The sequence below is a fragment of the Osmerus mordax genome, chromosome 1 (assembly GCF_038355195.1).
Source record: "Osmerus mordax isolate fOsmMor3 chromosome 1, fOsmMor3.pri, whole genome shotgun sequence".
Classification (NCBI taxonomy): Eukaryota; Metazoa; Chordata; class Actinopteri; order Osmeriformes; family Osmeridae; genus Osmerus; species Osmerus mordax.
The window spans coordinates 13,349,450-13,476,899 of record NC_090050.1 but is presented as its reverse complement, the minus strand read 5'-3'; the positions used below and the strand labels follow the sequence as shown (position 1 = coordinate 13,476,899).

Below are 127,450 nucleotides of genomic sequence, written 5' to 3'. Positions count from 1 at the left end.
AGAGAGAGAGAGAGAGAGAGAGAGAGAGAGAGAGAGAGAGAGAGAGAGAGAGAGAGAGAGAGAGAGAGAGAGAGAGAGAGAGCAAGAGATATTTAGTCAAAGATAAGATGTCCTGAACAACCTGACAGAGGTGATTATGATTATTGAGTTGCGATCTAGCATGCAATAACAGATTAATTTCCTCAGTGTCCTATGTCACTCAAATAACTTCAGGCACTTTGCTGTCCATCCAATGAGAGTTGGAGACCTGAGTTATGAAGGCTTCTGTTTCACGCTTAACCAGGTAGTGAGTCACAGTAACTACTAAAATGGAGGGACCAACTATAGCAGGACACCTGATACACACACCTATACCACATACCTACCACTGTCTCAACATCATCAACAAAATACCAATGACTTCCAACACATACCTGCACTTCAAGCCAAAACATTAAACACACACACACACATATGCATTTCCGTGCTTTTCCGAAGAAACCCAGCACCTGCACACAGCAGCACAACGGAAATACCTTTACCTCTTCTCACAGCAGCGACTCATCACACACACCTGACAGCTACAACAAAGAGACAGTCCAGGGTTACACCCACCCATGCACACGCATGACTTCACAGACACACACCATCCACACAGAGATCTGAACTAGACAGCGCTTCAACGGCAAACAAGCAATCTATCGGATCAGGTATCGTAGGATTACACCTAAACAGACCGCATGAGATGAGTCACCAGTGACAACGGATTCTGGGGAACTTCCTAGTGCCCAGCAAGTACCTGACTTGTTTAGTCTTCATTCTGGAGGTGGTGGGGGGGGGGGGGGGGGGGGCGGCACTGTAGGGTAAACTTCCGATTGATAGTGCTCCTCATTCTCTAAAGGTTTTATGTTTCCTCCAATGAACCTCGTCCATCTGTGGTTTACTAGGGCTATTGAAGCTGTTTCACCCTTGTGGGTCAGTCTAGACTCGAGGATGATGTCAGAGGTCTCAGCCACTGGGGTCTAAACATCCTCCCTCCAACTCCCCAGATTGTCAGACAGCACACTGTCATCTCAGGAAGGCAGACCTGTACACTTGAACAAAAAGCCGTAAAAAGACAGACACAAGAGAAAACACAAAGACAAGATCTACCCTGGCCTTTTTCATGGACAAGTGAAGGCAAGTGAAGCAGCTCCTGGCTGGGCTGCTCTTAGTGTGTGTGTGTGTGTGTGTGTGTGTGTGTGTGTAGTCTTGGTCTCTTCCAGCTTCAGGGCACACATTACTGTACTGGGCTTGGCGCATGGACACACAGGTACACACACCCACACAGACATCACACCCACTGGGAATGGCAAACGCATTAGTTCATTTAGTTAACCATTACCTGCCAGAGGGGCTGTATCCTTTCAACCTGTTGGTTCCTGCTGTCCTTCAGGATGGCCACACACACACCCACGCCCAGCGGCAGGAACAAACATCACAAAATACTTAGTTAGATAATGTAAAACAGGTATCAGATATCACTGTATGTCACAAGTTCTAAAGAGCCAGGTCAACTTTTGTCAGACTCTCTCCAACAGCTACATCTGTACTCTTTACTGTGACCTACAACTCTAAGCACACTGAGGTAGGCCATTTCTTAACCTTATATTGTTCTCAAAAGTATTTGCCCCCATCTAAATCATGTTATTGGGCTAATTAGTGCTTGATGTGCAGCTGAGGAGGAAGCAAGTGGAGGTCATCAGAGCGGGTCCATTCAGCTCTGCTGTGTTGAGGCCACAGCCCCCAGCTGCTAGCTGCTTGTCTACTCTGAAAGGAGCTGAGCGAGATGAATGGACCCAAGACAAACAGAATGGCAGTATTGGCAGCAGGGGTGTGGAGGAGCAAGGAGGAAGCAGTGGGGGCAGTGCATGTGTGTGTGCGTGTGCACGTGGAGATAGGGACAGTGGCCTGTTGTTCACCTTTAAAAGGGTGCAGCCATTAGTATCCGTATTGACAGGCTTTGTGTTTAGGACCATATGGCCTACTGAGGATCAACAATGGAGTGAGATGCACACTTATGCACATTAGTTTCAAGACACACGGCCAGTCTTTGATGTTTCTACAGTGACCCTTCAACTTTGCCACGCCCACAGCCTCCGGTGTCAAAGTCCATGTAGCCTGGCTCCCCTCCTAACTGCTTCCACCAGACCTCTCTACAGTAGAAAAGCCTTCTTCCAAATCCCAGAGAACTGTGTAGTGCCATGGTGAGGAGTTTCACCTGAATACTATCAGTATTTTTGATGTGTCTTTCTTCTTTGCCTACACTTCTACATCATGGGAGTCAGGTGGCTGAGCGGTTAGGGACTAACCGCTAAGCCGCTAAATGACCGCTAAATGACTTAATGTAAAAAATTAAATGTAATCATGGCCACACATTTCCTCATGGCCACTTGACATTCCAACCTTAATCTGACTGAGGATTTAAAGCCTGTGTTAGTAAGACATCTATCCTCCATTTAGCATCAGATGGTACATTATCACCATCTGTGCTCCCCATCATGGCTAGAATCCAGTGGCTATGGAATGTGACCAGATTTAAATCAGCACAGCTGGCAAGCAAGACTACATGTTAGAAAGAGTGAAAGCCAGGAAAGAAAGGAGGACATGGGGAAAGAGGAAACAAACACTTAGAGGGACAGAAGAAACCATAAACTTCACAAAGCCCTCAGGTCCAGATGGCCAGGCCTGTGTAAGGGTTGGGTGTCTAAGGTAGCCTGCTATTCAGACCGACGGACTGACCCCTATTTCTCTTGCCCGGCGAAAGTGAAAACTGACCACGCCTGTGCTGTTGTGAAGTGGATGAAGTACATAAGAGGCGATGTGTAACAGTGTAAACATGACCTCATTCCTCAGATATACAAGGAATGCAGGTGTTACTCTTGGGCCACATCAGGTCCACGGTCATGGGTATGGTTTTACAAAAGGGCAAACACGCGTGCACGCTTCCAACATCTCGTAACTGCATTCCTCAGAGGGATGTTTTGTGTTTTTTTTTATAAATACATAGGGGCATGTTCCTACAGGTACCACATACTAGTGTAAGCTTAGTCTGTTTGAGCCTTTCCCCTTCCCATTTAGTGTCAGTAACCTTCTGTTCAAGTTTGCTAACAGTAGTCTATCAGTCTTTCATGATTGAAATGGGATGCCATTTTTATCATTTAAATTATTTGCTTTTATCGTTATTTATTTATTTATTATTTTTCATTTATTGATCATGCGTGCGTCCACGCACACCTCTTCTCCCATGCTGCTGTCCTTCCTCCAACGGCAGCCAGGAGCAGGGATCAGCCATGTCAAGGGGACTGTGGGCCCAGCCCAGGTGCTCGTCCATGTCCTGCCCAGGGTTCTGCATGTGTTTATATTGGGATTCTGCGTGTTTATATTGGGATACTTTGCAGAGGAAACCCATGTGAGCATGGGGAGAACATGCAAACTCCACACAGAAAGGCCCGGGAGTTAGTCCACCTCAGTACTAAACAGTACCTCAAGTGGGAATCGAACCCAGTAGCTTCCTGCTGTGAGGCGACAGTGCACACCATGCAACCCACCGTATCACATCATGCTTATAGAGCTATTATGCATCCAGGGAACTGGATGATATTTGGACTGTGGATGTGATTCTGTTCTACTATGGATAATCCACATCAACACTGGTTTAAGATGATAGCTTCCTCATGTGATCTAATTTCCTTTATGTAGCCTAGGTATTGGCTGTTTTAGTGTTTCCACCTGACAACAGTGCCACCCTCAGGCTGACAGATACATGTTATTTCCAACAACACACTAGAACAGATTAGTTAGGGATATCTGCACAACTATTATTGGTTCTTTGGCGCTTACATCCATCCTTGACCTTTTGAACATCATGTAAATTTCATGAAAAGCAACCTTTCTCTTAAGGTTAATATTCAAAAACAAACCGGGTCTCCATTTTATTTATAAACATGCTTTATGCTGCAAAACTAACCTGGCTAAAGGGGGCTTCACACCTACTGTGCTGTAACATGTTTATATATTTTATTCCATTACTGTAACTCAAGTCAAAATATCCAAGACAGTCTTCCCCCCAAAAAACTTTGGGGGGAAGACTGTCTTTTTTTCCAGAATGTTCATAATTTAATCAGAACTTAACTGTGCTGCACAGGGAGGGGGTTGGGGAGGGATGGAGTGAAGTGGTGGAGGAAGGGGGTGAGGTGGGATCTGGGGGAAGGAGGTTCAGAGGGTGTTGTAGTGGTGTGGGATCTGGGGGAAGGAGAGGCTGAGGTCAGTTGAATGTTGGCCTGAAGTCAGGGATGATGCCCCCTCTCTTATACCATCCTGTAGACCTGTAGTCTGTATTCCTGTATACTGGTGATGAACAAATATGATGGCGGAGCGATGTTTCATGAACAAAAACAAGCATGGTTTGTGAATAAGATGGGTCTAATCCTAGTACCACCTCATAACCCCTCCCACCCTCCCTGTGAGACCTACCACCTCCTCCGCCCCTAACCCTAACCCTTCAGTAGGCCTATTCCATAACGTTCTCTTTACAGCCTCTCACTATGACAGCTCTCATCCACCACCTCAGCAATAACATGACAAAGCTGTGATTGATATGAACGATACGTAGCCTATGTTGAGGTCCTTTATTATATTCCCCATATACCCACTAAACACATCTAAGATTACTTTTTTGGGGGGTAGTTTTTCTATAAAAGTAGGCAACAAATAGGTTATAGTGGTTAATCAAGTAAAATATTGCATCAAGCCAGAAAGTCCTGGGTAATCATGACGACCCTGGTATTTTTTGCGTACGGTTTTTAACATACTATAATTTGGGATGTACACAATCCTTTTCTGGCATACTAAATAGTATGAGGGAAGTCAGGTGGCTGAGCGGTGAGGGAATCGGGCTAGTAATCCGAAGGTTGCCAGTTCGATTCCCGGTCATGCCAACTGACGTTGTGTCCTTGGGCAAGGCACTTCACCCTACTTGCCTCGGGGGAATGTCCCTGTACTTACTGTAAGTCGCTCTGGATAAGAGCGTCTGCTAAATGACTAAATGTAAATGTATGAGTTTTGAGACGAGACATAGGGGGAGATCTGCATTTGGGACAAGAGGAGTTGTTCCCAAAAAGAGGCCCAGGCTTTCCTTGGCTTTTCCCCACTAGAGGGCAGCAAACAAAAGTACATCCAAGACATCTACATTGACTGGTTAAGAGTCTGCCACTACATCCACTGTGAGAAGGTAGACAGGTAGAAGGAAAGACACAGGGAGGTTGTCTGAGGATACCTAATGCTAGTGAGAAGGAAGGCTTTCCCATCACCAACAATAATATCAGCAGCGAGGCCTAGTATCAAGTTCAACATAATGTCAGTTCATCAATCTTCATGCCACCACTTCCAATGTATCACTGCTCATTTTATAGTGGACATGTGAAATCCTTGGGGGCATAGAGCGTATGCCTGAATATAATAGACTCTACCAAGGATGCTGTTTATCCCAAACCACTTACCTGCAGAACGTGATCTTGTGGAGTCTCTCATAAAAGACTGGTCCTCATCAAGTCAGCCCTAAACACCGCATCTGAACTTAGGGGAATGTTGTATTGTGGCCATCAACAATGCATTTCACCCCTGAGGAACAACATTACTGTACTGTACTAGGAGCGGTGGGTGGTTATAATGTATAATATACACCTCTTAAGAAGTAATAAAAACACAGTCCTGGTTACTGTAAGCACTACTGGATGGGAATGGTTGTTGTTGTTGTTGATGATGGGGTTCCATCAAGACTGCTCCACCTAAGTGTCTGCAATTCATTCATGTGCTCAGTTCAAATGCTTGGAAACACCCTTTGCGAACACACAGATCTGAAATGATGGGATGTCAAACAGAGCAACAGTGGGTTTCATCACTCCTGTATTTTCAATCCTAAAGATAGAATCTTATGAGATGATTCAGTGGTAGTCCTGAACAAAGCTCTTCCCCCTGCACTCTCCTTGGCTCCTGAACAGACTCCTGTTACATTTGAAACATGTTGTTCAGTAAGGAAATGCTTTTATCCAAAGCGATGTGAACAGTGTTTAGAGATAACAGAGCTCGGTATTAAACCTCCTCATGTGAAATCTTCTGCTGCTTTGTCATTCTAGATGAGCCCTGTTAAGCCTGACTCCTTCTGATCCTATACTCTGGAGCGAGCTATTCCAACCAGCCAAGTTAAAGGTGTTCCCACACTGCTTTTACATCTCAGCTCCACTAATACCACATGCAAACCGACACGCTACTCCACAAATGCACCCGAGGTTGAAACGTGTTCTTTCTTGGTTCGGCACAAAGCTACAAATATGAAAACAAAAGATTTAAAGTTTCATCTGGCATCATATTTAAAAAAAAACAGTCCCTCTTAAAATAACAACCACTGCATTCTGTGTTTTTTTAAATACCTTTTTTGTCTTTAATGTATTTACAAGCTTTTAATTTGCTCTGTAGGTTTGAAGTATTACAAGCACTTCATGTTCAGCAACCCTGGCATTTTGCTTTTTTAACTTGCATTTTGCTCATTTCCATGTGAATGTATCTATTGTTCGTCGTCATTTGTGGTTTATTCATGTTCATTTAGAGTTCTTTAGTGGACTGATGTACATTGCTTCTTGAATACATACCTCTGCCTCTCTCTCCGTCTCCTGAGGCATATGTACATATCACGTAGAGCAAGCCAAAGCAGAGGAATCACTTCCTGGGGTTACTCAATGATAACCTTTGACCTCCGACATCATCAAGTGACGTCTATTGTCCGTGTGCATCATCCACTGATCTCTTTGCCTTCCCCTTCATTCCAAAATAACTTTGTTTTACCCTGTTTTCAACCAAACATCTTGGAATCAAGGGAGGCTATTTATTTCACAATTATTATTATTATTATTGTTATTATAATTAATAATATTGTTATTTCTATCGCCATCAATGTTCTCCTCACTGTGAGCCTCTGCAAATGTTAAATAAACTTCCGTATTTGCAGTTCTTAAAAAAATAATAAATTAAAGAGTCCGGAACCTATGTATCTTTAAGTCTCTTCTTAAAAAGTAACAAAAGAAAAGTAAGTTAAAATTTAAAACAAAAATATTTTCTATGTATAATACATGTATTTAGTGCTTCCGCCATTGGAATTAAAACTCAAAATGGCGGCATTTCTCAGAACTGTACCGCAAGAAAAAATTCCAGCCGTAACCAAGCCGTTCTGCCCGCCGCGCACATTTTGAAACGGCCGTTTGTTCTGCTGTGAGGAAGAGGGTGCAGGTTATTCTACGTAGCGACAGCTGGCCTCGTGTCCTGGGTTCCCATTGGCTGCCTGCTCCCTTGTCAGTTGTCCTCCGACTCCTCCTCCGCCTCCCTCAGCCAGGTGAAGAAGGCGGTGACGGACTTGAGAGCCACGCCCTTGCCCAGCTGTTCTGCCGGGTCCTTGCTCGACTCCCATTTGTAGAACGCGTCCTCCGAGATCACGTCCTCGTCATACAGACAGTCGAAGAACATCCGGAGGAGGTCTGGAGGGAGACGAGGGGAGAGGGAGGAGATAGGAGAGGGAGGGAGGGGGAGATGGGGAAAGAGAGAAGGAGGAAGTGAGAGGGGCAAGTAAGGAGAACCAGTTATCATCAAATTAGAGGTCAAGTCGTCTCCTTGTGTGTGTGAATGACGGCAGTGAGCGGCTAGGGAGTTTAATGAAGAGCCTGTCAGTATGGGGGGGTCAGCGTCTATGAGTGTGTGAGTGTGGGGGGTCTACTCACTGGGGGGCTGATCCAGGGTGACGATCAGAGCCTGAAGTGCATAAAGTGCTTGCAGCTGTCTCTCAGTGTCTGAGTTAAGGTACTTGAGTAACACAGGCAGTCTCCGACGAATGATGACCGTGTCCACTCGACAGGATGGGCTCTCATCTGCACAGGAAACCAGAGAGAGAGAAGAGACAGAGAGAGAGAGAGAGAGATGGGAGAGACGGAGAGAGAGAAGAGACAGGTGCAGAGAGAAAGAGACCGGTTCAAATCCTTCCCTCATGCAACTACTAGAAGAAGCTGAAACCGTCAGGTGGAGATACAGATCCTCGCCTTCAAAATGTGTTCCAGATCAATGTTGCGTCTGCTCTGTCATTAGCAGAACTTGTGCATAACGTGGAGGTGAAAAGCGGGACTCGGTTTGAGACGGGGGGGCATTGCATTGGGGGTTTTCGTCTTGGTTAGAGAGACATCTCACCTTTGACCGCTGCTTTACACACAGCCGTCATGAGAGCCCTCAGGAATGGAGACGAACTCATCTGAGAGTCATCCAGATTAGCCTGGAGAGAGGAAACAGGACACACAGGAGGAGACAAGGGAGAGAGGGAGAGGAGAGAGAGACACAGGAGAGAGGGAGAGGAGAGAGGGACACAGGAGAGAGGGACACAGGAGAGAGGGAGAGGAGAGAGAGGGACAGGAGAGAGAGACACAGGAGAGAGGGAGAGGAGAGAGAGGGAGAGGAGAGACACGGGAGAGAGGGAGGGAGAGAGGAGACAGAGGGAGAGGAGAGAGAGACACATGAGAGAGGGAGATGAGAGGAGAGAGAGGGAGAGGAGAGACACGGGAGAGAGGGAGGGAGGAGAGAGAGACACGGGAGAGAGGGAGAGAGAAGGCGAGGAGAGAGACACGGGAGAGACACGGGAGAGGGAGAGGAGAGACCCCATTAATCACTCAAGGATCACACAGTCACAACACCAACCACAACTCTCCAGCCTCAGCCCCAGCCCCAGCCTCAGCCTTGCTGTCCGTACCTCTACCCAGTCGAAGATCTGCTCGTCACTGGCCATGTCCTCCAGCAGCAGTCTCTCCAGCTGACCCCTCAGCTCCTCAGGGCCCAGGGGCCTCTTACTCTGGCCTGCCTCTGGGGCAGAGCCCTCCGACACAGTGAACTGCAGCTTCTGGTGAGAGAAGGGGAGAGGTGGTGAGAGGAGGAGAGAGATGAGGGGAGGAGGAAAGATGGTGAGGAGAGGAGAGGTGGGGGGAGGAGAGATGGGGGTAGGAGGAGGAGAGACGGTGAAAGGAGAGGGGAGCACAAGAGAGATGGCGGGGGAGGAGGGGAGAGAGATGAAGAGAGGGGAGGAGGAATGGGAGGTTGTTGTCGAGCCTAGGTGTGTGTCCAGGTGTGTTCCTGTGACCCGGAGGTGACCCATGACAGTCAACAGAGTGTGTGCACGTGTGTGTGTGTGTGACTGACCTGCTCTGAGATGAAGGTCTGGACATCCTCGTCCTCAGGCAGGAAGTCGCTCCAGCTGAGGCCAGACTCCCTCCACAGCCCGCCCACCTTCCTATGGCTCTGGAGAGGACAGGGGCAGCCTGTCAGCACCCTCACACCCTGGACTGGCTGACTGCTGACTGACTGCTGACTGACGGTTGATAGAAGACTGACTGCCAACTGAATGCTAGATGACTGACACACATCTTTCATGCCTCCAGCCTTTCACTCAAGCTTTTACTTTGTTGATCTCTGTGGTAAGAGAATCCCACTTTCCCGGCTGAGTTCATCTCCCTTCACAGATCTACCTTGCTGTACAGAGTCGAGTCCTCCATATGACAAACAAACCCAGCCACTTACCATTTGTTTGCATAGTATGTGCAGTATTTCAGAAAATAAGATCCCAGCTCTTCCCACAGGAAGCAAAGGTTTGCTTAATTCACTGTAGACAGACAGAGAGATACAAACAGAGACAAAATAGACTGGCAAGATTAGTCAAGTACACTTAGTGTATTTCAGAAGATGCTCTCGATAAATTATGCCAACACATGTTAGGTTGGGTCTACAGGTTGGGTTACAGGTAGGCCTACAGGTCAGGTAGACCCAGAGACAAACCCATGGGTCGGACTAGAGTCAGGCCTAGAGTTAGGCCTAGAGTCAGGCCTCCAGCCAGGCCTAGAGTGGGGAGTCACCTTAAGAGCTCTCTCATAGAGAAGCCCCCGTCCCTCAGCAAGGGGCTGAGCAGCTCTGCCAGGTACAGCCAGATGTGGGGAATGTCTATGGCCATGTCGTCAGCCATCTCCAGGGTGTCTGCGAACCTGGTGGAGACGCGCACACACACACACATTTACATTTAGTCATTTAGCAGACGCTCTTATCCAGAGCGACTTACAGTAAGTACAGGGACATTCCCCCGAGGCAAGTAGGGTGAAGTGCCTTGCCCAAGGACACAACGTAATTTTTGCACGGCCGGGAATCGATCTGGCAACCTTCTGATTACTAGCCCGATTCCTTAACCGCTCAGCCATCTGACACACACACACACAATCAGATTGTTTTTGCAGCGAGCTGAAAACATACACACCCTTTCCTATCATTGCAGAATATTCCAACATGGATCACATCAAAATGAATCCAACTAGATCTAGGCTGACTAAATCACGGCCCCACAAGCTAGGAGGAGCCACATGCTGGGGCTGGAGCCGGGGTCCTCCAGGTAAGGAGCTAGGAGGGTGAGGGTGGGGGGACCGGGGTTTGAGACCAGGCAGTGACTGACCCCTGCAGGAGCTGGGCCTTGGGCAGCAGGCCCTGCTGGAGCAGCTGGGAGAGCAGCTGGCCCATGTGGTCCCGGGTGATCTGGCTGCGCTCCAGGGTCGACTCCACCCCCACACGCACAAACACATGGAGCTGGTCTGGCAGGTCCAGCTCGTCCACACACTGGATGGCTTCCTGTACGGGGGGGGGATGGAGAGACAGAGGAGGGGAGAGGGAGAAAGAGAGAGAGAGGGGATAGAGAGAGAGGGGGGAGGGAGAGAGAGGGGGTATGGAGAGATGGAGGAAGATGGAGAAGGGGGGGGGGGGGGTAGAGAGACAAACACAGACAGAGAGGAGAGATCAAGAGAGACGAGAGAGGAACAGAGATCGAGGGAGAGACAAAAAGAAGCATGTGATCAAACATCCCCCGGCAGAGTAAAGAGGACGCCCCGGGAGGCCGGGGTCGCCGTGGTGCCAGAGCGCCGAGGCCTGCAGGCGTACCTTGTAATCGTTGATGTGAAGGAACTCGTCGATGATGGACTTGGATTTCCTCTCCATGTCCTCCTCAGAGAGAGCGGGTCTGTCTGGGCTCTGGGCCACCACAAGCTCTTCTATCACTGTGGACACCAGACACGGGTCAGAGTCACACTATGTGCTTGGAAGCAGGGAGGCAGTGTGTGTGTGTGTTTGGTCTCCACTGTGCTGTAGAGTGTGAGTGAGCGAGTGTGTGTGTGTGTGTGTGTCAGTGAGTCTCCAGTGTGTGTGCGCGAGCTCCAGGTGTGCTCCGGAGTATGTGTGTATCAGTCTTCACTGTGTGCGTGTCTCCACTGTGCTCCAGGGTGTGTGTGTGAGAGTGCTCCTCCCTCACCAGGCTCCCTGGCTCTGCTGCGCTCAGCCTCCGTCTTGTCCTCGCTGACGCTGGGTCTCCGGGGCCCCTCGGGACCCTCCCGCTCCCTGTCCCTGCGGGGCTCCTCTGGGGCGGCGCCCTCCAGCAGCTCCTTGGAGCTCCCTCTCCTCAGCGGGGCTCCGGGCCGCAGCGCCAGGCCGGAGCTCACAGGCTTCTCACTGCGCTCCCTGCCCCCGCTGCCGCGACTGAGGACGGAAAACACACACGTTAGCATGGCGCACGCATGCACTCATGTTAAAATGCCCTGCGCGCGCACACACACACACACACTAACATACCACGCACATTCATACAACACACATAATACACCCCATCTCACACACACAGACACACACAAATCGTGTAATCATAAGTTGCAAATGACCAAATAAGATTATTTGTAGTCCGTTCATCAATCATTCGATCATGGGTTATGGTCGTTCCCCCAGTCGGAGGTATTTGTGGTGGGTCTGGGGGGGGCAGGCTGTGAGCTCCTCACCTCCCCAGGACTCTCCTGGCCTCGTACTCTGGGGCCTGGGCAGGGGTGCCGGTCTGGCCAGCGGGGGGGCTGGTCTGGGCAGCGGGGTTGGACTGGAGGGCAGAGTAGCGGTTCAGACTGCTGCCACCGGTCCTGGACAACTCTGAGAGGACAGGAAGGACAACACACAGTCAGCACTGCACTCGATATGATGTGGGGGAGGGGGCAGAGAAAGAGAGAGAGAGGGAAAGAGGAAGAGGCAGAGAGAGGGGGAGAGAGAGAGAGGAAGAGAAAAAAGAAAGACGTGACAGAGAAAGCAAGAAGAGTCAGTCGTCACCTGAGTCGCTGGCCTTGGCTCCTCCACTGCTGCCCTTCATCCAGTTGAGCTGGGCTCTAGGACCCAGCTGGATCTTCTCATCCACCTGGGGCTGGGGACACAGCAGCCACCACAACCACGGTCACTATCAACAACCACCATTAACCCGCACTCTTGACAACAGATAACCACATAGTTAACCCGTCAACAAGAGGAATGGAGGTAAGACGTTTTCCCCCCCCCCACTACCATGTTCAACCAGCAGAGGGAGCCTGTCTCCTGCCCTGCAGTGCTGCAGTACCCCCTGTGACCAGCAGGCTTTGTTTGTGTGTCGTTGCACTGAACTAGATCAGCTGAGGACAAGGCTGTGTACACACATTCCCGTAATGAGTATGTATATCCAACCGCAGGATTCCGTGAGAGTGTCTGAACTCAGCACAGTTCGGGAATACGTAGCCAAACATAGCACAGTGTGTATAGAACTCTGACACAGAGTAAACAGCCACAGCAGGACCTGGGAGATGGTCGGAGGTAGACACATCAGCCACTCAGACAACCTCTGGGTATGTAATCGGTCTGTCTTAGAGGAAGCCTGGAAAACATATTTGGCAGGCGATTTGTCTACGAGGAAGTTGTAGATCTATGTCACTTTCAAACTGATGCTGAAACTCCAGGGTTTTTTCCTAGTCTACGTGGCTGGCTGGTGTGAAGAGGGAGGAGGAATGAGGAGATGTACGGAGGAGCAAGGAGGTGTACTTGGGATGTGTGGGGAGACGTTAGAAGACATTAGGAGGTGCTGGGAGGTATGTGGATGTTTTAGGAGGTGTTGGGAGGTATGTGGAGGTGTTATGAGGTGTGAGGTGTTAGGACGTATGTGGAGGTGGAGGAGACGCTAGGCCTTATGTGGAGGTGTGAGGAGGTGTTAGGAGGTGTTAGGAGGTATGTGGAGGTGTGAGGAGGTATGTGGAGGTGTGAGGAGGTATGTAGAGGTATTAGGGCGTATGTGGAGGTGTTAGGAGGTATGTGGAGGTGTTAGGAGGTATGTGGAGGTGTTAGGAGGTATGTGGAGGTGTTAGGAGGTATGTGGAGGTGTGAGGAGGTATGTGGAGGTGTGAGGAGGTATGTGGAGGTGTTAGGGCGTATGTGGAGGTGCGAGGAGGTATGTGGATGTGTGAGGAAGTGTTAGGAGGTATGTGGAGGTGTGAGGAGGTGTGTGGAGGTGTTGGGAGGTGTGAGGAGGTGTTAGGAGGTGTGAGGAGGTGTTAGGAGGTATGTGGAGGTGTGAGGAGGTATGTGGAGGTGTGAGGAGGTATGTGGAGGTGTGAGGAGGTGTTAGGAGGTATGTGGAGGTGTGAGGAGGTATGTGGAGGTGTGAGGAGGTATGTGGAGGTGTTAGGGCGTATGTGGAGGTGTGAGGAGGTATGTGGAGGTGTGAGGAAGTGTTAGGAGGTATGTGGAGGTGTGAGGAGGTGTGTGGAGGTGTTGGGAGGTGTGAGGAGGTGTTAGGAGGTGTGAGGAGGTATGTGGAGGTGTGAGGAGGTATGTGGAGGTGTGAGGAGGTATGTGGAGGTGTTAGGAGGTATGTGGAGGTGTTAGGAGGTATGTGGAGGTGTTGGGAGGTATGTGGAGGAGGTGTTGGGTAAAAGGAGGGAGGTGGTCAGTGTTGCTGACCTTGGAAATCTTGGGGATCTTGGTGGGGTCGATGGTTCTGCTGTTCTTGGTGACGGGCACAGTGTTCCAGGTCTCCTCCCTCTGCTGCACCCTCTGCTCTCTGGGCTCTGGAGGGGGGGAGGAAGGGAGGGAGGGGGGGGTCACCGGTCTGCCAGAAACCATCAAAGCACACATGACTGAAGTCGATTCCATAATGATGATCACAAATAATCATCTATTCATTCAGTCAAAGAGGGTGGGATCTGAATCTGCGGCCTAGTGATCGGCAATGAAACACGGCTAACCTAACAGCCCCTTTTATTCATGGCTATTCTGCCCACAGTTTCTGGTTTCTGGTTCAGCTGACTGGAATAGAGAACGAGAAGAGGATACGCTTTGTGTCCACTCTAAGCCACCGTAGCATCTCTGCAGGGTGCTGGGCAGGGAGGAGAGGGAAGAGGAGGAGGGGGGTTGGGGAGGCAGTCAGAAAAAGGGAGGAGTTAGGCGAGGCCAAGGGGAGGATGGAGAGTCAAGGGTGGGGGGATGGGTGGGGAGTCAGAAGAGGGGGGAGGGGGATGGGCAGAGTCAGAGGAAGGGGGGATGGGAAGGCTGTAAGCCTTAAAGAGGATTTGGCCCGCGGGGCTGAGAGTCTGACCTGGCCGTCTCTTGCTGTCCTTGGAGAGCAGCTGCTGGTGCACCTTCCTCTGCTCCTCCTGCTCCTCGATCTTGGCCTCCTTGTGGATCTGCTCGATGGTCTTGGGACCCTGGTCGGCTCGTCTCGACACCCAGTTGTGCTGCGGGGGGGGGGGGGGGAGACGAGCAGGGAAGCCCTCTTTAGAACACTCTCGTGGGCTCATGCACTGCACACGCACACACACGTGTGCGTGGCTACTCCTGTGGGGACTCGCACTTCAGTCGCTTTCAAAATTGTGTTTTCCCTCACCCCTAACCCAAAACACCCAACACCCCTAACACCCCTGAAATAGCACTTGAACCTGGACCAAGATAATGTCCTCAAGTGAAATGTCTCATTAGTTGTGGTCCCAACAAAAATTGTTAAACATGCTGCCACCCCCCCCCCCCCCCACACACACACGCACTCACCAATCGAAGGTCTATTATATCCTGCAGCATAAACCGTATCCTAGAAGATGTCTTCCGCTCTTTAACAATTTTCTCCATCTGATTGAAATACTGATCCATGCGGGGCTGTGGGAGAGACAGAGAAAAGAGAGAGAGGGGGGGGGGCTTAGAGATAACACACAACTAGAACATTCTCAGTTCCCTGCTGTGCACTCCAATTCATACCTTCAATTCATATAAGTCCACTCAATACAGCAACTACGCACTTGTATTTCATGAGACAGAAAGAGAGAGACATAGACACACAGAAACAGACAGAGAGAGAGAGAGAGACAGAGAGAGAGGCAGAGAGAGAGAGAAAGAGGTTTCGTAGAGCCTAATACTTCTCACAAGCTCACTTCACAGGGAGAACTTGAACTGAGATGTGGAGAGAATGAAAGGAACATCAGCGAGGGAACATCAGCGAGGGAACATCAGCGAGGGAACCTTCAGCCCTCCAGTGCAGCCCCCCCCCTCCTCCCCCCTAACCTTCACAGCCCTTCGCCTGACCCCCTCAGGGACACAAACACAGCTCACTGACCCACTAACTGGGTCACCAACAGAAAGAGGTCAATCTTGTTAGTGTCTCTGGTCAAGCGTGGCCATTTAACATTTACATTTGATTCCTTCTGCCAACGCCTTTACCCAAAAGCGGAGCACAAGTGGCGCATAAAGAAACTACAGGAGAAGATCATCGATTAGGAGTGCAAAGTTCGCTATTCTGGTGGTCAGGATCAAAGGGGGGTCTATATTTACTAGCCACATCGTCAAGTTACCACATCCCAGAATACTACAGTGGATGTGAGCCACACACGAGCTGAGGTCACACACAGATGCAGTTCATCACCTGTGATAAACTGTCATCGCCTGTGATAAACTGTCATCTGTTTCGAACGCCTCAAGTCCATTGGTCATTGGAACCCAGTGTGTTTATATGTCTAGTGAGAAGGACAGGAAACCCAAGGAGCGACCGTCACGGAATAACAAAGTTCAATCTGTTCCAGGGAGCTTTCACCCGGGAAGGTTCTAACCGGTAAGCGGTAGTAATAGTATTAGTAATACTATTACTAACCTTGGCCTTCTCGAAGTCCAGGTCCTTGCCGATGGTGGTCAGCAGCCTGCAGAGGCACTCCAGGGACTCCTGGTCGTGGTTCTTCAGCAGCTTGACCACGCAGTCGTGCATGATGGCCTCCGTCAGCATCTTCAGCTTGAACAGCTCCCCGATGAACTTGATGTTCCCTATGGAGCGCCGGCGCGCCTTGTCCTTGGCCTCCTCCAGCTCCTCCTGCAGACGCTCACGCTCCGCAGACTGGAGGGGGGGGGGGGAGGGGGAGGAATAAGGAGTGTGTGTGGGGGGACGGGACATGGTTAGCGACCTGGACCAGGTGACACCTGGTTACTAATATAGATCCTGGTGTATTTGCATGGGGCACAGCTGCTTCGTAGTAGGAAGGGAGGAGTGGGGCAGAGGAGTGTGTGAGACATCAGATATGGCGTGGGCACCCACAGATGTCAGCCACAAGCCCAGACATCTATTCCTGGTTTAATTGCGGAGGGGAGGTGATGAGACAGTCAGATGGAGCCTCCCACGGTTCTACTGCTGTGATTCACTCAGTTTGTTTGTGTGAGAGCAGATACTAATGCACTGTGCATCAATAATTGGCATATGAGCTGCATCGCAGTACAATTCATAACCTGTGCCAATTTCGAGGTCCAGCTGTCATTGGAAACCAATGGGTCTATCAGTGACTGTGTTTGTATTAGTAGTGAGAAAGGGGAGGCAATCTAAGGAGCTACCATCACGTGAAGTGAAGTTCAATCTGTGAGGGGAGGTTCTACCAGGGGAGGGTCTACCAGGGGAGGGTCTACCAGGGGAGGGTCTACTAGGGGAGGTTCTACCAGGGGAGGTTCTACCAGGGGAGGGTCTACCAGGGGAGGGTCTACCAGGGGAGGTTCTACCAGGGGAGGTTCTACCAGGGGAGGGTCTACCAGGGGAGGTTCTACCAGGGGAGGTTCTACCAGGGGAGGTTCTACCAGGGGAGGGTCTACCAGGGGAGGGTCTACCAGGGGAGGTTCTACCAGGGTAGGGTCTACCAGGGGAGGGTCTACCAGGGGAGGGTCCACCAGGGGAGGGTCTACCCACCGATGCAGAAGAGTCCAGCTCCTTCTGCTTCCTCTCAAACACCACGTCGTCCACCTTGTCCCGCTCAAACTCCTTCTGACAGCGGTTCAGCAGCAGCTTGCGGAAGTTCACCGTGGTGCTGGGCTTGTCTGTCATGGGCACTTTGAGCTGCAGGGAGGGGATGGAGACAAAGAGGGAGGGAGAGAGAGGGAGAAAGGAAGAGAGGGGGAGGGAGGGAGAGAGAGAGAGAGAGAGAGAGAGAAAAGGGAGGGAGAAGAAAGGGAGAGAGTTAAAAGAGAGGGTAAATGCTACAGGAATAAAGAAGTCTGATGTTGTTGTTAGGAACTGACACAGGCCTCCTGGCATGTATACTCCGCCGGCATCCTACAAGTGTTCCCAAAAGTATTCAACTGAAACATGAAAACAAATATAACTGGGCCTAGTTATACCAGAGAAAAAGCAATACTAGAGCAACACGTAGAGAGGAGGAGAGAGATGTGTAGGAGAGCGACGAAAAGCGAGCGAAAAAGACAAGAGACACAGAGTGAAACACAGCGAGACACGAGGAGAGACAAGAGAAGAGAGACAACTGGGAGAAAATGGAGGAGCCACGAGAGAGACAAGAGGAGAGACACAGAGAGCGTGACAGAGACACGAGGAGAGGCAATGGGGGAGACATTAGGCGAGACCTGAAACGAGATGATAAACATGAGGAGACAGAGACACGAGGAGACCAAAACTCCAGTGGCAGCGTACCGTGGCCAGACAGCGGCACATGTTGCCATAGGCGACGGAGAAGCTGGGCTCGTCGATGGCCTTCTCGAAGACCAGGTCAATGACGCCCTTCAGTCTCTCCTCCGTGTCGATGGTCAGGTCGGTCACCTGCTTCATCAGCTGGTTGAACATCTGGGGGGTGAGCTTGTTGAGGATGCTCCGCACCTTCCTGAACAGCTCCTGGGGGGGGAGGGGCAGAGAGAGAGTGAGTTTTTTAGTCCTTGTGGTGGCGGGATGTTTCTGCTTATGTGTGTGTGTGTTTTCATCACCAGGCTGTGAGCTTTCATCACCAGTCTGTGAGCTTTCATCACCAGTCTGTGTGCTTTCATCACCAGTCTGTGAGCTTTCATCACCAGTCTGTGTGCTTTCATCACCAGTCTGTGTGCTTTCATCACCAGTCTGTGTGCTTTCATCACCAGTCTGTGTGCTTTCATCACCAGTCTGTGTGCTTTCATCACCAGTCTGTGTGCTTTCATCACCAGTCTGTGTGCTTTCATCACCAGTCTGTGTGTTTTCATCACCAGTCTGTGAGCTTTCATCACCAGTCTGTGTGTTTTCATCACCAGTCTGTGACCTTTCATCACCAGTCTGTGTGTTTTCATCACCAGTCTGTGTGTTTTCATCACCAGTCTGTGTGTTTTCATCACCAGTCTGTGTGTTTTCATCACCAGTCTACCTGTGTTTTGATGATCTCCGGGTCGTCTGAAGGCCCCTCCCTCTTCATGCCAGGCTTCCAGGCGTGCTCGGCCTTCTTCAACTGGACCTCGTCGTTCACAGACACGTTCATGATGATCTTCCTGGGCGGGGGTCGCCGGGCTCCTCCCATGTTCATCAACTGGGGGGGGGGGAGAGACGGAGAGAGTAGGCGAGAGGGGAAGAGAGAGACAGAGAAGGAACGGAGAAAGAGGTAGAGACAGGGGGAAAAGGGGGAGGGGAAGTAGGATGGAGAGAGGGAGAAAGTAGGAAAGAGAAAGGCGAAAGTAGGATGGAGAATAGGAAAGAAAGCAGGAAAGAGAGTGGTAGGAGAGAGAACGGGGAATGGTTGGATGGAAGGAGAGACAAGAGCAGGAAAAGGAGTGGGGGGGGGGAAACAACAAAGGAGAGATGAGTTGGGAGAAAAAGAGAACCAAGGAAAGAGGGGAGGGGTAAGAAATGACATAAAATTATGTGTGTGTGTGAGAGAGCGTGTGTGTGCTTATGCGTGTATGTGACTCACTGCAGCACCGCGTCCCCCAGTCATCTGTCTGCCAAAGTCGGCGAAGGCGGGCGTGAAGTCAGGGCCTCTGGAGATCACCCTGGAGTCTGGAGCACGGCTAGGAAGCTTGTTCTGGTTTATCTGGGGGGAGGAGGGGGAGAGAGTGTATGGGGAGGGGAGAGAGAGAGGAGGGAGGGGGAGGCGGAGACGGGGGACGGGGGGGGGGGGAAAGAGAGAGAGAGGAGGGAGGGGAGAAAGAGGGGCCCAAAAAAATATAAGGGAAGGCCACCAGCAGGGGGAGCAGTGGTTTCTGAACAATGAAGGCTTATGGGAAGAGTAGTCCTGTAACACAAGAGCACTGATGTAGGCCTATAGCTAGCATGGTCACACCAGACCAGCCAACCTGTTCAATATTGTCCAACGATGCCCTGCCCTATTCAACCCTACCATATCCTACCCTACCTTATCCTACCCTACCATATCCTGTCCCAACTCGGCCATGCCCTGCCTATACAGTTTGTTGTCGCATGGGTGTCAGCTCTGCTGGTGATCGATGATGTTTAACTGAACGGGTGAGTGGAGCCTGAAGCCCAGTCAAAACCAGATGTGGAACAACAGACGGGGGAAAGAGAGAGAGAGAAAAAAACAAAAAAGAGAAAGAGAAGGTAGAAAAAGGAGAATAGAGAAGAAAAAAAAGTTTGAGTTTTTTTTTTAGCAGATCCCGCTCTCTCTCTCTCTGTGAAGTCGTTGACTCGCCCCCCTTCCTGCAAAAAGTTCTGGGAGAGAAGGAACAGGAGAGTGTGGGCCTGGCTGTCTAGCACTGCCAGTGTAGCTCTGGGAACCATTAACACTGCCAAAAGTGACATAACAGCAATGTGATGTTAATCATAACAGGATCTCAGCGAGGGCCATACACTCCAGCTGTATGTGTGGGATCAACTGTACACGATACTTCTAGGTACTGACTTCAGAAGTTACAAAAGTTGAATAGTTACTGACTAAAAAACGAAAAGGGTTGCTTAGTTACTGACTAAGGACTACAACGAGCTGATTAATTACTGACTACAGTACACAAAATTGGCGGAAAGGGTACCGACAAAAACACTGAAAACTAGAGAGGGAACAATTTCTGGGGAAATTGTAGGGTGTGCTTGCTTGCGTCGGTTGCACAGGGGTCCGTTTTTGAATGACATTTTTACAACTGATATTTCTGTATATGTTATATAAAAATGCATACTTATTATTTATAAAGATTACATAGATTTAAAAGCATATTTTTTTTGCTGCTCATTTACAACTGAAAATACGAGTGAAGTGTAGAATGAAATAGATGTCTTCTCATTTCCCCTGCAAGAGGCAGCCTAATCGTTGAATCAAAACGAATAAATTTGGCAGACCGGTGTAAAAATTTACCTAATCTCTATGACTTAAACGTCCTTTTAAGTTTTTCCCTTCTCGTGATATTTTCAAGCATTTAGCCTACTCATATTGCATTCATTCATGAATAAAGAACCCCCTTTGAAGATTATTATACGACGTTACCGGCAGTAGAAGATTGAATCGCGATTCAAACAGTACCATCTGCTAACTGAAAATATGCCCCCCAAAACGTAAATAAGCTTGACATTTATTTAGTGGAAAATCGCTCATTCATAAAAAGCTCACTGGTAGCGACCATTGTCAGTAACAACGCAAAATGCGATATAGCCCTGTGTGGAGAAGCTGCCCCGGTAAATTGTACTACTACGGTACAGTACTAGACTACTGCTGTGTTCGTCTTGGTAGCGATTGCGTTGGTTGAATTGGATTTAACGTTCCGTTGTACGGTTTAGGCTGAAATTAATTGTTTTCATGAACAGATTGACAACGTTTAGGCTGTGGCAATGAAGTTCAGGTTAGTAGTTAGATAGACTTTTGATTTAAGTAAGGAGAGTGCCGAACATGTTCTGTCGCTGTTTGACTTCCTAAACAGCTGTGTAGTGTAGATGTTTTTGTAGTGTGTCTCGCGTAAGCTACAGCGTTGCAGTGAGCTACACTGGTTTGAAACGACAGGTAATGGTAATTTCACCAACAAATCATTTACTAATGTCAGAATAAATCCTACAACGAAAATGTATATGTGAGGAATGTTTATTTTAACGATTGAAAACAGATAACGCTACATCATAGACCACTGTAGTATGTGTTGCCCGGGCAACACAGGCTAATGTCATGATGCTAATACTTCAGTGAAATAGTAGACTACTGTTTCCGAAAGTAGATGTACTTCCTTAATAATATCAGCTTATATTGTACATTACACATCACAATTGTGTGGCTAGCAAATTAGCCACAGTTAGCTTCACTTTTCGCCACAAAAACTTAACTTCAGCCTAAACCATGCAACGGAACGTAAATTCCAATAGAAGCAACTCAATCGCTACCAAGACGAAACTTTTGACACCTACTTTGTCTATGTAGGCCAAATATTGACTGAGTTTTAGGGGGGCAAAAAGAATAATAATAATATATATGTGAGAGAACAAAGGTTGTGCCCTTGCCGAAGGCAAAGCACACCCAAATATAGCTGCAAGCAGCAATGAGGTGGCCAAGCAGTCATATGACCCAGAAAACATTTTGGACATCCTTAGAACAAGGTTCCGAGTCACTATACCACTTTTGGTGTGAATCCATCAAAGATTTGCAGAGATACGATGGCTTAACTTCACATTTTGATTGGCTTTAACAGGCAAACGGTTTCGAAAATCAAAAAAACATGTGATGTGCGTTGTGAGGCTTGGTCTGAAGATAATCTCAGCCGAATTTGGTGAAGATTGGACAACATTTGCAGGAGGAGTAAAGAAAAAACATTTTTCAATTCATTCAAAATGGCGGCCGCATCAATTCGGATATTATCACAAGTTATCATGTGTCACACACGGGATGTCCCAAGATATCATGAGACAAAGGAATCACTTAATAAAAGCAAACAAATCAACAGTTATTGGCCAAAACACATTTTTGCTTCCTGCGGCCACGCTCAGTGATCACATGACACCAAATTGATTGGACATCCTCAAAAGAGGGTTCCGAGTCATCACACCAAGCATGGTGTTGATTTCTCAAGAATTTGCTGAGATACGACCCAACTTCCTGTTTGGTGTCTTTTCTGCCGATTTTGATTGGCTGTACCGGACAAACGGTTTTGAAAATCAAAAATCCTTATGTGTCTTGAAAGAGTGTGCCAAATTTCACAACTTTTTACAATACGGTTCTAGGGGCTGCCATAGACTCCAATGGGAGAGGAAGATGATTAATAATAATAATAATAATAAGAAAAGGTAGAAACACTTCAGTGGCTTCGCGGCTTGGCCACCAATAAATGATAGGTGACTGCAGTCCCAGGATCTGTTCTAAACAACCAGAGAGAGAACCACTATGTTCAACATCCTCATGTGGGGTTTGGGATCTCAGACACGGTCCAAGTTCAAGGACCAAAGTTCCAAGTCCAAGTTCAAGGAAGTTTCATGTAGCAGTGTGGGGTCTGAGCATGGTTGTAGGCAGACAGCTAGTTCCCCCAGGTGTGGGTTGGCAGACAGCTAGTTCCCCCAGGTGTGGGTTGGTAGACAGCTAGTTCCCCCAGGTGTGGGTTGGTAGACAGCTAGTTCCCCCAGGTGTGGGTTGGTAGACAGCTAGTTCCCCCAGGTGTGGGTTAGTAGACAGCTAGTTCCCCCAAGTGTGGCCCTGGGCCTGGTCTTACCTTGTCCAGCACCACGTCACTGATGGGAGGGAGACCCTCTGGCTTCAGCACACATGCAGGCTTGAACTGGAAACCCAGCAGGAAGTTCCGGTTATACTGGCGCTTCCCGTTAGCCTCCAGATCTGATGATGCCACACCCAGACCGGGGGGGTGGGGGGGAGAGATGGAGAGAGAGGGGCACAGTAGAGAAGAGGAAAAAAAAAGTGTACAAAGGTGAGATTTTCTTTTAAAATCACAATCGATTCCATGTCATTCCATCCCATACAAAACGGTCCATATAACCCATGATGGCAATCAACCCTGCGTCCTCCTCACCCTCCTGGAAGAGCTCCGGGCTCCCCCCCGAGGGCCCCTCCTTGTCCCCTGGGGTCGCCCCACTGTCGCTGCTCTCCGTCTCCGAGGTGTGGCCCGCTCCGTTCCTCAGGGGCTCCAGCTCCTCCCCGTTCTCCTCGGGGTCGCACGCCAGCTCCTCCTCCGCCTCCAGGTCCAGGGCCGGGGCCAGGGCCAGGGCCGCCTCAGAGGCTGGGGCTGGGGATGAGGCTGGCGCCGGGACTGCTGGGGGCGGAGGGCTGCTGCTCTGAGGGGCTGGCTGCAGAGCCTGGTCTCCGGCCGCCTGATCCACCGGCGTGGCCTCCTCCTGGAGGGAGGAAGGAGAAGGCTTACAAGTTAGGAGTGGGTGCTGGCTGGGTAGATAGGATGGAGGTGCTTGTGGCCTTGCTGACTGACTGGCTGGCTGGCTGACTGGCAGGGGGAACCCTAATGGTGATGGTCCTGGACCAGAGTAAGAGTCAGTCATTACTGCCTGAGCTCCACTGCAGCACATGTGGAAACGGTTTCCATCTGAACTATCGCCCACATCACGTTATCCCTGTCCTCCCTCGCTCCCTCCCTGAATGACTCTCTCGACTACATTTTCCCTCTCTCCCTTCCCCCCTCCTGTCTTACTATGAGTCCCCCCTGCCTATCTCTACCCTCCCCTGGCTGTGGTTTTTCCCTTCTCTTCCCATTCTCTTCACCCCTCCTCCTCCTCCCTGTCCCTACCAGACCTCAAGCAGTCTTCCCCTCCTCCCCCACCCTTCCTCTTACTCCTCCTCTCCTTCACCAGTCCTCCTTCACCTCCTCCTTCTCTCCTCCAGCAATCCTCCTCTTTTACCCCGACCCCTATCATTCCTCTACCGCTCCCCCCCCCCCCCCTCCCCCCCCTTCCCTTCTACCTCTCTCTGCGTCTGGGGTGTCTCTCCTTCAGAGCTCCCTTCATTTGGCTTCGTCCAGGTCTTTGGTGCAGCAGGAGGTATCTGAGATCCTGCACAACACAAACATCGACCAGTCAGCACGTTGCCAAAACTGCCATTTACCAAATGATTTACTGCTCAACAGTAAACAGCGCACTTCTCGCCACCACAACCTTGACCTCCGGCTAGTGGAGTTAGACGAAAGCACTGTGCTGAACTCAGCACTGAGGCCCATTCTTTCTGCCGCTGGGTCTCATAGCAACCATCCCTCATCAGAACTGCACAGGCCTTTGTCAGAGCGCCCGTGACGAAAAGACGCAAGACCCAATCTGATCAAACGCGACGCTGGCTAAGCGTGCGCTAGAACAATCCGCGGCTTTGATCACTGAATAAGAAGTCTTCACAACACTGATTAGCCTAGGAACAATTTTGTTAAATCACAATATCTCAAATATCCATATGAAGTACGATGCTTATGTGCTCTATACAAACAGACGCTGAGGAGGTGGAATTACCTGATGTGGGACTCTTCCTAGTGAGGCCTTGTATCTGGGGCTCTGCTCTGCTCTGGGCTGGGGTGTCTGTCCCTGGCCCAGCTTTCTGGGGGGGGTCTTTAGTGTCGGAGGGCTGGCTGGCCTCCACTGGAGCCTGCACGAGGGGGGGGAGGCCTGGGGGAGGAGCCGGGACCACAGGGGCAGGGCTGGAGGTGGGAGCGACTGGTACGACCGCCACTGGTATGACAGGAGGCGTGGCAACGGGGGCCATCTCTGCCCTAACCTCGGCAGGCCTGGGACTGCTCTCGATGGAGTTCTCTCTGGAGGCCTGAGATGAGGCCTGGGGCTGGAGTAGGGATGGGGCCTGGGGCGAGGACGCCCGGGCTGGGGTGTCCAGCTCGGCACCATTGTCTACCAGGCCATTCAAGGCCTTGGGGGCCAGGCTTGGGGCAGGGGAAGCAACCAGGGTGCGCTGGGCCTCCGGGAGAGGCTTGTCTGTGCTGAATGGCTGGGACTGGGCGGGGGCCTGGAGCTTGGGCTCCACCACGGAGGGGGAGGGGGATGCCACGGGCTCGACAGCCGGGGACAGCTCACTGGGGCTGGGGCTGGTGGAGGGGAGGGGGGAAGGGCTGGGGACCACCGTCGGAGGGACAGGGCGGGGAAGCACGGGCTCTGCGGGGGGAGGGAGGTCTGGGACGGGAGCCTCCCGTCTCTCTGGTGAGGGTTCTGGCACGGCAGAGGAAGACGTCAGGGCGGAGGGCTCCTCTCGGGGCTTCTCATCTGCAGGGAGAGACAGGAAGAGACGTCAGAGCAGGAACAGAAACAGGTCATGGGGGGGGGGGTCACCAGGACGACACACACTGGGGATGCTGGGAGTCTCTGAGCATGTCAGAATCCCTCCTGTATAACAGCTTCCTCCTCAGGGCTCTGGGAGCTGTACTGAGCGCTGACGGGACAGGGGTGGGCTAGACAGTGTGAGGGGTGGGGTGGGGGTGGGTTAGTGAAGTGAGGGGGGTCTTGGGGGTTCCAGGGGGTGGGGTTAGACGAGCTGTGGGTGGGTGGTTGGTGAGGGCTAGAAGGGGTAAAGACTCGACAGGGCAAGGGTTGGAGAAGATAGAGGGGGTTGTATGTATCATCAGTGCCAGCACAAATGACATCTGAATGGAATCGTTTTGAATTAGAAATGTCCAAACTAATTGCATGCCAAATTTGCAAACATTGAAATTTAATCTAATGGTTTGAAAACTCTTACTGCAAACTCTTACAGCTTTCAACATGTGCTGGCACTTCAATCCATAGGGTGGGGGTTAGGTTAGGTGGGGTGGGCTTGGAGGGATTGGGGGTGGGGTATTGGAGAGGGTGGGGATTAGAAAGGGTCAGAGTGGGGGTTCAAGGTGCGAGGAGGACAGAGGCTGGAGGATATAGACGGTCTAGTAGAGGGTGTGGTTGAAGGATGAAGGCTGGGGGAGGTGGAGAGGGGGGTGGAGGTCAGACCTGGCCCAGGCTTGATGATGTCTACAGCCCCCGGGGTGAGCTGCTGCTGGTGGGGCTGCGGCTGTAGAGGCTGAGTCTGAGTCTGAGGCTGGGGCTGAGTCTGAGGCTGGGGCTGGGGCTCCAGGCTGTAGGCCGCCGGGTGAACCAGACCCGGGCCCTGTTCCGGAGTCTGCCTGCTGCTGTTGCTCCCGCTGCCAGCATGCTGCGATTTGAGGTAGAAAATGTGAGGATAATGAGGGTGCGGCCATAAAAACTAGCAGCACAGAAACAGCCACGCCGGACAGACAGGTGTACAGAGGGAGGGACAGACAGAGGGACAGACAGGTGTACAGAGGGCCAGACAGGTGTACAGACGGACAGACAGGTGTACAGAGGGAGGGACAGACAGGTGTACAGAGGGACAGACAGGTGTACAGAGGGACAGACAGGTGTACAGAGGGCCAGACAGGTGTACAGAGGGAGGGACAGACAGGTGTACAGAGGGAGGGACAGACAGGTGTACAGAGGGACAGACAGGTTTACAGAGGGAGGGACAGACAGAGGGACAGACGGGTAAGAGGGACAGACAGGTGTACAGAGGGACACACAGACAGAGAGAGGGACAGACAGGTGTACAAAGGGAGGGACAGACAGACAGGTGTACAGAGGGAGGGACATACAGACAGGTGTACAGAGGGAGGGACAGACAGAGAGAGGGACAGACAGGTGTACAAACGGAGGGACAGACAGACAGGTGTACAGAGGGAGGGACATACAGAGGGGACACACAGACAAGCACACAAAAAAAAATTTGCCCAAACAAACGGAGAATAAAGCCGAAAGAGGGATACCAGTGGGATATGGTCAGGGAGAGAGAGAAGCAGGGGAGACCAGGACAAAATGAGAGGGGAAGAACGAGAAGAAGAAACAAGTCAATGAGGCAAGAGGAATAGGAGAAACAAATGAAGAGATAGGGGTAGGGGAGTGCGTGGAGGGGAGGAGGGGTGCGTGGAGGGACAAAAGGAAGAGAGGGCCAGATGAGGTGAGAGCAAGAAAAAGAAAAGACATGTAAAAAAAAAAAAACAGAAAAGGACACGAGACAGAGAGAAAGAGAGAGAGAGAGAGGAAAGACACACTGTTAACATCCCAGGAGACAGCAGGGAGGAAAGTGTCACACCAAAAGCCTTCCCTCTACAGAATCCAGACGGCTCTGAGAGCAGCCCCCGACGCCGGACTGAACCCAGCACTCCTCCAGACCCTCGGGAGCCTTTTCTCTACCAGAACCAGGCAGCCAATCAAGCTGCGAGCACGGACAAATGACATCATCTAACTCCCAGGAACTGCACCGATGCAGAGGATTGTACGAAACCTCTCAATTTCGACGAGAGGGGATTCCGCCGGCCGAGTCGATAAGGTGTCGTCGTGACAACGAACCGGAGAGAGACTACCTGGTTTTCTGGATTGTGTGGAGGGAGAGGAGGAGGGGTGGAATAAACGGCCCAGAGACAGACGGGCAGACACGGGCAGTGCTACACACAGACATGCACGTGTGATAGACGGCACAAGTGAAGCGTCCATGATTCAATATGGCCTCAGGGTGAGATACCCAGGTGAGCGTCTGTAGCTGGAGGCTCGTGTGTGTTCTACTGAAAGCTGCCTGGTGGCTGTGTACCAGGCCCAGGTGCAAAGCTCTATCTGAGTGTGGGTGTGTGTTTGTGTGTATATGTCTGTGTGTGTGTAGTCTTGTCAGATCTGTGTGCGTAGTTCTGTGTGTGTGTGTCATTGCATGGTGCTGGGCAGGTGAGGATCAGAGCTAAGCACCTCCTCCTCCACATCCCAGCACAGTGCACACAGTCCTCTGTACTGGTGGCAAGGTGCCGGCCTACTCTCCTGCCTGACCAACACACTGCAGATAGGCTAACATTGGTAGGCTAACACACTGCAGATAGGCTAACATTGGTAGGCTAACACACGGCAGGTAGGCTATCACACTGCAGATAGGCTAACATTGGTAGGCTAACACACTGCAGATAGGTTAACATTGGTTGGCTAACACACTGCAGGTAAGCTAACATTGGTAGGCTAACACACGGCAGGTAGGCTATCACACTGCAGATAGGCTAACATTGGTAGGCTAACACACTGCAGATAGGTTAACATTGGTTGGCTAACACACTGCAGGTAAGCTAACATTGGTAGGCTAACACACTGCAGGTAAGCTAACATTGGTAGGCTAACACACTGCAGGTAAGCTAACATTGGTAGGCTAACACACTGCAGGTAAGCTAACATTGGTAGGCTAACACACTGCAGGTAAGCTAACATTGGTAGGCTAACACACTGCAGGTAGGCTAACACACTGCAGGTAAGCTAACATTGGTAGGCTAACACACTGCAGGTAGGCTAAAACACTGCAGGTAGGCAAGTGTGTGTGTGTGTGTGTGTGTGTGTGACTTAGTATGTGTACAGTGTCAGTGATACCTGTGAAGAGCATGGGATGATAGCATGTCACTCCAAAGCAGACAGGGAGGCAGAGAAAGAAATACAGAGAGGGAGTGAGAGAGAAATATTGTTTATTTTACAGAGAAGCAAAGAGAGCAAAAAGAGAGAGAGAAAAAAAGAGACGGAGAAAAGAGAGTGAGCGAGACAGGTGGGGGTAGGGGGTGTCTTACCTGTGGTGGGGTGGGGGTGGAGGAGGGCCGACCGACAGGGGGCGTTGGATTCCTGCTCCCTGACCCCCCTGACATGATCTCCTCCGTGATGTCCCTGCCGCCCTGGTTGGGGTCTCGGATACGGATCTGGGAGGACAACGTCACAAAAACAAACAGCCCTCACTAAAGCGCCAGACTCCCAGAGCAGCCAGCACACACACACACTCACCTCAGGGGTAGGGTGTGTGTGTGTGTGTGTGTGTGTGAGTGTGTGTGTGAGAGAGAGGTTAACAGAGAGAAAGAGACAAACTGAGTGACGGAGTAGGAGAGAGACAGTGAAAGATGGAAACAGAGAGAGAGAGGGGGAAAAGAAGGGGGAGAAAGAGACCGAGAGAGAGGCCAGGGTATGTCTGTGTGTGTAGTCAGTGAGGTAGACCGGACAGGAGACAGGTCAGTGTGTGTGTGCGTGTGTGCACAACATGTGGGTCAGCATGTTCAGGTACTCACTGCTTTCTTCTCCCTCTTGGCTGGTGGAGGTTGCTGTGGTGTAGGCACTATGATGGGGGGCGAGGGAGGGTATACCGACTGCCCTGGGTAGTATGGGGGGGCAGCTGAGGGGGGGACGGGAGGACAGAGACAGCGTGAGCCACACACACTCTGAGGGATTGATCCAATAAACATTGATATGCAGTCCTGCACGCTGTACATATTACAACCGTAGTTACTCAGCCTGCTGGGAAAATGACATAGGTGGTGTGTGTGAGGGTGTAAATATGCGTGAGACGTGCGTGTATCAGCTGGGAGCACTTATGAGTGATGTGTGTGTATGCCCTCACGGTAGGGTGTGGGGTACTCCCCAGGACCAGGGCTCGGGTAGAAGGTTCCAGATCCCGGGGGCTGGACTGAGTACTGCTGGGGGGGGCCCACGTAGGGAGCACTGTGGCGGTACTGCAGGAGGAGACAACACTGGGTCAGACAGGCCTGGGGGGTCAGACAGGCCTGGGGGGTCAGACAGGCCTGGGCGGTCAGACAGGCCTGGGGGGGTCAGACAGGCCTGGGGGGTCAGATAGGCCTGGGCGGTCAGACAGGCCTGGGGGGGTCAGACAGGCCTGGGGGGTCAGATAGGCCTGGGGGGTCAGACAGGTCTGGGGGGGTCAGATAGGCCTGGGGGGTCAGACAGGCCTGGGGGGGTCAGATAGGCCTGGGGGGTCAGACAGGCCTGGGGGGTCTCCAGGAACCCCACCCTGAACCCCTAAACCCTTACAGACACTGATATACAGACTGATACAGACTACAGACATAGACTGATATAGACACTGGTTTAGACACTAACTTGAGCAGACACTATAGACTGGCAGACACTAATATAGACCAGCATAGACATTGATAGACTGATTGACATTGGTGCAGGCACTGATATAGACTGGTATCAGAATAGCATTGACTGGCATAGACAGACATGGCTCTGATAGGAGTGAACATGGGAGATGCAGAGCTGTCCAGGGAACACCAAAATACATTCATGGCAAAGGTTCATTCATGTAGATAAATGCAAAACCAGCCGGCCAACCAGCCAGTCATTGAGCTAGCCAATAAATCCATCCATCCACCCATCCATCCTGCCAGTCAGTCAGTCAGGTCAGTCACTCAACCAGCCAGCCAGCCAGCCAGTCAGTCACTCAACCAGCCAGCCATCCAGCCAGTCGTCTATCCAGTCCCCCAGCCTTACCTGTGGGATGTAGTACTGGGCGGCCTGTGGGGAGGGGAAGGGCATGGGGGCCATGGTCATCATGATGGGCTGGCTGGGGGAGTAGACCGCAGCAGTCGGGGTCTGGGAGCCCGGCCGCAGGGACTGTGTGTTGGTGGGGATGGGGGGCCGTGCCGGCTGCATCTGGGCCCTCTGGAAAAACTGGGAGATGGAGGGAGATAGGAGAGGCAGGGGAGAGAGAGGGGATATAGGCGAGAAATTGAGAGGGGGAAAGAGATGGGGGGGAGAGATGGAGGGAGGAAAATAAAGAGGGGGGAAAAGAGAGAGAGAGACAGGGAGAGGTTACACGTGAGAGAATCCAATCCCTGAGTAGAGTGGATCCACACTGGACACTCCAGCAGTGGTCTCCTCCTCTCCAGATGGGCTTCCAGGAGGGGAAGGCCACCCCCCACCCAGGGGGGCACACACATACTGGGGCCGTCTGCCAGGGCACTGGGGGGCGGCACTAAATGGGTCCTGTAGCCTCCCCAGAAACACAACAGCAGAGAGAGCCATGCTAGGGCCTCTTCCTGCACCGCAGTACACCGACACTGCAGTGTGGCCGCAGGCATACGCTCTGGAACAAACCGAGCTCACCTCGGCCAGATGGCATTTAGAGTGCAGCCCGAGCCCCATTCACAACTGTCCTGTTAATATGGAGCCAAGTGCTCTGTAAACGGGAGTGATTCACAGTATCATCATGATTTTCTGCTGCAGGAAACAATCCCAGAGCCGACATCCCAGAGAAGTGATGATGATGCGCTGCTAGCCTTTCCTGAGCACTTGTTTTGTGTGTGTGTGTGGTGTGTAAGTGTGGTAGTGTTCATATGTGTTGTGGGGTGGTAGGTGTTGGTCTGCATATGTGTGCAAGTGTGTGTGTGCTGTATGTGTATGCAGTGTGCGCACGGTGGTGTGTGTTTACGTATGTGTGCGTGTGTGAGGTGTATGCGGTATGTGTGTGGGTATATGTATGCAGTGGTGTGCGTGTGTGTGTCTATGCATGGGTGAGTGTGTGGTTTATACCCCACAGAGCAACTGGGAGGGGTGTCCTAGCGACGGCAAGATCACAGCAGATGGAGACTAAATGTGACAACAGGACGCTCAGTGTAGCCAGGGTTTAAAGAAAGAAAATGTTCCTCCGCAATCAATGTGCATCGCTCGGGGTGAGATGAAAGGCTGCTTACAACAGCTGGGACTTGACTTCCTCCCACACGCACGCACACAAACACACAGTTGTAGAATAAGTGAAGAAAGTAATACTGCTTCCTAAGAAACAGAAACTAAATTGTCTCCTTGGCACAGCTGTGGTGTAAGAGTCCTCTGGTGACTTAGCGTCCTGGGGATGTGGGAAATTGTTGTTTACACAACCGTTTCCAGAAAATCATGTGTTTAGATTTTTTCATATTTCGGGAGAACTTCACGGCTAGTAAGCAAAGTCTTCTGTCAATGTACCCGTGGTCGGGGTACAGAACAGAGAGCACAGCAACTAAGCCAGCTTCTAATGCTGGCTCCTACCCCCCTGGATCGCTCCTACCCCCCTGGCTGGCTCCTACGCCCCTGGCTGGCTCCTACGCCCCTGGCTGGTTCTGAGCTGGTGCCCAATCTCAAACCAGTTCGCGTTTCGACAGCGAAAGAACAGGCTCCTGGCCAGGAAAACTGGTTTCACAGCGGCACCAGCTGCTCTAGAACCCTTCCACTCACGACAGGGGTGGGATTATCGCTACCAAGACCAACTGAATTTGTGACCACGATTACCATAATTGTTTTTTAAACAGAGCTTCAGTGAAGAGCACACATTGATTGTGCTACTTTGGCTTCTGCTACAGCTTGGAGGTCAGATCTAAACAGCGGCCCGTGGATGGGACTAATAACCACTTGGGTTTTGATGCTTATAAGGAAACGATGTAGTCCGCCTTTGTTGTTGTGGTGCCCGAGGTCGGCGCTAGCGTCGCTGGGAATGCGGAGACGTACCCTGACGACACTGTGACGTAATGACGTGGCTCTCTAGTCAGTGGGAAAGCAAACTGGTTCTTAGAAGGTTCGCAAGTTGAACCAACTGCGAACTGGCAATAGCAACAGCCCAGAAGCAAAACTACTAGGTTCACGTTGGTGGAAAGGGGGAGCAGCTGTGACTGGTCTGACCACTGCTCCTGAACCCATGTCGCTGTCATTCCATAGCGACACAAGCACACAACAACATTCATTAATGAACTCATTAAAGCCTCCTAATGAGCCCCAAAGGAACCTCACTGTGTCGTGTATCAACCAGAATACAATTTCTGTGTTCGATTTCTCTCTACACAAGAAAACTATTGTTTAATCAAAGAGAGAGAGAGACAGACACAGAGAGAAAAGGATCAAAATACAAACAATCCACATTTTCAGGGAAGGAGGGTTGGGGTGACAGTTCTAAGGTTCAGCATGCTCTTCTTTAAGACTAGGCAAACAGAACAGTAATGAGATGAGATGAATGAGCAGGAAAACTAAGACAGAAAGATTCAAATGGCACATAATAAAGACAGTGGTGAAAACATCTTCATTCAGATAGCAGGATGAGGATGACCCGTCAGCGTGTTAGTTGTGATTGGAGCGAGGACAGAAAGGGGGCGTGTCCTGAGCATACAGCAGGGGAGATGACGACCTCTGGAGGTCGAGGAGGGGGGTCAGGGGTTAGAGGGTCAGGTTGAGGACCGGTCAGGGTGGTCCTCGTGTCATGCATGTATACAGGAAGTGCTGAGTAAGGGTCGGGTATATTACCTGGATGGGTCTGAATCCTCCCTTGAGATTGGAAGCAGGAAAGAGAGAAGAGCCAATGGGAGACTGAGCTGGTGAGTGGGGTGCCCAGACGGAACACACAGCGAGCAAGCCGCAACACACACACACACACACTCTTCAATACACACACGCAGTTTTCTCATGCACTGTATGAGACCTGTGTACACACAGCTACAATCCCTCACACACACACAGCATAGCCCTCTCTCTTACGCGCGCGCGCACACACACACACTCTAAGCAAACAGAAAATACACATCATAAGGCTTTTCCGCCTGCTGCATGTGCAGCTTGTCGCTGGGTGCTCTTTGCCAACTCGGCGGTTTCCAGGCTCAGTGTGAGGCTGGCTGTCTCCCACGGCGATGACTTAGCAACACCGGCAGGGTGTGGAGGGCTGCAGGCCAGGGCTGAAGCCAGGCTGGGGTGGGGCCAGGACTCAGGCTGGAGTGGGGGCTGGGGTGGGGCCAGGACCAGGCTGGGGGCCATTCTCTATAGCTGGACTCTAGTGGTGTCTATCTACAGCTGTAGGGAGGACCAACCTGCTTTACCTAGTATATAAGAGTGACTGTATAGGGCCAGGATCCGAACCAAGGCCAGACCAGGACCAGGCCTCCTGATGTCATGTTTCCAGCCAGCCAGCCTCCTCCTCCACACCCTGTTACAGGGTGTGGAGGAGAAGACCAGGGTCCACAGTGTTGCGGCATGGGACCAGCCAGCAACATGGGGGAGGTAGGGGGTCTGTGGGAGTGTGTGTGGGAGAGTGTGTCTGTGTGCGTGCATGATTGAGTTGGTCAGTTAGTGGCCTGAAACCTATTCTCTTTTCTGCTTGTGTTGCTGTTTGTCTGCAGTTTGACGCATGTTCATTAGCTAATATTGCTAACGCCAACAATGCTGGAGCTAACAGCCAACCAGTCACTGGTCACACAAAGACCTATACTGTACAATAAGCTTCATAGGCAGAGACAGTGGAGAGAGATATACAGTAGAGAGAGAGAGACAGAGAGAAAAATAGAGACAGAGAAAGCGAATTATGTCATTTGTTTAAGGTTTAGGGCAGATGAATGAATCTCTCGGCCCCCTGTACCACTCATGGTGTGGGGTTGGCCGTTCAGGCCAGACAAGGCCTACTTCTCTGACCGGCAGAAAAGCTCATTGTTCTGCCTCATCTGCTCCAGGACTGCACTTCCGCAGCAACGCAACAGAGATAGAAACACAGAGTGGGAGATAGGGAGGGAGAGACAGAGAGAGAAAAACAGGGAGAGAGCGAGCGAGAAAGACAGGGAGAGAGAGCGAGTGAGAGAGAGAGAAAAATAGAGAAAGGCAGAGAAAAGTGAAAGTTACAGAGGAAGGGAGAGACACATAGAAGCAGACAGAAAAGTGACAGAAAGAGGAAAAGTGACAGGGTGAAAGAGCGAGAAAGAGTGACGAAGTGGGGATAGAGAGAGAACAAAAGAAAAAGTGAGAGTAAAGAATGGAAAGACCAGAGCGGGAGCCCCAGAGAGCCAGTGACAGGCTAGTGAGGGCACGTGTGACCGTCCAGTAGGACCTGAGCACAGGCCAGACACCCTAAGCTCTCTGGCTATTTATAGCTTGATGTCAAAACGCTCCAGACAGAATCATCTAGAAGGTGGGAATGTTTACACGTTGAGACACTAGCAGGGGGATGCCCAGACAGACAGACAAAGCAGCTGTTCTTAACGGATGCCGGTAAACGGATAAGCTACCAGCAGAACCTGCCTGCTGAGTGTTGTTCCGTCACAGACCAGGATAATGTCACGTTTAGACACACACACACACACCCTGACACACATGCTCACACACACACACCATGATATGTGATACCCATAGAGTTCTGCCCTCAGCCTAGGCCCTTTATTCTCCCCCTCATCTGCAGAGGAAGACGTCCTGTGATTGGACGTCTATACATTGAGACAGAGAGACTTGAGCACCTGAACAGCCAATCAGAGCACTAGCCTTCTGAAGACTTCTAAGCAGCTTTGGCAAAGGAAAGGAGGGAGAGGGTCGGAGAGTTGCGTGAGCGCGCGCGTGTGTGAAATTGTGTATGAGTGTGTGCGTGATGCGGTTTTTACCTGATGGTGTGTTGGTCGAGGGCCCGTGGCAAACTGGCGAGGGAGGTGTGTGTGATGCGAGTCCAGCAAGAAGAGAGAAAGAGAGACAGAGAGAGAAAGAAAGGAGAGAAAGTGGGGACAAACAAAAACACAGAAGAACCAATGAGAGGCAGAAAGCCAGGTCATTTCCATCAGCAGGATGGTCAGCTCCACTCCTCTCTCCAGCGCAGGCTAGCATCTTACAGGCCTCGTCTCTCACTTCCCTTATGTTAGTAGTGTACTTCCTGTAGTTCCCTGGTACTAGTGTGTTGTGTCAGACCAGCATCCCTGGTGTTCGGTCGCATGTTTCTGTGTGTGTTGTTGTTGGTGGGTGGAAGTGTGGAGGGGTGGGACGCAGGAAGTGACGCCAAAACAGGAAAGGAGGACACTTACCGGGCGACTCTGTGGCTGTGCATTCATTGGCTGCGGCTGGGGAGAGTACACTAGAGGGGCGGAGCCAGCATTCTGTCCAGTGGTGTATGGGGACTGGAAGGGGGAGATTGAGGGGATGTATGAAAGGGGGAGGGAGGTATAATGGGGGAGAGAAAAAAGTGAAGAGTGCAAAAAGGAGGAGGGGGAGAAACAAAAGTTGAATACCAACGGATAGAGTTGGAATGCATACAAACTCCATACAGAACAAAATCATACACATACACGTTCAAGTTTATTAAATGTTGGGGATTCAACTATGCCTATATGAAGGTATCCTTTCATTATAGCCCAGGCTGGCATAGAGCAGAGTGATCAGGGTGAGACAGAGAGCAGGGTGATCAGGGTGAGACAGAGAGCAGAGTGATCAGGGTGAGACAGAGAGCAGAGTGATCAGGGTGAGGCAGAGAGCAGAGTGATCAGGGTGAGGCAGAGAGCAGGGTGATCAGGGTGAGGCAGAGAGCAGAGTGATCAGGGTGAGACAGAGAGCAGAGTGATCAGGGTGAGGCAGAGAGCAGAGTGATCAGGGTGAGACAGAGAGCAGAGTGATCAGGGTGAGACAGAGAGCAGAGTGATCAGGGTGAGACAGAGAGCAGGGTGATCAGGGTGAGACAGAGAGCAGGGTGATCAGGCTGTGGCAGGGCCATATGGACAGCACGCACTGTTGCTCCAGAACAGCTGAGTCATTCTGAAATCCCTACCCTCGCACCAGCGTACGTAGGTGTGCGTGTTTGTGTGCACACGCAGCAAGACAATCAGAGAAACTGGCATCACAGCAGCAGCGTAATTGACTTGCTGTCACGGTAACTAATTGATTAACCCTTGAGTGGCCGAGCGGCTGGCAGCAATTTTCAAGCCCATGACCTGGTGCGTAACACGGCTCATTAAGACTAATGTCCCTCTCTAGCAGCGCAGACAGATCCAAAAAGGTTTAGCTAATAAGTTCAGATTAATAACAAACAGGCATCGACACCGAAACACAAACGGCATGCTGTGACGCAAGCTTACAGGACACAGGGGAGGGAGGGAGAGACAGATAAAGACACAGACAGATATCTTGGAAGACGCAGAGAGAAAGAGAGACAGACACATATCTTGCGAAACAGACTGTCATATCTTGTTAAAAATTTTTTACAAAAACATTTAAGAGAAAGAAAGAAAACCAAGGCAGCCACAGACATAAAGCATGCGGCGGGACGGTCAGACGGACGCAGAGAGGGTGACGACGGCGGCGACTCGCACAGACTCACCCCTCCGCCTGTCTCCCAGCCCTTAGGGTAGCGATACTGGGGAGCTGTGGGGACGGATACCTGAGAGAGCGCCGGCGAGTGGGCGTGGCCGGGGGGCGTGCCCGCCAAGTTGGGGTGTCCCTTGGTGATGTCGTGAGTGGCGTAGGGAGGCCCGGCGTGCCTTTGTACCTGCAGAGGAGAGATGGAGAGAGACGGAGGTCACGAGAGAGATGGAGAGAGGGGGTGAGCGAGGGCGAGATGGAGAGGGTGAGAGCAAGAGATGGATAGAAACAGACAGAGAGGGAGATGAGGGAGGGAAATAGAGAGGGGAAACGAGAGAGGAAAAGAGCGAGAGAAAGGGAAAGAGAGGCTTAGGGGAACACTGATATTGCATTATTTTAATGTTCAGAAAGCCTCAGAATCAACCAGGGAGTATTTTACACCAACCCACACATACATACACACACACACACACACACACAGAATGTAGCAGGATCGGTTGTGTGAACAGGAGAGAAGAGAGGAGGAAAAAAGCCCTGTGCTGGGTTCTCTCAGACCGGGCATTGCTAGCAGGCTGGACTGGACTGTGCCAGGCTAAGCTATAGATAGCTCTGTACCAGGCTGGGAGGTTGAGCTGTAGCTAGCTCTGTATGAGGTTGAGCTGTAGCTAGCTCGGTTCCAGATTGAGCTGTAGCTAGCTCTGTTCCAGATTGAGCTGTAGCTAGCTCTGTTCCAGATTGAGCTGTAGCTAGCTTTGTATTTGGTTGAGCTGTAGCTAGCTCTGTATGAGGTTGAGCTGTAGCTAGCTCTGTATGAGGTTGAGCTGTAGCTAGCTCTGTATGAGGTTGAGCTGTAGCTAGCTCTGTATGAGGTTGAGCTGTAGCTAGCTCTGTATGAGGTTGAGCTGTAGCTAGCTCTGTATGAGGTTGAGCTGTAGCTAGCTCTGTATGAGGTTGAGCTGTAGCTAGCTCTGTATGAGGTTGAGCTGTAGCTAGCTCTGTATGAGGTTGAGCTGTAGCTAGCTCTGTATGAGGTTGAGCTGTAGCTAGCTCTGTATCAGACTGTGCTGCCGTGTCACACTCTGGGCAGGAAACGCTCTGGGAGGGCACAGGGCACCCACACACAGCAGCTGCGGCAGCCTGGCACAAACTGGACATACACACAGCAGATTTGAGGCACTGCAGGAATGCCGCCTGTCAGGGCAACACTGATATACTGGAAAGCAGAGACGGCACACACATCGATGCACACACACACACACATAATATTGTTGCTGTCTCTAAACAACAAAAAGCACTTGTTCTACATTGATCACTAGCAATGATTCTCTAAACTGCCCTCCCTCTAAATCCCTCCATCTCTATCCATCCATCCCTCCCCCTCTCTCCATCCCTCCCTTGGCATGGCCCAGTTTCCTGCCTGACCTGGGATAAGGCAGCTACTCTGGCTACTGTTGTCAGGGGAGGAGCCAGACCATAGGCCTGACAATCCCATTGGCTGAGGGGCACGGCAGGGGGAGGGGTAGAGGGCCTGCACAGTGCCTGCACAGAGTCAAGTGTATAAACAGGCTGTCAGGCTAGCTAAATCCAACCAGCCTGCCAGGAACCCTGCGTTCCACTGATGTCACTTGTGTTCACAAGTATTGGGTATTGCTCACTTTGAACCAATACCGGAAGCTATATACAAAGTACCTTTTTCGGTAGAGTACTTTACACTCTGTAATACAAATGTGAAAAAATCCCCCCCCAAAAAATAAAAACTTCTTCATTTCTACATTGTTATTTATTTATTTACAACATTTTTTTTTTCTTCTATCCTTCGGTGCTGGCTGCAGGCATTCAGTGAGCGTTGTCAGAGTCAAGGTCAGGGAGTGCTTTTGGCTTGTGACTGCCCCTGACTATGTTGAACACTGATCAAGCTGCAGGGATGACATGATCTCGCTGTCGAAGCCCTGCTCTCTCTCTTTTCTCTTCACTCATATATTTGGAGAAATATATAAACACACACATACTGTGTACACACACACACACACACACACACACACACAGGGAACAGGGGGGCCTGGGGACTGTTCTGATGAGGAGCAGTGTTTCCCCGAGCTGACATCATCGTTTTCCCAGAAGGCCATTTGAGGTCAGGTTAGTATGTGTGCCCTGACAACCCATACCTCTCTTCATCACTACAGTTACACACACACACGCATGCACCGACACACACTCACAGACACACTATTGTAGGAAATGTGTACCAAAACAAGTGCCCAAAGAGAGCATGTGTGTTCTTTGGGTGAGAATGTGTTCAGACGACATGTCTATGGAAGCGTGTGTGTGGTCACTCTGTACATGGTGGAAACATCAAGCTATCCATGCGTGTGTGTGTGTGTGTGCAGGTACAGTAATTGTGTATGTTTCTGCATGTACGTGTGAGTACTAAGGCTGTAACGGTTCACAAAACCAATAGTTTGGTTTGCATGCGTACCGAAACAAAAGCCTTGACTAAACGCTTCAATATGATTACATATATCATTACATCCCTAGTGTATTCATGTGTTTGGATGTATGTATGCGTTTTGTGTGTGTGTATGTGTGCAGGTAGAGTGTGTGGGTGTGTGTGTATGTATGCAGGTATTGTGTGTGTGTGTGTGTATGTATGCAGGTATTGTGTGTGTGTGTGTATGTATGCAGGTATTGTGTGTGTGTGTGTATGTATGCAGGTATTGTGTGTGTGTGTGTACTCACGCTGTAGACGGCAGCGACGCCAGGCTGTGTGGGGAAGATCCTGTCGTCCAGGGAGGGCTGCACGCGCGAGAGCCTGGGGCGCGTCATGTTAAGGAAAATTCTGGAAGGGGGTCAACTTAAGGTCAAAACAGGTCAAATGTGGGAGGGAGGGGGGCATGGTGACATCATCAACAGTAGCAACAGACAGTAGGACAGAACAGTCCCACTCCAAAAGGATTCAACAGACTCCAGGACACACCTTGTCATTTTTTTTTTTTGTCATTGCATGAAACATGAAACTAGATTGACAAACCTGCCTATCTAGATGCTCTAGACTTCAAGCACATTTTATTTTCCTTCTTCTTAGGGGTTCGCTACTTCAGAAATGATAGCTTGTCAATAATTTTTGCTATACTTAGAACTTCACAATAGGCTAGCCTAAACTTGCTATCAGCCCCCCTCCCCCACCTCTTCAAATGCCCAATCTACAGAGTACACTTTGTACCTTCACCACACTGCACACGTGTACAGGGGAAAACCAGACATGGACTTCCTGGCTTCTCCAAACCTCCCACACAAAGCTGGGAACGACAGGGAGAAGGAGAGGGAGGGAGAAGGGTAAAAGGAGAGGGAGGGAGGGAGGATAAGGAGGGAGGGAGGAGGAGAGAGAGGGAGAAGGAAAGAGGGAGAAGGAGAGAGAGGGAGGGAGAAGGAGAGAGGTAGTTGGGGGAAGGGGAGAAAGAGAGAGAAAGAGGAAACTGGACTAAACTCAGCCAGTCAACAATGAGGTAAAATTGAATCTACATTGAATTTATTCAGGAACCAATTGGATAGAAAGGCTGCTGACCAGTCCTTCAACTGGCCGCACAAACTTCAGCCCATTCTTTAACAGCCATGGTGCAGAATGTGGCATATTTCACGTACTCTTAAAGTTTAAACTACTATTACTAAACAAACCTACTGATAGTAAACAACAACTGCCAATAAACAAACCTACCATTAGCGAACAAGGTTACTCATGGTAAACTAACCTTTGATGAATAAACAAACCTGTTAGTGAACAAGGCAGATTAGAGACAGATACATCTATAGGGTGCCTTTCCATATTAGGAGTTTCCAAGAACATGTGACAGGGTGAGGGCTAGGGGAGGTGAGAGAGTGAGGACAACTCTACAGACTATGGACTCATTTCACCTCCAAGGAGTATCCAGGTACAGACTAATTTACTGGAAACCAATACAACTCATCTGACAGAGAAAGAGAGAGAGTGTGAGAGAGAGAAAGAGAGACAGATTGAACGAGAGAAAGAAAGAAAGAAAGGGAGAAAGAGGAGAGGTGGGTTAGAGGAAGGAGAGAGGGAGAAAGCGAGAAAGAGGGGAGAGAGAAAGCAAAAGGGGGAGAGAGAACTTGTAACCTGCTCAGGCAGTTCCCTGTCTATGGAAACTAAGGACAGGCGTACACATACAGGTCACATGATTTCAGGGAAACTCTGTCCTGCACTCCCCTCCTCTTCTCATGAGTTTCCTCCTCAGAGAGTGAGAGAGAGAGAAAGAGAGAGAGAGAATGCGGAAAACAAAAGTGAGAGGGATTACTATGAGGAGAGAGGACACTAAAACAATAAAAAAAAAAACTTGATCTAGATCTCAACACAGCTAAAAGAAGTGAAGTACCATCTTGTCAGTGTGTGACGTGTGTATGTGGAGAAAGAAAGAGAAGGGAAATGGGGAAAGGGACACATTGGAGCAGTGTGGAGCGGAATGCCGGGGGGGGCAACAAGTACGTTTCCAGTCTGGGGTCAAAGTTCAACTCCATCCGTATGACACCGGTAGCAAGAGAAATCAATCAGGTGAGACGAGAAACTGACACCCCTGAAATTTGGCAGGAGACCCCATAACTGAGTGCAAATCCCATCTGATGCAACTGCTGCCCTATGCTCTGGAAAAGCATAGAAAATGCCTTTGCATGTACAGTGGACACAGTTAAAACATCTGATTGGCTGCCTGATAAGCCTCATTCATGAACAAGTGCGAGTCTATCGATGCATTTATAAACGTAGAGCGTAAACGAGGACAGACGTAGACTCACATTCTGCTCTGCAGAACAGCTTGAGGTTTAAGAACGTTTTTACACAGTTCCATAGCACAAATTGTTTATTTTTCCTAGATTCTACCGGTCACTAGGACATGAAAGCTCTGACGGTCCTGTCTTGTCACAGCTGAACCTGACCTACTTCTGGGAGACGCAAACCCCTGGCTAATGCTAACCCTTTTCTCCAGAGTCAGGAGATGCTAACCCCTTGCTACAGGCTCAGGAAATGCAACCCCTTGCTAATGCTATCCCCTTGCTACAGGCTCGGGAGATGCTAACCCAATGCTATAATGCTAAAACCTTGCTACAGGCTCGGGAGATGCTAACCCATTGCTCCAGGCTCTGTAGGACAGTTCACTCATCCTGGAGCACAGGGCTAACCAAGGCTGACAGCCAGGAGGGGGGCAGGCCTTACTAATTAGTCATTAGCCTAAAAGGGAGAGTGAGAAAGAGAGAAGGGTGGAGGGTGGAGTGTGTGTGTGTGTGTGTGTGTGTGTGTGTGTGAGAGAGAGAGAGAGAAAAAGGGAGGAGGCGGTTGTCATTAAGAGACAGTTAGTTGAGGATTTCTGGAATCCGGACAACACTGCGGAGAAGTCAACAGAGCTGAGAGGCAAATATAGAAGAGAGGTAGAAGGTAGAAGAAGAGAAGTAGAAGAAGAGAAGTAGAAGAAGAGAGGAAAGGCAGAAGAGGGGAGAGGTTGAAGAGAGGAGAGGCAGCAGAAAAGACAAGAAAAGGTGCCAGGACTCGGCGCTGTAAAGGGTGAACAAGGGCAGTGCCCTGCCCGGAGAGGTTTATTCTGCCAGGTTGGCCGTGATTCCGAACGAGGCCAGAGAGAAGCCTACGGCTCTGACTCACTCAGGCAGACCCCTCCAGGGATCTGACTCACTCAGGCAGACCCCTCCAGGGATACCCTGGCCCGGGTGTATGACGTGCACCCATAACACTCACAACTTTGGCCTCAGCCCTGTCTACACAAAGCCTGCTCTACACCAGTCTCACTCCCTCACTCACTTTCTGAGGCCAAACACTGGGTCACCTACACCCCCTCCCTATATTAGCTTAGTCGGCAGACTTCATGTTTCCCCGGTGACCACTCCCTGGCGACAGTAGCTATGCACCCCCCCTCCCTTCCTTGTCACAGCAACAGAGGAGTAGAAGCATGTCATGTCTCAGCCTTGTCCTTAGCTTACTGCAAAGCCACTTATGTGCTAAGTGTGTGTGAGAGGGAGAACGACAGAGAGAAAGAAAGAGAGACATCTGAAAATATACAGGACAGCAGGTCAAAGTCAAGCTGAATTTTCTGCCGAGTCGTCAAGACGTTTCCCTGAAATCCCAATTTCCTCAACAGTCTGACCCAATGAAAATAAACAACATGTTGTTGTGAACGGTAAAATCGGAACAACTGCCTGCAGTAAAGGAAAATGACTCGAGACTAGGCGATTATGAATACTGATTTCCAAACTATACTTTCTCTTACCTCTGTAGTTTATCATCTCAAAGAAATAATCGTCAATGTTTTGTATCTCTTATTTCTAATCTATTAACTATCCTTCTCTATAACCTATAGGTTACTTCTCTCTCTTTGCTCCAGAGTTCAGTCTAGTCTCTTCTCTATAACCTACAGTCTCTCTTTTCTCCATAATCTATACTATCTCTGTCTTCTCGACAACCTAATGACTCCGTTGTCCATAATCTATAGTCTGTCTCTCTTCTCTATGATCTATAGTGTTCCTCCCCTCTATGTCTCTTCTCTCCAGACTTGCCTCTAGGCCCCAGTAGAGCCATCCTGCAGCCTACCTGAGTTCACTGGGTTCAGAGGGGAGGCACAGGAAGTGAGTGGAGACAGACCATATGGTGCAGACACAAACCCCTTCTCTCCCTCTCCCTACCTCCATCTCCCCCTCTTTCTCTACCCTTCATGCTCACACAGCACTGGGTAAACAGGCAGACCAGCAAGGAGGCCACAAGGCAGCCATGACAGCAGGCAGGCATGCAAGGAACTAGGCATCCATGACAGCAGGCAGGCTGGAGGACAGCATGCAGTATAGCAGGCAGACAGTTATGCTGAGATGGCGCTTTCACTGCAGCACTTGTAGAAGGCCTGGTAAGCTGATGCATTCAAATCTCCGAGTGGATCTCCTTCGAGTCCGTTTATGCTACATCTCCTTCTTGTCCGTTTATGCTACATCTCCTTCTTGTCCGTTAATGCTACATCTCCCTCTTGTCTGTTTATGCTACATCTCTTTCTTGTCTGTTTATGCTACATCTCCTTCTTTTCTGTTTATGCTACATCTCTTTCTTGTCTGTTTATGCTACATCTCCTTCTTGTCTGTTTAAGCTATATCTCCTTCTTGTCTGTTTAAGCTACATCGCCTTCTTGTCTGTTTATGCTACATGTCCTTCTTGTCTATTTATGCTACATCTCCTTCTTGTTTGTTTATGCTACATGTCCTTCTTGTCTATTTATGCTACATCTCCTTCTTGTCTGTTTATGCTACATCTCCTTCTTGTCTGTTTATGCTACATCTCCTTCTTGTCTGTTTATGCTACATCTCCTTCGAGTCTGTTTATGCTACATCTCCTTCGAGTCTGTTTATGCTACATCTTCGAAAATCTGCTAAAGGTTTGTTGGGAAGTCCTGGCTTCCGCACAGACAACAGAAGTTAACCTCGTAGACCACCACAATAGGTTCCATCTTGCGCGTTATCCTTCAGGGCCCGAAAGCACCACGCTTACCACACATATCAGCTGACTGCATGAAATATTAATCGCAGTGATATCACAGCTGTCAATCCATCCAGGCGGAGCTCTGCCAACCCCCTCCCCCCCAAAAAAAACAAACAAAAAACAAACAAACAGCCAGAGCAGGGTTGAATGGAGACAAGTCCCTGGCTGTTTCTCCCTGCAGTAAGGCAGACCTGTGCTGGCTGCCTGTCTGACTGTCTGCCAACTCAGCAGTTTATTTATAACCCTAACAGTGAGTGTGCTTATGAGAACATCTCACCGTATAGCCCGGCCTGGTCTAGCTAGCACGCAGCTGTCCTCCCCAGCAGGGCCGTGTAGCACTACGTGACCCTCCAGCTGGCTACATACTGTGTTATCTAACGACCCAGCACTTCAGGTCACCTACAGTCCTATGTCTGTCTTCCCGCCTCACGGCAGGCAGTGTGGACCCAAACAGGGCAGGTGTTAGGGTTGCTAGACCCTGGACGGTTAGGGTGCATTTTCAAAACAAGCTCTGTTTAATGGCCTACAGGTTTGCTATTAAAAAGGTGGGCAAAATAGAGGGATGGGAAACAAGGTGACAAGACATTTTGAAACAGGAGAACTCTGCTCAATCAACCAGCCACACATACCTGCCATCCAGTCAATCATCCATCCAACTAGTCATCCATCTAGCCAACCAGTCATCCATCCATCTAGCCAACTATCCATCCAACCATCCATCTAGCCAACCAGTCCTCCATCGATACAGCCAAGCAGGCAGCAGGGTGAGTGGGGGTGAGGGGTAGGGATGAAGGAGGGGGGTAAGGCTGGGTGACCTGGGTCTTTGTTAACAGGCGGTGGGAAGCGCTGCCTTGGCCCCCTGGCTCTGAATGCTGAGCAGCCCTGCCATTGTCAGCAAGTGTAGGAGCAGCAGCAGCCACGGTCGCATGCGCCCACTGTCTCTCTGGCAACCAAGGGCAGCAATGACCCCCCCCCCCCCCCCACCCTCCTCACACACACACTTTCTCTCACAGTCTCCATATCTCAACACACATACAGGCATCGATCACACTCTCTCTCACACACACAAACACAGCCTCCCGTCTCTCACACACACACACATACACTCTCTTTGACGTGCGCACACACTGGGAATTCCCATCCCGTGGAAGCGGTAGGCAGATGGAGCATAACACACTCCCACATCCTTGACCTCAGCTAATGAGTGAGGACGACAGAAAGCAGACAATATAACACTCTTATGTGTGGATGCTACATCATCTGACGTACACGTCTGGTAGGTCACATGACAGTTACAAAAACCACGGCCGTACTATGCAATGTAATAAATTAAGTGATATTTTCGATGTGCAACAGCGCACGTGTAGTGGTCTTGAAAATCTTTCTCTCATGGGAGTAAAAGGAACTGTAGTGCTGTTGGTGTACAGTAGTGACAACACAGCAATGGCCAATTACTAATGAAATCCTGTATATAACCCTCTTCTCATCGCATTCTTTGAAACACTGACACAGCTATTTCGTAATAACCATAACTAGAAAACCCTGTGTTATGCCGTTTAGCCCTAAAAGGCATCCTAGCAAACAGCTGCAAATTATCTGCTACACGGACGGGACACGGTCTGAGCGTGTGCCCCTGTCATCATATACACAACGCCATGAGGGGATAGGATCCGTCGACTTGTGAAGCGGTTTCACCATTGCACAAGCAGCTTGATCCGAGGTAAATCAGGACTGAGGGACTATGACTGGGGGTGGGGGGTGCAGGGGTCAGAGCCAAATAAACACACTCAGGTAGCCTCACAGATGTCTGTCACGAATGGGCAACACTGGAACACGCCCAGATCCAGAGCTAGCTTCCACAGAAACAGCTCCAGCTTTCCAAGCGCACACACGTACGCACTCACACCTTCTCACAGGCTGCCATTAGCAGAAGCAGGAAACTAAGTCAACTTAATCCTCTCACACAACGGCCAACCAAGCCCTGCTGTAAATAAAACAGGAGATGACATAACTATGCCGTCACAGACTGACTGGCATCTAAACAGAGGAGAGGAGCCTCGTGCCATGAATCACATTATTATATAGCCTGTTATAAATATATACTGTTTATACAATTATCACATAAGGATGCTGTGTAACACAGAGCATTAACGTATGGCTACTAATCCACAGACACACAACTACACCTACTATATTGTCACAATATCCAGGAGGTGGAGCCAATAGGCCTAACATGTATTGAAACCATATTCATCATAAAAAGCTGCAGATTGCCATAATCCCATGATTCACACAGACAGCCAGCGGGTGATATTGTTGGCTAACGAATACAAACCGTTACAGCAAACAAACTAAGGCATGGTTCAGACCAGATCATGTCCTAAAAAGATATCATTTCAACTAAACATACTATAGGTCCTATACATTAGTTATAGTATAGGAGAACGTCTGACTCATTCACCTGTATTGATATGGAAAGGCTTCTGCTGCCCACCCCACCCCCATCCATAGTAACACTATCCCAAGGCATTAGCCTCACCTGCAACCAGCTAATGGCTGATCTAATTATCCAGGCTTTAGAGCTGATCATAAATGTGTGTAGTAGTTAATGTAATGGTAACAATTACTTGACGCTTCTTGAAGTATTAGCATTATAGTAGTTTTTATGCACTAATTCCATACTATTGTACCTATGCACTAATTTCATACCAGGAGCCTAAGCATTGAGTTGGTGAATAGCTATCAGAGCAGGAGAGAGAGATAGTTATCTTATAACGTATGTTGGTAGTGGATAAAATAATGATTGTTGGCTGAACAACTTATTAAAGATTTAAACTATCTCACGTATCAAGCAAATATGAAGCAACCATTGAACTCTTATCAGTATAAATATGTAGGCAAACATTATTATTATATCAAAGCCGAGAAAAATGCAACACTTCCCTTATTGTACATAACATTTCAATGTGACACGTTAAATCATAACATGATCGTAATGACTGGTTGGTGTCAAGCGCCATGTACTGTGCCGCTGTCAAAACCACGGGCTTGAAAATGCCGGTGCTTCACCGGCTGTCATCTTGTATGCTGGCTATCTAAGGCCTAATCTTAGCAGGTGTCTCGGTGCTATACAACGTGCGATAAACAAGAAATCAAGACATGCAGCCGTGAAAAATGAAGACATGACATTTCCCTTTGGTTGTTAGTTAAATATTTGATTTCAATGGGACAACACGGGGTTCATGTCGCAAGCTATGGCACCCCGACAAAACTTGCTTATGCTTTTCTGCTGATTGAGACGTGACTAGACCTAGTCGCTAGAAATACGAACAAGATCTAAGCTACTGACTAGCACTAGCGTTAGCTAGTAGATCCAAAAACCGGCAGCGAACAAAGCCGTGGCTAGGAGCTAGCGGTGCTAATGACCCATTCCATTAGGACATGATCAGTCTCGTCGAACTTGCTAAATCGTCATACACAATTATATATTACAAGCAAAGTAGGCCCTGTCTATGTAACCTACAAGGATCTCAAAATCGGATGTGATTTAATATCAGCTATGTCGATAACTAAGCTGCCGGGTAAATCTAAAGCTAACCAATTAAGCTAACTTAGTGGTCGCTAGTAGCAGCTAGCTACTAGCCATTGTCCCCTCCCTGCTGACTACGAAACATCACTCGCATCACCCACAATCCAACCCCCAAATTCTCCGAAATGTGTTAAATAATTCCGTCACAATCCGACAATTAACTTAACATGATTTGGGTGGAAAGGGCATCATTGTCCATGAAGGATACTGAGGAGGCGGCACAGCGGTCGGCTGAGGAGCGGTCGGGGCTCCCGGCGGTAAAGACACGGAGGTTAGGGTACCCCGCAGTTGGCTCGACGGAGACGGGCCGGTTCCAGTTCCACTTACTGCGACAGTGGCGGATTTTGGGACTACTTTCGGCGGCAAACTCATTGCAAAAAAATAAACAAAAGAAAAGAATACACTAATAAATACTGATGCAAACAAAGTCTAGCTTGCATACATATAGCAAGCGTTTGGAAATGTTGAAGCAGGCCGCAACCCCCTTTGCCGAACTGGGATAGCTTGCTAGCTCGTATAGCAGCAGAAATGCCTTTTTCATGGAAAGTCGCCGTTCGGATCTGTGGTGCTATTCATGGTGGGAGGTTTGCCTCCCTTGCCCGTCCGGGACCTCTGCGGATCCGGTTCGGTTCAGATCTTCAAATGAATATTGCCGGTATCTTGCCTGCTTCAGTTATTTAACATTTGCTCTCAGCAAAAGATATTTCTATAATAATTTTCCTAACGGAGTGGGGAGACTTCATCAACATGGCGATGCGGCCGCTTCCAGCAGTCCGGCAGGACAGACTATTCGGTAATTCTCGGCCAATTACGGATAGGCTCGGCTTACCAAAGGCTACCTCATTATTTTCCATGAACGTGCATTGCTTCACTTTAATGTCAAAATTGACGTGAAGAATTTACATTTCACTTACTTTACAAGAAACGAAACCGGTAGTATCACCATTTATAATTGAGAAATAATACTGTCGTAAGGCAAACACCACCACATCCTGCACTTCCTTTCAAAGCTGCTTTCAATCATACTTTACAATAATGCAGTGTAAAATTCCTTATCTTGATTATTTTACTGGAAAATCTATGCTATTTTATTCAATCCGATAAACAAAACTCGACATAAGTTTGTATGGTATTAGACGTTATCTGGTTAAATCAGATCACAAGTTTTGTATCTAAATGTATGCAGCGATCCCTTGTGTCCAACACAGCAGATTACACCCCCTCTTTAGAACCCTCGACAAAATGACACATTAGTAAAAGCCTTACTTAAAAAAACAAAAACTCGTTCAGATTACACACGTTTATTGGACTAAAAAGATCTATGGCACAAGAAATCAGTGCTAACATTATGCATGTGCATGACCGAACAACTAAAGTGTTAAAACAACACTGTCGAATTGCTTAAAAATATGTATCATTCAATAGTCTTGATAGAATTGACACCATGCTGCCAATTAATGCATATATTTTCATGTGTGTATGAATATATAAACACAGTGGTTGGTCTACAGTAGGTTAACTGTGTTCCTTTTCTCACCCAAAGATTGAACGTTTATTTACCACAGTTTACAGGATGTTATTATTGGTGGAATAAAAGCAACTTGCAGATTATACGCCGGGAACATGGTTTCAGACAGACAGGGCTGCAATAGTATGTATAGCTTAATGATCATTTGTCATAAAAACGGATGATGATGGAATATATAATAGAATTCACAAAAATGTACGATACCCCAAAAAAACAAACAAAAAATACAGAAAATAAATATCACTTTCCGTAAGAAAATATAAGCATATTAAGCTAAATCTTTTGTCGCAAAATATTATTGAACAAAATACAAAATATCTTTCCCTTTTTTTCTTTTACAACCATTCTTTTGGTTTCCAGTGTCAAAATCATCCCTCCCTCATTTGATCCTATAGAAACAAGTCCTCCACTCCTGTTAAGTAACAAAGGCTTTTTTCTAAAACTCTTTGTCACAGTGACAGGAGTTAGGGTGAGTGTGTGTGTGGGGGTCTTAAAGTCCAACTTCAGTCCACACAAGGCACAGGGTGTTGTGGTTTGGAACCTGAGAGGGATCGGTTTGTGTTTCAGTGGTTTGGAGACCAGAGCTCTCCTTTCGGGATACTACGCCAGGTCTAACTTCCAGGCTCACTTTCATATGCTCGTGCATAAAAGGTCCATATACTGAAGGTCCCAATCTACCACCCATCAGACCAGTCAGTCCAGCTAAGAGCAGGGTATCACCAGAGCTCACACTTGTGTTGGGGGTTCATGGGGGTGTTGGCTTTGCAGCCGAAATGCTTGGAGAACTCATGCGAATTGGAGACGGTGCCGATGACCCGGAACTTGGACGGACTGTGTGGATCTGTGATGACCCCCTCGTGGGAACTCTCCGGAGTGCGGACGGAGCACCACACCTGCACATACCAGGCAGAAGCAGACCAGGTGACCACAAGAAGACACGTCACAGCAGGGTGTTCAGACAAGCAGGCATCAGAACAGGGGGGGGGGGGGGGGGGGGAGGTGAAAATGGGGAAGTTGGTCAGTCAGAAAAGGGCATATTAACCCTTGTGCTGCCTTCGGGTCACATGACCCAAAGGTTCATAACGAACCATCGTTGTGTTTACCCAATTTTACTCAATACAAAAACAAATAAAAATAATTTTCTTTTAACCGTTGCAATGTGTGGGGTCTGAGACAGCCCAACGGTTAAAAGAAAATGCTTCGCTTTGATTTGGATGCGGTAAAGTTGTCGCAATACGACAGTGGGTCACAATGACTGATGGGTCAGAATGACCCGAAGATAACACAAGGGTTAAGACGCTGAGGCCGCCGGAGCTACGAACCTGAGCAAACCCGATGAAGAAAAGCTGATGGTTGGTCATCCCCAGAGCTGGCAGCGTGGGCTCCTCACCATTCTTCTCAATCCAGTTCACGTAAGCCTTCACAGTGACAGAGCCTCTCGTTACACACGCCATCATCATCCTCCTCCTCCCCCCGCCCCTGTCCTCACGGAGCTCCTCCCTCCGCACCTCTCCTCACGGAGCTGAGAGCCCGCAACTAAACAAAACAACCCAGGCGAGCCTCTCTCTTCACCCTCTCCACTCCCTCTCTGTCTCCTTCACTCCCCCGTCCACCACCCAGGGTTCACCTAGGTCCCCTTCCTCTCCACATACTCTGCTCATCTGCTCCGTAACCTATGACTTTTCCTTAGACGGAAAGAATGTGTGAGCTGCCACACGGTGGACGAGGCTGACTGGCCCCCTCGCTGACACCTGTTGCGTTTCCAGAGAGGTAGGCCGGCCTTCTTTTTCCACTGAAGATTACAGGCGTGACCCACCATAACCCAAACCCAGGGCATGGGAAACAAGCAGCGACAAGCAGATCGAGAAACACGGTCTCACCTCAGGTGGGGGTTGAGCCATCGAAAGAACACGGTGTCTATCTGCTTACCTTCAGGGGGCTTGTCAATACGTTCGAGGAAAACATTTCACATCATGAATGGCATGAACTCCGCATGAACGCCGCACAGAGTGTGCTAGACACACCCTATGGCCCTGCATTACGTGGCTGGGAAGTATGCTGTCTAATATAACCTAAAGGGGGGGGGGGCGGTTTGTGTTTGTGCACAGCGTTTAGCCGCAGACCAAAAGGTCGCAGGTTCAAATCACACCCCGTGCTCTGTATCCCTGTGGATGGTCCACAGGGATACAGAAGTCCAAAAGGCCAAATAAATGCATTTTGATATAAATAAAAGTTGTGTTGGGTCGGACTGGCACGGACCTTGTAGGCAGCCTTCAGCCCTCCGTTATCGGCGATGTTCTCCCCCAGGGTGTGTTTTCCGTTGAGCGGTTCCTTGTTGATGCTGTAGTTGCTGTACTGCTCCACCATGCACTGAGTCTGCTGCTTGAAGGCCTCCACAGACGAGTTCTTCCACCAGGAGCGCAGGTTCCCGTCCTTGTCGTACTCCCTCCCTGTCACATCCAACAGAGTGTCATCTCTCATCTGCAACACCTAAACTAGGGGTTGGGGTTGGGGTAATGGGGGATGGAGGATGTTGTGCTGGGCAGAGAGACACTCAAATCACCTCAGCTACTCAAGACAGTTTGAAATGAGTATCTTGTCCCCCGCCAGAATAGGTGCATGTCTCTTCTTATGTCTCTTGTATCGAACAAATCCAGAATATTTACCTTGGTCGTCAAACGCGTGGGTCAGCTCGTGACCCATGACAACGCCAATCCCCCCGAAGTTCAGGGCTCTGGGGGACAAGATTTAAGGGGGAACATTACAGCTATGAAGTTGTTTCTGAACAAATTCTACTGGCTAGATAACGACACCAGTTAACTACCAGTTGTGCTTGCACAGCTGTTGTGTTGGGTCTTGTCTTTGCACTCACCTTTTTCTGCCACTGTAAATACCACTGGCAACATTAGAGTGTTGGGATGCTGGTATATGTCAGGGCAGTGTGCAAGCACCTCTACAGTCATCTGCCTCACAATTAGACATGTCTTAACTGAAGGTGGGGGGGGGTAGGGGGAGAGAGGGAGGGAGGGAGGGAGGAGGGGACTTACTTGGGCCACGCACGGCTGTAGAAGGGAGCCTGGAGGATCCCTGCAGGCAGAACCATCTCATTCTTGGTGGGGTTGTAGTAAGCGTTCACCGTGGGCGGGGTCATGCTCCACCTGCACGACAGGAAGTCAACAAGGGATATCAGGGGTCAGAAAGGACAGGGAGGAGGTGGGTCAGAAGGAGAACAGGGTGAGAGCAGGACAAGGGCTGTTCTCCAGTCCATTCAGACACACTGAGAACCTAGAACAGACCATTCCCCAGTCCAGTCAGAAACACAGAGTGCCCTGACTGCAACATATCGCTGGCTAAGGATCAATTCAAACGGGGGAAGTGGACTGCTGGGGAACGGTTCAGGATGCCGGCAGAGTTTCGTTGAGTCAGCAACAATCCTCATCAACGCAGCTGAAGTTTTCTCCAGAGAGAGAGACGATGAACAAAGGGAGCGATGGAATGAGGGAGTTGTGGAAAAAGCGGGAAGGAGGAAGGGGGGGAAGAAATTAGGGAGGCTGAGGGAGAGTGAGGGATGGATGGACAGAGGGAAGGGAGGGGAGGGTTTCAGTAACTCACTGGTCTCTGTTGGGAGTTTTCCTTAGCTGGTCACTTGTCACTCTGGCTGAGAAGTTGTAGTACTGCATGACATTCTGGAAATAAAGATCCGACACCACCTCGAACTGAGGGAGAGGGAGAGAGACACAAAGAAAGTGAGACAGGCAGGCAGACAGGGGGGGAGAGGAGATGTGTGTGTGTGTGTGTGACATAAATATTGACAATGAAAAATGGGGATAGGAACCATGCACTAAGTCAGATGACAGGTAACTGCAGAGGCACACATGTTCAACAACAGGTTATCCACCTAATTTACCTACATCATTGAACACTTTGTCCAGCTCCTTGGCGTCCATTATGAACTTTGGGTATCCGACCATGTTGTAAATGGCATCAGCCTGTGAGGGAACACAAGAGGTGGAAGGGAACAGAATGTAATTTCCAACACCAGGTGGCACTACAGGGTCACAGCAAATTAACCAGTCGGCTATTTCCTGTATTTGACAACCTCTTCTGAAATATTTAAAATGCTTACACCCTAATTGCATTCCCTACGCTATTAACATGCATTCATTCTCATGACACTGGGGGACATGTTTTTATAGTACAAATGGCATTGTTTTGAGAAGATCGCATGGATGATATCATATATCATATCATTTGTATCAAGCTTGTATCAACAAGATTAATGTAGCAGAGACAGACAGTAATGGGGTTTGACGTCCCAGTTGTGATGGAACTGTGGGCTATTGAGATGAACCACAGCCATGTAAACAGTTTGAGGACATGGCATTCATAGCAAGTCTCTCACCTTCTCTTTGGCTGCCTTTTTAGTCTCTGGGTCCATCCAGCTGACGTACTTCAGACTGTCCTCAAATGCCCACTTGATTTCTGAGACCATGTTTTCTGCCTGACACGCGCACACACGCACACGCACAAAGGACACACACAGGCTTATCAGTACAATTCGCACCCAGGGGTATGTTATACAAATAGAAACGACAGTTCTATCATAGTATATCTGTGGGTGCAGACCCCACCCGGGACTTGCCACAGTGTGTGTGTATGAGTAAGTGTGTGTGTGTGTGTGTGTGTGTACTTCAAGGCACTTACAATGGCCTTGCTGTCCTCTGCGAAGGTGGATTTGACAAACAAGGCCCCCAGAGCGAAGCCCAGAGCACTGTCGGTATCACTGACACACAGCTTCCAGCGAGGGGTGCAGCTCTACAACACACACACACACACATATTAGGAACTTGTGGGGAAAATGCGTCTCTTCAACAACCACACCATCATCAACAACAACACACACTAGGAACTGTGGATTAGAACTAGATTGAAATACTGCTTTTCATCCCACTGAGAGGTGAGAGAACTCTACTGACAGATACAATCACAACGCAGAGTCTGAGAAATAGGAGCCGGAGAAATGTAACTATACAGAGGCAGAGAAAGGACCGCAGAGAGGGAAGAAACTGAACCATACGGCGTCAGAGAAATCAGCAGACAAGAGAGGGTTGTGGCTTTGCAAAGCCTCTCTGAGGCCTGAAGGTCATATCATTCCATTCTATTGAAAGAAAGGGAGGGAGGGAGCGTGAGAGAGAGAGAGAGAGAGAGAGAGAGAGAGAGAGAGAGAGAGGAACACTACATTATATTTCATGTGGCACAAAGTCAGCTAGGTGACCCCTTAGTGCTCTGAGGAAGACAGGCAGTAAATACAGGACCGACCTTACGACCCCTAGCCAGCCCATCAGCTATGGTCTGAGCTCACGGCACGTGATACAGTTTCAGAGGTAGTTTAGATCAGCAGTAACAATGTAAAATTCTTGCAGTAAAAAACATAATATATATCAGATCTACCATCAGAATTACCACCAGAACCATTATCAGAACCATCATTAGAACAGCTTTTAGAACCACCAAACCACCGTCAGAACCACTTCCAGATCTTCCATTAGAAATATCATCCAAACTACTTTTAGATGCACTATTAAACCACCATGAGAGCCCCCATTAATCATGACCGTCCTTAGCCAGTGAGGCTGTGTGACAGAGTAGCTGCAGGCAAGGACAGTCTGCATCAGGAATGTCATGGTGTGAAGTTTCATCTTATTCTCCCAAACGTGTAGGACACCCTGTTTGTCTTGACGTTTGGAAAATCAGCATGAAAACTCTGCCCAGAGAGTCCCCTGCTCATCTGTTCTCTTCTGTTTGTCTTTAAGAAACCCATGACCTCCTGACTCTCCCTCGGAGACACAGATGCTCCTTCGTCTCGGTGTGTGTGTGTGTCTGAGTGTGTGTCTGTGTGTCTGTCTGTCTGTGTGTGAGTGTGTGAGTGTGTGAGTGTGTGTCTGTGTGTCTGTGTGTGTCTGTGAGTGTGCATGTCAGTGTCCGTGTCTGTGTGTCTGTGTGATGTGTGCGTGTCTGAGTGTGTGCGTGTGCGTCAGGAGAGATTGTGTTCCTTTCCAAAGGGCTGACTGTTGTTTTTGTGAGACTCCCAGAGATGGCCAACAACAGGACTCCTCTCCCACCGACCCACCCACCCACCGTCTCGCTTTCACAGGCCCTCCTTCCCAACTGTGGAGATCCAGTCCCCAAGCTGAGAGCATGCTGGGGGATCGAGGGGGGCAGACGCCAGAGGGAGTGGGTTGAAGACAGGATGGGGCGGGGAGGGGGGGAGGGGCAGAGAGGAAGCAGGGACAGATAAAGAAAAGACAACAGAGATGAACGGGTACTGGATGTGGAAGCTAGGAGGGTCTGGAAAACACACACACATATACACACAACCAAATACATGCCACAGCTCCTTCCTTGGTATGTTATTACAGTTTGACCCCAGTGAAAAACAAGGCAGAGGAACAGGATCCTGCCCTGATAAGAGCTTGGTTCAGCACAACAGACTCTGCTCTCTTTAACACCAGCCTAGTGGTAGTAGGGAGCCTGGCTATCAGTGTCTTCACTGTCAGATCTGTCTCACTACATTCACCCTCCATGCCCTGGACTAGACAGTACACAAGCAAAGTTTTACAACTTGACATTGTACTTTACAGTCACTTTGAGTGTAAAGTACAGGCACTAATGACCTTTTATCAGTGCTATATGCAAATCCACTGTCGGTTAAATGACGGTCGTAGAAGCTGGAAGAGCGGCTACTCCTCTTATGGAAATGATCTGTGAAGCACCCTTGCTTGTATCTTATTGGCCCGCTGCTAGTTTGGCCTGATTACGATTGGACGGGACGGTGACCTCCGTGTCTCACCTTCTTGGTGCCGTACATGACCTCAAAGAAGCGTTGCTCGGCATCCTGGAAGCGCTGGTCCAAGATGGACACCATCTTCCTCACCACCTTCATCATCATGTAGTTGTTGAGGAGGCTGCACAGGGAGAAGGGTCAGGTGAAAATACCGCCTGGCAAGTTCACACATTTTAGATGCAAGACAAATGAATACATAAAACACAGTATGTTGTTAAAGATTAACTACTCCGTCGGTAAGACTCGCAAGTTCACACTTCAGATTTGATGTACATGTATTCTGTGCTAATGTGTGCTAATATGTATCAATAATACATAGGTAAACACAATATGTGGTTAAAAAGTTGCTACACACTCCCATTTCAGCCTTGGCCAACCCGGACATATTTTCAGAAAATGCTTTCTCGTGAAATGTTGTGGTTAGGGGATTTTTTGACTTTTCCAAATTCTCAAATTGAAACATGAACTTGGCCAATGAATCACCCACAACCCCTCCCTGAAGTACATTAGAGTTCCCCAAAAGGTCCTACGTCACAAAAAGATTAAAATATTATTAACCACAAGGGGCCAAAAGATCCAGCCTACCACAAAATAATCCAAAATGAGTTGGAATCAAGACCAGGATTGCTTAACGTATCTGCGCAAGAGTACTACCCATACGCATTTAACTCCCAAAATAGTTTTTTGGCCTATTTTCAATAGAATCTGAATTGTTTTCATTTTCAGTATCTCTCTGTAACTGACTGGGAGGGTGAGACCCTCGGTTGTCATGGAGATAGTTGTTGAGGAGGACTGGAGCGTTGTGAGAGTCTGACCTCTTGTTGGTGATGATGATGAGGTCGGACACCTTCTGGAGATAATCCTTGGCATACACCACCACGGGCTCCGAGTCGTTGAGGACCACAGGGGAAAACACGTCTGTCAGGTAGGGCATCCAGTCCACCGCGGGTGCCAGAGTCTGAACACACACACACGCACACAGACAAGCATGCACAAAAGCACGCACGCACACAGACACACACACCAACAAACGACATACACAGCCGTGTGTGACATGCGGCACACACAGCCACACCAGATGTGAGGTTGATCAGAGAGTTGAACCTGTTGTGTATGAGACAGTTGTAACTGACGAGATATGTACTGTAGCTAGTAATCTGTATATCTGTCAAACAGACCAGCCAGCCTGCTAACCTGCTAGCCAGCCAGTCGACCAACAGGCCAGTCATCCAGCCAGCCAGCAAACAGGCCAGCCAGCCAGCCATTCTCCTGATCCAGCTTACCGCCAGCTCCTTGGCCTGCATCTTGTGGTAGATGAGCTCTTCATCCCTCCTCTCCTCCTGAGGAACAGTGATGTTAGCCAGGCTGGTCTCAAAGTCCACAATCTCCTGCATCAACGACCGCGACGTCTCCTCAGAGCCCCCCAGAAGGACCCCCAGCTCTACCAGGAAGTCCAGGTAGGCACTCAGATACTGCAGAGACCAGCCAGCCAGCCAGCCAGGCAACCAGCCAGGCAACCAGCCAGGAAGGCAGAGAAGGAACACACAGAGTTCAATTAGACAAACAATACTGTGTGTGCTTGGAAAATACTGAACGCTACAGTACACTAACAGTTTCTGCCGCAGGGCATAGCCGTGTGCTATCTATATATTATTTCTTAATTTTCTGGCCAAGTGGGGGTTTGTTGTTAAGCGCCCCTGGATATTCTAAACGAAACAAAGAACCGCTCAGGTTTCGTTGTGTCAACAGCACGCCACTTAATACTCTCATTTGATGTTCTATCCCGGAGCCTTGGGCCTGGGTCTGGCCAAACCTCATCGTCCAATCCGTGCAAGCCAACACTGCAGCAGCCTCAAAGTGTCCTACCTTTTGATTAGCTGTCTTGTTGAGGTAGTAGTCCCTGGAAGGTAGCCCCAGCCCAGACTGATCCACCTGGCGTTGAGAGGAACACATGAGCACCAGTTCACACCCTGCTAAGATGTCTCTACACACTAACATTTAAAATCCAATCGAGTGTTATTTACATAGTTACCCTTTTCACAAGCATTGTTACAGTGGGGTTCACGAATGCCCATAGAACCGCACCTAAACCAACCTAAAACCCTCAAAGAGGACAAGGAAAAACTCCCCGGAAAACTCTGGAGGAGCAATTTAGTGAGGCATCCCCTCCTCCAGAGACTGAGAGGTACATACATGTATACATGTACATACATGTATACATGTGATTAATTTAGCAGGAGCTTTTAGCACAGCAGGAAAGTACAGCAGATGATCAGAAGTGCATATCTCTAACAGTGTTTCAGTGGTCAGAATCAATGAACGGTCTGTATTTACTAGCCACATAGTATCCACACGTCAGCTACCAGCACATGCTCTCTGAACCCCCTCAGCAGGTATATGGTGTCTTCTCATTGGTAGGTTCATGTCACATGATGACACCTTATAAAGAAACAAGGTTCTGTGAAAACCAATTCTGACCTGAATGATGTTGCTGTTGGAGCTCTTGGAGTCGGTACTGACGAAGACTGTGAAGAAGGGCGAGGTGCGGTAGTTTGCGGACACCTTCCGGAGAACCTCCTGGAAGTTATCCTTGTGCCATTGACTGGTCAGGGCCCAGCCACCTGTCTGGGGGGAACACCAGGGGGGTCACACGGTTACCGATGAAGAGAACACTGAAGTATTCTATTCCGCCCCTTATTACATTACTCCTCTATCTCTATCACTCATTCACTCCCTCACCCTCCCTCCATCTCTCCTTCACCTTATTTCCATCTCTATCGGCCTCCTCCCTCCCTCCATCCATATCCCTCAATTTCTATTGTCCTCCCTCCGTATCTATTAGCCTCCTCCCTGCCTCACCCTCCTTCCATTTCTATCAGTTCCACCTCCCCTCCCCCCCATCCCGAGAATGCTAAAAATATCCCAGCTACGTGTCTACGACTAGCCGTCTCCCAGCCGGCTGTGGAGCTGAGCCCACCTGATTGATGAGGTCCTGTAGAGGCTGGCCACCCAGCGACTCGATCCTGGCCTCACTCATACAGGCCTGGTAGTAGCGCTGGGCCTTCTCCTCCGCTGTGCTCAGACCCTTCACGGTGGTGTTCTCTGGAGGAACAAGGCACACGCATGCTCATGTCTCCCCCAAAACACAGGCAGCCAACCGTGGCTATTAACTCCAGAAGCTGTGCAGCTCACAGTGCAGCTTACAGTGTGTTGCAGCGTTCTTCCCAATTTGTCAGACTGCCAGTCTGCCCGTCAGCCAGCTGGATAGCCGGCCAGTCAACCAGCAAATCAGTCAGCCAGCCAGCTAGTTAACCAGCCAGCCAGCTAGTCAACCAGCCAGCCAGTCGACCATCCAGCAAGCCCTTCTCTTAAGCCCAGTGTTAAGGTGTGGCTTAGCGACAGCTGCCTCACCCAGTAGATGCTTCATGACAGCCATGTTGTGCTCCCACAGGTTGCTGAAGGGCCCCCAGCGAGACTTGCCCTCAGGCAGCGGGTTGTTCTTCACCCAGCCCCCGCACGCAAAGTTGTAGAAGTCCTGACAGGGGTCCACGGAGCGGTCCAGCGCCCCCATGACGGTACTCGCCACCATCACGCATGGCTCCGTTAGACACAGGCCAGGGTGGGCTGCAGGTACAGAAACAGGGTGGGGGGGGGGGGGGGGGACAGGTTAGGAAAGGAAGGGAGAGGTTCATCTCAAGCAGTGGTTCTCAAACTGTGGGGAACGACCTTCAGTGTCAAGGGCTACGGTTAGAGTTAGATACAGAGATAAGTATCTTCTATTTACTAATAAACTCTATACTCATCTAGAGCATGTATACTATGTAAACTTGATCGGCTTATAATGCGGATGGGGGAGTACATTTTCCGTTTCTGTTTCTTAAGGGAGGTCTGACTGGGAAAGCCTGAAAGGCACTGGTCCAAAGGTCATAGTTCAGATCTCCAAAGGTCCCAGACAATAGCTGATCTCAGCCAACGGGAAGTTAACATTGCATGACTACTCTCCTCATGGCCTGACTACCACACACACATCACACACTGTACAATATAAACACATCACACACGGCTCTCTCCACCACAGAACCTCACATAAACCTAGGTCTTCATAACTGGCTTTCATACCAGCCTCAACATTTAGTCCCTCGCTTATCACAGGAGACGTTTCAGCGCAAACACAATTAATAACCCACAAGTATGTTTGCATAGGACATCCAAACACCTGCAGGTGGTTTTCCAGCGCCTGGAACGCATCAATCTGTGAAGCTTAGGCCAGGGTAATACGTCAGAGGGAGATCATTCCTATATCTCATTCCTAAATGAGTTCCAGATATAGTCTAGTTCCAGAAAAATAGACAGAAAGTCTGTTCTGAGCAGGCCCATTGGGCTAGTCTCTCTCTGTTTTTTAGTGAGAGGATACAGCCAAAAACTCATGGCCCGAAGTTCCTTCTGGAACGTTCTCCATCTAGTTCTGTGTGAGTGTGCCTGGGTGGTAATGGCAGCATGTGTCGGGAGTAAGTGGAGGGATGTCAGTTCAAGAGCCGGAACTTTGGAAATCTCCACAAGGAGAGGAGGCTTCAACGCTGGAGTGGGTCAGAGAATGAGTGAAGAGGAACAGGGTCTGGTCTTGTCAGGGTATTCAAATACAACTCTATTTGGAAAATGACAGCCAGAAAAAAATCATAATTACCTGAGGATTTGTTGGTATTTCCCACCCAGACAAGCATACACTGACAAGACTTGCAATAAAACAAAACCTGTGTCCTCTGCCCAGAACAAGGGCAACAACCAAAAGATGAAACGCTGGAAATGACGGAGCGAACGCGGGACACTAGAATGGAAGAAACAGTTGACTGAAAGGTCATTCTTGCGAAGCATGACGCAGTGTGACGAGGGCCTGCAGACGAACAAAGCTGAATGGCAGGAAGTGGCATTTTGTTTTCCCACTGCAAATGAATCAAGGAAATGAACCCAGACAGAGAAACGCTGGAGGTAGCAGTCTGGGTCGATGATCTCCGTGTTCCCATGTATTAGTCTCTCTGACCTAACCTCCTCTTTTATATAACCAGTAGCAGAGGATCAAATGTAACTCAACCCCCGCTTTATGTAATGGTCCCATGGCATAGAAGCTCATTCCTGTTCTGCTTGCTCCCCATTAAAAAGGTGATAATGGCCTAATGTTGGACTTTTTTCTTCACGACTGAGGTGACAATCACGGTCAGAATGGTATAGATCCGTGGCAAAGTTGTTTCGCGTGGCCTTGTAGAGGGGATGTTATTGTTGCTTTACTGTGACTGGTAAAGAGCAACCATTCCATGATGCCTACTGCTGTAATACTGTCAGAACTGTGCCCTTTTGGGGCTTGATTGTCTGCTGTTGTCATTATACACTGTTTGTGCGTCACTATGGATCGAAGCCTCCGTTCAATGACTACATGTAAATGCAGTGATGGAAGAACAGACAGACGTAAACATAGGCGAGTTCTCCGAGGTGTGTCGAGGGAAGGCCGGGCTCTCGCTACACAGCTAGAGTAGAGCAACTATGGCGCTCTGATGCGGCAGGGTCAAAGTTCAAAGGGTCCCGACTCACTCTGTTTGTAGAAGACCCCCGCGGTGATGAGGGAAGAGAACAGGGCCACCGAGAGGGCACACACCAGCACCAGCAACATCTTCTCTGTCCTGCGCTTCTCCACCCAACAGGTCGGGCCACGGCCATGCATCAAGCTTACCTGGAAGAGAGAGAGAGAAACAGAGAGAGAAACAGAGAGAGAGAGAGAGAGAGAGAGAGAGAGAGAGAGAGAGAGAGAGAGATAGAGAGAGATAAAGACACAGTCAGAGAGTGAAGGAGAAAGAGGGAGAGTCAGAGAGAAGCAGAGAAAGGGAGAGAGTCAGAGACAAAGAGAAACAGATAGATAGAGAGATACAGATGGACAGAGAGAGAGATATAGAGAGAGACACAGAGAGAGAAACACAGATAGAGAGACGGAGAGAAAGGCAGAGAGACAGAGAGATACATTTGAATATAAAAAAACACACTTTTAGTGCACAACCAGAGCATGTAAATCTATCCCTTTGTATCCTTCGCTGTGGGTGCCAATATGTGTATGTGATTCAAGCTACATATCAAGTGTGCAGAGGTCATCCTGATAATAGTGAAACAGACACACAATAGGTTTGTACCCAGATTTGGTTACAGTTCATAATGGCCTTTTGAAGCTCCTGTCCATAGAGGCCATACATTGTTTCTCTCTCCCAGCTCACCATAAGTAACCTTTAGACAACACCACGAAGCTGCCATAAGACTGTATTGTGTCTCTGACCCAGATAAGAGTCACAGACAAACCCAAATGGCCGTTCAGTGTTGATACACTGTTTTTATGGCCCATCCACACACATGAACCGCATTACTGAGCTAGCAGGTGGGGACAGATAAGGTTAGGAGGAACATAGCACAAACTTGGAGAGTACGTCCACAGGGGAGATAACAGTAACTCTGATATACAAAGTTCTGGTATGGTCTGAGATGTGCCTGATGTGGCCCACTGTTGAATCGTAGAAAACTGGCACTTTAATGTTTGCCACAAAGTATCAAACAATGTGACTGAGCCTTGTAATATGGATTTAGCCCACCCTCCCACCTCCCAGTGTGATTTTAACTAAACCATTTGGAAGCCTTTTCGCCCAGAATCAAATTAACTCATTTAGCTAAGCTGAGAGGTGGGAAGTTAAACTGTGTGAGTCTGGGCATTTCTCGTGCCAGGGCTTTTCCCACATTAATCCTAGAAAACTCAGATGGGTTAGCTCTGTTTGGACTTAATCTGTATTTCTCCAGCAGAACTGGGTGCTTCACTTCTGCCAAGTCTCCACAGTCCGTCCCAGACAAAAACCACAGAACAATGATGGTCGGTTCGAAATGAGAGTTCTGAATTGTAAGACTTATGGAACCTTTAGTTAGATTGTTGGCCAAACTATCTAAAGAATGAGGTGGAGAGAGAGGAACAGCATTCTTAGGTTGAGCAGAGGTGGGCCATGGAAACACTGATGTCTAATGCATCTGTTCTTTCCAGGACTATTAATTACACACGTATTGTATAGGATGAAAGTGTATAAATTGCATCTATTATGTCGATTAATAGAGTTAATAGAGTAAACACATCTGCTAAAACAGACATGGATCTGTAAACAATCTGTATGGATCTGTTAAATAAATTCACTTAGCCTATCTAACAGAACACATTAAAGTTCAGAACCCATTATTATACCGTTCCAGTAGTAAGTCTCTGGTCACAACAGCTTGCCTGCTCTTCTCTGCATATTAAAGACAGACCTTGTCACCAAAACCATCCGTTTCCCAGGACAAGCTCTGCTTCTGATTACCCCGCTTGAAGCAGCCAGACATTTGTGTCTCTCTAAAAAGCCATCCTGCCTTCTTTCATGAACATTCAGATAAATCTGTTTCAAAGAGCTAGCCTGCTTTGTTTCATGTAACATTCAGATAAATGTTTCAGAAAGTTAGCCTGCTTTGCTTCACAAAACTTTCGAATAAATATGTTTCAGAAAGCTAGCCTGCTTTGTGTCATGAAACATTCCAATAAATGTGTCAGAAAGCTAGACGGAATGGAACAATGGAATCCAGATATTGTTTTAACTGTTTGACTATGTTAAAACAATGTAGTTAACAGAAACGGATGTTATCTTTAAAATAATTGTGTTTGGGTATGAAATAATGATCAGCAGTCTGAAGTTTTGTTAACTACATGGCCGAATGTATCACAACATCATACACTGTAAACATTTAAGACTGGCAGTCAACTGGGCGTGTGACAGTTTGTATAGGCTCTCAGACGTGACGTGTGTGTGTGCGTGACAGAGGAGTGTATGTGAGCCAAAGAAGGTGTGTGTGTACCTGCATGGGCGCGGAGGGGTAGATCTCATCGGTGGTGGAGTCCACTAACTCCTCCTCGTCCAACGTAGCTCTCTTATACGTAGACATCTGAAAGGTTAAATGGAGAAAAGACTCTCTCAATGCTTCCATGCTCCCTCGGAGAGGCCGCCACGAGTTTGTGTGTGTGTGCGTTCCTCAGCAGTCTTTGAGAGTCCTGGAAAGGATTTCCACATTGCAATCCATCAATAACAGCCTCTCGAACTCCCCTCTCACAGTCCGTCTTTTTCAGACCAGTAGTTGAGCTCCAAACCAGTGTTTCTTCACCCCCCCCCCTCCCCACACCTTCTCTCCCAGGACAACTGCCCTCCAGCCCCTCTCACCAACCCCCCATCGCCTCCTCCTGCTTCCCCCGGGTGGTGTCAAATCCCTCCCTGGAGAAGTCCTTGTGAGGTGATTTTTTTTTCTCCCTTCTCCAGAGGGCTTCCCCTCGTCGTGAGTAGCACTTATCAAGGAAACGTATCGCTGGATCTCACAGCCAATCCACTCGGTTCATACAGAGGATAAAACAAGAAGAGGAACTCGCAAAAAAACTGGAAGTAGCAATGACTGGATCAACTAATGTGAATTTCATTGTAAGGCGGTGTGAGAGTGTGTGTGTATGTGTGTGTGAGTAAGTGTACATGCATTCCAGAGTGGTTTCATTTAGACGTAGGGAGGGAACCTAATTTGGTTGGTTGACGCCCAACCTCCCTGCCATTGGCCAGACTAGAACCGAGGGTGGAGCTTTAGAAACAAACCCCACCCACCCTGCATGCTTTCAGTTGTTGCCTGGGTTACGGTCACCCGATAGGCAAGACAGTCAATTGTTTCTTGCTCTGTCTAACCTCTCACCCAGAGGCACTTCGTGAAATGATCTCCATGGTCACTGGAACCTGAAACAAGACATTACCTATGCTAACGGTTTGAGTTAAGAACAGTATGACTTGTTTTGGCTAAGCATGTCTAATTCTGTTAAAGACATTGAAAGAGCTCTTAAAACTCAGAAAAGAATCCAAACAAATCTACTAAGAATCCCTCACTCCTGATGAAGAAAGTGTTTTGTCCGTCTCTTCATAAACGGAGTGACTAAGTTCAGTTGAGTTCTGGATTTTGATACGTATTTATCAATCTGCAGATTGGGAGAGAAAACCAGACCTCTGACAATAAATGACAACACAACACCAGGCTTAGGTCTCAATCATGTCTCTCTCCGCTCCGAAAGCCGGAGGACCATCTTTTATAGGGAACAAGAATTTAAACATAGATTGTGACAGTCAGGCAGTAATGACGTTTCAACAGTCTCAGAGAAAGAGATTCACTGCTCCCAACACATGACAACTCTCAGACTAGAGAGTTCATAGTTGGAGCTCTCCTTGTAGTCATGACAAGGAACGTTTAGCCATACTTTCTCCTGACCCTGAACATCTATTAACCCTGACACATAGACAAAATATATTCTTATTAATAGCAAGCTTACATGAGAACGTACTAACTAGTATCCAATGACTAGTTCTATTGATTAGTGAATAATGTAAGCACACAGGAAATCCCAATTTCTTCCACACTCCCTTTCCATTTCTACCCCTTACCCCCGCCTCTCTTTCTCTCCCTCTCTTCTCTCTCGGTCTCTGAACCGCCACAGAAAGTCTTGCTGGGTCTTCACTCCACAGCCAGACCACAGGCTCCTTCACAACCTTGTTCTCAGAAAGGGAAGTAAACAGAAACCGCCAAACTCAACTGGTAGCTCTGAGTCTGCTGGCTCTTTAACTCCACAGGACCCTTCATTAACACAGACAGCATCCACACCACTCTACACTGATACGATATAGCTGGCACTGGCCAGCCTCACTATCACGCAAGGAGGGAATTGATAGAGACAGAGAGAAAGAGAGAGTGTGTATGTGTGTGTATGAGAGAGAGAGAGTCAGAGAGAAACAGAGATAGAAATAGGGACAGAGAGAGATAAAGACAGATCAAAAGGAGAGAGTCTAAGACAAACAGAGAAAGAAAAGAGTCAGAGAAACAGAGAAACAGAGAGGGAGATACAAATGCAATACAAGTGGACAGACACAGAGAAGAACAGACAGAGAGAAACAGGGAGAGAGGGACAGGGAGAGAGAGACAGCGAGAGAGGGACAGGGAGAGAGAGACAGGGAGAGAGAGACAGGGAGAGAGAGACAGCGAGAGAGAGACAGAGAGAGAGAGACAGACAGAGAGAGAGAGAGACAGAAGGTCAGAGAGAGAGACAGGGAGAGAGACACAGAAGGACAGAGAGATAGTGAGAGGGAAAAAGAGAAACGGTAAGAGAGTGAGTGAGTCAGTGAATGAGTAAGTGAATTAGAAAGAACGAGACAGTGAATGAGAGTGAGAGAAAAAGAACACACACACACACCTGGCGTTCTGCAGATATGCCTTGGAGTTTGTTCAGACCTCTCACCCTGTAAGGTTGCTGCCTGGGCGCATCTATTCTACACCACCTTCACGCTGCTGAGCTGCTGGAGACTAACGTAAACCAGGCTAGTCAACAACCGTGACTCACACCAGTGGCAGAGACATGCCTGGAACCTGCCCCCCAAGGGGGCCCCAGCACGACCAGCTGTGAGAGGAGCAGCTTTGTTGGGGCTGGAATCCAGCATGTGAGGTCATAAAATGGGCATTCCGTAACATCCTATCTGTGATTTCAAACCCTGGATGGCTGCCATCACTCTTTCTGCCATCCTGCCTTCAGGGCCTTCCTGGAAGCCTGGAAGAATACGCTACAGGGTCTCTAACTCAGGGTCCTCGACCGTGCTCTACAGCCTGGCCAGGGAGGTCTGTCCTGGGGCTGCTCACGGCTGCTGGCTCCCTGGTGGCTCCCTGCTGGAGGTCAGGATTCCTGCTCCCTGGACCCCACTGAGACTGTTCCCTCTGTGCCAGGCTGGAAACCACAAGCATGCATCAGTAATTTGTTACTGATCCTTCGAACCAGATGATTATTTGCGGCCCAGAGTCATTCCATAAGTGTGTGTGTGTGTGTGTACGTATGTGTGTGTGTTTGTGTGTGTGTGTGTAGTTAGAGTAAGGCTATTTGTTTCCTTTATGTTCAGTATTTGTTGTTTCTTCTCGCAACTGAATGAAAATCAGGGAGAAGTCAAGCAAAAACAACAGAGAGAGACAGATGGAAAGAGAGACAGAGAGAGAGCATGAGAGAGAGCGAGAGCGAGTGACAGAGAGTGAGATAAAGAGCCAGACCTTCAGCTTCACAAAAATCCCGCTGAGACCAAAACAAGTAGGGCAAAATAAGATAAGAGAGGAGTTGGCCCATTGGCTGAAACTCTCTATTTCTCTCACTCTCTGTCTTATTTGCAGTTTGCTTCTCACTCATGTTCATGTCCTATTGTAAACAAAGATGTCCCTGTTTTTTATAGCTTTTTTTTGTGTGTTTTCTAACTTGAAATGTTCAACAGGAACAGATATTACAAGGCCTGTCTCTTAGTCCAGTTAACCCTTTGATGACTCACAATGCAACTCAGCAATGCAGCACCTCTGGAATGATCTAAAGGTCCCTCTCAAGAGCAACTGTAAGAGTCTGTGGGGGCCTAAAGAGTTCCATTGCCTTCCATTTCCAGCTATCCTGATGACCACTTCCTGTCCAGCATCATGGGTCTTCCAACCCTCTTAACCCTTCAGTCCACCTGGCAGAGAGACATACCATCGAACTGGACACATTCCTTAGATTCCAGGGCTGACTAACACAAACAGAGCCATGCTACCACTGCCTGAGAGACAAGAGGATTAGGCCTAGTCTTCACAACCAGCCGGTCAGTCAACCCCGTCACACAAAACACAAGTTTCACACTGACTGTAGACCTCAATCCCTCCCCTCCCTTCCCCTCGCCTCCCCAGCACCAGCCCCTCTCCCACACTGCTTGAGGGTCACGGACCTCGAAGCCATGACCGATGACGTTGGAAGGGCTGTGGTAATAATGTCTTCCTCTTTACGCTTCCTTCAGAACAACACTCTGATATTGACTTAGGCCTGGCTGTTGCACAGGAGACAAGTGTTGAGCAACACACTCTGGTTGTGTCCCTGGTTTATCATGGTGACCATACATGGACCAGACAGAACGAACATGCTGAACTATCAGGCTAACAATGGTTGAATTAGTGTTTGGAGGTATAATATGATTATTATCCAACAATGAAGTTGTTTGTCTTGCTTGTGTGACTTTGGGATGTCATTCTCCTATGTTGAACTGGCATATTTGACTGACTTGAGACTAAATCCTGCTTTAGGACTGCAGGGTTCTGAGGTCGCATTAGGTTAACTTTTGGATTTTGTGTGTTTTGTGTGTTGACGATTAGAAAAGTATGATTGAGCTAAGCTTATGGTTGAATTCCTATTCAGCTACACTAAAGACCTACAATTACTCAAGTTTGTCACAGACACCAAACCCTCCTCTGGCTCTTTATCAGTCAAAGGTCTTAAATGGGTGCAGTACTGACATCCAAAACAACAACGTATCATTGTCAGCCATTACCTATTATTGGCTAAACGTAATAGTACCTCAACAACCTCAATCAACCTCAACAAACATAAGGCATCGTGTTCCTCCGCGGGCTAACGTGGGAACCTGATAGGACTGTTTATCACCTGTAGCCTATGCCAATAGGTTTAAGGAGTGTCTGGAAACGTGTTTACATCTGTGCGTATGTAGCCATAGCACTTCTGTCTGTTGCTGCTTAACCCGCATCAACATGGCATCTGATCTGGACAATGAATAACTCTTGTGCAAACTACGATTTGACACAAGGCTCAACAAACTTACCCGGTCAAATAGATTCTCAAAACAGCATTACATATCCTAAACGTGTGGAAATGTGTCTTTATTAAATATTTGTTTTTAAATTGTGAATGTGATACTAGGCCTACTTACCCTAATCATTAGAAAAACACCGGATGGAAATTATGTAAAGTTAGCCCACAGTCTCTTACAGTCTGGGAACATCGCTTGTCATGTATACAAACATAGGCTAATGTTAATAACACAGCCTAAGAATACGTTTACTCACATGACATCGTGGATTCAAATAACTTGGAGGAGAAAATAGTTAACTATACACTTCTTACCATATTGTCAGCAATGTCCGTTTGTTAACTGTCCAGTGCCGTTAGGGGACAGCTGGTTTGCGTTACAAATGAGTGTAACTCTTCACTCGCTCAGTGTGACCATACAACGTGAAAACGTCACTGTAAATATTGAATTTCCAAGAAGATATATTAAAACGATTTCGGACCAATTGCAGGACGACAGGGGAGGATTCCTTACTGTGCTAGCCAATCGGAATAAAGGAATGGGTGTATTTACCCAAAAAACATTAAAGAAAAGTTGCAACAGAATTTATACTCTGTCGGTGGAGGCTAAAGCTGTTAATCAGAAGGTTGCCGGTTCGATTCCTTGTCTTTCAAAATGACATTGTGTCCTTGGGCAAGGCACTTCACCTTACTTGCCTCGGGGAGAATGTCCCTGTACTTACTGTAAGTCGCTCTGGAAGAGCGTCCGCTAAAAATGAGTAAAGGTAACTACATACAAAAGTTGATAGTTTAGAAAATGTCATTCGTTTCAGATCAGTTATATTAAAGTTCTAGGCTATATGTATGCATCAACCATTTGCAAAATAATAATAAAATAAAACGTGGGTTAAAAATTAAACGTGGGTCACAGGACTTTGTCCTAAGAAAGTGCATCGCAGACGGACATTGGCTTCTAGTGACATCTACAGGATAAAGAAGAAAAACGTATCATAAATTAGATGAAGTTTGGTGGCAAATCAATTACCAAGCATTAAATTGCATAGCCTAACTACTAAGCAGTCTGTGATTATTGTGTTTATACAATAAAGAGATTGGTATTCTAACGAATAGAGTGTGTAAGCTATTATAGGCCTAATACAAATACGCCTGCGTGTAGCCTAATAACAATTCTCTCTCAGTAACATCATTGTGACTAGGCTGATACGTACAATATCTTGTGAAGAGCGGGGATTTCTGTTCTATTTCAACTGGTGAAATTTGTGAAGTCTCTGTCGGCTGGACCAAAAGGCGGCGCTCACGAACTAGACAAGCCGGTGATAGCGGCATCATTATTTATAGGCTTCTCTCCGTTCTAGGAGGCAGACCGCTATTCTCAACCCTAGTGGCTGGACAACAGTTGTGTTATAAAAAGGATTTGCAAAGGAGTGTCAGAAACACATTGATTAAAAGGTACACGTGAGAATCACGGACCGGATTGTTTGCCGCAGACGCTAACGTTCGGTAGAGTAAGTATTTGGACATTTTAACTTTAAATACAAGTGCGGGGTCTTGCTATGTTGGTTATGGAAATGGAAAGCTTATGTTACCCGAGCATCCCGCTGAACATTTAAATTGCCTAATTGGAACAGTTAGGCTACAGTTTCACGCATCCGACACAGACAGAGCTCAATATGAGCTGTCGCCAATTGCACGTTATAACGTGCGATTGAAATGTAGGCTATACAATTGTCTTTGAAGGCGATCCTATTTAAAGTTTTTAAGGTAACAGATCCGTATTGAAAACCTCGGACACAATTAAACTCACAAAGCAATCGTGTTATCTCTTATGTAGGCCCACCATAATTTTGGTTTTCCGTTGTATTTTTCCAAGAAAATACAGTTTTCCAATTATTCTTTTCATACATTGTAGGCAGACTAGGCTATACTGACCTATCTATCGTGTTGACGTGAGACTAGGCTAACTGAGGGGTGAAAAGCCAAATTACTCATTCGTGGGGCATTCAGGCATTGATACTGGAAGAGGCTTTTGGCATAGCCTAATACATGTTTTCCAATTGTGAGTGTTAGGCTATGTGACCAGTATCAGTACACACCTCCCTTTAAAATTAAATGGTTAATGGAAAACATATGGATTGGTCCGTAAATGTGTCGTCATGTTCGTGTTTAGATTCGGGTTATTCATTTCTTTGTGTAATCATAACCTCCCTCTTAATAGCTCCCATGCCGTTTTATGTGTTTTTGGTCTTTTGATGTTCATTACAATTGTTTATAAGAACTTTCACTAGACTAGGGCTAACCATTCCCCCAACAGTGCCTTGCAACTCCAGTACGAAGGCTGATCGGCAGATGTTTGAATCAGGTTATAAAGTCGGTACCCAAGATGAAATGAGTCAATTTTCTGTTCCTTTTTAAATGGGGATCCGATTTCTTTGCAGGTAAATTGCCAATCATGGTTTTGCATTTTAATGCATTATAATTCGTTTTCACGGAATTCATAAATGGAAAAACATTTTTACAGCATCCACCAACTTCAGTTAAAGTTTGAATCACGGCTTGAAGGCTTAAAAACATTAGCATTCAAGTACACAATGAGACAAAACAGAGACTGTGAGGGTAACAAAATATCTGTAATAGGAATGTGTTTTGGGAGGATCTATGTGAATGAGGTCAGTTGGTGTTTTCCCAGGATGGAGAAGCCTCTCTCTGGGCCCTGTGTTGACCCATGCTAAGCCTAATCCTGAGAGGGCGGTGTGTCTGAGCGAATCCTCTCCACTCACCTCCACACTCCCAAAGAGGAGTAACACAAACCACTAGCTCCTATCACAAACTTTGGCACAGCTGCCAGAAACGCCGGAGAACGGGCCTCTCCGTGGATCTGGGGATTTAACCATTACAGCTCCGACCTCGTCTACCAACCTTCTGACTTCGAAGGCTCTGCAGCGCGAGCAGGCAGGTCCCGTTTTGGGACGTGAGACTCTGGGGTCCTAAAGAGCTCAGCTCTGGGGGAGAGGATGAGTCGAGAGGGCCTCCATGTGGTTGTGACCACCCTGCTGTCGGGGCTTCTTCTGGTGGTGGCCCTGGCCCTGCTCTGCTACTTCACATGCAGGCTGGCCCCCAGGGTGCTCCCCCTGGGGGGGCCCATGCACTTCTGATAGCCGCTCAAATACAGCCCACACAGAGACCGGTGGACCGGGTCTGACGCACGGTAAAACCGTAGCTCCGTGAGACGGGGGGATACCTAGGTTACAAGCTAGTTCCATAGCAGTGAGACAGGTGGTACCTAACTCTATGCAGTGAGACAGGTAAGATTTTGTGGATAAGCCTTACCTGCTTCTATTTGTACAATATGTCCAAGGCGAGGATAAATAATTTGTTTTGGCAAGTTGATTAGCAGTTTAAATGGCATTGGTCATGGAGATTAGAATTCATGATTGTGTAACAGAATGTTTAGTCCTGGTTTTCCAAAACAACTATTGTTATAGAAAAGTGCATACACCCCACACACAGGCCAGTAGACCAGGTGTGACAAACAGTACAATCCTAGCCTCCTGTGGGGATACTTAGGTTACACGCAATCCCTATGTAGAGTGAGACAGGGTGATACCCAGCTCTATGTAGAGTGAGACAGGGTGATACCCAGCTCTATGTAGAGTGAGACAGGGTGATACCCAGCTCTATGTAGAGTGAGACAGGGTGATACCCAGCTCTATGTAGAGTGAGACAGGGTGATACCCAGCTCTATGTAGAGTGAGACAGGGTGATACCCAGCTCTATGTAGAGTGAGACAGGGTGATACCAAGCTCTATGTAGAGTGAGACAGGGGGATACCAGCTCTATGTAGAGTGAGACAGGGTGATACCCAGCTCTATGTAGAGTGAGACAGGGTGATACCCAGCTTTATGTAGAGTGAGACAGGGTGATACCCAGCTCAATGTAGAGTGAGACAGGGTGATACCCAGCTCTCTGTAGAGTGAGACAGGGAGATACCCAGCTCTATGCAGAGTGAGACAGGGTGATACCCAGCTCTATGTAGAGTGAGACAGGGTGATACCCAGCTCTATGCAGAGTGAGACAGGGTGATACCAGCTCTATGTAGAGTGAGACAGGGTGATACCCAGCTCTATGCAGAGTGAGACAGGGTGATACCCAGCTCTATGCAGAGTGAGACAGGGTGATACCCAGCTCTATGCAGAGTGAGACAGGGTGATACCCAGCTCTATGTAGAGTGAGACAGGTGATGCATATGCTTCATGTAGAGTGAGATAGGGTGATACCCAGCTCTATACACTAAAAAGACTGGAGGGATAAACTTTGTAGATTAGTTTTTTTTTTATTGCATCATTCATGGAGAATAGAGGTCGTGTTTGTGTACCCCTGGGTGTAGTTTGAATCTCCTTAAAATAAATGGTTCTGGAATATAACAAAGTAAAAAAAAAAAATCAATGAGAGATAAACACTTGGCCAAATCCATGTGGTTTCCACCATCATGGTACAATGCACAACCAAGCATCAAGGCTGAGGCCTTTCTATCCTTAAGTCCTAGCACGTTTAGGTCATTTTTAAGGACATAAATTTCCCTCCTCTAATTGTGGATGGAGGCGTCTTTCCAGTCAATCATTTGGTGTTAATCGGCTTTGCTATGGTCATTAAACCTCTCACTACCATGTCACACAATCCCATTAAAGCGACCTTGACTATACCCCGGGGGGAGGGGGAGGGGGGGAGGAAGGGGATGTAATTATAGATGAAAGCATGGCTGCCGAGCACCCACAGGAGCCTGTTGAGACTGCTTACATTCACCGTGAGGGCCTGAGTTGACCCCCACCAGGTCTCTGCTCGGACCTCTGTTTAGAAGGGAAATGGCAGAGTGGTCTGGCTGGCTTCCACCCCCAGGCCAAATGCTTATTGCTTTCTTTCAGTAGTATGAATGAGTTAGGGGGATCATGTAGTTTTAGCTTCATTTCACTGTAATGTGGTCTGTTCCCAGGAGGGCTTGTCTCTTGTGTTTGATATCAAACCGTTCTTTCCTTTATTGAGAAACTACTCTGTAGACGGACCCCACACGCTTTTATCTTCTTTCATCAGCTCTGTTTTGATCAGTTCTTGCTTTCTGTCTTGTAAATTTCATCAACATGACATTTAATAAAAGTCATGGTATTGTTTTGAATAAATGTGTGTGTGTGTGTTACAGTGTATCTCATGGGAATCACAATACAATCAAGTCAAAGGCAACATTCCCTGTGTCAATATGAACGATTATTTTATCTGTAATATCCCTCCTCTCTTCTCATCCTCTCTCTCTCCAGCGGATTAACGGTTTGAGACGACGTGGCAGGTGACGGTTACCCTGGGTAACACTGGTAACACACAGACACAACGCGATGAAGGTGAATGTCTGGCTTCTCTTCTGCTGTGGCCTAGTCTGTGGAGGCCCGATCAAGCCAAAGTTCCCTGGTAGGTCTCACTCAAATCCAGTCAAATCCATGTTTAGTCTTTTTACAAGCAAAGGGCTTCACAAATGCCCACATATCACTACCTATAACCCACCTGAACCCTCAACTGCACACCTGGATATCAATCTCTGCTTTTCCTAAATCTTCCAATCACCAACCTGAAATCCACCCAGGTACCTTCTCTCCAGACTAATCTTTCTGGTATAGTCTTATCAAGGAAGTGTCTTTATCTATAGTTTCAGTGTCCGGCTATTACCGCTGAGGAAGGCAGAGCCAGCACCCTCAAAGTAGGGCAGACGATAGGGCTTCCTCAGCAAAGTTCTCCTCCAACAGAACCCTAGCCTGTTTCTCCTCACAAACGCCCAGAACTACAAAGCTTTTGGGAATGATGTTTTGTTCTTCTTTTAAGTGGATCCAGAATCGTGTAAAAGTGTAAACAAAGGAAGTTTTTTGATGCTGTGGTTTGGAGCTGTTATCTGTGGAAGAACACATGGGAGGACAAACAATAATGAAGGTGTTGCCAGGTCTTTGAAATTGACCTTTCACCCCCCCCCCTTCCTGTTTGGTTCGAATTGTATATATCTTTTCTTCTTCTAGGAAACAATTTCTTAGCTTAAATCCAACAAGATGTGTAGATATATGCTATGCCTCTTAAATGCATTTTATATGTTCATCGTATGCAACTTCCTGCCAAAGTAAATTCCATGTTTGTGTAAACTTACGTGGTGAATAAAGCTGATTCTGAGATCTGGGTCTATTTGATAAATATGTTTATTTTGACAGCAGAATCCCTGTGTATAATATTATTTGTTACAGTAACTGATAAGGTGGCTACTCTGAACGAAATGTCATACATATACTGTGGAAGCCTGGATATAATCAGAACATGTGATACTCTTAAGAAGCTTATGTTCTGGAGATGTCACAATTACTTTGGTTCAAAGAGTAGCATAGTGTCATTACAGTAATGTATCTGAGACTGGTGTGTATGTAGCGATGTGTCTGTATGTGCTTTTGTGTAGAGGTGTGTGTCTTTCTGTAGGTATGTGTGTGTGTTTGTAGAGGTGTTTGTGTGTGTGTAGGTATGGCTGTGTGTGTGTGTGTGTGTGTGTGTGTGTGTGTGTGTGTGTGTGTGTGTGTAGAGATGATCATGTGGTTGGTCCCGAGATCCCCATGCTATTTTTTGTTCATGTTCTCATATTCAGAATGTGGACCAGAAATAAGTAACAACATAACTGTTGTTAAGACCTGTGGTGGTTGATCACCAGTTTCAGGCCAGCAATGAGCAAACCTCCAGCAAGTTGTTCCTAGAATAAAGAAAATAATTAAGCTACGTTGACTAGTTTCAGCATTTTCTGCAGTGAGTCCCTATAACACGTTAACAATTGTTTTTCTCTTTATGGACATGTAATTAATTTACATGTCATGTGTTTTTTAGGGCAGTGTGCTGACAAAATGGAGCCCAATTGTTTACGCGTCTCCTAAACATGTAAAGATAAGATTTTGTAAACAACTATTCATCAGTCTTTTAAAAACCTTTCCCCGGAAATGTACTTTTGTTTTCCCCCCTGCAATGGGCGTCATGGTAGTAGACTTGATCCCATGGTGGATTTGTTGTTCGAGATCCCATGTGTACAGCACCTCGATTCAAAGCTGACCCCAATTCCCTCCCTGTGACACAGACCAGGAGAAAGATCCAGTCTTCTGGAACAACTGGGCTCAGAAAACCCTAAAGAATGCCCTCACCCTACAGACGCTCAACCAGCAAATGGCAAAGAACCTCATCCTCTTCCTCGGCGATGGTAAATTCTGACTTTTTGACCCAATAGAAAACATCTTGAATGTCAGTAATACTGGAATTATGTAATGCACTGTAAAGGGTTCTGAGTACAATATGCAGATTGCTTTGCATGCTTTTTACAGATTATCTATCTTGGTTGTTGTCGGCCAGTGATTTCATGGGACGTGAGCGCATGCCTCTGTGACCAAAGCTTGTCAATCTTCTGCCAGGTCTTTGTCCCTCATGGTAGAGGAGATTATGTATAATTCGGAGACTAAGAATCATTTAATCCAGGCAGAACATTGACTAAGGTGGATTAATGTAATCTGGTTACACTTCTATAAGATGTTGTGGCTTTTATCTAATTCTACACGGGTTAACGGACGGTGAAACCGAGTGCTTGACAACACTATCAATGATAAACCAGTCTTGTGCTCTATTAGAAACAAACAAAAACGCCATTGTATGGAATGAGTTCTTCGAAAGCTTTGAAAGAAAGGAACTTTGACCACCACAACTCTATCTCAACTGCTGTATAGGATATTTGTAAGTACAGCAAATCAACGTCGCTACAACTGTATCATATTCCTCTTTAGTGCATCGGTAGAGTTCAAATATAACAGCTCAGTCAGCCATTCAGCTGAAGCATCATGGACCTCAAGTCTGTGTGTGTCTGCGATGGCTTCCAGAGTTAGACGCATGTGAGGATGGCATAGCTCAGTGGTTAGAGCACGGTTAGTTGCGTCTTGGAGCAGTGTGAGATGGAGATGAGGGTGCAGGCAAGTGAGGTTCGACCCCTTTAGAGGCTCATGGAGTCGCTCCTCCACACAGGTTAGTCTGGCTGCGGCCGGTGGACTGACGGCTGTGGTTGTGTGAGGCCTGCTGGGGTGAACGCTGAGAGGCCGTGGGGAAGGGGGGGCAGCCGCCTCGCGCTCCGCCAGCACAGCACGGTGACTTTGGACCAAGGGGAAAACAAAAGGAGGCGCTACTGAACGAGAGTTTGTCATCTCTCCCTCTCAGTCCCCCCTGCCTTAAGGAAAACTGAGTTGTCATTTCAAATGTCATTTAATGTGATGGCATTTTTGGTTGTCTTTAAAAATATATACCCTATATTGCCAAAAGTATTCGCTCGTCCGCCTTCACACGCATATGAACGTGAGTGACATCCCATTCTTAAACCATAGGATTTAATATGATGTCGGCACACCCATTGCAGCTATAACAGTTTCAACTCTTCCAGGAAGGCTTTCCATAAGATTTAGGAGTGTGTTTATTGGAATTTTTGACCATTCTTCTAAAAGTGCATTTGTGTGGTCAGACAGATGTTGGACGAGATGGCCTGGCTCGCAGTCACCGCTCTAATTCATCCCAAAGGTGTTCTATTGGGTTGAGGTCAGGACTCTGTGCAGGCCAAGTTCTTCCACACCAAACTCGCTCATCCATGTCTTTATGGCCCTTGCTTTGTGCACCTGAATTCAATGATTTGGATAGCTGAGTGAATACTTTTGGCAATATAATGTATATTTTATATATTTTTACAATGGTTAATAATACCATGTGAAAACATAACTAGTTTCACTAGTGTAAATGGAACATTTGTGTGTGAGATGGAATTGTTGAAATCATGCATGGAAAGTTGAGACGCGCCATCCAAACATGTTATCTTTAGGGTCTGATGTTTTTTTAATCTCGGTTTGTAGGAATGGGCGTTGCCACAGTAACAGCAGCGAGGATCCTGAAGGGCCAGTTGAGTGGGAAGAGTGGAGAGGAGACCCAGCTGGAGATGGATAAGTTCCCCTACGTGGCCCTGTCCAAGGTGCTTCACCTTCTCCTCCTCCTCCACCTCCTCCACCACCTCCTCCTCCTCCTCACCTCCTTCTCGCTTCTTCAATCTTCAGTAATAACTTCCTCGTAGTCGATCTTTAGCTTTGGAGAGTAACCCCTCCCCCTCCTCTTCTTCCTATCGCCCCTGGCCCCAGTGCCCTTGTTAGATGTATGCCTTTGATGTTGCTACTTTACTAGGAACATACAATGTTATTACTCGACCAGGAACATACTATGTTATTACTTTACTTGGAACATACAACGTCATTACTTCACTGGGAATGTAGGATGTTATTAGTTTACTGGGAACATCAACAGTTCTCCTATACTTAATGGAGACAGATAGTGTTGATCGTAGGTCTCAACGAGTTGTCGTGATGATTTATGTCTTATCAACCTTGAACTGTCTCGTCTATAACCCAGTCATGTTCGGGGTCTCCTGTTTATCTAGGTCCGGTTATGGAGATCACCCGTCTTGGTTTACTAGTACCTCCTTGTAAATAAGGATTGTTTTCTTATCCTTTTTACCTTTGAATAATACTACACCAAACCAACTAAAGTAACCAAAGGTCTGTTCCCTTCTGGTCTCCCTTCTTTGGTTTTGAACAATATTATACCTATACGGGAGTAGTCTGAACAGTTTGATACAGTGAATCTCAACCCTTCACACGTAAATACACCAGGTAGACACGTCATTGCTATATGTCTAAATCACTGGTCGTGATTCCCAGGGACTCACCTTTGTCTTGGCGTGGTGTATCCCTTAGATCTGGACGAGGGCTCTGACTTATGTTGTGTTGTACCTATGTAGTATATGAACTTTAATAGTCTGTCTAAGTGAGGACGGACAACAGCTGTCTTTTATCTTTTATTTAATTAGTAGAAAACAATACAGTTTATATCTCCATTATGGAGTACCTTATTTCCCCGTTATGGAGTGATTATATTTAATTAAAAAACAATACAAGTTATATCTCCGTTAAGGGGAGCTTAATATGTCCCCATTAAGGCCCCATTCTTTATAAGTTCTTAAAACTAGATAACCCCCTTTGTATGAGGTATGCTTCTAAATTCTCTGTATCCGATTGAATAGAGCAAGCTAAGAGAAAGTAAGAGAGTGAGCGAGAGTGCTGCTCTAACATTGACATACACATCATATTTATATGCTTTATACTGCTTGATGTGCCCAGACGGATAAGACACGTCTCTCCTAATTTGGGTCATGCCGGGCACCTGTTCCTGTGCACAGGAAACCTAGACACATTCCTCTTAATTTGGGTAAGGGATATGACACGTGAATCCGGCTGGCACATGTACTTCTATGCAAGCAGTTTCTAACATATCATGTCTTCTAAGAAACCTTTAGCTTCCTGTAGTTTCTCTATGCAAGCAGTTTCTAACACATCCTGTCTAAACTCCTTCGACAATAGTAAACAGAGCCCACTCTCCAGTACCAGTCAGATTCCAGTATGCTTACTGTAACTCCCCGACCTTTTGACCCCTCCAGACATACAACACCAATGCCCAGGTGCCGGACAGCGCGGGCACCGCCACAGCATACCTGTGTGGGGTGAAGGCCAACGAGGGCACGGTGGGGGTGAGCGCAGCAGCGGTGAGGGCTCAGTGTAACACCACCCAGGGCAACGAGGTCACCTCCATCCTCCGCTGGGCCAAAGACGCAGGTGAGGAGTTGTGCTGTCGCACACCTGTAATCTGCTATCTCCCCTCCTCTTCCCTGCTCTCCTCCTGTCCTCTTCCCTGCTCTCCTCCTGTCCTCCTCTTCCCTGCTCTCCTGCTCTCCTCCTCTTCCCTGCTCTCCTCCTCTCCTCTTCCCTGCTCTCCTGCTCTCCTCTTCCCTGCTCTCCTCCTCTCCTGCTGTCCTCCTCTTCCCTGCTCTCCTCCTCCCCTCTCCTTCCGGCTCTCCTCCTCCCCTGCTTTCCTTCTCTCCTCTTCCCATGCCCCTCCTCCCCTCCTCTCCTGCTCCCCTCCTCTCCTCCTCCCCTGCTCTACGTATGCCTGCTGCAGCCCTGCATCCAGTGAGAATAAAATCACTCAAAGGATCGTATTTCAGTGTGCAGGAATTCATTACATATGACCTCAGTCCACCTTCCCATGCCTGGCTTCTATAGCTTCCTGTAGATAACTTATCTTTGGTCCACAGACCCAGCCTTGGGTTCAGTTGAATCAATACTGGGTAGTGAGTAGAGGGCTTTTGATGCATCTCTCAAGGTCAGGTGTGAGCTGTGCTTCATGGCTCACCTGACCGACTCAGAGACATGGGAGGAATGAGAAGGACTTTGTCTACGGGGTCATTAGGTCACAGATAACAAGGGAGAAGGGGGACAATCGTTCCTCACAGACCACAGCAGACAAGCCCTGACCCCCCGACCCGCAGTCCTCATACATACTTACGCATTCACACACACACACACACACACACACAGACTTCTGACCCCAGCCCTCACACACACACACACACACACACACACTTCTGACCCCAGCCCTCACACATACTCACACACATACAGGGTCCCACAGATCACTGACCCATAAACAGTCCACCCCATCAACTTATGTTGCTCTGTCGTTGACCAATAAAGGCAAGTCTGTGGGAATCGTCACAACAACGCGGGTCAACCATGCCACGCCCAGCGCAGCCTATGCCCACTGTGTGGACAGGGAGTGGTTCTCCGACAACGAGATGCCAGTCGAGGCTGTGGAGGCCGGGTGCAAGGACATCGCCAGGCAGCTGTTCGAGAACATCCCCAACATTGATGTGAGTCTTGTAAAAAAAAATACTTTTTTCTATTTTTACTGAAAATGTATACTGTGTCATTATCAAGAAGAGGATGGTTTATTTGAGCAATTTCTTTTAAAATCTTGAATTGTTGTTGCCGTTATTTGACCTCTTCTCCCCCTCCACAAACACCTCCCCCTCCACACACACCTCCCCCTCCACACACACCTCCCCCTCCACACACACCTCCCCCTCCACACACACACCTCCCCCTCCACACACACACCTCCCCCTCCACACACACACACCTCCCCCTCCACACACACCTCCCCCCAGGTGATCATGGGAGGAGGGAGGAAGTACATGTTCCCCAAAAACATGTCGGATGTGGAGTACCCTGGAGACAAGAAGCAGACTGGGACTCGTAAGGACGGCAGGAACCTGGTCCAGGAGTGGACCAACCGCATGAAAGACAAGGTGAACAATAGGAACATCTCAGCTCTGTGCTTGTTCCTCACTAACACAACATCTGATGTCTAATACCCTTAATATTGTGTTTAAACTCTAAACTGATATTACATCCAAACTGGTTTCCTACAGAACGGCCAATATGTATGGAACAAACGTCAACTCCTGTCACTGAATCCTAACAATGTAGATCATATTTTGGGTGAGCTCCTGGATACATATTTAATTTGGGAATAATTTTGTAATCTATAGATGATTAATTACAATGAATTACTGCTGATAACCCCCTATCCTTGTGTGTCTGTTGTCTCTGTGTTCCTTCCTGTCTCCCTGTTCCCTCCAGGTCTGTTTGAGCCGGGAGACCTGTCCTACGAGCTGGAGAGGAACCAGGACACAGACCCCTCCCTGACGGAGATGGTGGAGGTGGCCATTAAGATCCTGAAGAGGAACCCTAGAGGCTTCTATCTGCTGGTGGAGGGTGAGTGTGATACCCCACATGCTCCATCTAGTGTCTGATTGGTTTAGAGGAACAGGAATATTAAGGAGGGGTAGGGGATGGGTTTCAGGACCGGGACTGAGGCTGGGGCCGGGGAAAGAATCAGGTGTGTGATGTCGATTGGCTGATGAGCATCAGGTGTGTTTATAAGATGGAAGATGGGATTTCCGGTGTGGGAGAGAGAGATAGGAGGAAGGGAAAGCGAAAGAGGGAGAAAATGGAGAAAGTAAGATGAAGAGGGAGAAACAGAGGGAAAGGGAGGGAGAGGGGGATGCAGAGGGAGATTGAGAGAGAGAAAGAAAGAGCAGACAGGGATACAGGCCAGGGAAGAGAGACAAGGGGCAAGACAGAGGAGAAAGGGAATTCAATGGGAAAGGGAATTAAATGGAACTAAATGGAATTGTATCAAATTGGATTGAACTGAGTGGAGCTCTTGGTTGACAGGCGGGCGCATCGACCACGGGCACCACGAGGGCAAAGCCAAGCAGGCGCTTTACGAAGCGGTGGAGATGGACCGCGCCATCGGCATGGCCGGCCTTATGACCAGCATCCACGACACCATGACCGTCGTCACAGCGGACCACTCGCACGTCTTCACCTTTGGAGGGTACACGCAGAGAGGCAGCTCCATATTTGGTACGTCAGGGTCGAACACAGACCCAACCGTCACTGCGGTTGGGAATATGGCATCCACCGTGGTCATGCGTTGTCGATTTGAACTGGTAAAAACACAGTGCTGAGCACTGGAAGGAACGTTTGGCAGGGGAAATCTTGATTTTGAGCTATTTTGCTAACTTGAGCTGTACCTATCTAGCTAGCTTTCTGGACATTGAGACAGACTGCTTGGAATCAAAGAGAGCCGGCAACTCATTTAGTCAGACAAATTAGGTTTCTGAAGGAATGAATTAATTTCTCGGCTCTGGTCTTATAATAAGAAGTACTTTGTGTAGGGTAACTTCTGGTGTATGTGGTTCAATTTCTGTCTGAAAATCTAATTTTCCAGATGGAATAATAAAAACTTAGCTAGAAACTGAATTATACTGCTCTGAGGTCATGTTTGAGATTTTTACATTTCATTTAATTATCTGAATCTTTCATCCAAAGCGACAAACATGGTGCATATCGAAAGTTACCTTTAGTTAGAATCCTTTAGTCGCCACAGCGGGATGGGTTTGAATCCATCCTCGGCCCTCTGATGCCTCTCTCTCTCTCTCTCTCTCTCTCTCTCTCTCTCTCTCTCTCTCTCTCTCTCTCTCTCTCTCTCTCTCTCTCTCTCTCTCTCTCTCTCTCTCTCTCTCTCTCTCTCTCTCTCTCTCTCTCTCTGCCTTTCCTGTCACGCTTCCCTTAAAAAATCTAACTTTCATGCTTGTCCAGTCAAGCATGAAAAATGCCCAGAACTGTATCTTATGAAGAAAAAAAGAGAAGCGCACAGTTCTAACAGTATTTCAGCGCTCGTAGCTCCTCCTACCCCCACCTGACCCTGGTGTTCTGAATCTTCAGGCCTGGCCCCCATGGTGAGTGATTTGGACCAGATGCCCTTCACCTCCATCCTGTACGGTAATGGACCAGGCTTTAAGATCACCAGCGGAGCCCGGGAGAACGTGTCCACGGTGGACTACGGTGAGCACCAGAGCGACGGCTCACTCTGACCCTGGCACTGTCAGCACAGGCACTTCATGGTTTTGGTGTCAGAGGTTATGAAAGTCTCTCTTGCTCCTCTTTTTCTAACCATCATGGTCTCCCTCTTCCTCTGTTTTTGTCTCGCTCTCTCTGTCTGTGTGTCTGTCTGTCTGTCTGTCTGTCTGTGTGTGTGTGTGTGTCTCACTCTTTTTGCATTCCTCTCGCTCTCTTTGCACGACCTTCCCCTCTTCATCATTCCCTACTTATACCCTCTCTCTCCTCTCTCTCTGCATTCCTCTTCAATTTTAACCCTAACCCTTATCACTCACCCCATTTATACCATCTTGATCTCTCTTTCTCTCTCCCTGTCTGTCTGCATTCCTTTGGGTGTCTGACCATGACCTTTCCCTGCTCCCCCCTCCCTCAGAGCACAACGACTACCAGGCCCAGTCAGCAGTCCCCCTGCGGTACGAGACCCACGGTGGGGAGGACGTGGCCGTGTTCACCAAGGGTCCCATGGCCCACCTGCTCCACGGGGTCCACGAGCAGAACTACATCCCCCACGTCATGGCCTACGCCGCCTGCATCGGCCAGAACCGAGACCACTGTCTGTCAAAGAACAGAGCCAGCAGCCCCACCCTGAGCCTGGTCCTGCCCAGCCTGGCAGCCCTCCTCACAGTCGCACACCTGCTGTGCTGACCATAAGCCCTTCCCCCCCGCCCCACCCCCCTTACACCCCAAGCCCACTCTCCTCCTCCACCCCTAACCCCCCCCGCACACACTGCCCTCCTCCACCTCTACCATCCTACATCAACTCAAATATATGTAGTACACTTTTATCCTCCCTTCTATGTTCAAATATTAAATATGTGTCTTTTTTTAACAAATTCTGTACAGTTTTGGAGCTTGGGACCACTAGGGAATTTCAATGTTAGTGTTTGTGAGTCAGACATAGGGTGATCTGTTGGAAATATCCCCATGTTGTGACAGGAGGTTCAGTACAACTGGCTATAAATCAGGCTGTTTGTATTGTTCATATTTCTGTCAAAAACACATGTTTTTTTGTGACCTATCACATAGTATCTTTTATGAGATTTTTCATTATAAAATCCATCCTCCTGAATCCTAAATGAAGGTTGCTTTTGGCACTCTAGACGTGAGGTTTTAACAGATGTGTGTCGACACAGATAAACATTAGAGATTTAAAGATCACTAAGTAAACTGTAATTCACTCGTGATTACCTAGTTACACTTATGATTTGATGTGGATTCTTTATAAGCCCCTCCTTAGAGATCTATAATGGCAATGTAACAGAATCTACCTCATTCTCCTCCATGGAATCCCTAAATAAGCTTCTGGTGTCATCACAAAATAACAAAATATGTTACAAAACAAAAGCTATTTGAATGTATTTTGAAAAAATTATACTTTTAAAGTTTTTTTTAGGTATGTACAGTGTTTTGTGTTCTATGTACATACTCCCCAGATGCAGCAAGCAAACAAAACCAGAAAACAAACATAAACATCACTATGACTGTAAACCGATGTTGTAATCATATTCCTTTGCCAATAAAATAATGAAGATTTCTTTACAAATTGAAGTTGAGTTGTCTGTAGCTGTAACTTTGCGGGCACCTTGCATTTGTTCTCTAAGCTTCTCTACAATTTGCTGTACCATAACAGGTCATGTGCACAAGTATGACACAGCAAAAGAAACATCAACACAGATGAATATTACATGTGTATACATGTACTATTTAGACATGTATATACATGGGGAGCATCTCATTTCCTCGGAACACTCTTTCAACCACGCAAGGAATAATCATAGGCTGAGAGTCTTACAGTTTTTGTTTTGTGTATTTGTATTAATTCTACAGAGTTCACAAACCTAGCCTTTGCCATGAAATGTTTCTGTTATCAGACACGGGTTACAACACTTACGTGAGTTATATACTGAATGTGGATCTCATTTAAAAGTTTCCATAGTTGATTTTATAGCATAAAATGGCCATGCCTTGCTGGTAGAATTCCAGGAGAATTATCAAACCTACGTTTTCTGATGAAAGTCAGTCAGACTGATATCATTTACATTTTTACAATTATTTTCATTGAGCTGACACACATCCAAAGCAACGTACAAATAGTGCTTCAAGAAAGTACAGCAGAAGAATCATAAGTGCATAGTTCTAACATTTGTTATGGGTTATGAAACTTGGACTGAAGTTATATAAAATTCAGACAGACTGGAAGGGCCTGTCAGTGGACTTTTCCAGGGCCTTTGTTGTGGTGTATGTGGAATGTGACCCACCACACTGTCCTTGGCATCGCGTGGGACTAGAGAAAACACAGAGAGACTCCTGTTGGCTGGAGCAGAAAATTGATATTTAGCGGAGATAGTTGGGTTTGAGACTTGGTCCTTTCTCTGTCTCCGTTACATTCTGGAACATTCTTTAAAACGGTGCGTCCAGTGGCAGCTTGGACCTCATAGCCCTCAATGTGGCTCCATGTCACATGCTAAGTAAACGCCTTCTCTCTCTATTGTCTCGAGAAGATGATAGCTGTCTGATCCCCCTCATCCTCTCTCATCAGTACAAAGAGTGATGGAAAATACCGTTTCTGTATCATCAAAGAAGTCTTGTGATCCTTGATGTTCTGCGCTGCTTTTTATTTGGTTTGAATGTAGCTTTGGTGCGAGTTGAATTAGAATTGGAAATCTAAAATGTGATCATGAGAGAGAGCCAGAGGAGTATTAGAAAGCAGAATTTACTCAGCAGATGTTTGTTCATTTGTAGTATTGGTCGATAGAGGCTCTCCCATACTCCAACCAACCGACCAACCTCCAGTGCTGTTTGTATGTGCTACATAGTTGTAGTATGTAATTATGTATTGTGTTTGTGTGTGTATACTATATCTATGTAATCTATACATTTGTGAGAGGCTCTGTACAGAAGGTGGCAACCAAGTTCCTTGAAAATGATCATCAATGATCCTTCTATTCATCCATCCATCCACGGGCCCTGGTATTCTGTCAGGCTAAGTTATGCCTGACTAAACATGCAAGACATTGGATGATTACTGCTTTCACATTGTCATTCAATCGCACAACTCTAACACCTCTCTTCCCCCTTCCTTTCAACCAACCATATCCCCCTTCTCTTCCAACCTTCCCCTTCTTTTGCTGTCACTGCCCTCCCTCTCCTCTCCCCATCTCCGCCCCCCGCACCTCACCTCCCCTTCTCCTCTCTGTCCTCGCCCCCAGCCCTCTCCTCTCCCCCTCACTGCCTACCTCCCCTTCTGTTTCCCCCTCTCCCACTCTAACCCCCCCCCACCTCTCCTCTGACATTCTCCTTCCCTCCCCCCACCTCCTCCCCCCCCTCCCCCACCTACTTTCCTCCTCTCCCTATTCACTGTCTCTCAGCAGGGGGGGGGGGGGTACCTTTCTGAGGAAGGCGCCTGAGGAGGACCACAGCCATTCCAGAATGCTCTCTCTGCAGTCGCGGACCGTCTTCACAGTAATAAAAGGGTCCAATCAGCAGTTTGGCACTGCCGCTGCCACATTCCCAGGCTGCCATCTTTGTTTGGTTGTGTTGTGATGTGTCCCCAGCCGCAGCCCTGGACACACACCACAGGGGAATCGCCCGCGCCAGCCTCTCCCAGGCAGAGCTAGACGGCGGGAGTTGAATTACAGCTGCAGGAGGAGTTTTTTCTTGACAGTCTTTAATAAATGGCATTGATTGTGAGTGTCACAGTAGGTCTTTATGTGCCTACTAAATGTTGAAGGTGTTAAGGGCGTAAGGGCTTTGATTTGTTTGAATGTGATGAGGGAAGCGTGTTGGCCAGTGCCGGCTCAGCCGCTCTCAGCCACAAGCTCATGCAGCTCACCGGAACACAGTAGATATGGCATCTGATTGGCCCTGAAGAACCCCTGATTGTATCATTAAAACTGGGCTGGCTTGGCTGGCTGTGATTGACACCAAGCCTGTATCAGCTGCATCGCCTGGCCTTAGTAGAGGAGAGAGCACAGTGACAGCGTGAAGCCTCCACAACTCTCACTAACCTACTGTCTCTGACTGTCTGTCTTCCCTTCTGCAAGGGAGGTGTGGGTGTGTGTGGAGGCAGGGGAGGAGTGGATGTGTGTGGAGGCAGGGGAGGAGTGGATGTGTGTGGAGGCAGGGGAGGAGTGGATGTGTGTGGAGGCAGGGGAGGAGTGGATGTGTGTGGAGGCAGGGGAGGAGTGGATGTGTGTGGAGGCAGGGGAGGAGTGGATGTGTGTGGAGGTAGAGGAGGGTGGTTGTGTTGAGGCAGGAAAGGGTCTTAAGCCTCTGTATGATCAAACAGACACCAGGGCAACCTTTGTAAAAGAAGCAGCAAGGCTGACTATTCTGACTCTGACTCTGGTATGACAATAGTCTGACTTTGACTCTATTCTGACTGACGCTGGTCTGACTCTAGTCTGACCTCTGGTCTGACTCTAGTCTGACTTTGACTCTGGTCTGACTCTGACTCCGGTCTGACTCTGACTCCTTCACTGTTCTCATCCTACTGGCTTCAATGTGTTTTCTCCTTTCCCAATTGGTTATAGTACAATTGAATTTGTCTTTGAAACCCCCCCCCCCCCAACACACACACAGACACACACACACACTGTGTGTGTATGAGCGTGTGTGTGCATGAGTGCATGTGTGTGTGTCTGTGTGCTTTTGTGTGTGTGTGTCATCCCCAGTTACACTACCCCAGGCTACTTTCCCCATCTTGTGAGTGAGTCTCATCATTGATTGCCTGACGTCTCTCAGGCCGTGGAGCCCTCTTAGTGATTGGCCCAGTGTGGAATCCCTCCATTGTCTCCTCCGAGTGCCTTCTCGGCTCATTTCCCCCTTTGTGCTCACCTATCGTGTGCAGATGACCAGGGACACATCATCCTAGCCACGTCCCAGACTGGGAGCCATTAAACTGGACGCCAAGAAAGAGAACACTGGCGATTTTCTAAAAACCAACTCGCTTTTTAGTTGGACAAAAGGTTTGTTTATCCTATTGTTTGTCCTTTATAGTTGGACCCATGAGCGTTGTAACAGGGAAGAGGAGGGGGAAGATTAAGGGGGCCCGAATTGGGGGTGGGAGGGGGGGAAGAGAGGATTCTGGATGGGATGGGCTGACAGACACTGCTGGTCATTGGACGACTGGGCTACAATTTAAAGGAAATAAGACACTGTCTTCCAGGAAGTTGATGTTGACGAGCGAGTATAACTCTTTCAAACCTTTCCTTCGGTTATTGTTGCTGTTCAATAATTATTTTAATACTTGTGTGTTTGTTGTACTTGTACTTTTTATATGCTGTCTGTAAAACGATACTGTGCTAGGATTCTTCATGCTGTCCATCAAATATTTATGTTGTTAAATATTTATTCAGTTCTATTCACAATCCGCTGTGGAAGACCTGGATGAGGCTTGGCAAGTAGGGAACTGGGTTGAACAGCATATTGTTTTGACAGGGAAGGGTTGTTTGTAGGGACACCAAATGGAACACACAGCGCCCTGTAACATCCATCTGCCTGGGTGATCTCTCACCAGACCACACACCACCACCACCTCTGCTGTGTGTGTGTTTGAGAGAGATAGAGAGAGAGAGAGAGAGAGAGAGAGAGAGAGAGAGAGAGAGAGAGGATGAGAGAGAAAGAACTTTAAAGAAAGAAAGAAAATTGATTCTTCTCAGCAAGACATTAAAACACTTCCTAGTATCTACCTCCACAGAGACTAAGAGTGACAGTTAGACGCTGTGTGTGAGACTGAGCTTGAGACCTCTTGAGAGTAAGCAAGCTTTCCTCGCGTGTTAAGAATCCCTCAGCAGTGACTGGACCACTGAAAGCTGAATCCTGGACTCCACCCATGTCTGATTGCAAACAAATGTGTGGAGGTTAGGAGGTGGTTCACGCTGCCAGGCGGTCGCTCCTATCCCTTCTGTCCCTTCTGTCTCTTCTGTCCCTTCTGTCCCTTCTGTCCGTCCTGTCCCTTCTGTCCCTTCTGTCCCTTCTGTCCCTTCTGTCCCCCCTGTCCCTTCTGTCCCTTCTGTCCCTTCTGTCCCTTCTGTCCCTTCTGTCCCTTTTGACCCTTCTGTCCCCTCCCCACATCTGGAGTCACTGTTTCTTCACTTCCAGGTTAGGAGTGTTAGTTTGTGAAACTGTCCTTTGAGGTTGTTTTCATAAGCTGTAGGTCTAACTGTCTCTCAGTCCTTCCCCTACCTCCATCTCTTCAAAAAAATCTGTCCCTCCACCATCTCTCTTCCTCCCTCTCTCGCCCTACCCCCCCTCTCCCCTCCTCTCTCCCCCTCCCCCTCTTTCTACAACAGTCGTCTGCTGTGACTCCTCACGTCCACTTCCTGAGGAAGTCTTTGATAGACGGTAGTAGTAGATATCTTCTCAGATCCTTCCATCCCCCGTTCCTCATCCTCTCTCTCTCCCTTTTCTTCTCTTCCTCTCTCTCTCTTTGTTGTCCCTCCCCCACTCTCTCTCTTTCCCTTTATTTTTCTCTCTTTCCGTCTCTCCCTCTTCCCCCTCTCTTCCCCTTCACTTACCATCTGTCTGTCTGTCTCTCTCTCTTTCTCTCTCCTTCCTCTCCCCCTTTGCCTGGGGCTTTGGCTCTCACCCATAGCTGTGAGCCCCTGGTTGATCCACAGGGGAGTGGAGCCCCCCCAACCCCCCCCCCCCCCCCCCTCCTCCTCCCCCACACTCCACCCCAGGCCAGAGTGCCAAGTTTGTCCTAATGAGTGTCATAAACCAGACAGGCTGTTTCACTTCAGGCTGGGCTGGCAAACTACAGGCAACACTGAGAATGTTCAAGTCCTGTCCTGTACAACAAAATCTGTAGTCAGTATTCTAAACAATCTACCCCTATCAAACCAGCGAATTAACATCCTATGCCTAAAGGTACACTCTCTCTCTCTCTCTCTCTTTTTTTCTTTCTCTCTCTCTGGGAGGGCTTTGTGCTACAGCACACTTCCAGTACAGGATATAAAAACAACTGCTCTGGGAATGGCCGTGTAATTTCATACCTCTTTCATTCCATCCCGCATGGTATTTTGCAGCTCTTTTATTCCATCCCGAAAAAAGACATTGACCCTTTAAATCCTCTCTCTGGTGCTCTAGGAACCAAACCTATTCCAGGAATGGAGTCAATCGCTCTGTACTTAAAGATGATGGACATTTAATCTTTAGTGGATCTACTTGTTCTGAGAGGGGAGGGGGGGGGGGGCAAGGCAGTGGATTCATTCTGCAGGTCAGGGGTCACTGAAGAGTGCTTTGATGGAGAAGGTTGTGGAGGGAGGGGGGCGATGGGGGCCGGGCGGAGGAGGAGGAGGAAGGGGGGGGGGGGGGGGGGGGGGGGGCAGGGCTCCAGCAGATGGAACATCTCTCGCAGAACATTGATCCGTTTTTATTAATGGAGAGACGGAGCCGCCGCAGAAGAATGTGGCGAGGACGGCGAGCGTGTCATCCGGACCCAGCGCCAACGTTAACATTCCTGTCTCCCCAGAGTGAGTTCTCTCGTGTTGCCGCACAGATCACTGCATCTTACATTTAGTCATTTTAGCAGACGCTCTTATCCAGAGCGACTTCCCCTTCATCAGCGGGCAGCAGCTCATCATTTCTGGCCTCGCTCTCATGGACGCTGGCCTGATGAGCCCTCGGCTTCAACAGAGAAAGAGTTGCCAAGTACAGTTAATATCCAATTAACCTGATCGCTGAACCTGAAGCATCTCTCCTAAAGGCTGCCAATCTAGATAATGTGCCCACTTAAATAGCACATTAAAAACCCTGGCGTGGCTGTATTGTGATGAACAGCTGGTAGCTGCTCGTTAGTGTTAGCGTAGGAGCTTCTCGTTTGCCCATTCAAGATGGCGGCAACTCTTTGATCTCTCTTAATGAGGTGGTGTAGGGATTTCCTCGCTCTTGTGACGTTTCTCTGCAGTCCAGGATCAATGTGACACTGCGACTAGCTCGTGTTCTCTTGTTCTGTTGGTATTTAGGTGAAAACAAAGGCCAGAATGTGCTGAGAGAACACCGTGTCCCTGCTGTCACGCCTGGGTTAACATGCTCAGACCCAGCTTTGCAAAGTCCGTCCTCTTGTACAGTGTAGATCATAGCCGCGGGAACGTATTTTATCGGGGGTTAGTGCTGGGGGTGGGGGGGCTTAATGTTGCGGGGCGGTGCCACGGTGGTGGATTTTCAAGTCATATCATTTTCAATTCTCGTGCTGTCAGCAGGGGGTGCTGCAGCACCCTCAGCACCCCTAGTTCCTGCGGCCATGGTGTTGATATCATTAACCCTCCCTCTATATCTACCAGCTGGGGATGTACATCTAAGGACTTCCTCTCTGATAAGCTATCATAGCTTACTGAAGGAGAGAGAGCGGGTGGGAGTTTTGTCTTCAAACAATCCGAATGTTCATCAGAAGGTAATCAGTGGTAGCTAATCCTTAGCTGTGGAAGCTCCTGCAGTACTTGCGTCTCTCCATCTGTCATCTAACAACTTTGAGCTGATTTGTGGTGTGCGGTGAGGTGGGGGTGGGGTGGTGCGAAAACTCACTTTCAAGGAAAATGTGATCCTCCAATGCTGATAACACTGGTTGTTCTGCACATTCTAGACACCCCCTGCCCCGGCCACAGCCTCTGCCATAGCCCCAGCCCCAGCCACAACCACAGCCCCAGCCCCAAAGCTCAGCCCCACCTCTCCTTTGGCCTCAGTTCATCTCAGGTCAAACACACTGTTGTTTTAACACATCCTATTGACTGACTCTGAATTCATGAGGACTTTCTACAACATCACAAAGGTTAGCTCACACAACTGAGCCAGAAGTTCTGGCCAGGCCTTGGAGCCAATGGAGTCCAGCTAAATTTGTGTGTAAACAACATTTAAAAAACATTTTCTTTTACAGAATACATTTCCTTTGTGATGTTATTTTTTAACTCGGTACACAGAACATAAGACGCAAAAGAAATCCTTGGTCAAATAAACACAGACGATTCTATTTGGACACATTTTCCAGTGGATATGTGTTTGTGTTGTATGCTCAAGTCGTGGTGTGGTTTTAAGGGGATTCATGTTTGTGTGTTTAGGCACACACACACACACACACACACACAGAGATGTTAGGCTGCGCTTGTTAGTTATTCTGCAATTCAACCTTCAGCTGTGTTCTACAAAACAGTTACAGTTTTTAGATTGCACAGCACTTTATGACTTTGATCTGGGGGGGGGCAAGGTAAATGGTAGGCAGGATGGTAGGTTACACTACTAGCACGGGACCCCCCCAAAGTAAAAAATGTTCCCTCCCATGAGGAGTCCCATTGCTTTTACAGGAGAACATGAGATGTATTTTGACATGTACATTCGCTCTTGAGAGAATTCAACAATGGTGTTAATGTCTGCCTCTTGTGTATTACGTGATTAAACCTTTCCATAATAAAAACAAAACACACAGGCTGTAACGGCTGTAATAGGTTTGCCGCTGATGGAGAGAACTGAGGGAGGGGGACGGACAGGTAAGCAGGCACGTAGACAGACAGCTAAAAGGATGGTCTCTCCCTTTCCTGACTTCCTGTTGGTACAAGGAAGTCACACTCCTCTTAGTGTTGTTGCCAAGGTCAACACAAGCGCGGGTCAAAGAGAAACCCGATTGGATTCCAGTTTCCCCTTATTCAGTGTCAAACAGCGGCTGTGAAGGATGTTGATGCTACAGAACCAACACGGCCCTGCGTGAGAAGATGGAGGTGGAGGTTCTTTTTCTCTGCGTCCCTCCTCTCACGCCTGGAAGCGTTCTTGGCATAACAGGGTTCATTTCAACATGGTGTCAGCTGTCCAACTATTTATTATCCATTACTGGCTTGGCATTCTTGTGTGAGGTATGGTAGGACATGGCATGCTGATTCTTGATGGGTTGTAATTTACGTGTTGTTACTGTAATTTGTCATCAGTGTTTCTCCGACAGATCTCTACATGTTGGATTGAAAAACAGTTCTCTTTTTACTTTTACGAAGTCACACTGTTGACGTTTCTCACAGTTGTGTTCACAACAAAATGGTCAAGTAAGATATCGCGTTTTGAAAAGGGATAGTGGAACTAAGATTCAAACTAGTTCTTGAGATTTATCCTTTTTTCCACCTTCCTACCAACCTATCTATCGTCCTACCACGGTTGGCACAAGAGGTTGTGTGGTGAAGTCTGCCCTCTGTTGGTAGTAGAGAGGACAGCAAAATTAACATGACCAATTCACATTCGGTATGCTTTATTTTAACATAAAAGGATAAATGAGAATGCAAATGAAAGGGAACAGGACAATACTTAAACTCATTAAAGTCAAACATATCTTTATTTTCAGTTCCACAAAGTGCAAAATAATAAACCATGAGGAAACATTTTCAGATAATAAATTAGTATAAAATGTCAAACAGAACAATACAACAACCTTAAAAATTACTCCAGTTCCATATAGTTCATGATGAACGACAAGAACACGAGGGCGAGAGGTTGACGGGTGTGGAAGCTGGTAGGAGGGCTGGGTAGAGGAAGATGAGTGGGTGAGGGAAGAGGAGGGTGAGGAAAGAGAATAGTGGCTGGGTGAAAAGAAAGGCGAGTGTAAATATAACAGAGGAAGATGGGCACCTTGTAGATTCTCCATGGTGATGTTTGTAACAGAGTTCCGGTCACCCTGTCACTCGAACACACATCCGAAGCAGGATGGGTTGGCACAGATTTCACAAGGATCAAGCGGTGTGATGAGCATTGCTGGAGACACACACACACACACACACACACACACACACACACACACACACACACACACACACACACACACACACACACACACACACACACACACACACACAGAGACAAATACACACAGCATTGTAAGCTTCCAGTGTCCCTCTGACATTAAACATGTTGAATGTCAAACTCCAGGCAAATATTGACAAAGGGAGGATGTCCTGAAGCCTTACAAGGTTTACACACAATACAAAACAAGGTTTACACAATATTAAGGAGTATGCACAGCGATAGAGTCATACACAAGCGCTCTTTGTTTCACTCATTTTATTGCCTAAACACTATTTACTCTGCTCTCAATGGTCTCCTGCCTGACATAACACCTCAGAGCAGTACACACACACACACCCAGTAGCAAGGCCTGTCTGGGGTGTGTACAGACCGCAGAGCAACAGCAGCCAAACGTTAGCCTGTAAGATACTGCGTAAACACTCGACCAACCTCCTATCCAAAATGCAGTATGCGACCTACGGGACTGTTGTGAAGGGGCAGCATCTGCCACACGTCCCCCTACCCTCCAGCCCTGCCTGTGCTGCTATGCAGCCTTTCAGACCCTGAATCCTGCAGGTGTGAGAGGGGTGGGGGATTAGCCTGGAGGTGTGAGAGGGGTGGGGGATTAGCCTGGAGGTGGGGATGTGGGCTCACTGCTCAGCAACATCAGCTGTTACATCTGAAACGAGTCACAAACGAGTCACAAACGAGTCACAAGCTCTCGAGCCACGAGCCATCTGGCTCCGACACACTGCAGCAGAGCTTCGCTGGAGGGGGTTTGGGGGGGCACTGCAGCTGATCAAGATTAATGGCTCCCCTTGACAACGTGTATAGAGTACAGGACATATTCTGGCAATGGGCGTTGCTATCTTGAAGGTGGATATTAGAAGGCTAAATGATCAGTTCACGTATTCTTCTTCCATAAATCGTTTCTCGTTTGTGGGAAACTGTTTCAAAAATGGCCCGTCGCGCAAGGCGCAACTAGTGTTTTGGGTGGAGTTGCGATCTCTGGGATCTGACTCACCAAGCCGGTAGAAGGTCAGGGCTGCTCCTCTGCCCTGGCACACTGGCAGGAAGGACTGGGGCAAGGCGGGGTCGGCACAGAGGGACAAGGCGCTGGTCTCAGCCAGGTTGGGGTTCAGGATCCAGTCTGCCTCCATCAGCTCCTTCAGCACCTTCACTGCCTCCAGAGGGTAGCTTCTGTCTCCATCCTGCCAACGCACACGCACACGCACACACACACACACACACACACACACACACACACACACACACACACACACACACACACACACACACACACACACACACACACACACACACAAACACACACACCCACACACCCACCCACACAAACACACACCCACACACACACCCACCCACACACACACACCCACACACACAGACACAATTATTGTTTTCACTTTTCCTCTCGACGACAACTGAGCCAGATGGTAGCCTACGTTTTCATGACATCTGACATATGGTGCAGTTATACACACTCACACGCAAACACACCCATACACACACATGCACACCCATACACAAAAAACACATATAGAGTTTGTATTTGTCTCACAATGTACTACCTGACAGAATAAACTATGAAATAACGTTTTGAAATGGTTCATTACTCTGAAAATGAGTTTTCGTCCACTCACCCTGACCTCCACACCCAGACTTCCCCACAGGATACAAGACGTCAACAGCAGGAAAACCCTTAATGACCTCATTCTCAGGCTGCTTGCAAAGTCTCTGAGTCTCAGGTTGTTGCAGGACAGGTCTGTGGTAGGTCTGTGGTGAAAGTCTCAGTAGTAATGCAGTTCTGTTGCTGCAGTAGTACAGCTCTTCTGTAGTAGCGCTACTGCTCGGTAGTAGAACAGGTCTGTAGGAGTTGAAGTACAAGTCGTAGTTTTTCAGCTCTTCAGTAACAGTAGAACTGCTCTGTAGTAGAAGTGGACCTCAGGAAACAGATCAGACTCTCTGATGTGTGTCTATCACACACCAAGCCCTTATAAAGCCACGCCGCAATGAGTCAGTAACTCATTAACACGTAAAGTCTATAGGGGCTTGGCTGGACCCTTGGTACCAATGTCTCCATAAGATAATAAATGGCCAAAGGGTAACTCATTAATGACATTAATGGATCCTCTTTTTTGGTCATTTGCGTGGTACTCCTGTTGACACAGTCTGACGTCCCTACTGCCTCACCCACTTCCTGTAAATATAAGGCTGTCTCTATCCCACACTTGTCTGTCTCCACTGATAAGAGGACATGGTTCAGAGGACGTGGACGTGTTTCACGGTTTCCATATTACGTCGGCCTGATGGATTGCTCCCTGTCGAAACAGCTGTGATATTTGCTAAAGCCGACATTGCCTGGGTGTTAAAGTCACCTGTGAGTTCTACTGACGGTCACATTCATTCGCGCATCATCTAGGTGCGGTCACAGGGCTTGTCGTTGATTGGTCCTTGGATCGAAAATCTGAGATTTCAGCAGATTTGCACACTGCCACGTCGGCATGTTATTTCTCACACTGTAAATGTGACTTCTCTGGTAACGTAACAGGTGTCACTGTGTCAGCTGTGTCATTTCCTTTCTCACATGCCACCTTCAGGGTCTGATTCCTCAGATTCCTACCGTTCACGAATGCCACTTTAGCCGCATTAGCATGCCGTGAGTAGACGCTACTTGTACTTGCTGGGCTGCTAAGAACACAAAATAACTTTCTCTCACCAGACACCACCCCACGTTGGTAGGCCTGGACACCCCCCCCCCACACACACACACACACTCACGGCTAGGGTTCTGCTCATTGGATGACAGCAGATGGATCAGGCGCCATGTCATGTTTGGGGAGAGGTGTCCATTCTTCTGTGACGTGCCAGTTGGGTGAATTTAAGATTAAATGTGGATAAATGATTGAAGGAACTGCTCCACTGAGGGGAATGTACTCAGCCTGCGCACACTGGGCCATGGAGAGTCCACATTAACGCCAAGGCCACCCTTACCAGGTCAACCACCCGAAAAAAACTGGTAAACCGCAAGTCTGGTACCTGGAAATGATGACATTGAACTGTGGGGTAGAAGGGGAAGTAGTACCCTGCTGCCACTGGCAAGGACAGGAGCAGACTGCAGCAGATCATCCACGCTGCTGAGAAGGTGATGGGCTGCAATCTGCCTTCCCTCGAGGACCTGCACACCTCATAGACCCTGCTACTCCCCTCTGGCAGGAGGCTGCGGTCCATCAGGTCCAAAACGTCACGCCACTAGAACAGTTTCTCCCCATCCACAACTGGCTTCATCAACAAGGCTATTTTTATATAGCTTTTTACAAGGACTGTACGCACATTTTGTATGCACGTGCTACCACAGTAAATTCCTTGTTTGTGTACACTTATTTGGCTATTAAACTCGATTCTGATTCTGGTTCGAAAGAGCCTTACTATACTGTTTTGGGCAATGAATGTGGAAGAAAGCTTCTATAGCCTATATACTAGCGTTAATGTATACAATATAAACAATGCTAATTTTGGATTAATAATTTAAGAAGCAGAAGTAAATCAAATCAAATCAAATGTATTTGTATTGCCCTTTTTACAAGCAATGTCACAGAGGGCTTCACATACCCTCAACAAACTTAAACCCTCAAGGAAGACAAGGAAATACTCCCAGAAAAACTCATTAGAGAAATATAATTGAAGAAACCAGTAAGAGGCCGTGAAGAATGTTGAGGATTGTTATTATACGTAAAAAACCTTTCCTGAACCCATCACAACAGTGTGCTACTCTGATGATTAACTACCGACCCATTAACCCTCCTCTTGTCTTGAGAAGTACTAACACATTACCTTCAGGCCACTGTGACCCGGAGTAGAATTGACATCATAACTCGACTCAACATCAGCTTTTTTCTTAACTCTCTAGCTTCCCCAAAGGTACAGCTATAAATACAGAATACAGATAAGAAAACAGACGTAGGTGATTTGAACTAAGTCAACGAGGTTGTGGTTCTGCAATGTTACCATGAACACATCTAAACTTCCCAATTAATGAATTTTCCCTTATACATTTTTTTTGCAGTCCATTTCAAGACTGATGACCAAATCTATAAGCTACTGGTCTTTTTATAATATTCATGTCCGAATATACACTCATTGAAATGAATAATAGACAATAAAAGCTGGCCTTAGTCTAATTGCTCAGTTTTGTTCTTCCTGATATGGCTTTTTTATTTTTATTTTTTTTATTTACATTTAGCAGACGCTCTTATCCAGAGCGACTTACAGTAAGTACAGGGACGAGGGTGAAGTGCTTTGCCCAAGGACACAATGTAATTTGGCACGGACGGGAATCGAACTGGCAACCTTCACATTACTAGCCCGCTTCCCTAACCGCTCAGCCACCTGACTCCCTTTAACAACATATCGACTTAGAGGAAAAAGGTGGGCTAACACTAAAGCTACTGTTAGATCCTGTTCCAGGCTACCGCTGGAAAGAGAGTGCACCCACAAAATTGTTGATGTTACACTTACGATATGATATTGATTTTGCTGCACTCTACTGTGCACTATTGTAGTTGATATGTTAATGCTTCTCATCCTAGATTATTGAATGAAATGTCCAATGTAATGTATAAGGCATACAAAGTCGCACACAATGTTTTAATCAAGAGGTTTTTATTAAACATAAGTCATTAATTAACAAGAGTTGAACACTCCTGCTTTCAAATAATGAAAAAAGAGCATGTCTGTATTAAATAAGTACATAAAGCAAAGTCTGTAACAAGCAGGAAAAGTCAAGAAAGTGTGAGTGCTATGCTTTCCAAAGTAACAGTTGTCTACAAAACTGAGTGTACCCCAAATGTATTTGTTTTCCTTCACTTTTAGCTGGTCTTTCAGTTTCAAGGAAACACAAATGACAAAGTATAGGAATATTCAAGAAACAAGGAATTCCATTATGTTGCCTTCAACCAACCGAAACAACTAGAGAAAATAACGAATCAACAAAACCTGGAACGACCTTGGAGGTAAACCAGAAACCCAAAAAGAAACAGTCACGCAGGCATCTGCTAGCGGGGTCCCGGGAGGGTTCCCACGACGACGGCCATCTCCATCAGCACCCTGTGCAGGCAGCAAAAGCGCAGATCTCGCACACATCCATGGGCATGAAGGCTGGAGACGAGACAAGAAATCAAGAAGACGTTAGAAAGGTTACCACGGTGACCAATTTGTGGTCGACAATGCCGTTCTTTAAAGCAGCCATTTGCCACGAAACTCAATTAACCTAATTCTAATCAGTAAGCAGGCATCCGAGATCAGTGAGCATTTGATGATTGCTTTGTCTTGTTAGTGTCTGAGCAGGTGTTGCGCCTGATTGTGGTTGGCAGCGAGCCCTGGCTAACCTAGTCTGAAGAGAGAATCAGATGCTCCTCGCTGCATACACAGAGGCAGGAATTCCATTGGCAGGTCTGGGTTGGTACAGACAGCTGCCAGGCTGGTGCTCAACAGGCGAGGGTTCTCTTTGTCGGACAGCCTGCTGCTCTCAGCCAGATCCTGAAGCTTCTTCACCGACTCCAGAGAGAACACAAAATCTCCCTCCTGCAGAGGAGATAAAGAGAAAGAGAGGGGGAGACAGACAAGACACATCATTCAAACCTGAAAGCCGACATTACCAGTCATTCCTTTTTAACTGATGAGAGCTGAGATAGCTGTCATTTCGTGGACAATACGGTACCACGATGGATATGTACCTCAGAATGTAAGATAATCAGTATGTGACCTGGTTGACACCAGATGCATATTTCTGTTTGCTTCTATTCAGAACCAGTCACACAAAGCTACTGTACAGTAGTACATTAGCTTCACCCAGCATATTCCCTGACGCCCATTCCAAGTCCCTACAAGACTTATTATGTCAGACCTCCATAAAGAGGCAGCAAGTAAAACCCAGGTGAGCAAGGTTTTACTAACGCTAACCGCAACAGCTGAGAGAGGTGTTACTTACTTTAACCACAACCGCCTCAGAGAGGGAGGTCAGGCACAGGGCCAGGAGCAGGAGAGCGGCCTTCATCTTGTTGAGTTTTGGGAGGGATTGTCTTCCTGTTGGTTCTGTAGCTGGAGCTGCGTTGAACAGGTGCTCGAGTCGTTACTGCTCTCCCTCCGGATCCCTCAGACTTTTTGAACTGTTCGCCCCACAACCCGCTGCCCCGTGATTGGCTACGAGGCCACCGGGAGTTTTTTTCTCACGGTTAATCAGTAGAGAAGGTGCTGGTTTATGGCGCCATAAAGAGGAATTCATAACTCCACTCTGACCTCATCTACTGTCTTGTTTTTTTTTATTTTTATAGATCCATGAGTGTCCCTACTCCTGCTCCAGTGGGCTTACGTTTGGTTAACGTGTAACCGCGGTGCCGTCACACATTTGTGAGCTCTTACACACAGCCAGACAATGTGGGCCAGAGACCCGCTTAGTTGCCCAAGAGAATGCTGTATAACTTCTCCACGGAAGGGATTGTTAAGTGTGAAACCAAGGTCAGGACTTTTCTAGGTCAAGCTCTCTCAAATGAAATCCAAATCGAATCAGATTTGAGTTGTGTCTCCTTTTATACAAGCAATGTCACAGAGGGCTTCACAAAAGCCTACAGATCAGTACAGATAGCAAACTTAAAACCTCAAGGAAAAACTCTCAAACTCTCAGAGAGAAAATAAATGGGAGAAACATTGGGAGAGTAAGACATTGGGTGATGTGAAGGTGCAGACTACAGGCTGGGGACAGTTACCCAACGCTTTTCGGCAAGTATGTCCACAAACACCCTTCCCCAATACTGGAACGTTGTCTGTATATTGAAACACTAGACTCCTCTAATGCATTCAGTCATAGTATTAGTCCTCTGTCAAGAAACCCAATGAGCTCCAATTAGGCTACATCCTGTGGAGTCATTTTGGACTTTGACATCCATCCGTGGATTTACAACAGTATTTCATGACTATTAACACAGGGATTTGCACTAATTGGTGTATCTGCAGGCGTGAGGGTGCGTGTGTGTGTGGGTGTGTTTGTGTGTGTGTGTGTGGGGGGTCATAAAGGGAGGGTTGACACAGTGACCTCTATGTACAGTAACCTTTGATACAGGTAGGTATCAAATATATAAATACATATATTTTAGACTTACTTATTTTAGACTTTAGACTTATATATGTATAAAGGTTATCAGTGTGGTTATTAGTCATCAATGTCCTAAATATCTCTGCAGTGCACCTTGCTGCCAACAGGGGGCTTGGCAAAATGCGTGACTTGTTTCATCACTGCAATATTCCGACATGATCCATCCAGACATACATTTAATTTATGCTCTGCGGAAAACAAACTAAGCCCAGCCTCTCCTGTTCACACACCTCTTAAATGGTCATTCCTACTATAAAGCTCCCATTGTTTTTCGATATAAAAAATCAGTTGATAGACTAGTTCTGTAGTAAGCTGGGAGTGGCTCCTTCAGTCGCTTTAAATCACTCCTTTGTTTTACTGCTCTCAAAGAGTGTTGTTAAACTGTGTGACCTTTGCATCAGACTGACAGGCCTGTTTCCAGACATTGTTTGAACGTAGACAACATCCACATACAGCAAACTCTGTATGTGGACATACAGCATCCACATTTTACATTTTTAGTCATTTAGCAGACGCTCTTATCCAGAGCGACTTACAGTAAGTACAGGGACATTCCCCCGAGGCAAGTAGGGTGAAATGCCTTGCCCAAGGACACAACGTCATTTGGCATGGCCGGGAATCGAACTGGCAACCTTCAGATTACTAGCCCGATTCCCTAACCGCTCAGCCACCTGACTCACATACAGCAAGTTCTCAAACAGGATTACATGAAACCACACTTGGTCATGTGGTTGGGGGGGGGGGCTGTTGGAAAGTGTGTCAAAGTCAAAGTTTGTGTCTCCATCCAGTCTCCATCTCAGTTCAAGTTTTCAGGTTATTTACCATTTGTAGCACGTACAGCTGCCACAGCTTCCTAGTCATACATTTTCAATTCCATTCACTCTATTGATCCCGAAGTGAATTCAAGCGTTCAAGTAACACCAGTCATGGTCTGTGACAGGCCTCTGGAGGGTTGTGTATATTGGTAGGCACTGGGAAAAGATCCGCTGTGCCGGAGCCTTGGGACCATTCTGCCTCATTCCCAAGGCCCACAGTTGAAACCTTGCATAACTTTGATGGTGACATCATTGTAATGGTGAGTGTTCAGATGGGCATGTATTGCATGTTCACAGTGGGCTGACACACAATTCTTGACAGGTGACCTTGCTGTTCAGGAAGTTTGATTGTCTGGAAGTCTAGCCCGCTTTGTCCATACAAGCAAGACTAATGACATCTATTCAGCCAAGACTCATGACTCAAGTCAATAATCATCTTCGGAGGAACACGCTGGAGCTGGCAGGAACCACTTTTACCGACTCTTCATGGAAGAATATCATCCATGAAGAGTTGTTCCCGAACAACAATGCCAGTGTGGTTCTGTTGCACTTTGGTCTGAAACAAACACGTTACTAATAACAGATAACTAAGCTTGTTTATCAGAGGTCTGGTTGATTCAATAAGTGTGAGGATTCACTTAGCCTTTGAAACATATCTATTGCGATGAATACGTGCTCAGGGTTGACGAAAATGTAATCAACAACCAATTTACAACCGCTTAGAATTGCCATTAAATGATAATAATAAGTCAAAAGTGCAAGCTCTCTGGCAGTAAAGTTTCCCGAGACACGTTATGAGTCACGGTGTCACTCACCAGGAAATTACAGAAGACAGACTAGGCTGGTCCACTGTGACTAACCCTACAAACATTGACCAGCCAGACTGAATCTCTTTACACACCTGGGTGTGTGGGAAGTGGACCCTTACCTGCTGGAGTGTCTGAAGATTTGGTGTTGGTAATGAATTAACCCATATGTGTGTGTTTTACTGAGATTAATGGCTTTTATATCAATCATTTCACACTATCCCCCATTCCCAGTCCAGTCCAGACTAAAATTATCAGGCCTATTATCATAAAGGCTGATTTTATTGGGCTTACAGTGTCACTGACTGTGTGTCAAAGAGAGCACGTGTTGGCATGCAGGTTAACACTTGATATTGATTACTTGTTTATCTTAGAAGACTCTTCTCAATCCTTAAAGGTCTATTCCGCTACTTCAAAGCAACTGATCAGCTCAAACAGAGGAGCAACAAAGATGGATTGCAAAGTCATCAATCAAACAGTGGCACCGTGATCATGAATCTGATGAACTCCATGGAACCCACATAGGACGGGGAATGCTACATGCATGCACCGCATGAGTCTACATGTGACTGTTATAATAACATGTCTGTGTGTGTCTGCGTTAGTTTTCATGCCGTGTGCATGCTCGTCTGACGTGTGCGTGCATGTGTGCGTGCATGCACATGCGCGTGTTGATAATATGGGAGTGACACACTGTCTTTATGGCCAATATGAGCATAAGGCCATGATGATGTTCAGGGGTGACAAACTGAGACTTTTCCAGAAAAGTTTGACATCTCTCCTTGTGTTGAATTTGTCAGGTTCCAGCTGGCACGATGTAATGACAGGATACCTTTTGGAGCCACCCTGCTGTCAGAAAAGACATTTCCTCTTTTAAACTCTCCTCATCGTCAGTGCAGGGGCTGTGACGCACACACAGACGTGGCTCCCTCCCGCATCAACGGATGATGTACATCGACTCATCCAAATGTCACAACTTTTACGCAGACAACGTTTCCTTATCTAGCTCAATGGTCTTGCTGTCCTCACCATATATTCTCATGTTGAGGCTGTAAAGACAGCAAATCATCTATGTCAGATAGGCTTATGCCACAGGACTGCCAATAAAGGGAACTTGGTCAAGCCTCTCTCTTTCTCTGTCACACTCCCTTATCTCTTTCTCCTTGTCTCTTTCCAATTTTCTCTCAGCAATGGATTCTCTTTGATGTTGATTAGTAGTAAAGTATGTTTTATTATATGTGTAGGTGACATGTGAGTGGCATCCTCCAAAGGTATTCATGGTCACATCGTTATGGGAAAGGTTGAATGGTTGAACCCAAATACTACTGTTGTGTCCAGAAAGATGTCCGTTTATGATGGACTTGTTGTTCTTTAGAAGTGCTAGTTAGAAATAATGGCTTAATGGCACTAATGAAGATAGAGAGATGATGACACAACTAATTAAGATAAGGACAATTATGTTATTGTGAGTTTTTAAAAATTGATTTAAAAAAAGAAAACGATAAACATGTATACTGCAGGAGTGAATACAAGGCATGCATAGAATGAAGGGCTTCTCATGTGATCATGTGTCTTGGTGTAGAAGCGTGTTACCACACCACAAACGTGCTACCACATCTACATGCCTGGTAGACATGAGAAAGGATAACAAGCCCTTATGTCTGCAATAGCAGCTATTGCTTCAAGCCAAGGAATGAGGGGGCGAAGCTTGGATGAAATCCTGTCAACCCCGTCGTCTGCAGTAGGATTTACCCATGTTAGCATGCCATGTTAGCATGCCATGTTAGCATGCCATGTTAGCATGCCATGTTAGCATGCCATGTTAGCATGCCATGTTAGCATACCATGTTAGCATGCCATGTTAGCATGCCACTATTGGTGTCAGTCTGACCCATCTGGTGGTGTTTCAAGGTGTTTCAAGTTCAATGTGGGAAATCTGCTGAGATCACATTATCTGGAGTAGGAATACTAATCTGACAAAGCACTTGTCACATGGATGTTATCTGGAATGAATATGTTGTAAACAAATTACAAAAAAAACTCCAAAAGCAGATTACCTGCCAATACTGAATATCGGAGGGAAATTAGTCGTTTAGCGAGAGACTGTGGGGAAGAAGTGGATCAGAAAGCTGACATCAACGCAGTTTGTTCTACTTATGCTGTGTTAACAGAGAAAGTTCTCAACGCATAGACAGTTTGTATTGTTTGAAGTCAAACCACCTACCATGAGCGGTTATTAAGACGTGTCAGGATTGCTCCAACAGAAAGCCTGGATAGGTAACTGCAATAATCTGTTGTGGTCCTATCAAACTTCATAGGAATGCTAAATATTGGAAAACAGAAGGATAATGTGTACCATGTCCTAACCCCCACTTCCCCAGATTAGCCCAGGGTCATGCACAGTTATCAAATGTAATCCTTTTTCTTGGTGTCTCTTAGCAACCATTATTGCAAAATTTGCTAGCTAGCCAGTGTTGGTCTGGAAATAGCCAGGGAGAAACTCACTTTCATTTCATACTGTGACACTTCTAAAATTAATCAGTCACACCACTTTGGTGTATATCGTTAAGACAAATGAGGCCCCTTGAGCTTTATCACTCCACTGTAAAGATAAATCTTTTATGAGCAAAATAGCTGTAAGTCAGTGATTCAAAAACAGATTTCTAAAATGCCCACAGCTTAAAGTAGAAGACAGACTCAGAAGAGTGCAATACAATGTTTGTCTGCGGCCTAGCATATATCAGTCTGGTTCTTTTTCACAAACAATGAAAAGGTTTCATGCGGAACCTAAAGATTTGTACAATAGGAGAACTCTTGAAAGAAATGTCCCAGATGGAAGTACTTTTAGCTCTTCAGGAAGCTCTTTGAGACCCTTTGCTTTGAAAAGGTTATTTTAAGGAATCTTTTACATTGGGCTTCAACAAGAGCACAAAGAACAACAATATGATATCTCCAAGGGAACCCCTGTTCTGGGTGTACTGTGGTATTGTAGTAGGCTAGTGTAGGCTACTTTCATCACTGGTACATATTTTGTAGTTCGAAGAATGGTTAAGAAAGACAGAAGACATTATTTAAACTATCACATCTTGGCAATTGTAAAATCTGTATTTTTCCCGCATTCAATGAGAACACAAAGGGAGAACTGTTGCTGAACTAAACCAGTTCTGTTTTCCACGTTCCAACTAAAACATTAATTTCCATCACTTGCTCTCTCCATCTCTTTATCTAATGTATTGCAGTGAGTATTAATAGGGAGCCAGCTAAATGGTGACTTATAAGCAATAAAGGAAACACTCCTCTTTCAGGCGTGGAGGAGATAGTGGCACAACATCTCACAATTAATAACTCGAACTGAAACCTGAATGGAAACCTGGCAGAAAATGCTTCTTTCCCAAAGCTCACTCAGGGACTGTAAATGTCCCATTTTATTCTCTCACAATTATGTCCACCAAGTGGAGCTATACAAGTGTACTGTATATGTATAGCTATGTATACAGTGTATATGCACAATGTATCACCAAAGTGATACTTTATATTAACAGTGTAACTTCAGCTGTACAGGATATATTGACATAGAACATGGCAGAATTAACTACTTAGAATGATTATATCCTGTACTTATTCACCTGGACAATCTTCTGCAGGCAACTCTCATTTTTGCCAACGTCAAAGATGTTTGGAGAGCTTGAGGTTGAAACAAAATGTGTTTTTACTTTACGTGCCTCTTTCTTATGTTATCACAGGGATGGCTGTGGCAACAGTTATAATGCTTTATCATTTGATTAGATAGGTATAAGAGGTTGTAAAAAGGGTGTTCTGGGTATACTGTAGTATTGTAAAAGGTTGATACTACCTTTTAGCTACAGATGGCTGTAGCTACAGGGATAATTAACATGATTAGCAGTGTGGGGGGGGGGGGGGGGTGCCCCGGTTGGGGGGGGGGGGGGGGGGGTGCTAGGACCGGCACACTGATGATTAGATACATGATATCAGCTGTCTTTTGTCATCCTCTAGGACATAATCTTTGATTGGAATTGCAAGATGTGTGTTGTCTTTTCTGAAGCTAGATATCTGCGTTTGATCTGTGGGAAGCCTTTTGTAACATTGACTGTAAAAAAGGACATATACAAATTTAAATGTAATGTCACCTGTTCATGTTGCCCCGCTGGCAGGTTTTGTTGTTCCTATTGTCCTGGTAACGTACTGTAAACAATCCAGCCTGGATTGAAAGGTAATTTAAGAGTGTTGCCCTAAACACCAAATGACAGTAAAACATATTTTAGCCTTGAATATGAGGGCAGGATTGAAGGTCACACTTTCTCCTACTCTCACATGATGTATTTGAAAAGGGTATATAAAGGTCATGTGTGTTTAGTATAGTCACATTACTATAGCTGACTATGAAGATATAGTTACATAATACGGTAACAGTATATTTTTTTTATCTCTTCAAGAATTTTTGAGACAGTCAGCAAGCTCAGCTATGTCCTCAGTTGTAAAGATAACAGGACGTTGATGTTTCTTAGAGATCTGAAAGTAGGACATTATGCAAGATCAATTACTCCACTGAATTTCTTGAGTTTAACGCAACCTCGGATTGTATGTCAATGAGGGGAGCAGCATGTACACGTGGGGGCAGAGTACATGCTGGTGGGGGCAGGGTACATGCTGGTGGGGGCAGGGTCCATGCTGGTGGGGGCAGGGTCCATGCTGGTGGGGGCAGTGTACATGCTGCTCTGACAGACTCTGCTGCTGTCACAGATGTCTCTGCCTCAGATTCTTGGAAGCACTCTAGCGTTATCTAGTCAGATCTACAACAATTAGGCTAAACAGACGTACAGGTCTTTATCTTTCTTTTGAAATATGCTTTCGGCCTCACAAAATTCTATAAAAAGTAATAAAGTCAAACGACATGGAGCAGTCTGTTACAGATGAATACAATGTGTTTCAGAGCACAAAGGCAGAAGTAGAAAAAACAACTGTTACAGGACGACAGCCACAACGACCTGCACGGCAAACATCCAGAAACACTGTGTTTTGGCATCGATAGAGTTAGGAATGTGGTGGTGATCTAAATGTCCTTTTTTGGGGCTTTGGCAAACCCTAACTGGCCACATTGAGACACAAGATAAAATCATGCAAGATTTTGCAATTCCACGTTCACAGACACCAACATTCACGGTGGATTTCCACGCCTGCAGGGCTGGACTGTACCAGCAGGCCTGCAAACATGGATCATTCTCCATCTCTGCTCCAAATGTACCTTCCCCACAGCGGAGAGTGTGCCGCTGCTAGTCCCAACAGTTCACCCAAACAGCCTATCGTGCTGAGGGTGAAAACGATCTGAGAGGATTGGGTCATGGCAACTGAAGATGTAATTATGCTTGAGAATAGAAATGCTGCTGATACGCCATCTGTGGTAGATGGAGAAATCAGGTATTCCGATAAAGCGCTGTGTGTTCATGAGAAAGGGGGTTCATGTTAGCCATGACTCTGTTTACCTATGATGACAGTGCTATGGGTTGGACACCACACTGAGCAGTGTTGTACAGGTATCACACGCGTCACCATGTCTTGCAGCTCTGTCACACAGCATCTCTCCTCAGTGGGGACAGTCGGAACTGACTCTAACTAGACACACTCTGCCCTCTGTTGGTCAAGCCCTGCAGTACATACAATTCCCATGTTCAAAGACCAACAACTGACTATTGTAGATTTAGGTGTTTTACTGAAAGGAACAACATAAGCGACTGAACAACTGAAATTGAATGAATGGAATAAGCTTCCAGGCAGTAAGCTTCCAGGCAGGTGACTGTGGAAGCTTTCCAAACCTTTTTTACATCGCTCCCTTCCTCTCCCCCTATCACTATCACTCCATTATTGCTGGGAAATAATAGTAAATATCTGATGGGTGACAAGGGGTGAAGGAAACCAGGGAGTGTGGAGATGAGTGGACTATAGTGACCCTTCATCAGTGTGCTGACTGTCAGGATTGCAGAAACAGGAGTTGGAGCACAGAGGAGGAGATGGGGATGGTGTGAAATGCAAGAGGAGAAACACACCACCCGAATGGGGAAACTATGGTCACCTTTACTGGTCTCAGTTACGTGTTGTGACTGGCAGATGGGAATCAGATGTGTGATACTATGACAAAATTGGAACATGGGAAATGTGTGTGAGGCTAAGACACTGTCAGCACAGAATGTTTCATGGTGCAGACCACTGTAAAACTGTAAGAATTCAGATTTCCGAGTCATGACCTACAGTACATTCACATTGAACTGCATGTGAATGTACACATCGCTTTGGATCAATGCGTCTGCTGAATGAATATCAAATGTAAATCATTTGATGGGAGTTGTGCTTTTTTCAATAAAATCGAATCTCCATTACATACAGTCTCATAGCAACTGATGAGTCCAGGTAGAAGGTTTTAATGGGTATTATAGGATCTTATGCCATCTGCTAGGAAACAATGAATATTATAAAGTACTACACATATATGTAAAGAGAAAAGGAAAATGATGAAACACAAACCATTTTTTGGGGGGAATGAGTAATATGTGCATTTCACAGCAAAATAATCACCAGAGTCCAGATGGAATTCCCATACTACTTAGAATGGATAACACCGGTTAATTTCATGTCTCAGACAAGTCTGGTCTTGTCTGTTAGGGAATTGAGTAATTCAGAAAATAATAACTCAAAACTAAATCAGCTTTTTGGTTTTACACTCACAATGAAGCTGTTACAATTATCTTAAAAACTCTTAAGGACTCTGTGTACACTACTCTTCAGAATCAGAATCATAAAGGGGTTTTAATCGCCATGAAAGTTTGCAAAGACAAGGAATTCACTTTGGCAAGACAAGGAATTTACTTTGGCATGACAAGGAATTTACTTTGGCAATTTACAGGACTTAAATACCACATGTAAAACCTTTGAAGCTGAAAGGAATAACATTCCTTTTTATACCAGAAAGTTACTTATTATTTTCCGAATCCTAACTACATGATTTGGCATTAAGCAAATCACAGGTGTTTGAGGTATACTAAAACAATGTATAACTACAGTCAACCTGCAAGCAAATTAGATCAATTAACAGTAAAATCATCAAAGTCTCCATGTGGGTAGCGCTGCATAGTGGGGTTCCTTCTTTCACAACTCATAGCCCACATCAGGCCACTTTTCAGCCCGGCAGTTTCAGGCCCAAGACCGGCCCTTTTTTTTGTATACCAAACAGGGCCGGATGCAGCCTACTTTGACTGGGGGTGCAGTGAACCTTTCTGGGGGTTATCATGATTACAGAAAGGGATCGTATAATTTTTTATATTGATACAATTTTTGAGACAGCTTAACGATCCGAGTGTTAATCAGGCACGGAGCCAGACGTTGTAAACATTCGGAGCTTTGCCCCAACCTAGGACTTATGGATTTGATGTGATGCAAGATAGGGACTTCTACACTTAATGCGAGCGCGCACTGTGCGCGAGCGAACATTTTGGGCCATTATTTGAGCTCTAAATAGTTTTTTGAGCGCAAAATAGTTTTTTGAGCTTTATGTAAAATAAACAGACGTTTTCAATTGGTAAAACCTTGTCTAGTGATGCCATCACTCCGGCCCTGCTCCCATCCATCCTCCCTGACGCGTATCGTTACAGTAGCGCCGCCCGTCCCAGCTATCGGTAGGCCATCTGAGACAACCTTTTGGAAAAGACGGGCTATGGACCCAACCAACTCGGGTAGAACTCCCTCACATGGTACAACCCATGCAGAGGCTGAGGTGTCAGAATGCAGAACGTGTGTAGCCTACTTTAAGAGAAGATAGACTAACGTGACAAATGTCAACAACAAAAAAATCCTCGACCGGCCGAAAAGTGAAGCGGCCCACCGACCCAAAAGTGAAGCGGCCCACCGAGAACTCTCCCGATTCTCCCGATTACCCACCCCGGCCCTGGCCCACATACGCCATACTTGAAACTGAGACTGCTGTGAAGCATTGTGTGCAGGGATCTCTTCTGTTGGCTGCATAATTGGTTTGTTATTTAAAAAAAATGAATAAATGTAATGTATACAGGCATTCAACATATGATCAAAGCGAGAGGGGCTGAACTCCTTCAGAACTATAATAAGCTGATCTGGGCTGCATAAAGCGAAACGCCGTACGAATCACAAATGAAGCTTTGGTTTGCACCTGTGGCTTTCATTCGACGTTAACGGTGAGTATTGATAGTGGACTATAGTGTAAACATAATAAATACATGTAGTTTGCAAGGTAACATTTTTTCATCCCGTATTCCACTTCTCAAATTATAGTGTTTTATCGATTCATTCAGCATGCATCAACAGGTGAATACTGAATCTTCACACGTCACACAACATCAGGCGCTGGTCTTGCATACACATTTTTTCAAAATATTTAGGCATATCTAATTTCACCTAACCATCTCCAAAACAAGCAATTCAAATTCACAAAAGTTGCTTTTCGGCTGCCTCGAGCACTGTGACCGAAACGTAGGACTGCTGGAAATTGGAAATTCAAATGTCCATTTGATGTAGCCTACAATTTTGAAAAAGGAAAACACATCATTGATCTGAAATGGCTTACTGATGATGTAAAGTAAACATCTCTCTCGCTCGCTCTCGCTCTCTCTCGCGCTCTCTCTCTCTCTCTCTCTCTCTCTCTCTCTCTCTCTCTCTCTCTCTCTCTCTCTCTCTCTCTCTCTCTCTCTCTCTCTCTCTCTCTCTCTCTCTCTCTCTCTCTCTCTCTCTCTCTCTCTCTCTCTCTCTCTCTCTCTCTCTCTCTCTCTCTCTCTCTCTCTCTCTCTCTCTCTCTCTCTCTCTCTCGCACGCTCTCTCGTGAGCGCATCAACACTACCGACGCCTTCGTACTTCCAGGTGTGGTTTCGTGTCCGACGTTCATCGACTTTTGCAAGACGCTTGTTTTGTCATTTAGACGGGATTATTATGTATCTCTTCCCATGATTTCCAGGGTGATACACTGAGCTGTCAGCTCTGAACTTGTATTAATAAGGTGAGTAGTCTATTCTTGCCAATTAATGATCTAATCTGAATACACCTTGTCTTAGTAAGACAGCATTTCTTAATTAAATAACATCAGATGTTTCTCTATATTTTCTCTATGGTAATATTTATTACAGCTTATAGCAACAAACTATTTCCATCAGAAACATTAAGTTAAGAGCATTTTATTTGATGAATTTAATTTAATGAATTGTTCCTAAAGAAGAAAGTATCAGCTTTGTCGTCTTTTTGGTCAATTTTAATTGAATTAAGTCCCAACCGCAGTGGGAAGGGTTAAAAATAGCAGATTTTATGTTTGATATTATGTCTGATTATATGCACCCTCCTTGCCACGGAACAAAACTAAAGATAAACAACGTGATGCACAGGCTGTTATCACACATTGCTTAATGTGATTTGGATTGGAAATTGGGCTTTCTCAAATAACATTCCTCAGTTTTTAACAGACCGCAGTGATGTGACAGTACCTACAGATGCGTGAAAGATCCACAGCATCATAGAGTGGCTGTGCCTTAAAGGCTGATCCACAGCATCATAGAGTGGCTGTGCCTTGAAGGCTGATCCACAGCATCATAGAGTGGCTGTGCCTTAAAGGCTGATCCACAGCATCATAGAGTGGCTGTGCCTTAAAGGCTGATCCACAGCATCATAGAGTGGCTGTGCCTTAAAGGCTGATCCACAGCCCATCATAGAGTGGCTGTGCCTTAAAGGCTGATCCACAGCCCATCATAGAGTGGCTGTGCCTTAAAGGCTGATCCACAGCATCATAGAGTGGCTGTGCCTTAAAGGCTGATCCACAGCCCATCATAGAGTGGCTATGCCTTAAAGGCTGATCCACAGCCCATCATAGAGTGGCTATGCCTTAAAGGCTGATCCACAGCCCATCATAGAGTGGCTATGCCTTAAAGGCTGAGTCAGATCATTGAGTTGACGTCATACAGTACTGTATTGCACAGTTTTATAGAATAACGTTACTCTTTCAGACACAGTGATTTATTATTCGGTGTTTTTCCTTGAATTTTTCAAAGGGGTCATGACCCATGCTCATCACAACACACACAATCCCCCCTCCCCAACCACACACACACACACACACACACACACACACACACACACACACACACACACACACACACACACACACACACACACACACACACACACACACACACACACACACACACACACACACACACACACGCATGCAGATCTCTCTTACTCCCCAAACTCTCCTAGGAACAGGCCCAGACTACTCGATGTCTGTGGACTTGAGAACAATGACTCTGTCATGACACACTGTGTTTGCTTCCTCATTCTCCTCAGAATGGTAGAAGACTTATTAGCCTCTCCAGTCCTCTTCTCCTCCTGTCACTGACCAGCTTCCCGTTCTGAGATGGATGGGTGCTGTCTGGAAGACGAGTTCTCCAACCTCTCAGGAGCTGAAAGCCAATCCCCCAACCTCACAGTGTTCCTCAACCTCACAAGCAACAGCACGGGGGTCCAGTCCATCGAAGACCTCCTACTGGACATCCTGGGGCCCAAACGCTCCCCTTTCGTCCTCACCATCACGCTGGTCTACCTCCTCATCTTCCTCACCGGCTTGTCAGGCAACCTGCTCACCTGCACGGTGATAGTCAAACACAAGAAGATGCGCACCACCACCAACCTGTACCTGTTCAGCCTGGCGGTGTCCGACCTCATGGTGCTCCTATTCGGGATGCCCCTGGAGATCTACGACCTGTGGCAGAACTACCCCTTCCCCTTCGGCGAGGGCGGCTGCTACTTCAAGACCTTCCTGTTCGAGACGGTGTGCTTCGCCTCCATCCTCAACGTGACGGCCCTGAGCGTGGAGCGCTACATGGCGGTGATTCACCCGCTGAAGACGCGCTGCCTGTCCACCAACACGCACGCCAGGCGCGTCATCGCCGCCGTGTGGGCGGTGTCGCTCTCCTGCGCCGTTCCCAACACCCTCCTCCACGGCATCTACTACCTGGACCTGCCCGAGAAGGTGGACGAGTCGGCCATCTGCACCGTGCTCAAGCCCCTCTGGATGTACAACGTGGTCGTCCAGGTGACCATGGTGTGTTTCTATTTCCTGCCCATGACGCTGATCAGCGTGCTGTACCTGATCATGGGCTTCAGGCTGGGCAGGGAGGAGAGCCAGCCCCGGGGGACGGGAAACTCCCAGACCAGGTGGAAGATCCACGAGGACAGCGGACGGAGGAGGCAAATCACCAAGATGCTGTGTGAGTCCAGTTTGTCCTCAGCTCCGGCCGTGTTTCACAGAAGCCGTGTTCTGTCGTTAGCATCTCCGTTCCTGCATGGACATGAGTTTCTGCATGGACATGAGTTTTTGGGGGTTTTCTGCTCCGTTGTGTTGGCTTTGTTTTCTGTGTCAGCTGTTATCACACATATTTAATTAAAAACAGGTAGGGGGGATTGATCCTGCAACATGTTGACCTGTAGTCAAATGCTTTACCACTAAGCTACATCCAGACACATAAATGCTCAGACATGACCGAGGACGTGATGAATGAAGGATATGTCATTATGTGCCGACATCTCCCACCCCTTAGACAACAAAATTGGTATTCAGAGATGTGCCTCTTACGGATGAGACATCCTCTTGGCTTTCGGACTCAAGGATCTTCTTAATCTCTTGAATACTGTCCAGGTCTGCTTGGTCAGTGAACACACTCATTATATCACCAGCAATTACAAATAATTGAATTGTGTTTATCGGAGAGTTTAAAGAATATATTTGTTAGTTTTACCCCCCACAACACACCTTCCTTTTTGCAAATAGTATGCCAAGAGGCACTATACTACTTTCCAATTTTCTGACTGTGAAATTAACTGGAGATTAAATGGACACAACATGCCTAGCACTTAAATCACGAAGATTTATCCGTCTTCAAGTTGAATGATTTTTCTTATTATACCCTCTATGACCCCCAACCCCCCATCATTTCCTCTTTCCCCGCATCCTCCTCTCCCTCCTTACCTCTTCCTTCCCCCTCCTCGTCTCCTTCCCTCGCTCTGCAGCGGTGGTCGTGGTTGTGTTCGGCCTCTGCTGGGCTCCCTTCCACATTGAGCGCCTCCTCTGGAGTTCCATCAGCAGGTGGACCGACTTCCTGCACGGCGTCTACGAGTGCGTCCACATCCTGTCCGGTATCATGTTCTACCTCAGCTCCGCCGTCAACCCCGTCATCTACAACCTGCTCTCCACGCGCTTCCGGGAGTGTTTCCGTGAGCTCGTCTGCACCCAGGTGGAAGAGGGCACCCCGGGGAGGGAGACCCTGTCCTTTGTCAAGATCCAAGATCCCCCTGGCGTGGTCCCCAGACGCCGGGTCAAGACTCAAGACTCATCCTCTTTCATCCCTCTGCTTTCTCCAACGGTGGCCGTGCACGTAGACACCACAGCAGCCATGTTCAAGGAGCAGGACTGCACTGCTTTATAAACCGAATCGTACATGGGGTATGTTGCGGACATAAACATACCGACTGTACCTGCGGTGAACATGGCTGGGAAGGGAAGTGGTTTGGTGGCTGGGGTAAAACTCGGGGGTTGAACCACTCTGGATTAGAACTTTGGAGGCATACTGTTAGCATGCCATTAGCTCCAGTAAAGCAGAAGCTTGGATCATTAGGTAGCTTGGCCTGCTGGCTCTGGGCTTTCTTCGTTGCTAGATTAGCACCGCATGTGGCTGATGCACATTTAAAATCAGTGAGCACTTCACCTTATGATTGGAGGACGATCTAGTGATTGCTGACCATTTCCTGTGCGATTTATGCCCTGTGACTTAAAGGGTCCCCAAATTTTGCGCTCAACGTTTTTACTACAAAACAATTTAATGTATATTTTCCATTTGAATGACTAGCCAATTAATAAACAGATTTGTGGATTTCCTTTACTGAAATACCATGCTTGGACAAAATCGCAGGTAAAATAAGATGTAGGAAAGATGTTGGTTATTGATTATATGATCTTTATTTTCAAATGTTTGTTTTATGTGACTCACAGTAAGTGATGTATTTGGAAAATCATGTTAAAATGACTGTTTTGTATTCACTGTTGATAACTGTGTCAAAACATTGAATGTATAATTGACAATTTTCTGGAATATCTGCCTATTTCTCTCAATATTTCTCTGTTAGAATTATTCAAATGTCTTTGGTACATTTTGTAATTTCCAAGGACCACCATGATTGTGATTGTGCAGGGCCAGAAAACATAACAACATAATATTCATGCTGAATGCACATTGCAATACTCTTGCTGTTTTCATTGTAATCATCCATGCATTTAATGTGACCATACATTGACAACTTAACTTAACTTGTGCTCATTCCTAACTTGATTCTTTTCCATGGAGTACTTCTTATTTACTTCTTCAATCCAGTTTACAGCTGCCACAGACACAAATGTACGTAGATAGGATTTAGATGAGTCAACATGAAAACTAAATAAAGCTGGTAGCGGCTGTCAATTGTTGATATTCAAGAACACTAAACAAATTAGATTATCCCCTCCTGTTCCAAATACAGGAAAATCAAACCTAGTGAGGTTGTTTTGCGGGATATGCAAAGAGGAAAATCCTCTTTCGAATGCGCCCCTCTGCACCACTGGATGTCTGTCAGTTAGTGAACGTGTCTTTCAACTTAAACAACCACTACATATTTACTCTTCATATCAAGGCCAGCGATGATAGTTGAAACAGGAGCCAGTTTATGAGCTACAGAGGGATGATTAATCCTGAACCATATATCTTCATGCCCCTGATCCCTGCTTTTGAGTGCAGATTTGGACAAATGTTTATTTTTCTTTTATTTTACCTTTCTTACACACGTTACAGGGTTGAAGATGCAGATTTTGCTGCCAGAGTGCATTATTATGGTATGTCGCTATTTACAAACAAGTGTGTTTGGCGTGAACACATTTAATGTGCTTTATGTATGTCAATGTCCAAAATGTAAATGAATGCAACCAATAGATTTGTTGATGTTCACACTGTAGCAAACCAGGGGAAACCGACCAGCCAATCCGGCACAGAGGGCGGGTCCATAGGCTTAGATTAGGGGAGGTGATAGAAGGAGTCTATCTGCCTGTTGAAGTGCTGCAGCCACTTGGCACATGGCACTGGTCACACCTGCAGCCCATCAGGTGATCAGGGGAGGGCATGAAGGGAGCCAGCCCGAGGCCACATGGATGAAAAGAGGGAGGACCAAAGGGCCAGAGAGACAACCCTGGAGGAGCGTTGTTCAGCAAAGAGACTGGCCGGAAAAAGACTGACCTCTCGCTCTGCTTTTAATCCCCACAGGACCACACCCCATGAAGGCCAACAGACCCCGGATGGGAAGAATCCTGATTTCAAGTTTGTCCCACTACCCTTACCCTGACATCTGTTATTAAAGGACAATTAATGTTAACGATAAATGTCTCTGAGTCCTCTTTCATTATGAATCAGGCCTTCAAGTCCCCTGGGTTGCTACAGCACATTATTTCCAATGGTAAATATGAAACTTATTTGAACATTAATTATAAAGTCAGCAAACATAAAAAGAAATGCATATGCTTAGGATCATGTTAGTTACAGTAACGAGACTGAGGAATGGGATTGATGAACACAGAGCAGATTGCCATAGTTTTATACTCTTAAATGTGGAAGTAAAACATATGCTGCAAACGAATGCAGAACGCACAGTCAAAACATTGTGACGGTCAGGCCAGAGACTGTATAAAAAGAGTCAACCTGTATGGTGATATTGATATGGGCTGTCAATAACAGTTCATCCAAATGAACAAACAAGTTGTCCTCTTCATCCTGAATCCCCCACAGATCTATGCACAGCCAGTCAGCACCTGACGAGCTCAATACATGTATTTACAGTTACTATCTCCAGTACTTCAACAGGCCCGGATAACAAGCATGCGTCCGGTAAACCCAATCAGCTCAATTCAGTTCGAGAAGGTCGGTCTCCGAGCTATCCTGACAACGTTGTACGTGTTCAGGCCTGGCGCGTCGAAGCCGGGGGAGAGACCCCGTTTATCGAACATGTAGAAGTTAAAGAGCTGTCCATCCTGGGCCTCGAGGGACACAGAGGCGGTGCTGACCCGTAGGACGCAGGGATACTCCTTCTCAAACACCACCCTGAACACCCTCTCCACCAGGTAGTTGAGCTTTATGGTCCGGTACTTCTCGGGGATCAGGTCCTCAATCTGGGGCCCAAACTGCTGCATGATCAGAACCCCGTCCGCCCCGGCTTTGATCTCGTAGAAGGTGATGTTGCCGTAGGTGAAGAAGCCGACGTAAGGGTCTGAGCTTGGGGGAGGGGTGATGATCTTCTTGGACTCGCGGAAGGCCCTCTCCATGGCCGGGATGATATGGCTGTAGGCCTTGGACACCACATCCTGGTTCTGAGGCCTCGACCCAGCCATCAGGACCACCAGGCCCAGCTTGAGACGGGGCACCAGGGAGAAGGTGGCGGAGTAGCCGTCCAGGTCCCCATCCTTGCGTACGACCTCGTAACCCAGCTGCTCGTTCACCTCCCAGGGCGTGCCGGTGCGGTTGGCGAAGTAGTCCTTGTCGCAGCGGAACAGCGGCGTCAGCATGATCTTCAGGGTGTCGGGCTCCAGCAGCTTGCGATGGTAGGCCCCCAGCAGCATCATGGCCAGCTTCGCCAGGTCCGCCGCTGTGGAGAACATCTGCCCCGATGGACGGTACCAGCCCAGGTCGTAGAGAGGGGCTGGCAGGCCGCTGGAGTACACCCCCACGGCCATCTGGCTCTGGATGCCCGGGGTGATGTCAAAGCCTGTGTCTTCCATGCCCAGCCTGTCCAGGATGTTGTCTGTGATCCAACGCTGGTAGTCCAGGCCCACCACCTTCTCAGCCAAGACATGAGCCAGCAGCGAGAAGGCCAGGTTGCTGTAGTGGCACCTGGTGGATGGAGGAAGGCATCAATGGAAGCTGATGAAATTAAGTAGCCTAATAACGTATTTGCATTCAAATAAGGGTATGGGAATGTGCCAATAATGCATAATATACATGCAAATATTCCTTAAAAGAATTGACTAAGTACATCATTCTGGAATTGCTTCTCCAGATGCTCCCAAAGCACTTTTTGCTTAATGGAGATGGCTTCATCTATGAAGGATTGATGATGCACACATGAAATACTTAAAATAACCATGGTTTGCTTACATGCATAATATAAATGCTAATGTGGGAAACTATCAGGGAAATGATGATAGAATGTAGAGAATGAGGAGTCTCACTTGGTTCCGGGGTCTGCCACTAGGACGTCATCGTGTAGGAGGTTAACAGCAGCCTGGGTCTTTCCCTTCCACAGCAGGTTTGTTGCTCTCAGTCTTCTGGGCAAACCTGGAGTTACAACACGATAAAGGAAAAAACAGTTGGCATTTGTCTATTCCAGCTTTGGACTGCAAATAAAACAGCTTTATTTACAAAGAACGGCTACAAGGCTGGTTGCAAAGATGTTTTGCCTATCAAGTTAACTAATTAGTATTCAGGGTGGGATGAAACCAGATGTTGGATTGAAACAGTCCTACAAATGTATCTCTTTTTAGCAAATCATTGGGAACAAAGTGAGAATCTTTTCAACAATTGCTAACATCTGTTTGTTATCAAAGCTCAAAATGATCCACAGTACACAGCACATGAAAATACATGACACACTCATTATGTCAATTATCTCTCAGCACATTTGCCCACAGCTGCTTTCTCAGGTTTTATCACCTTATTTCTATTTTAATTGCAATCTCACCCAAGAATAGCCATGACTCATTGTCCCTGTTATTGTAATCCTGACTCATTTCTGGAGCTATTTCCGAAGGTGAGCATATTTATGGGGTGATAATCTGCACTGTTTCTCTGGAGTTCACACCTCAGATGACAGGCTGTCTATCTGAGGAGAGATCTTACTGGAGGACCCGTCTGTGTTTGCTCTCGGGCGTTTGAAGTGAAACCCTGTGTCGTAAGTGAATGGGTTTTTTGCAGCAATTGATTTCTCCACTGGACTAACCCACTTAAACTGTCTTCCTGGACAGTTAACTCCCTGTAGGTTTTTTCTCTAACCCTAGTTGTTGCTAATACAATTGAACACATGAACCAGCTGATTATTAGAATCAGGGTTGCTAGATTTGTGTGGAAGTGAAAACCCAAAGGAAGGTAACTCTCCAGGAATAGAGTTGGAGAACACTGCACTAGATTATATTGTTTGTTTCACCAATTAGCAGTTAGCTCCACAGTATGTTGGTATATGGTATTGTGGGCCTGGCTGATACCACTACCTACAGTAGATTCATGTGGATGTCTAGTAATAAATGAAACAACCGCTAGTTACCTCAACATAGAGGCAAATTCTGGAGCTAGCAATAGAGTGCATCAGGGGCTGAAACCTAGTGTTTTTTTTAAATTCATATTTATTTAGCAGACCCTTTGATCCTTAGTGCATTATTAGGCTGAGTGTAGCATACAAGACTTCAAGTGTACGGTACTACAGTAGTTAGTAGCAAGATCTGTGTGTGTGTCTGGTATGTTTTACAAGATCAAATATCTATCTCTGATAGATCGCATAATTAGTCTTTCTTTCTTTCTTTCTTTCTTTCTTTCTGCGAGACTAATTGTGGAGGGTATCTGACCTGAGAGCTGGCTGGCCATCCTGCGGAGGGTGACGGACGAGGAGCGTATCTGGACCTCCCCGCTGTCCAGGAAGATCAAGCCGTCCGTCACGTACTTGAGCTCTGAGTCTCGCGTCCTGCCCAGGGGGTTCTTGATGGTGAAGTTATCCACGTACTTCTCCAGGGGGTCGTCCAGGGAGCCCACCTTGCCGTCCTCCCACAGCCGGTACAGCATCAGTGTGGGGAAGATCTTCGACAGGCTGGCAATCCTGGAGGGCATGACCAACACATCCACATGTTTGTTTGCGAAACCGAGTGCGGTGTAGAGCTGTATGCAAAAATGGAAGAACCCCTCTGCGAACAGTTTGTTCATTCCGTAGATACTTAAGTGAAGTGAGGTGGAGGTATGTGTGTGGGGGGTTCTCTTGATTTGCAGTTGAATGTTATCCCTCTATACATCCTTCTTTTCAGGCCCATAAGGTTCTATTTGGAATCCAAATAAAAGGAAGAACTCATTAGGTTCTTTCTAGAGCCTTAGGAGGTTGTCGGAAATTTCTCTCCCCAGTCCTCTTCTATAGTTCATCCCTCTCCAGTCATGGTCATCTCTCTTCAAGACGAAACACGGGACTCAGATAGTGGAGGACTTGGGTGTTATGAAGATTCACGCACCCGAAAAAGCCAATTCATTTGCTATTGTAAGAGGGCTTAACAATGATTTAATGGATCTATATTGCATGTTTATTCATTGCAGAATCAAATTAGCGAAGAGCCCAAATCTTTAGAGTATTCATCAGGCTTCACAAATCATGCAATTTTAGTGTACAAAGATTTTGACAAGAGTACTTAATTTATATCCTCATCGCAAAGTCATATATTGCAGGGTGTCGCAGAAACTTTGTTGGATATTTTTTTAAACAAATGTATTTTGTTTATCCCCACTTTCACACACTTGATCCTTAAGTGCCGGGTGCATGGCCCTGAGTGAGGCTCTGAGTGAGGCTCTGAGTGAGGCCCTGAGTGAGGCTCTGAGTGAGGCTCTGAGTGAGGCCCTGAGTGAGGCTCTGAGTGAGGCCCTGAGTGAGGCTCTGAGTGAGGCTCTGAGTGAGGCCCTGAGTGAGGCCCTGAGTGAGGCCCTGAGTGAGGCTCTGAGTGAGGCTCTGAGTGAGGCCCTGAGTGAGGCTCTGAGTGAGGCTCTGAGTGAGGCCCTGAGTGAGGCCCTGAGTGAGGCTCTGAGTGAGGCCCTGAGTGAGGCCCTGAGTGAGGCCCTGAGTGAGGCTCTGAGTGAGGCCCTGAGTGAGGCTCTGAGTGAGGCTCTGAGTGAGGCTCTGAGTGAGGCCCTGAGTGAGGCTCTGAGTGAGGCTCTGAGTGAGGCCCTGAGTGAGCCTCTGAGTGAGGCTCTGAGTGAGGCTCTGAGTGAGGCTCTGAGTGAGGCCCTGAGTGAGGCTCTGAGTGAGGCTCTGAGTGAGGCTCTGAGTGAGGCCCTGAGTGAGGCTCTGAGTGAGGCTCTGAGTGAGGCCCTGAGTGAGGCTCTGAGTGAGGCCCTGAGTGAGGCCCTGAGTGAGGCTCTGAGTGAGGCTCTGAGTGAGGCCCTGAGTGAGGCCCTGAGTGAGGCTCTGAGTGAGGCTCTGAGTGAGGCTCTGACTGGGTACAGGACAGAAGCAGTAGGACTCGAGAGGACGGTTGGTTGAAGTGTCATGTTCTCACTTATTTCAAGTGCAGAGAAGCATATGCAATTAAAGGCACATTCAGAAGTGCTGAAAATATCCACTGAGCCATAACTGAGCCAGCTTGATCGACACAAGTGCACACCTCCTTTATACAAAAATATAAACTTGCCTCACCCACGAAAACACTTCAAAGCACTTCAGACTGTCTCCAATGCATTTACGTAAGAAAGGCATCATAGATTTCAGAATATACCTCAGGTTGACCTTTTCACTCTTCAACATAGATTTCAAGGCCCAGGTTTTGACGCAGACACTTTTTTGGACTACAATTGGACACTTTTTGCATTTGGTGTGGACAATTCTAAACCTGACCTTTACTTTGCCAAACTACTACCGGTACAGCTATTACAGCTTTCATCATTTCCACCATATTCACCTTCTGCACAAACTTCATCACTTCTACCACCACCTCCACCACCCCCAACACCCCCTCCAGCTCCACCTCCCCCAAAACCCCCTCCAGCTCCACCTCCCCCAACACCCCCTCCAGCTCCACCTCCCCCAAAACCCCCTCCAGCTCCATCACCCCCACCACCCCCTCCAGCTCCATCTCCCCCAACACCCCCTCCAGCTCCATCACCCCCAACACCCCCTCCAGCTCCACCTCCCCCAAAACCCCCTCCAGCTCCATCACCCCCACCACCCCCTCCAGCTCCACCTCCCCCAACACCCCCTCCACCTCCACCACCCCCAACACCCCCTCCAGCTCCACCTCCCCCAACACCCCCTCCAGCTCCACCTCCCCCAACACCCCCTCCAGCTCCATCTCCCCCAACACCCCCTCCAGCTCCACCACCCCCAACACCCCCTCCAGCTCCACCACCCCCAACACCCCCTCCAGCTCCATCTCCCCCAACACCCCCTCCAGCTCCACCTCCCCCAACACCCCCTCCAGCTCCACCTCCCCCAACACCCCCTCCAGCTCCACCACCCCCAACACCCCCTCCAGCTCCACCACCCCCAACACCCCCTCCAGCTCCATCTCCCCCAACACCCCCTCCAGCTCCACCTCCCCCAACACCCCCTCCAGCTCCACCTCCCCCAACACCCCCTCCAGCTCCACCACCCCCAACACCCCCTCCAGCTCCACCTCCCCCAGCACCCTGCTGCTGCCCACCTGTAGATGGTGTACTCATTGGGTGGTGTCGACAGGGGGTCGCTGTTGTTTTTCTTGCCAAAGTTCCCCGTCCAGAGGACGGTGTCGTTAAAGATGACGATGGCCGACAGGGAGGGCATGCTCACAGGGTTCAGGGTCTGGCGCAGTAGGGTGTCCACCTGGAGGACGTCATGACATCAACGACCATGTGACAATCTACATGCGTCATGACAACAACAACAACAGCGTTTACTCGGCATCAGGGATATAACGTTTTCATATGTCATCGTAGATGAGAGAACATCCACCCTTTTTGTATAGGTTTTTTGGAAACTTAATATCAACAACAAAGGAGCACACAGACAAGAGGGTGCAAGAAGACTGTGGGGTCGAATCATCTCCTAATGAACATGTTTGTGAAGGATGTCTTGTCAGATTTTTTATGTATTTAACATTTGTTTGTAATGAGGTTGACTTGCTGAAGGTATGTAATTTCTGCCCAGCAAAGCTCCAAAGGAAAACATCCTGTTGATTCACTGGGATTAGGTTATTCAGTGAGAATCCAACTCCCTTCCTTTGTACGTTGTACACTTCAGTTATAACGGGGCTGTCAAGAATCAAACGAGGTCAAACTGTCAAACCGTCCTTCCTCCTTGCGACTACATCTGATTGACCGCAATATGAAAGGCCTCTTTCATCGTGAACCCAGACTAGAGATCTCAGTCCTCTCTCCCTTCCTTTTCTGAAAGATGGGAGGTTATGTCCTTGGTTCTCCATTGTGAAACCCTGGTCTCATTTTCAAGTCATCGTCTAGCAGCGGTACCTACTGGGTGTAAAGTAGACCAAATCACAGGCTTTGTGAAGAGGGACACACCTCCTTCATCAAGCCTGCTTTTCTACATGTATGACTGTAAATCCCCCCTGGGATCCCTCACTGAGATCGCTGCAGTACAGAGTGAAGCATAATCCCCCTAGCACTCTCTCCTGTTCTTAGTGGACATGCAAGGCTTTGCTGCAGATCGCTAAGAGCTTTGACCCTGACAAGAGGGGCATCATAAGGAACCTTAAGACGTCTTGTTTTAGATGTGTGTATAGTGTGTGTGTGTGTTCTACCTTGCCTGTATTGGTGTGGACTATTGTCTGTTTTTTTGTTGTTGTATGTTTTAGTGCCGACTGTACATAACTAGTTGTGTGTGTGTGTGTGTCTGTATGTGCACTTGTGTTTGTGCAGATGCATCTGTATGTGTGTGTGTGTGTGTGTGTGTGGAGGGGGGAGGTTGTCTCTCCTCCTACCTTCTCCAGGGCTTCCTTCAGGCTGGGGATAGGGTGTTCAAGAGGGAGGGCCTGGGGAAAGCGTGGACACATCCTCTCTGCTTTAGAGTTCCCACCCATCCCTTCATCTGAGAACAGCAGGGAGGGAAAAGAGAGCGGTGGAGAGGGAGGATAGAGAGAGAAACAGAAAGACAAAAGGAGAGAGACAAATGGAAAGAGAGAGAGGAGAGGGGAGAGAGAAAGAGAGGGAAAATGGGGCAATAAGAGAGAGGGAGAGAGAGCAGGTGGAAAGAAGCACAACATAAAATATGGTTATTGAAATTCCCACTTGAATCATATGAAGTGCAATTTCAACAATGCATGAGCATTGTGACAAGGAGGCTGTCTGTCTCAGGACAATCTTCTCTTGTCTTTCATGGAGGCAGTCCTGCCTGAACGATTGTTGTCGCACAGCTGAGGGTAAATGAATATGAACATCCATTTGAATGAGGGTTGAAATATAATACAGCACACTGGGGACCCTTGTAGCCATTAAGTGTCAATCTATACTGCAAATCTATGTAATTTCCCTGACTGTAAAATACAAATTGGCACACCACGTGAAGAAGTATGGATTGCGTAGCTGACATAACTAACAAGTTTGCATAGCTTATATGTCACACATACATACAGTAGCTCTCACATTTTCAAGAATAGCCTATCACAAAGCAGACAACTGAAGTAGGAGACCAGTTATGCCAGCTATCCCAAAGGTCCTGCAAATACAGTTTTACACCTTTACATCCACTGTGCAGTCTTATCATCACCAGGCTGACTGACTGTCTTTAGAATTCTAATCCATTTCCCACCTTCAAAAATAATTGGATTTCACAAAGGCACCCGTGACAACCGCCGACAAAGCACTTGCCTGACCCCTTTTGACTCAGAAGAGAGAAAAAAGATTTAGCTACAAAGAGAGCTCTACTCTCTTAGTTATTGTGAAGCACTTACAATAGGCATGGTACTGTACGCCACTATCCACACTTGCAAATGAAAACACTATTACCTCAAAGTCAACGTTTGTAATCCTGGCAATCACAATTACCTGATGTAAACTGATAACCACAACATGAAATGACATTCCCATTGAGCGTTAATCGCTTTTTGTCTGTCTCACATCCTTCTCTTTGGCCCCAACGAGACAAATGACATTCCTTTTGGTTTCCATCTTGAAGAGAGGAAGGTTAGTCGTTACCTGGCGGCAGCTTTGGCAGCTGGTACTGCCAGAGGAAACACCCCGTCATGACGAGGGAGAGGAGCAGGAAGAACGCCATGCCCAGCTGGGTCCACTTCACCTGCATCCTCCTCGGCTTGGTCTGCTCTTCTACAGTCACGGCGGCGGCGGCGGCAGCGGCAGCAGTAGGGGCAGACTGCACCACACACACAAAGACACAAACACATCCGCATGCGTGACCGTACACCCAACCAACCACACCACACACACACACACTTCCAGAGTTAGGGATGTGCCAAAGAGTCCAAAAGGATCACATCACTGTTCAGTCGAGAAAGAACCGTGCATGCGCTAATACAGTGCATCCATCAGGGAGCACGCAGCTATCTCACCAGCTGTGTTGGGATACAGTCGGCCTACTGGTACAAACATGACAGGAATGGTTCCCCGTATATGTCTGGTCTTGCATGTCCTACAGTACAGTACTCACCATCTGGCTGCTTTACACGCTGGGGTGTGGGGGGGGGGGGGGGTTGTAGGGGTGGGGGAGAGAGTCAGCAATCCCCTTCTGTCACCAAATCATTCTCTGAACCCTCCACTCAGCATCTCGCCCAGGAGACTCCTAAACGGCTGTCCTGTGGACGGTGACGGTCACCCATGACGGGTTGACAGATCTGAGGTGTGGTTCCGACATGGTGAAGCCAGCTCCCTATCTCCTCGCTGGCCGTGCCATAATCCTGAACATCAGAACTCCTCTCTGACAATTCAATTTCCTCTCGGGCAAACCACGGGCCTCTGACATCATAATCCCTAGATTTACTCCACTAAAACCCATCTGAGCGGGAGGGGGGTTTTCTTAATCTGTAATCCCCCCGAGAATCAATTCACTTCAGTCCCTTGTTCCCTGTGCCGGAACACGGCGAGCCACCAAGTTTGGCGTGCCTGGCACTCACCCGCCCCTCTCTAAGGCCTCTGGGAGAAGACACGAGTTGACACGGAGATCCACATGAGTAATGACCGTGCTCAAATAGAGTTAGAACGCTCCAGTGGGTCTAGGTACACTCACCGAGTCTCGTCTCTCTCTCTCTTTCCTATGGAGTCACTTGACATGCCAAATGTCGTTATAGTAAAAACTATAACCCTAAATCTGTGGAGTTTGCGTCGTGTTGTTTAGTGTAGTATCAGCCCCCGGTACACTGTAAATCCTGTACTGTGTCTGGACCTGGCGGGGAGGTCTGGGAGACCAAAGGTGTGGAGCCTGAGTTAGAACAGTAGATTTGATCCCAGGATTAGAGACACACAGAGAGAGAGAGAGAGAGAGAGAGAGAGAGAGAGAGAG

The 127,450-nt window shown here is 47.6% G+C and overlaps 6 protein-coding genes across 13 annotated transcripts; 2 read left to right on the top strand and 4 right to left on the bottom strand.

Annotated features, from left to right (window-relative positions):
- Positions 1–6,442: 6,442 nt before the first annotated feature.
- eif4g3a (eukaryotic translation initiation factor 4 gamma, 3a) lies at positions 6,443–48,843 on the bottom strand. 6 transcript variants are annotated; one of them, XM_067232522.1, is made up of 35 exons: positions 48,266–48,843; positions 39,674–39,773; positions 36,957–37,124; positions 35,671–35,763; positions 35,260–35,292; positions 33,152–33,172; positions 30,377–30,556; positions 29,484–29,595; positions 29,155–29,258; positions 28,669–28,794; positions 26,018–26,219; positions 24,545–25,303; positions 24,012–24,100; positions 23,113–23,434; positions 22,798–22,919; positions 19,080–19,199; positions 18,540–18,698; positions 17,846–18,043; positions 17,111–17,257; positions 16,040–16,276; positions 14,950–15,054; positions 14,501–14,639; positions 13,867–13,973; positions 12,217–12,307; positions 11,901–12,042; positions 11,384–11,607; positions 11,017–11,132; positions 10,538–10,710; positions 9,954–10,079; positions 9,622–9,703; positions 9,244–9,342; positions 8,801–8,947; positions 8,248–8,329; positions 7,788–7,934; positions 6,443–7,547 (listed from the first exon to the last, which is right to left on the bottom strand). In XM_067232522.1, the coding sequence occupies exons 1-35, from the start codon at positions 48,427–48,429 to the stop codon at positions 7,366–7,368; spliced, it is 5,418 nt and encodes a 1,805-aa protein (XP_067088623.1). In that variant the 5' UTR covers positions 48,430–48,843; the 3' UTR covers positions 6,443–7,365. The 6 variants fall into 6 exon arrangements, with proteins under 6 accessions (XP_067088623.1, XP_067088655.1, XP_067088640.1 ...); XM_067232554.1 differs by having other exon boundaries at positions 37,017–37,124; XM_067232539.1 differs by having other exon boundaries at positions 39,674–39,746.
- Positions 48,844–49,307: 464 nt separating this feature from the next.
- On the bottom strand, positions 49,308–69,565 carry ece1 (endothelin converting enzyme 1). Of its 3 annotated transcripts, XM_067242049.1 has the most exons (19): positions 69,457–69,565; positions 64,329–64,415; positions 62,013–62,151; positions 59,841–60,053; positions 59,407–59,531; positions 58,908–59,054; positions 58,296–58,361; positions 57,713–57,901; positions 57,245–57,387; positions 56,436–56,550; positions 54,290–54,400; positions 53,988–54,086; positions 53,497–53,574; positions 53,198–53,301; positions 52,633–52,743; positions 52,252–52,319; positions 51,845–52,035; positions 50,908–51,003; positions 49,308–50,478 (listed from the first exon to the last, which is right to left on the bottom strand). In XM_067242049.1, exons 1-19 carry the CDS (start codon positions 69,457–69,459, stop codon positions 50,302–50,304), a joined length of 2,262 nt encoding a protein of 753 aa, XP_067098150.1. In that variant the 5' UTR covers positions 69,460–69,565; the 3' UTR covers positions 49,308–50,301. The 3 variants fall into 3 exon arrangements, with proteins under 3 accessions (XP_067098150.1, XP_067098142.1, XP_067098158.1); XM_067242041.1 differs by lacking the exon at positions 69,457–69,565 and having other exon boundaries at positions 64,329–64,611; XM_067242057.1 differs by lacking the exons at positions 49,308–50,478; positions 50,908–51,003; positions 69,457–69,565 and having other exon boundaries at positions 52,006–52,123; positions 64,329–64,611.
- A 4,917-nt stretch (positions 69,566–74,482) lies between these two features.
- On the top strand, positions 74,483–84,318 carry alpl (alkaline phosphatase, biomineralization associated). Its single transcript, XM_067233435.1, has 11 exons — positions 74,483–74,595; positions 76,277–76,396; positions 78,075–78,190; positions 79,706–79,880; positions 80,799–80,974; positions 81,272–81,412; positions 81,536–81,605; positions 81,747–81,881; positions 82,344–82,535; positions 83,400–83,519; positions 83,947–84,318. Exons 1-11 carry the CDS (start codon positions 74,523–74,525, stop codon positions 84,216–84,218), a joined length of 1,590 nt encoding a protein of 529 aa, XP_067089536.1. The 5' UTR covers positions 74,483–74,522; the 3' UTR covers positions 84,219–84,318.
- A 9,549-nt stretch (positions 84,319–93,867) lies between these two features.
- Positions 93,868–100,463, bottom strand: si:ch211-220m17.5 (guanylin family protein). Its single transcript, XM_067246001.1, has 7 exons — positions 100,336–100,463; positions 99,734–99,929; positions 99,447–99,503; positions 96,578–96,590; positions 95,990–96,122; positions 95,353–95,539; positions 93,868–94,298 (listed from the first exon to the last, which is right to left on the bottom strand). The coding sequence occupies exons 1-7, from the start codon at positions 100,399–100,401 to the stop codon at positions 94,225–94,227; spliced, it is 726 nt and encodes a 241-aa protein (XP_067102102.1). The 5' UTR covers positions 100,402–100,463; the 3' UTR covers positions 93,868–94,224.
- Positions 100,464–113,555: 13,092 nt separating this feature from the next.
- Positions 113,556–115,623, top strand: nmur3 (neuromedin U receptor 3). The gene is made up of 2 exons (XM_067245988.1): positions 113,556–114,408; positions 115,208–115,623. Exons 1-2 carry the CDS (start codon positions 113,556–113,558, stop codon positions 115,621–115,623), a joined length of 1,269 nt encoding a protein of 422 aa, XP_067102089.1.
- Positions 115,624–118,121: 2,498 nt separating this feature from the next.
- Positions 118,122–126,238, bottom strand: lactbl1b (lactamase, beta-like 1b). Its single transcript, XM_067245172.1, has 6 exons — positions 126,133–126,238; positions 124,920–125,020; positions 123,648–123,805; positions 120,825–121,072; positions 119,439–119,544; positions 118,122–119,100 (listed from the first exon to the last, which is right to left on the bottom strand). The coding sequence occupies exons 1-6, from the start codon at positions 126,236–126,238 to the stop codon at positions 118,122–118,124; spliced, it is 1,698 nt and encodes a 565-aa protein (XP_067101273.1).
- Between the last annotated feature and the right edge of the window lie 1,212 nt (positions 126,239–127,450).

Excerpts from the sequence above, each read along its gene's own strand:
- lactbl1b (XM_067245172.1), bottom strand. The coding sequence starts at position 126,238 with ATGCAGGTGAAGTGGACCCAGCTGGGCATGGCGTTCTTCCTGCTCCTC. Across the intron at positions 125,021-126,132 it reads GCTGCCAAAGCTGCCGCCAG|GGATGGGTGGGAACTCTAAA; the intron begins GTAACGACTAAC and ends TCTCAGATGAAG. Across the intron at positions 123,806-124,919 it reads TGAAGGAAGCCCTGGAGAAG|GTGGACACCCTACTGCGCCA; the intron begins GTAGGAGGAGAG and ends GACGTCCTCCAG.
- si:ch211-220m17.5 (XM_067246001.1), bottom strand. The coding sequence starts at position 100,401 with ATGAAGGCCGCTCTCCTGCTCCTGGCCCTGTGCCTGACCTCCCTCTCT. Across the intron at positions 99,930-100,335 it reads CTGAGGCGGTTGTGGTTAAA|GAGGGAGATTTTGTGTTCTC; the intron begins GTAAGTAACACC and ends TCTCCTCTGCAG. Across the intron at positions 99,504-99,733 it reads TGATTCTCTCTTCAGACTAG|CCTTCATGCCCATGGATGTG; the intron begins GTTAGCCAGGGC and ends TCTCGTCTCCAG.
- nmur3 (XM_067245988.1), top strand. The coding sequence starts at position 113,556 with ATGGATGGGTGCTGTCTGGAAGACGAGTTCTCCAACCTCTCAGGAGCT. Across the intron at positions 114,409-115,207 it reads GCAAATCACCAAGATGCTGT|CGGTGGTCGTGGTTGTGTTC; the intron begins GTGAGTCCAGTT and ends CTCGCTCTGCAG.
- ece1 (XM_067242041.1), bottom strand. The coding sequence starts at position 64,457 with ATGGAAGCATTGAGAGAGTCTTTTCTCCATTTAACCTTTCAGATGTCT. Across the intron at positions 52,744-53,197 it reads AAAACTCCCAACAGAGACCA|GTGGAGCATGACCCCGCCCA; the intron begins GTGAGTTACTGA and ends CCTGTCGTGCAG. Across the intron at positions 52,036-52,251 it reads CCACGCGTTTGACGACCAAG|GGAGGGAGTACGACAAGGAC; the intron begins GTAAATATTCTG and ends TGGATGTGACAG.
- eif4g3a (XM_067232522.1), bottom strand. The coding sequence starts at position 48,429 with ATGAGTTTGCCGCCGAAAGTAGTCCCAAAATCCGCCACTGTCGCAGTA. Across the intron at positions 39,774-48,265 it reads ACCGCTGTGCCGCCTCCTCA|AATTTTCCTTAACATGACGC; the intron begins GTATCCTTCATG and ends ACCCCCTTCCAG. Across the intron at positions 23,435-24,011 it reads CACCCCAGACGCAGAGAGAG|GAGGAGGCCACGCCGGTGGA; the intron begins GTAGAAGGGAAG and ends TCCTCCCTCCAG.
- alpl (XM_067233435.1), top strand. The coding sequence starts at position 74,523 with ATGAAGGTGAATGTCTGGCTTCTCTTCTGCTGTGGCCTAGTCTGTGGA. Across the intron at positions 78,191-79,705 it reads CCTACGTGGCCCTGTCCAAG|ACATACAACACCAATGCCCA; the intron begins GTGCTTCACCTT and ends TGACCCCTCCAG. Across the intron at positions 82,536-83,399 it reads GAGAGGCAGCTCCATATTTG|GCCTGGCCCCCATGGTGAGT; the intron begins GTACGTCAGGGT and ends CTGAATCTTCAG.